This window comes from Gymnoscopelus microlampas (genome assembly GCF_963454915.1).
Source record: "Gymnoscopelus microlampas genome assembly, chromosome: 10".
NCBI classification, from domain to species: domain Eukaryota; kingdom Metazoa; phylum Chordata; class Actinopteri; order Myctophiformes; family Myctophidae; genus Gymnoscopelus; species Gymnoscopelus microlampas.
The window spans coordinates 30,220,671-30,364,849 of NC_139947.1; the positions used below are offsets into that span (position 1 = coordinate 30,220,671).

Below are 144,179 nucleotides of genomic sequence, written 5' to 3' on the forward strand. Positions count from 1 at the left end.
TTTGATATTTCTACAATTTACTCAATTTAGGATTGACTAAAATAATCATATTGGCTCCCCATAGCCTATTAGTCAGGATACAGGCCCAGTGGACACCTAAACCTTGGAACCTTTACGTTGGCTGTTTTTTTCCTAAATGTAAAAGACTATATGCTTTGGAAATGGTCGGAAAGTAGGCTATATGATTTTAACATGCACGATATGCTATATCATTCAGACCTAAATGTAGGCTATACCCTTTAACTTCTTTTATCACAGGTGACAGGTTAGCAATTCGTAGGCTATATTTTAGATATTGGGCCTTAAATGTAATACAAAATATGTACGTATATAAACCAATCTAATATTTTGGCCCCTCATTTGTTAAATAAATATAGATCAAATAGATAAATATAAACGTGGGCCTACAGAAGGCTTGACGAAGAGCTTGACCGAAGTTCAGTAGTTCGTTAGATAATGCTGTATGTAGGCTATATGCTTAGCAAGGTTAGGTTTTCTATAATAACTGACTAAAATGAACTTCGATAGTTGCTGTTAAGGGCAATGGGTCTTTGGGTCTATTGACAACAAGTTAATGTAAAAGTACTTAGCCACACCCAATCTTGAATTCACTGGATAGCTAACACCAATCACTTGTCACTTCGTTAATCATCAAACCAATATCCCCCCATAGAGCTTAATTTTGTTGTCCTGGTCTCATTTTAACTAAACTGTAAATCAAACATATTCTTTTAAATAAATCAAATAGAATAAAACTAAGTGTAATAAATGGCCCATATGATCTGATGTTAGGGGAAACAGCAGCCTAACCTAATTTATTATATGGTTCATATACTGAACCATGTGATGCCCACATACCTTGTGAATTAAATGTCTATCGACTCACAGGACCATTTTTTATGACACATTCCATATGGCCACCAAACCTAAGGCCTTGAACTGAGTGAAGAGTGTTTTGTTTTTACTTTGAGCACCAGTTACCGAAGCGGGTTTTCCCAGGCTTGTTCCTTTATCTGGAAAAAGTGGAAAATTGGAAAGTACAAGTGAAAAGCCAGGAGGCGTTCCTCCGATTTTCCTCGCTTCATATTTTGTAGACCAGAAATATATGTCTCTAAACAAAGCACACAGGCCTACTTAGCAATGCAGTCGGTGCCCTGACATTGGACAAAAGAGAGTTTTAATTGAAAATAAGGCATAGGTTATAAAATCTGCGAGAATCCAAGTACGTTGGTAACTTTGCATTGATCGTTTTAATTTATTATCTCCATAAACCTGTTATATTTTTTGAACGCATTGTATTTGAATAATGCCACATCAAATAACATTGTCCTCGCTGCGCAAGCATATATAAAGAAAGAAAAAAACAAAACAGGGAAGTTCTGTATGACAACGTGTGTGGCGTATGTAACTCTAAAATTGGTATGAAATTGACAATTTGTTGGTGTCAGCAAACTCAGCATACAGCTTTCCAAACGCGCCATATGCCACTCTAAGTGGCACCATTTACCAATTCGTTCCTAGTTTCACGGTCCATCCTCCTCTTCTCCCGCGCTGCTGGGAAACTGAATAGCAATAACAACATGACAATTGGAATAGTGGAGTTGGACCCCCGGTGTTGAGGTCTTTTCTGTTTCACAACGTGGGGCATCATCTGGCCGGATTCGTCTTGCCCAAAAGTTATCAGGGCTATTTAGGCCCGAGAATTTCAGCTGAAACTTTTTAAGGTAGCATAATAATAAAACCGTATAAAACACACGTTCTATTCTAGACCGACGGCCACCACCGCCATTTAGCCAACCATGTTTTAATATCTATGTGGGGAAGAAGTGAAATGTGTTCGATCCATTGATTATATTGGCTATGAAGCAATTGAACTAGCACCGTCTGCATAAACTGTGTTCCCATACCGGGAGTCGAACCCGGGCCGCCTGGGTGAAAACCAGGAATCCTAACCGCTAGACCATATGGGACTTCATTTAACAAGATCATGTCACAAGACTAGTATTCCATTTATGATAAACTGAGATCCTGGAAAGCGGAAAGTCAAGACAAATTCAAACACACCTATATGCCAGCAAAAATCCACAATGTTTTACTGTTGCAGTGAAGTATAGAAAATAGTACCCATTTACGACATAAAAGTAAACAAACGTAAAAAAAAAGTAAAGTCAATATTTGAACAAAAATACACATGGCTTCACTTCACTTCGCTTTACCATTCCCTATCACTACAATACGACATTTCAATTCTGTGTGTGTGTGTGTGTGTGTGTGTGTGTGTGTGTGTGTGTGTGTGTGTGTGTGTGTGTGTGTGTGTATATATATATATATATATATATATATATATATATATATATATATATATATATATATATATATATATATATATATATATATATATATATATATATATATATTATTTTAAACATTTTATTTGCCAACTCAATTATATATAATATTTGTTATCTAAAAATAAACATATTTATCAAATATATCTTCTAGGATCTCTGTGGAGCAACCATTGCCTATGGCTCTTTATACAAATATTTTTGTTAAAAGGCCAGGTCAAACTCTTAAACCACTTTGGCGCCACCTTGTGGTCAAAAAGGCACAGAAACACATTGATAATAGTGGAGCATAATACAGTGACATCTAGTAGCCAGTGATGTGTTCTACCTCTTCCTTGGTGCCCAGTGCCGCTAAACTCTTGAACCGCAGGTCTTACAATCACCATCTGTTTCCCCTGGATTCCTTTGACCGTGACGCAGCATAGACCCCGGCCATTAGTGCCAGTCGCCAGACTACATTTTCTACCATTTTGGGTTTTCTTCAAAACACACTTTGTGCTACTGTACTGGGCCTGCATTTTTTTTACATCGTCTGTTAAAGCGCCACCAGGGGGGCGATTTTTGCAAAACAAATATTTTTATATTACTCCAACCAGATTTTATCCAAACATCACACACATCTCTATGGTCATGTGATCAAGACGGATCTGTCCGCGTATAGGCTCTATTCACAGCAGCCATTATGAAGACATTCACAGGTGTTACCAATGATACTAATGAAGGCTGTTCCATTCATGGTCAAACAGAGTCAGGGTGCTGATATTGTGCATGTTGGCTCACTGGAAACACTCTGCTACACCAGTGGGTCTAAAGTGGGGTCCAGGGACCCTCATGGGCTTCCAAATGGCCCCTTGACGGTGTGTAACTCTGAGAGTAAGGGTCCATTTGGTTCCATTTGGACACTCTCAGAGTTATGGGGGTCGTGGAAACCACTGTGCTACACTAAATGGAACAGAGCCTTCATTAGTATCATTGGTAACACCTGTGAAGGAAGTGATAATATGGCTGTTGTGCATAGAGCCTATTCCATCCTGATTGGCTAAGACTGTCATCTAATGTTTGCAGGAGTGGCTCGTTTTGAACAAGACAACAAACCCCAAAACAACATACAATACATTTGCACCAAAACATCCATATCAGTGACGAACTCTATAAATATCAATCCCTACCTAATGTCCATCGCAAGTCGCAACTAAACCCATCATCATGAAACTTACCTAAACACCCCAACAATGCCACTAAAGAACCACCACCCAAAAATTGTCTGACTATAACACTATAAAAAGCCACTTCACATTAAGAACAACACAATTAACAGTAACTCAAACACAAAACTATATTCCACTCCCACAAATCAACATATTGTGTCTGTGCAATAACTTCATAATCATGAATCCCTCAACTTTACAGATTCCACACACCTCTACAGTATATAATGACTGTATTCTGAACATTCCTTGCCCACAAATAACCTACCTGACCTGGCAGAGACCTGTGCTCTGAGGAGTACTTTTTATAGTTTATATATTTACTTTTTTTCTGTTTGTCACCTCACTGATGGTGATGCCTTGACTGTGATGTCTCTCCAGCATGCTCTATCTACAGTAGCCTACTTTATTTTCCTTGCCCTGTAATCTGTATTTTTAACTGCTGTACTGTCTTTGGCACCTGAATTTCCCCAGTGGAATCAATAAAGGTCTTATCTTGGTACACACACACACACACACACACACACACACACACACACACACACACACACACACACACACACACACACACACACACACACACACACACACACACACACACACACACACACACACACACACACACACACACACACACAGTTATGTTTTTATCTTGATCAATTATTGTCAGGGGAAATTAAATAAAACACCAAGTTAATTTGACATTGACACACTTGACATTGGATTTTGACATTGGATTCTGTGTCACTTTATTCAGCATAGAGTATAATTTATAATGATAAAGAAGTTATTTGTATAGCGCTTTTCCAAACATCATTACAAAGTGCTTTACAGCAAACAACAGCAAAAAAAAAAATCAATTTCATTCTCAGTCAGCAGATAAAACAAGTTATGCAATTAGAGCTGACATAAGCACATACATTTAGAAAAATCCCTTAAACTATTGTGTATTCAGAAGCGATTTAAAAGTGGACACTCATTCTGCTAGCCTATAAGATCCTCGGACAGGGCATTCCAAAGCCTAGGTGCCCAGTCCACAAAGGCCCTTTGTAAGTCTTACTACAGCTACAGTAGTCTAATCATGCCTGCTGTTCACCTGCATTTGGAATGTATCTAAACCAGTGGTTCTCAAACCTTTTAATCTCACGGACCCCAATAACTGTGAGTGATTAGGATCGATTAGGTTCCATTTGCACACTCTCAGAGTTATAGACCGTAAGGGTCTATCTGGAACCATGTCAAGGAACCTTGAGGGTCTCTGGACCCTACTTTGAGAACCACTGATCTAAACAGCCTGTGCTACATGCTAATGGTTTTGGTATAACTCTGAATAAGACCTTGGAAGTACTGCTGTGTGTTCTTCTGGGGCTGAAATATTATGATGTAGCACTTGGGCAGAAAATACCAGAGCAGGATGCAATAGAGACTGGACAGCACTGCGGCTGCATTCAGAGTTTGGATGTACTTTCCGCGATACAGCACATATTCAGTGGCAAAGGCGATCCAGGTGAGGATAAGCAGAATAAGGCAGAAGGTTATTGCTTTGGCCTCATTGTAGTTTTTTGGGAGGTCCTTCCCCATGTAGGAAAATATAAAGCAAAAGAAACACAAAGACCCTAGCAAAAGCAGAGCAATATAGAAACCTCCACCTTCGCCCAGGTAACAGCAGAGTATTATTTTGTCTTTATACCAATCTGTTTCATTGTAGGGTTTGGGGGTGTCCGCTGTGTACTGAACGAGAAGCACAAAGGCTTGGGTAACAAAGGCCCCTGTGATGACAAGCCATTGTCCATTATATTTAATCCACCAGCTGTTGAACTTGGGGAATTTCGCTGCCATTTTGAAGACACAAACAATTTGAAAAGAGCGCACTACGAAGCAAGCTAGACAGGGAGTGTAAAACAATAGGAATGGCAAATACCTTAGGATACATCGGGCAATTGTTGGCTTATCAAAGTAAAAGAACACACTGATACTAGACACATTTAGGCAGCCCAAGACGAGGAAGCACATCGGTCCTCCAGCAGACTTGACAATTGGCGTGTTATAGTTAATGGCAAAGAGAATGGCCATCGCTGTTGAAAGGCACACCAAGCCCCCAGTCGCAAACATGATCAGTATGGCCCCTGACTCTGAGAAAGGGACATATTCTACTGACCGTGGACTACAAAATATACTTCCTGGGTTAGACCACTCTGTGTCCTTGCATTTGATGCAGTTGTAGGCGTCCTCTGTTTGACAGGGGAGAGGGGAAATTCAACAGTATTACGTTGGGTTATGTATACCTCTGTCACTGTGTGTGTGTGTGTGTGTGTGTGTGTGTGTGTGTGTGTGTGTGTGTGTGTGTGTGTGTGTGTGTGTGTGTGTGTGTGTGTGTGTGTGTGTGTGTGAATAATATACTGTGTATATATATATATATATATATATACTAGAGGTTCGGGCCGAACACCTACGTCGCATCACCGATCCGACCGATATGTCTGAGTCATGGTGTCGGGCTTTGTCAGAGTACCCGTTCTACCCATCTGCCTGTGTCCCTTTTGCGCCCATATATGGAGATCTCTGTGTCTGTCTGTCTACCTGTGTCCCTTGTATGCCCATATATGGAGATCTCTGTATTTGTCAGTCCTTGTCCCTTTAATGGCCATATATGGAGATCCCTGATGTCATATGCCCATATATTGGCATATCGTTCGGTTCGGCGGTTCTGGACAACCGCTTTTCCGAACTACTTGGCGGCGGGCACCGCACTCCACTCTATATATATATACTATATATATGGTCCTGCCTATACATGGGCGTATCAGGTTTGTTTATGTTAGAGTGACGTGTGCTGTGGTCCACCCACTGGCCGAGCCTCCCATTAGCCCATTTTAAGATAGGATATATACTGTATATATATCATGTAGTTTAATGAACTTGTGTCAGAGCAGAATTGTTCTCCACCTCCAGTTTGTCATTTACGTACCTGTTGTGTTCACATAGGAGCCATTTGGGCAGATTTCACAATGGAAGCAACATTTGTGGACGCCATCTTGGACCTTTGCGTAACCTGGATCACATTCATGAGAACACACTGCTTCAGGCACCTACACAAAGCACACATGCATGCGCGCGCACACACACACACACACACACACACACACACAGACAGACAGACAGACAGACAGACAGACAGACAAACGCAGTAAACAGTATCAAAAGTCAGTGAGGACATTAACCACATGAACCTATCATCCCTGTTCTGGGCATGTTTGTCGAAAAGATCAGATCTACAAGCTCACAATGTAACACATTGTGAGCTTGTAAATCTGATATTTTTGCTATTGGCACACAGCAAAGTATAGGGTTTAAGTGGTTAAACAAAACGACTTGACCCAACAAAAAAAATACATAAAACATCCACCTAAAATGCCCAAACTTGAGGGCATGTCAAAAAGTGGTTATGGTAATATACAACCTCATAAAGTTTTTCATTGGTTCTGTATTTGAGCTGCAGTAATGCAGTTGAAACGATGAATTCAGATATACTATACTATATCTAATTCAATAAAGACCCTCTTGACATGGCTTGATCTCATATCCTCATACTACATCCTGAAAATGAGAAAACAAATTTGGATTGACTACTTACTGTTCCATTTGTTGTGTGCCACTGAATTGCGGAGTCATTAATGGATAACCGGACCACTGGATTAGTTTTAAAAAAGCCAACCTTCTCTAGCTGGCCACTGCTGTTCCAGAAGACTATTGAGTAGTCCTTGTGCATAGGGTCACCATTTTTATCAAACTGAACAGTCCTGTTTAAAAGTGTAAAGTTTGACTTTTTCAGTTCGGCTAGGACCTGAAGAAGGGACACAAAGTAGAAATGATGAGCAATACTTGGGTAGGCTATGCTCCCACGTGTGGTTCAAGTAAACCATAGTTCAAAAAGAAAATAATACACATACATTGACCATAAAGATTGGAAAGGATCAACCTGTAATGACAATATTAGTGTTTCTCATTAGTGTTTTAATTAGTGATTAATTAGCATAGAGATTTTGTGGATTTATAGGAATTTTATTTTTTATTTTTTTGTGAAAACGTCCCAAAAGTCAAGAGTCAAGGGCAATGAACTTTAAGTCAAGGGCAATGAAGGGAGGTGATGTACAAATTGACGTCATTCTGAACTTCTGATGGGCGGTCTCAGAACTTTTTCTCAGAGCTTGTGTACCCCCACTGTCCCCAAAATTCAGAAAGGCTGTCCGAACCGGACATTTTTTTCCGACGTCAGAAGGAGCATGTATTGGCCTTCAAGACATCTCGGGATGCACAAGTTCAGAGAAAAAGTTCTGAGACCGCCCATCAGAAGTTCGGAATGATTTGTAGTTACATTACCTCCCTTTCCGAAGAAAAGTTCAAAGGTCAGCAGGAGCTTGTACTGCCCTTTAGTTTAGGCACCTTTATTGGTTTCACATACAGTAGTATCATTTGTCAAAAGTCCTATATAGCAGAAGTTCCCAAACATTTTTAGCAAAGACCCAAAAGATAATTTTGTCCTAAATTGTAACCCTGGGACCCAAACATACAAACATATTCTATAAATGCATAATTTAAGCTCTATTTAAAAATATGTGAAAATAGCAGCCGAACCCCTGCGATATACAGTAGCACCTTTATGGTGCTATTTATAGCACCAAAAAGCGGTTCCCTATATGATTACGTGCCAAAGAACCACTTCCAGTGCTATTTAGCACAATTGTTGTTTAGTGTGTTTACATGGCAACTCATTTCCAAATTAGCATACTCGTAGGCCTAGCGAGCACATACTTACCATGTACGGGCACACTGTAAAATTGTTCCGGCATTTGCCATCTCCACATTGTAACACATCGTGCAAGGCGTGAGCAAGCGAGTACACCGCTGAATAAATGGAAAAAGAAAAAGTGGGATCCTGCGCAATGACTTCTTCTGGACGTACATGACTGCAGTTGCAAATTTGATTGCAAAATACATTTTGGCCATCATCAGCACATGTCTTCTTGTATTTGTAGGAATTTATAAAATTGTCAAATGCAGGTATCGCCACCTCTGACTCAGTGATGCCAAGTACAGTTCCGATCTTTTCAATTCCTTTCTCTTTGGGGAGGTCTTTGTTCTTTGCCCAGCCTTCTGCTGCTATCCACACCTTCTTACTGATATTAAGCCTTATCGCAGAACGGATGAGGTCTACGGCATACCTTGGTGAGGCAAAAACAATAATAATTGGTATGTGCAGTTCCTCTATTTCATTCAACGTGGCAGTGTAATTTGTATATACGGTGAGAGCTTGGGCAGATGCCAAACAGATGTTGGTGCCGTTGATCTGTTCTTTGAACAATTCCATGCCGTCTTTGCCGTAGGCGTCCTCACTCTTGACGAAGGCGACCCAGCGCCAGTCGAACTTTAGTAGGATTCGAACAATCAGCTCTATATTATCTTTATTGGAAGGTGCTGTTCGGAGGAAGGAAGGATATTTCTCCTTTGATGAAAGCTTGGAACTTGAAGCCGCATAACTGACCTGTCAACAGAGTAACAGAGTGAAGTTCCCTGTTGTGTATCAATAAGTCTCGATGATCCCTTTTTAGCCGATAAGCCAATATTTGTATATTAGTACAAATGATCAACACAGGAGTAGTAAAGTAAATGTTTAAAGTCATAATGTTGTGTAACATCCATTTAGCATTATCCATTAGCAGTATCCATAAAAAATTAACACCTACGTACTACGGGTCTGTTAGAATTCCCGGAATTCAGTTTAAAACAAAATTAGGGAAGTACCACTCCAAAACAAATACTGCCGATCATATTTTGAGGCAGATACTTTAAAATAAATGTCTGCTTGTCATTTTGGCGCAAGTGTGGGTGCAGACACTCACAATTGAAAATTGTGTTTAAATTGTGTCAAAAACACATTGATGTAGAATGGTTGTTGAAATATATAATTGAAAAGGTTACACAGTATGACTTTAAAGTAGCCTACTGCAAGGCCAGCGAACTTAACTTGTAATTTTGGTTTGCCAACAATTTTTTGTCGAACTGCCATCCATGAGTTAACCCATTAAGATCTGAGGACCCCATTCTACAAATGTCTTCTAGCAGTTTTCTGAAAAACCTATGTTGCTATATCAGTGTTTCTCAAACTTTTTCATGTCAAGGACCCCCAAAATTATATGTGATTGGCTGCCGATCCCCATCTCAAAATATTTTGTTCCAGGGACCCACAGAAGCAAAGATTTGAGTTAAAATGTTTGCTTTAAAACTACATATTCAAAGATTTGCAAACATCCACTGACTCTTCTCAGATCTCGGCACTTTACATTTTTTAAGGCTACAACACTTTAAGCAACTTAACTACCAGAAATGTATAAATAACATTTTACTGGTCTTGAAGAGTGCTCTTGAAAAATACAATAGAAACGAAATGTAGCAATATTTACCATCGGGATGAGATTCATCATGAAAAAGGGGGCTACTGTGAGGGCCTCAGTACTTGCCATTGGGCCAATCACACCTATGATTTTAGACATTGGTCCATTTGGTTTTCTCAGAGGTTTTATCAAGCCATTGTCTGATATGAGATTCAGAATAGCCGGGAAGTTAAGGACGTCTGAGCAGTGGTCAAATACGTCATAACCGAGTGATACATTTGGCAGGAGGGTGGTAGAATTGTTGATCTCCTCTACAGCGAACTTCATCATTTGAAAGTGGCGATAATTTGATACGGCGAACGTGTGCCTAAATGGAAGAAGGAAATGTGTTGCAGGTCAATGGGTTCAGTTATCAGTTATGAAGAACAGTATAGAAGAGGGTGCATTTCTCCTTTCCGACATGTCGCCTTTCCGACGTTGACGAACCCTATACCTAACCCTAACCCTAACCGCACGCGGAAGCCACTAGTCGGAGTAGTGAGATGTCGGAATGGAAGGAGCACCCCAGAAGAGGATTCATTTGTTATAAAACAAAATCAATGAATCACTTAAACCTTATACTGTATACTTAGTTGACCAGAGTCCCCAAGGGGTCTATACCCTAAATCACTAAAGATCTTCGCCTCAAATAGCTTTGCGACGCATTGTGAGCTTGTAGAGCTGATATTTTCATGATATGTTTGTCCCAGGATAGAGACACTATGGGTTCATGTAGTTAAGCCATGGTGTTGTAGGCCTGTCCTACGCCTGATCTGTCATGATAAAGAGGTCACAGTGCACTCCTCAATGCTTGAGACATATGGGTACATTTACACACCTGTCAAAAATTGACATATGGGTACTTATTTACTTACTTATGGGTCAAATGTTACAGTCAGAGTTAACACTAAGGGTTTATTCAGGGGCTCTGACAGCGTTGTTACCAGCCTGACAGCAGAAATAAGCTACATCAGAGTTTCCCAAACGTTTTCAGCTCGAGACCAAAAAGATAAGTTTGGTGTCTCCCTGGGACCCAAACTAACAAAAATACATTACATAAATGAACCACTTATGCCCCATTTCAAAGCCAATCTACAAGCTCAAATGTGCGGTCAATGGGCACGGTTCTATTTGTGTGTCATGCCTTTCCGAAAAGGCTTTAAATATATTTGACCAGAAACATGAGACTGGAGCATTGCCAAAACATAAGTGTTGCCAGGAGCAGCCTTGCAGTGCTCACAAGTTGCATCTGTGTCTTTATACATTTGGCTGAGTCTTGATTTTGTCCAATAGATGAGATACTTGATTTTATTTTGTTGTTTTTTAACATTCTTTTCTTTTTGAAAATCTTTTGAAATACTTTTCTTTGTAGTTGATGTAAACAAAAGAAGGGATATTTACTTAACCCATAAAAACGGTTCCATGACCCAAAAAAAGGGTCCCGACCAATTGTTTTGGGAAACACAAGCTACATCCTCCTGTCAGCGCAGAGAATTGAACTAGTCAGCCTCTGTACCTCCAGGCACACCTAAGTACTGTACAGTATGTCAGCAGTGTTTGCACTGTGTGCTCAAAACTATTTAGAGGTAACGGTTTCCAAAGCAGATTAAATTGTGATAAAGCACCAAGTGTCTGGATATAGCTAGAAAGAGCCATCCTGCAGTGTGGGACCTAAACAAAAGTATATCATTCTTTACTCTAAACAGATGAAAGAATGATACACTCATCTTTAATGGAGAAAGTTACCTGCATTAAATGTAGGTACAATGTATAGGATATATAATGGTATGTCTCAAGCAATTCTTAAGTGAATCCTGAATACAGTTTATAGGTGTGTGTGCGTGTATAGCCTAATTGTAAAATGCAAAGGTAGCTGCCACAATAATGCTTACCTGGAGCAATCGATGGCCACTGGTCTGTATTGAATAGTAGAGCTGCCGACATTATGAACAACAAACAGGCCACCTAGTAAATGATCTCCTTTGAGCTTAAACTCAGAGGCTGTGAGAGAACATTCAAGTAAGACGTGTGGAAGAAATCCCAATAGACACAGAGAGAGGAGCAATTGCTTCATTGTTGGTTTGACATTTGATCAATCTGATGTGGTGTCCGTCTGTGCCAGTAGTATTAAGTACCTTTCTGAATGGCTGGCACACCCACTATGCTCATTTCCATTCAGTAGGCAATTCATGCAAGATATTTGTTTGCAAATGGACAGGAGAAAATACACACGGCAATGACTAATCTATCCTATTGGACAGTCCACCCACCCCCAATACTCGATTATCACCATTAGTGTTTGTGTTATTTTTTATGCTATGTATTCAATTGAAACAAGTCCACTGGACTTTTTGGGGGTTTCCTTTTGTACTCATTGACTGTACTGTGCTGTTTGCATTTCTCTCTAATAAGGCATTCAATCAAGTGCAGATGCTGCATGAAAACTACAACCTTCAGCCAACATTTCATTGGCAGATTGTTGTAATCACTGTTATTACAGTGATAATAACAGTGATTGTGATTGGGGGGGGGGGGATTTCTAGCCTTTTTTATTGATCGCTACAAAGTGTGGAGACAGGAAACTTCATGTAGTGACATACAGCAAAGGTCCACCAGACCCAAGAACCAGGGTCTCGCTGTCAGGCAACAGGGCCTATACACGCCTAACCACTCGGATATTGGCGCCTCTACATTTCAGATTTTGAAAACATAATTGTGTACATTACATTTTCCAACCACTGCTAGACTTGGCCACTGACAGTTAAACACAATGAACGCCCTTCTTATAATCAATTTAGTCTATTTGCATAAACTGAAATATTGCTCCAACATGATTGATGCCCTGGCAATGCATGTACGACATGCTGAGAAAGAAATTGCTCGTGCAACGCTGTTGAGCTTCCTTATGTTTGTAGCCTGTTAGAATTATGTGAATGCCTACTTTAAGTAATTAGAAATATGGCACTGAGCTGAGGCACTTAAGTGTCATACTTACATTCACTGTGGACAGATGTTTAAGTGCTGCACTTCAGCACAAACTAAATCAATTCCATCTTGGTATGTGAACAAGGGGATTTTAACTTGTGGGTCTAACAAGCTTATAAAGTGAATATCATGATGTATACAAGCTTGATCATCATATATAAGATTAGTAATTTAGGTTCAGATCTTTAGAGAATTGCTTCAACTCTACAGAAGGCCTAAATATATGAAACTGACACATCAACATACTGCTTGAAGGGACACAGTCTCTTTAATAGCATTTGAAGTGAAAAAATTACACTTAGTTATTAAAATCAAGTTTTCATTTTTATAACTGTGGCACAAGAAACCAATAACATGCAATCTATTCCATTAGAAACATATTTAATAAATCAAATCCGATCTGTAATCCAATAAACCAGTTCTGCTTTATTTTTATTTTTTCAAATAATGATAGGTTTTTAATTGAACACTCAGAAAACTGTATTATGGTTTAAAGAAATAATGAAAAATAATCTCAAAACAATTTCAGATTTTTAAAATATATATACAAATCCTCAAGACAACCCCCCTTGGAACATGAACTTTTTACAGGAAAAAAGGTTTTGATCCCTCACTACAGTGCTGATCAAGGTTTCAAAAAAACAAAACAAAAATCAAGATACCTCTCTGGATACCAAAAATATGACTGCCAACACTTATGTTATGTTATCCAGCATACTGCTAAATGTCAAAAAACAAAAAATCAGAGGGACAGAGAGAGAGAAGCTGCGATCCCCCTTCATCCATTTCTTACAATAAAAGCTCTCAATCTCAATTTTCTTATGTTTCCTCTGCAAAAGAAAGAGAGAGAAGAATATTTTTGCTTGGAATGGTTAGAGATTTTACCACAACTATTTGCTTTAACACAGAAGGCAAGGGAGGAGTACAGCAGCTAATCAGTTTAAATGGAATGGACCCTGGGCTTTCAAACTCTTATTTCACTAGAGGTTTCAAAGCGCAAATGGTCTTGAAAGTTGAAATTTATTCCCAATTGAACTTTATTAAAAGAGAATACTGGCAGCACACTTTTCAGGTACAATAGGATTCAGTTAAAATAAAAATATATTCAATCACAAAATGAAATATGTAAAAATCATTGGCATTCAATTTCAAGCAATGCACCCACCCACCCCCCAATAAAATTGTTATATATAATTTGGTTTCCTGGAGTGCTTGATGACACAGTACTCCCATTTCTGCTGTGCTCTACAAGACGCAAAAGCAGAGAACTAAGACAAATGGTAGGGTAAGGGCTATAGCAGGCTAAAACGGGCTTGGGTTAGTGATGCTGGACTTGAATTATGCATCCAACGATTGTCGCAAGAAAAACAAAATGGAATGAAGACAACTATAACCATCCATGAAGGTGTACAGGTTATATTAACAATGATCACACCATCCACAGATTTATGTTAGCAACTACAGTAATATCTGCTGACAGCCAATTAACCACTTAAACCCGCTCTATTAAGGTCTGCTCCTTTTAGTTTATCTTCTCTCAACCCCAAATTTCTTTGCCAAAAATAGTCCATCTACGAGCTCACAACACACTGCGATACATTGCGAGCTTGTACAGTAGATGAGCCATTTTCACCGAATGTTCTCCCCTGAATAGATACTTTAGGGTTCAAGTGGTTAAGAATTACTTTTTGTGACACAAGTGATTATGTCAATACAATTTTATTATTTTGGCAACGAAATTGCTATCATTATGATGAGCAACCTGTATGTTTAATGAATGCATATTCAAGAAAGAAAAATGTGACTAATCTATACAAAACTACAAATCTAGTACAGAGGACAGTTGAGTAGGACACTCTCAAGGCCAGAGCAGCAGCACACTTGATCACAACAGACAAAATCATTCTTTCAACATGGGAAACCTCTGATGTACTTCAAATAGAACTTTTTCAGTCTTACATCTACTTGGTACCATTTTTGCGAATTTACTTTCAAGGTACCGGCGTAATGAAATCAAAATGTGGCAGCTATTGTTTCAACTGGGAGACAGATATTACTGGAAGTGCCATTACAATGCAATTACTTTCAGTGCGACAGCTTCCAGGTGACTTGTTACTTACCCCCCATAGGGCAAAAGAAAAAGGGCAAAAACTGGCACTGTCTCACCTACAAACTCTAGCTCACTATATGAAAATCCCATACCCACCATTAAATAAACAAAGGCAACATTTTCCAGACTAACTTGATCCTTTCCACTGCTAACGTCATCCAACACTGTCCCTCCATGAATCAAAACTCTTTTTTCAAATTGAATATTTTTTACCCCCCAACCTGACCAAAAAAATAAAATAAATCACTGTCCCCTAGTTACCCCCCCCCACTTTTTTTTGTCACTTCTCTTTTTTGTTTTTTAATTCCAAATGTTAAGGAGGGGAGAGGGATGTTTTTAGCTAGCAAAAGGTTTCGCTGTGTCTTCCTTGCCTTTGTAAGTCCTCTTCCCGTGTGTGAATGGTAGGTATCTGTACTTGACCATATGCTGGAGATGAGAGGGGAAGAAAGGAGAATTAGCAATAGGCATTCGCCGTTTCTTCAAGAACTCCAAGAAGACTCTGCTGTCTATGGAAGGTGCTCAATTAATGAAAGCAATACTGACTAGTACTCTAATTCTAAAATCACAACAGGTTGCGATCATGGCCCACCATAAGGGAAAGGTGTTTCAGATGACCTGCTGGGAAAGGTATTTCGGTGTTTGGTGCAGAATATCTTTGGCCAAACACTTATGTTACTGGTCTGCTCAACTGTTATTATATCATTCAACCCTTCACCTTTTAAATCTATTGTGCAGCCTTGCACTGATGCAGAACAGTTATGTGAATAATGTGGTCATACCCATATGACAAAAATAGAAACACAGCCATCTGTAATGGCTGAACTGTGGCCTGACTCAGCAGCTTAGGGCTGTCAAATGAATAATTGAGCCTCTAATAATCGTTGACTTTGGGGGGAGAAATGCACTGTATATTGTAATAATTTGATTAGTAGACATCACTCAATATTTTATCATTTCAATTAAACCTGGCAGTATTTGATACACCGCTGCGTCTGAATCACTTCTGTCGCCTGACAGTGACATCACTGACAAATCCTTGTATCTTGATTCTAGCCTTTTCAACCAGCCTCAAGCATACATTCATGCTTGAGCGCACACTAGTCTTTTTTACGCTCCTGCTTCTGAAACGCGAGCAGGATTAAACTAAGATTTTCCAGCAAATCTCTCAGTTACACATACTGTACATTGACTTGTCAACATTGTCAATATACTAGTTTTGTTGTCATTGGTGAGATTTGATCGCAACGACACACAGCATCTCTTCCACACAGCACTGACCGTATTGATGCATACACAGAGAGACGGAGAGAGAGACAGAGATATACAGTACATATATGGAGAACACAGTTATGTCATCAGACAATATTATAACATGCATGCTAGGTAGAGATCTGTGGTCTGCTAAGCATAGATTGAGGACTGCATAATAAAACTGGTTTAAGGTTAAGGTGTCACCGGCTTTTTGTGTGCTTTGGAGGGACAAATCTTATCAGTCTAGTTTGATGTCAAAATGCATACAAGTTGGCAGGTCTGCATTAGAAACACGTGCATTTTTAAGACAATTTCTGAGGTCAGTTCACAGCCCCTAGCAGCTCATTGTGAGTGAGTGCTTCTTACCTTGATCTGCCTCTTCATGGTGATGCAGAAGAGCATGATGAAGTACATTACAAGTATAGGCCAGAACACTGGCACGTTGAAGGCTTCAAAGAATGTGCAAATCATGGCAATGACGATGCCTTTTGTTGCAGAATGCCTGGCGATAAACATTAGACACAAACCATTACAACACAATCTATGTAATCACCCACCTGAGGCAGCATGCATTTTTAGTTCATTAAAGGTGCAACATTTTATATTATTTGTTAAAAGAGGAACCGAGGACTTTCAAAATCATACTTCAGGCAAATGCCTATTGTACGTTGACGGATGCAAAACCACTTCCTGCTTGGTTAAAATAGTTGACAGAGAGTTTGCATAGAAACAAGGTCATGTGGGTGAAACTAAACAAAAAGCACACTGCCACGTAACTGAACACAGAAAAGTCACCATGACAATCGTGAGATTGGTATTGGGATGTAAATAAGATTAGTATTACAGTTCATCCTTGAAATAGTTCAAAAAAATAGCTGCTGAGTTGATACTACAACAGAGGGCTATTGAATAGTGTGAGGTTCTGGTTGGCCAGGCAAAGGAAACCTCTAACCCATATCACTGACTTAGGCTCATGTCGTTAATGTATCCGTTTTATTCTGTCTCTTTAACCCATTAAGACCTGGAACAGTGTCATTTTTAGATGTGAGCTAAAAAGCATTATTTTACACTTTGGGCTATTCAAAAATAGCAGATATACAAGCTCATAGCGCGGCACCGAGTGCCGCGCTACGAGCTTGTAGATCTGCTATTTTTGAAAAATCATGAAAATCTGTGCAAATCTTTGAATATATATATTTTTAAAGCGAACTTTTTAACTAAAATCTTTGCTTCTGGGGGGTCCCTGGAACAAAATATTTTGATGGGGGTCTGCGGCCATATACATATAATTTTAGGGGTCCTTGACGTGAAAAAGATTGAGCACCACTGATATAGAAACATACGTTTTTCAGAATACTGTTGGGATTTAGGAGACATGTAGAATCGGCTTCAGGTCTCAATGGGTTAATATGCCTGTACCAATTCTGAATCAGTCAGTATCTGCCAGATACTCAGATGCACGTACACACACGCATTCAGACACAAATTATAAATCATTCAACCCAGCATCTTTGGTTTATGGTAAATTGCTACATCCTTTAACAAATGAGCTGTACATGAGTCAACCATAGACCACAGAGGGCCATTTGAAAGGAGATCATTTGAAATGTCCCTCTCTGCGGATGAGAACGACGGATGGGAAAGGAGACGATGAGGTGGGCTCTTACCAGAATTTGAATTCGGGCAACCTTCTGATGAATGGGCGGAACTCCTCGTTCTGCTTGGTAGGAAGGGCGGGGCCCTCATCTGCAGGTGAGACAGGTGACATGAAGCGTTCAGTAAAAAGGCAGGTAAAGACAACCCACTGCAGATGTACAAAACAACAACCTCATCTTTAAAAGCTACGTAGATTACATTTAAAATTTGTATTAAGTTAAATTATAATAATAACATGTTAGGTAATATATACCCATACTACCCAACATGTCATGCAATGACACCATTTACTATTACTTATTATGTTCTTAAGTAAGACTGTCTTCCTAGAAATTACACAAGTCTACAAGCATTTTCCATAACATACACAAGAACTTTTACCAAAATAGCTTCATACTTCTTAAGCTAAATGCGTAAGAAGTTGAGTAAAATCTATTTTAGAAATAGAAAGAATTATGGATGAATTTATCTTCCATGAAATCCAAAGTTACACAACTGTGTTTCCAGCCACAATGAATGGTTTGCACAAATATGGACTGTATAGTTAGACACTGCTTCTCTTGAAATATACTAAATAAATCTGGCTTTACATTTTCTGATAATTACCTGCTGTGAACAAGCTTTCAGTATAGCAGTCAGATGCGTGACTGCAACCATATGGTATCTATGCATGACACATGAGGAACCTATGGTATTCCTGACACTTGATTTAAGTCTCTATCTCTGATATAAAGGTGTTAAATGTGCAGAAGTTCAAAGATAGCCCAGCAACTTCCACAATCAAACGTGCTTATCACATTGGATCAATCGGCGATTGATATATCAAACTTGCCTTCGTCAAGCAGTGAAGGATCCACTTTCGGTGATAGAAAAGCGATGAACAGGTTGAGGTGGTAGATTCCCAAAGCATATGTAACTATATACCAACCCTGGAAAGCAAGTGATATAACATAACCATGTTAATACATCAATGATAAGCCACTTATTGTGTAGCGATGACGGAAATGTGAAATGCACGAAGTCTCTGAGTCTGTGTGTCTCTCCCACATAACTCGAGGACAGTTTGACCTCAAACTTGGCCTTTGCCGAGGACCCGAAGGTGTGTCGAGTGGGAAATCGGTCTGTGTGTCTGTCTGTCTATGTCCCATTTAATGCCCATATCTTGAGATCTCTACTATCCGTGACTATATGTCCTTTTATGCCCATATTATTTGGAGATCCCTGATATCGTCAATATAACGTCATAGTACTGACGTCATAGACTGGCCTCAAAGTATTATGAAATGACCTGACAACAGGTACGAAGGGGACTCTGACAAAAGGTACAGGTGCATAACCGGAATAAGCATAGATGTGAACTTAGGGAAAACTGCTCAAAAAGGCCATTCCATAAACGCATTCAAATTGCTAGGATTTGCTATTAAATTGACAGCTCCAATATAACAGGTTACTTCCCCAAGAGCATGTTTCTGCACACTGTAAACAGGAAAATTGCAACAATGTTAATGAACACACTAGTTTTGGCAAACAAACCCTTCAATAACTTCAGGCTCTCTACAGGCTATGCAAACACTTTAGCAGTAAGTCATTGTCTCCGCTTCTACCTATAACTGGACCGATCGGCGTGAAACTTTGCACACACACTCCCTAGTAGAGGCCAAGTAAAAACCTGTGCCCTGCATTTTTCACATCAGCCTTTTATAGCACCACCAGGAGGCCAATTTTTGCAAAACACATTTTTTGATATTACTCCTACAGATTTTGTCCAAACGTCACGCAACTCTATACACATTATCTCTATAAATCTATATAGAGGCCTATAATTACCTATTATAGAGCCGAGGCAGATTTTTGCAAAACACATTTTTTATATTACTCCTACACATGCAAATCGGTAAACATCATGTCTATAATCATGACTGAATTCCGAACATTGCTGTCTCACAATAACCTACCTGACCTGGCGGAGACCTGTGTTCAGAGGAGCACTTTTTCTAGTTAAGATATGTAACAGTAGAAAAACTACTTCCAGCGATCCTATGTCGCTAGGCTCGAAATTAATAGTTGAGTCAATTGGCAACTATTTTGTGCCTCTGGTTGCCCCCTTTGGCAATAACCTCTTCAGTATTTATTTGTCAATAATAGAGGTCCGGGGTGCTACGCGGCCCTCACATCTAGAGTTTGTGGCTGCGGGGGCAAACGATAACCCATCAACAACCCAATTAATCCACACAATAACTACTGATACATTTTTCATTATAATATGTGTGGTAATAATAAAATGCTGATGCCTAAATGTTTGTGTTAAGCGCTGTTCAATGTCAGTGACACAGATTGCATCTTACCTGTAATATGTACACTCTGATCATGTAGATGAGAGTAAGTAGTAGAGATGCTGCCCATCGCGCTATATAGAATGGTGTTGACTTGTCTAGCCATGACTGATAGATCTGGGAGGGATTAGACAAACAAGTCAAGATGCAACACTCCAATGGCAGAGGAAAGCAAATACATTAAGACAAAGATCAGTGGCTTGTTCTAGGTTTTTCCGGAGGATATACGATACGGTGCGTGTGGTCGTGGGTATACGCTCTCGCGTTTTCAATGGATGAAATGGTTATTAGACTGTATACGCTTCTTCCCAAAATAATCTGGACTGTGTACGCCGTATACAGCGTATAACGGTAGAACACACCACTGACAAAGATACAACATGCATCCATCAATGACAGAAACAGAAACAGTGGATATGTTGTTCATCCAAAAGCAGCGCATCTTACAATGTTAACATATAGATAATATGATTGCTGTAAATGGGATTGTTACCTTAAATTCTAAACTGTTTCCCGCCGTCTCTCACATTTGCAAATTTTAAAACAATATTTCTCACCTGCTTTAGGCACAATGTTTGCAAATCAAGAAAGCCAATACTTTGTTTTATTAAAATCAAGATGAAACCTCAAACCCATTTAGATACAAATGAGCATTACAGCATCCGACTGAGAATGTTAGAACACGTTCCATACATGAGTCAGAAGAATGACATACACATGAAAAACGACACATTTGTTGGCTTTTTCCTAAATGCCTTACAATCTCATAAATACATGATTTTAGGTTGCAGACAGTTTACCTGTCCAATACGTGTGAAGAATGCACCGACTGCAGATGGTTTCCCATGGATTGAATCCCCAACACTGTCCCCTTCTGACATTCTGTCTGAGGAGAGAAAAGGGGACATGTCCGTCAACAACAGTCCCTCCTTATGCTGGACAAGAACTACACCCTAAAGTGTCTAACCATACAAGACAAAGTACAAGAAATACAGGGCTACAGAAGTTTATGGTAAGCTGAACAACATGTAGCCTTATAAATAATTCTTGTACTTCTGGACACACTTTCAGTAGTACTTTTCCTAACATTATCTCATTGTGAAATAGAGATAAAACTGGGAACAAGGTTAGTCCCTGCCTCCCTAGTGTAGTTATATAGGAAATAGAGCCAGCCCGATCGTCCTTTTTTTTTACCACTTTCAATCTGGCGTCCCTATTTTCGTCCATTTCATTATAGGCAATCAATAACATTTTCTAAAATAACAGATCTACAAGCTAAAAATGTGTTGCCACGGATTGTTGTGAACTTGCAGATTGGCTATAGTATTTACCCTTTTTTAAATAGTGCTTAAGTGGTTAAATAAAATAAGTCACTTTGTGTATTTTATATTTACTTGTTTGCTTATAAGTTAAATGTTCTCATGACATTTTAATCAATTCTATGTTTTTCAAATTGATAAGAGAACTTTACAAATATTGTTGGACAAATCATCAGCATTAGACCCAAAAATAAAAACAGTTGAGCTCTTACAGCTCTATTAGGACTTAGAGTAAAATGGACAGTTTAGTTATGGATTGCAATGGGTTTGAGAATAAACTAGCCAGCACTCCAAAGCTCGAGTACATTGGAACTGGTGGATTGACACTTGCTTGGTTCAACCACATTTGTCACATGGAAAAATGTGGCAAGTTGTACACAGCTCCAAACTTAACTGCTTCTACACTTAAAAGTGGCAAAAAAAAATATATGTGAGCCCAAAGTTAATGTTATTGTTTTGCAGTCCTTTGAAAAAATATATTGTCTTGTGCTACCCCCTAGATTTGTTTAAAATCAGGCCATCTTTCAAGTTCAAGTAACTGTATTTAGGCTATAAAGCACTGAAACTGTGGAAACAAAGTTAGAGCTTGGACTGCGTAATCTTCTTACAACTTTAGTGACTAGATCAATTTGAGGATTCCAAAGAAAATCCATCATGAAGGTAAATGACCTAAAAAAGGTGTATTGTATGGGCTGCAAGGACCCCCTGGTATTGATGGGGAAAACTATCTTTGAACAGTTGACAAAGTAAATAGGGCAGAACCGTTTACTGTGCTCATTCTGAAGAGGTGTACAGTAGGTGAAGTATTTTATATTGTCACTTTGTCATGAGGGCATCAAAGGCATGTCATTAAATGTATGGTTGTTTCAACTGAGATCTACTTGGAAACACAGCCTAACTTTAAATAGTGTGGGCAGGAGCCTAGGTGTCCTTGTAAGCCTATATTGAGTAATGTCCTCGGAATTAGAGGAAGCACACATAAGGATCATAGACCCTTTTGCTTTTCTCAGATTATGAAAAAGCTTAAGGTAAAGGTAGTAGTAGTATGCTGCCTGTAAAAGATCAAAGTGCTGTCGAGATTGATGCCCAGCAGCTACACAATAAAAAATAGCAGAACTATGCATGCATAGTATATTTAAGATAGGAGTCAACTAGTAGACCAACTCCAGCCACCAGTTATCAAACTAAGCTGATTGTGAAATTTTTACTGCTACTATATGAGCAAGAAGGACGTCTCTAGATTGATAACCAGTGGTTTGTTGAAGCTTTAGCTTTCGATCCAAATGTCTTATATGCCGGACTTGAAATGCGAGGATGTACAGCTCATTTCGAATGGGAGGACTTGCAGGGGTGTAATAAGTACAAAACCGTACCCCGATTCATTCAAGACCAAGAAAACCGAAATGAAACTGAACACTTGTCTCTGGTTAGCTAGCTGCTAGCTAGGAAGCAAACGAACAAGTTCATTTCTACTACCACCAAATAGCTCCCCTTTTCTATTCATAACAAAGCATCAACATGATCCACATCGTTATCGTGTTCAATTGTAAATATTTACATAGGTATCGTGAGACATATTATCAAGGTACTAACGATGGCTACATACTAGCCTAAGGAATAGCTAACTAACTAACCTCAGTCAAAATTTTAATTTGACCCTTCCTCCAAATATCTATTCGGGTTGTGTAGTTTTAGTGCACCCACTGGTCCCCCGCAATGAACGTTGAATGGCAGAATACATCACTACACTTCCCACAAGTCCAATGGGTTACAGTCTACAACCGGATGGACGATGATTGTAGTAAATCATGTCGTTCTCCTCGTTGACGAATACCAACAATGCGGAAATGTGGACTACATGTACCAGCAAGCATTTCGTAAATGTGACAACTCACTTCCGGAGATACGGCACTTTCGCTAGCAACGGTTTCTTAGCTTAGCCAGCTAACTCTGGTTAAAAAAAACACCATCTAGTAGTAGGTACAGTTAACCACTGAATATAACAATAGTTACAATCTATGTTTGTTGATTTCTCTAGCTGCGAGCGTCACCGGTTTGTAATTGAAATGAGAATATTAATGCTGAATGACAACGTTTCCTTACCTGCTGCGGCCGCTGTGTCACTCCCCGGCTCTTCTACCCTAGCCAGCTAACTAGCTACCTATCTATCGTGCAGGCTACTGTGAACACGTCAGTATTTCCGCAAAGAAGACCTTAGACCAGGGTTGCCAGACTTTGCTAGAGAACCAACCAGGTCTGTGAAAACAAGCTCAAAAGACTGACTAGGACTAGGCTATGAGACCTTTAAACCTCGGCGAAAATACGATTAAATATTTATTTATGTATGTATATTTATAAATAAATATAAACTTGAAGAAAATATGGAATCTTTTTTTTTTTTTTTACATTTGAACACAAACCTTGTATGGGGGTCCCTGGCACAAATGTTTTCAGATGGGGGTCCGCTGACACATATATATTAATGTGGGGGTCCTTAACATGAAGGACTACATCATGCAACCCGCAACTACTAATATTTACAAGCAACTTTACAGCCCTAAGTAGCTTATAATAAGCAGACTGACCTGGCAACACTGCTAAGCAGGCAAAGAAGTTGAGCTCAGATAAAGACGCACGCAAGAATGCGCACATGGGTGTGAATTATGGTAGTATTTGTGTCCCCCCCCCCCCCCCCCCCCCCCCATTTTTATAATAAAGAAATCAAAATTGCGGGACTTTGACCGGCACATTTTTAATATATATATAAAACACTGTTAAACAACTAATGAACTGTGAACATTGATAATATAGCAGTAGCTAGCTACATGAGTATATCTCATAGGCAATGTAAAGGGAGGAAAAAAGTTCTCTCAGTTGCAGAAAAAAATCTAGCATTTATAAAGCAATAAGGCATAATACTGATTATAACCACAAATGACAAAAATGTTCCTTAAGCAATAATTAAAGTGCTCATTTTGTGACCAGTTGGCATGTGTTGTTTGTGGGCGTGCAACAGCTGAACAACTTGACTTATGGTGGCCAGTGGCCAACTGGTCTTGTTCTGATAATGAAGCTCTTGTGCTCTGCTGCTGGAGATGCACTAAAGAAATTGACTGTAGGTCCAAATAAGGAACACAAACTAAAGGACTTCCTAATCTATTTTTTACACCACTATTACAGTTGCACCACCATTCATTTTAAACAGAAAGCCCAAAAAACAACAAAAACTGGAATGTTATGACTGACCATGGTAATCAACATTCACAAACAAGTGCCATGAAGATAAACATTGGTACAGCAAGTTCTCCTTGTATTAAGACCTTGCCCTGCAAGGCATTGCAAAATACACAAGAGGGAGAAAATGTAATGCAACATCTCGCCAAGTGTTATTTCTGATGAAATCCCTACTGTAAGCTACAGTATAATACTGGTTCAGTTTTTTCTTGTTTCATTTTACAAAATTGTCTCATGCTGATGTGATTGATTACAACAACTGATTATTTCCTAAGACTGTCAAACAAATCCATCATAGATGGATTGCATAAGCTAATTATTTGTGAGGATATGGATTTTGTTTAGTTGTCATGAACACACACACTGTTAATACACTTAACAAGAATGTTTTACATTGAAATGATGAGTATGCTGAACTAGTGAGTTTAAAGTAATTAACTTTAGCCATTTTAACACCTGACTATGTCATCTGGTCTTTGTGAGCTTGAATTTTGATTTCAAGTCTATAAATCTGGTTCAAATTAGAGTTATATTAGGAATCTAAATATCCCTTTTAAGCCACATATCGAATACAAAACATTTACACAATATATACATTTGTACAACTGAAGATCAACAATAAATAATAAGTCAACTGAGAACTAAATATGCAGCCGTCACCTCTGTTCAGTATGTTTTCAAAACAGAAAATAGCAACTAATGATTGCCAAATAGTGATATGTCTATTGCTACAATCTCTGTGCTCATCACAAATGTAAATGCGAGGTTTATGGCTGAGTAAAGTTAAACTGTAGGACACGTTTGGATTATCACAGTGCAACCTGAAAACATCCCATTCTCCAGAATGGTCATTGTTGTCCAGTTTAACAATGCACTTGTCAGAGTGCTATTGTTTAAAAGGCATAGTCCAGAATCCACACTGTGCAGATAGGTTTGCAGTGACATTTCCAAAATGTCAATATTCTATGCTGTACAAAAAAAAAAGAGAACACTGCTTATGAGATTGTGTTCTATTGTCTCACCTCATGTTCCATCCCTTGGATAGAACATGTTGAAGCACGAGAAACTGGCTACATGGGAAGTAGGCTACATTGACACATAAAATATATCAATAGAAGGACCTTCCATGACCTTGGCTCCCGCACACAAATCAATGACTGAAACATCAACACATAGAAACACATTTGAAAAAACATTGTATTATTTAAGTCATTGTTGTCTAAAGTCATGGTAACCGTTACAATATATTGGCAATATAAAGTGCCAAGACTCATTTCCATCTCTATTCACCTCCTGCATTTAACTCCCTTCCTTTCTTTCTCAGTGGACATCACTGTCCATGAACTCTTCCTTGATGGAGTGCTTGCTGCGGGACACTTTGCAGTCAGGCATGTCAAAACCAAAGTCAGCCCACTCGTCGGCTGCAGCTGCCATTCCGGAGGTCCCCACTACACCTGGCCGGTTGGGTATAGTGATGGTGTGGCGCACTCGGAAGTGCACAGCCTCCATAACACGCTGCCGCTGGAGTTCCCCGCCGGTGGCGCCGATGGCTGCCATGGCGCTGGCGGCCATGTTGCTGCTGGAGCGCACTAGCTGCTGGCCATGGTAATCGTGGTGATGGGCAGAGGATGGAGGAAGGGGGGCACCCTGCTTCATGTCCTGTAGGCCTCGCCAGATGGTCAGGCGGAACTGCTCTGGGATCTTCAGAGCACCTAGATCCTGAGTGGAGGCGGTAGAGATGGATGGAGTGTGAGGAGAGGAATAAATAGATAAAGGAAAGGAGAACATGAGAGATGGTAGTCGATTTTGGATGTAAATTAATGACATAGGACCTGGTACAAGATAATAGATAGATCAGATCTTTTGCAAAAGAAACGTTAGTCAGCCCAAACAGCTGCTGTTTGTACATTTGCACATTTTCATGACTAAAAATGAAAATGTAAATATACGTAAATATTGAAGCCTCCTTGTGTCCAATAAACTTTGGATTTACGAATTCTATTTATACTTTGTATTATACAAGACTTTAAAATAGATGTCATATTCATATTTTCAAGTACATCATGATTCTTTACCTCCATGGAAAGAGTCTGGAGATGGTAGAGAGTCTGGAGACCTTGGGATGTGAAGTACTCGATGCAGTTCTGACAGCCCAGACTGGTTAGAAAACTGTAAGGAAGGCGAAAAAGCAACGCTGCTTAGACCATCATCAGGGCAACATTAAATAGGTAAAATTTGGAGAATGAAGGCAGCTGTGGTTTAAATTGCAGTGTGTGCTTCATCAGAATGTGAATGTGAGGATATATTCCTCAATATATATATTGAGGAATGACCAAATGGAAACAAACTTTATTCACTGATGCTGTATCTGTCCTAATCTATTTCCCCAAATCACAATAAGATTGGTTCTACCATGCAATACTGAATGTGTCGTTAGCTTAATTTAAAAGGACAATTATCAGGGATAGGCCACAAGTATAGTGAAATTAAACCATTTTAATCATTCATTCATATCAGTGCATGCAGTTGTATTAAATGATTCGTAAAGCCATACTTGATTTGATGAAAAACAATTCTTTATTATAAATACATGAACGTGTAAAAGCTTTAACAATATACATAAACAAAAGGTAAGCTAAACTGTACATGAACAGAACAGTCAGAAAACAAATGAGCTGAACAAAGCCTATCAAAACCATTGAAATAGCATGAACAAATAAACAAAAAACAGCAACTAGTGTTGACACTATCTTTAAAAAAAAGTATGCCAAAAGTTTTAAATTAAATAGAACTTAGAAGACATAAACAATGGAATATTTGTTTAAACAAAACTCTCCTCAAGTGCATGGCAAATGGTTCCAAGGCTGTGTACAAAATGACTATGTGGATAGAAGTGATTATAATTATGTCACACAGTTTGTAGAAAAGTATCACTGGCATCCATCCAGGGTTCCATATGCAAACCAAACCCTGAATGTAGAACATAAGTCCATTCATTCAAATATTGCCTCAATGGGCACTTGAACAAATTCAATTGGACCCAAAGAGGGCACTTTTCCAAAAACCTATTTGACCCATAATGGCCAGGCATGACTTAAATGCAGCCTTTTTTTTCTTCTTTTTTTTTCTTTCCCTTTTACTTTTCTAGTGCCAACATGACAGCCGTTCCTTTTTTAACCCGGCAACTGCATTCTGTATATCTTTGGCCTTTAACAGTGGGAGAAAGAGGAAGTGTCATTGGAGACTGAGGTACCTGACGAGGCCTGGGTCTGGGTTATATGGAGGGGGTGGGCTGCAGTGGGATGTGGACACTATGGGTTGACTGCTGTGGCCTCCGTTCATGTCACCGTTGACTTGCATGTGGTGGCTATTGAGCATGTTGGGACCTGACAGAGAACAGAGCAGATCAATAAGATAATCAGCAAACCAAGCCCCCCACCCCCACCCCCAAGTGCAAGTGTTGTTAAGGCCTTATCAATTTGGGAGATAGTTAAAATACCCTATAAATACATTATATTTTTTAGATTACACACACACACACACACACACACACACACACACACACACACACACACACACACACACACACACACACACACACACACACACACACACACACACACACACACACACACACGTGTACAAATGCTCACCCATGTGGCCCATGTTGTTGTGGTTGACGGTGTTCTGCTGAGGCTGCTGCCCCACCAGCTGGTTGACTGAGGGCAGCTTGCTGTAGCCTCCATGGACATGGAGCTTGTTCATGTTGGACATTGGAGAGTAGGAGGAGGGCGATGCTATGTGGCTCCTACAGAGAAGAGAGAATGGGGTTGCAGACATGTTGACGGTTCAAAGTTCAAGATTCAAGGTTCTTTATTGGTACGTCTTGTGCAGGTACATGAGAGTAAAATGTACTTTTGTCGGCTCCTTGGACATTGCAGCAGCTGATGCTGAGTGTGTGTGTGTGTGTGTGTGTGTGTGTGTGTGTGTGTGTGTGTGTGTGTGTTGATCTGACTCACGGTCTCTGTAGCAGCTGTTGCTGGGCCTGTTGTCTGTAGGAGTCGATCAGTGGCTGGGGCACAAGCTCCACTAGCTCCAGGCTGTCTTTAATCTTCATTAGTAGTTCAAAATTCTCCCTGCCACGCACCTGCACATGCACATGCACATGCACGCACACGCACAAACGCACACGCACACGCACACACACACACACACACACACACACACACACACACACACACACACACACACACACACACACACACACACACACAGCAGAGTTCATACATGTTTTTGTATGTAGGGCTTAGTGTTTATGTTGCTTTTATCAAACATCATTCACACACTCACACTATTTGAAAAGATCGGACAAGGTGGCCGAATGGTTATAAGGTGATGGACCACTGATACATTGTGGTCTGGGTTCCAAACTTCCAATTGCCAATCTCGTGGAGGTATTATGTTTGGGAAATAATGGAACACTACGCAATAAGTTGATCTGTGTGACACTCACAACTGTATATTCTCTCACCTGCTCCAAGTTTCTTTTGGAAAATCATGCTAGCTAAATGACTAAAATGTAGATCATAATCTAGATCATAATTAGCCAACACTTATGTTCCCACACAAGGAATTTGACTCGGTTCATTGCTCTCAGAAATGTAGAAAAATATTATACAGCAGATTGAGAGAAATAATATAAAATATATAGAGTTATATATAAAAAAATATATATAACTACATCATTTTAAATAGCAATATAAGGAATATAGAATCAGACCAGATCAAGTGTGATCAGAGTGAATGGTATTTAAAATGTAAAGAGTATACAGTATGTATGTATGCTGTAATGACGAGATAAGGCATGCATCATAATAATATTCCACAGATCAGGTAAAAATATGGCGGTAGTATAGCATGGGTTATATACTACTGTACACAATGCACCATAAATACATGAAGTTTCATAGGAAGGAATAACGTGTCATATGTACAGTAAACATTAACCCATTATCTATAATACTGCAGTATTTCAAAGGCATAAGAAAATATCTGAAAAGCTATACTTGATGGATGTAGTGAAATATATTGCAATATATTGTGCATGAATTCAGTGTTCTGAAAAAGAATTATCCAAAATATATCAAAGGCTTACAGGAATATAATAGATCTCTTCTTCGCCATGACGTCTCTTCTTCATATTAATGTTTGGGCTGGGAATATTTGACGGGGACTGTTTGAAGTCTGCAGATGAAAAGAAAAACATTTTCAACAATTTCCCCGTTTTTTAATAATGTTTTTCCACTTTTCTCCTATACTTTTGAATATTTGGTTCAGTATGATGTTTGGTGATAGTGTATGTGCAAAATGACAGCTGGGTGGGTTCTTCTTTATTCAAAGTTATTTTGCACTTTTTGTAAAAAATTACACATTATAAGAAAAGTTTTAGAAATCCTCACAATTAAGCGACTCACTCCGCTTGTTGGCATTTCCGTTTTTGGTCACACTCTCATTCAGGGCCTGTTGTTCCCTGAAGTGGTCTTCGTCCGCTTTGCGATCACGGCCCGGACATGCACATATTCGACCTTCAAACGACCTTCTGCCCAATACCTGACCACTGCAAGAAAAACTGCCATTACAAAACAGCCATCAACAAATTGGACAAACAAACCGACTATGGTATCAGCTAAGGTTTAGCTTTCAGTGTTTTTCATTTGATATTCGGGCTGGGGGCTGAATGGGAATGAAATGTACTGTAGATTCAAAGAGCTGAGAACCACTTTTCATAAAAGAGAAGGCCACATTTGGTAACTCAATACAAAAAAAAGTAAAGTCCTTGTGAACCGTTCTATTGCTTTGTCTACAGTTTGTCAGCATGTAATATGGATACATAGCTGTATATGTCCAACACAACAAAAACATCTTAATACTCAGAAGCGGCAGGATAACATTTAGACAGCATACACAGCAAAATGTATTAAGTCTTAATTAATCAATTTATAACTGAGAGAGTGCATAAAAGTTACATTTGTACTCTCAGAGTTAAATAAACACACTGACAAACACATTTGTCAGTGTGCACTTACTCTCTGGTCTCCAAGGTGATGATGATGAGGATGGGTCTCCTGTTCATGCCACCCACGCAGCTGCTGTTGCACATGAAGTTATATAGGGTGGTTGTGAATTCGGTCCCGACCTGCAAGATACAAACAGCAGAAATACTTTTGGATTTAGCATCAAATGGAATAAGAGGATTCTCGTGGCTCACACAGCTCATATTAACATGTATAATATGAGCCATGAACAGAGGAGTTTGAAAGTCTGCTCAGACACTCAGATGCAAGGCCACCAGTGTGAAGAGCTAGTTGAACTTAACCTGACTTTATGAACAGGTGGTTTTCAATAACCGTCAATAAAATAACAATAACTGTCACAAATGTTACTTTGATATCTGTTGATTGTATTATTCCTTCCCCCCCATTGCAGTTCCCATGAACTGAGCTCCATCAGAAACATCCAACTATTCTACCACCAGAGGGCAATGTTGCTGTACACTCCCACAGTGAATGTGATGTGAGAGCTCAAATGTGTTTCTCCCATTTGTCTTATTAATATCTTTGGGGTGCAGTTTCTGACGTGATTAGTTCTCACACTTGTATTTGCCTGGACATGCCCAGGACCACTAGCAATATCTATTGCCTATGAAGTCACTCTATGATAATGACACTTTTATCAGACTGAACTTGAAGCATGATGCATAGTAGTGTAACATGAAAAACAGCACTGGGATCAGCAATCAATAATATATACTGTGTCTGTGGTCTGTTCAATTCATGTAAGCACCATGTCTGTCATGGTGTGTGTGTGTGTGTGTGTGTGTGTGTGTGTGTGTGTGTGTGTGTGTGTGTGTGTGTGTGTGTGTGTGTGTGTGTGTGTGTGTGTGTGTGTGTGTGTTGTGTGTGTGTGTGTGTGTGTGTGTGTGTGTGTGTGTGTGTGTGTGTGTGTGTGTGTGTGTGTGTGTGTGTGTGTGTGTGTGTGTGTGTGTGTGTGTGTGTGTGTGTGTGTACATAGAAACATAGGCTATAGAAACATGGAAATTGTTTTGGAAAATATGTTTTAAAATAAATGACAGGACAAAACTAATATATAAAAACAAACCAAAATACAATCTAAAGAAACATAATCTTACTATCTTATCTTATCTAACTATTATAATTAGGAAAGGGGCACATGCATTTTGTTTGTGTGTCTGCTACCATCAGATCAATTGTCCAATTGCCTCCAAACTAGTCACAAAAAGAAGTCATGGTTCTGGCCTACCGTCGACTTTTGGTACTTTCAGTTTTCTCAGAAACTTTACAGTATACACTAATATTAAATATTTGGCCCATATTTTGGTCACTAGGGCGCCTGCCCGCCTACTGCACATGTGCCGACTATTAGTTCAGTGAACGTAATCTGATCCCACAGCCTCTCTGCAATCAATAACTGCATAAAGCTACACAAACAAAACAACACTTTTGTATATAAATGACAATTGTGCTAGGCTTCTAATAAAAAACTGCTGAATTCAATAAGTTATTCAAGTGCTTTGAACACTCTTTTTCAGACATACGGTACATAGTGAATTTCTTATAATAATTAATCTAATAATGTAATATAATATTTTTACAATTGTATCAGACCGCCGCTGACAAGGTCGTCAGATGGGGGAAGGTGAGTCCTCTTGGTAAACTGTGTAGTTGGGCCATTCATCATTCATATAAACATGTTAATACTATTGAGCTACGACACACATTTCCCTGCAGTGCGCAACGCAAAGTGCCTGCAGGAGTTTAGATCCCATAGTATGGGCAGACGTTAGTATGAACCTGTTGCGCAGACTGATCCAGTCAGGGAACGCTTTTTCTAGTACTTTAAACAAAGAAAAAGCATATTGAAAAAGAGTTACATGTGTTCTTTCCCAACACAATAAAAATGGGACCCAATGCCTCCCTGCTTGGCACTCAGCATCAAGACTTGGATTGGGTGTAAGTTCCTGCGACATACTAGCATATGTCCAGGGGGTGTACTTGTACATGGCTGGGGGATGTACTTGTACATCAAGCCACCTTTATGTGCCCTATGTGCCCTATGTGCCACATGGCTCGGGGTTCCTAAGGCTACTTACTTACTCCCCACGCTGGGCAAGACCTAGGCGGTTGCCTTGGCGGTTGAGTGTCTAAAAGGAAGTACCGGAATTTGGCGGAAGTACCGCTTTACAAATCTGTTTACATTCTCTGTGAATGAAACGAGTGTTATGATTGGTTGAAAAAGATCGTTTCCGGGGGAAATATGTACAACGGAAGTCCCGGCCCTACAGACACTCTCTGCATTAGGTTGTGACCAGGCTTTTCTCCTCGCAGATGAGTAAAGGCTGGGAACGAAGCTACTTACTCCCCAACACAATCCCCAAATACAGTACAGTAATGAAACGATCAAAACTGCTTAAAAAGCACAGACACAAAAATCCCTCACCTGTGGGGCCTCATAGGGCACCAGGACACTCTGACGCCCTGTGACCGGGTCATCCACATACTGGGACAGGTTGTTGCCCTCCACCCGAATCAGGTGACTGGCGGGGGCTGCTTGACCTGTGGGTAGAGGGTCAAGGGTTAGTACCACAAGACGACCAGAAGGTGCTTCATTTATAGCTGGTGTTAGTGATTAGATTATGCTCTAGCATTTAACATGTAATCTGGGTTAGTGAAGGAGCCATGTACAGCTGATGAAGTTGGAAACCATATCATCTGGGGATCCACTTTTATGACAGATGCTAGAGGAAATTCCTTATTCTAAAAACATTGGGTATAATTCATATTAAAAATCTATCTGGTGACGATGGATCTTTAATAATAAAGCTTCAGGATAAAAGAAACTGGATAAGCGAGTTATTTATTATTAGAAAGGCAATTCCAAAAAAAACGGCTCTAACTTCTAAACAGTATAAAGTCCAAAGATGACATTACTGATGCACACATGGCTCTGACAGGGTATACTTGTACTTGCAATATACACGCTGTTTTTAAAAGAAAAAATAACTACATCATATATGCAGGCATATTGGGAAGCTGTGTTAGCTGACCGAGCAAACATCATGAGGAGCAAGATACGGCGGCTACAAACAATAAAACTCTCTCCAGATAGAAAATTGGCAGAATTCAATTAAAAAATATTACATGGAATTCATCCAAATGTCCTACTCCTCTATGTGCAGTTTGTTTGGTAAAAGAGGATACAACATACAGTATATTTGTTACATGTTAATGTCTGAGTAACTTTTGGAGCCATGTTTCTGCTCTTATGTCTCAGTTTAATGTCACATTTACAGTAGAACTGTCAAATATAATGTTGGGTCTTAACACAACCTATAGGCCTAGTGACAGATATAGTGTAGATTTGATATTAACGATAGCAAAACTGTCCATCTTTAAAATGTGGATGAGATACAAAGATGACCACCAAAGGTTTTATAAAACAGACTGTCTTTCTTTCAGAGTTGAAGTTAAGAATCAAAACGGATCTTTTGGTGGATGAGTCTAGAGGTGATGAAACAAATGAAATGCTATATTTTTCTCTCTGTCTGTAGTATATTTCCTTTCTCTTTGTATAACCCATTTGTATATATGTGATGTGATGTGTTTATGCATCCTTTTCTATATGGTGTCTTGTAATGTGTATTTCTTAAATTAAAAATTAAAAAGATGTTATGCCCTTGATCAAATCACAAGTAAACATTACAGTTTGTCACTATTCATTCATAACTAGTGTCCGGGATTAATGCTATGCTCTTGACCAAATCCCTATATGACAAAATTCTGTTTGTGACTCTGTTTGTGGTTAGATATTATGCTTTTGATCAAATCACAAATACACAATCCAGTTGGTCACTATTCATTTATAACTAGTGTTTGTGATTGAATATTATACTCTTACAAAATCACAAGTACAAAATTCAGTTTGTAATGAAACCCACATCTCATTTATAAAGCAACAACAATTAATATTAATATGAATTCATTATAGGGGAACTTTTATTCTGCCATTACAGAATAACAAACTATGAAATTCAACTTAGCACTGGGGCTTTTACAGTGTACAGTGACAAAAAGCCCTTATCTTACCGTCGTTGAAGTCACGCCCCAGCTCGTGATTGGGGCAACGTTTGACCACCTCTGTGACGTGTTCTGCCTTCTTGTAGATGGGCATGGCCCTGATGATGCTGCCATGCGGCGGGTTAGAGGACAGCTTGATCTGGATGGGGCAGGTCTTTGCAATTTGACAGTAGAGCTTCTTCAGTAGGGGTGAATACTGTGGATGGAGAAGGAGGAGGAGGAGCATTTTAATTTACATGTGGAGCGCTGTGTGATTGAAAACCTCTACACAGAGGATTTTACCTTGTACAGTACAGTAACTTTAAACTAAATCCTGGATGGTGACTGGTGGCTCAGCCATTTAGAGTAGACCATTATGTTCCTTGTGAGCGTGAGTCTTTTCTTGCATGTCTTTCTTTATCTCTCTGCCCTTAGTTTCTCGTCTTTCTACAGTGAGTCTGATCAATCTGAAATAAAGCATAACAATGCCACAGATAAATCTTACAAAATAAAAATAAATGGATGAATAAAACTGACTTTGTTGTAAATGCACGTCATTTATACTTTGTTCGGTTCAACAACACCGCAATGAACCTACATGTGATTCGAGCAGGACCAATGCCACATTTCTGGGGCATTTGTCAACATTTTCTAATCAATTTGAAAAACCTAGATTTGATTAAAGTTTGAAGTGTGAAGTTTTTCTTTGAGAACATTTTACATATAAACAAACAAATACAAATAAACACGTTTTGATAGATAAAAAATAAACACATAAACAGAACTTAATTTTTTCTTTAATCACTTAAGCCCTATTAAATGCACAAAAATAAGGATGCCAGGTGGAATTTGGTTAAACTTGTGTTAAACTCATGAAATGCTATATTTTTCTCTCTGTCTGTACAGTATATTTCCTTTCTCTTTGTATAACCCATTTGTATATATGTGATGTGATGTGTTTATGCATCCTTTTCTATATGGTGTCACGCACGCACGCGCGCATGCGCATCCCGTGCGCGCGCGCAAAATTTTGCGGGTTTTGGGCGGATTCGGTCACTTTTTGGGGGGCTTTTTTGCTACTTTATTTCGGTTTTAGGGTTAGGGTAGGGTTAAGTTAGGGTTATGTTGTTTAATTCTTATTTTTGCCTGATTTTACCGATTTATTATCTGACGGCCCGGGCCCTCCAGGGTCGCGGGCCCGTAGGCAGCCGCCTCCCTGGCCTCCCCGGACGCTTTCGCCACTGACCACATGCATAGTTCTCGATACCGATGTTAAAAAAAAAGTCAAATAATGACCTATCGGTCCGGCTGATATATCAGTCTGGCTCTATGTTTGATGACCAAAAAGTAGACAGACAGATAATTGAGGAACAAAACAGAACAAAAAGAAAGAGGAGAAAAAGGAAAAAAGATAAGAGGATGGGCTCTGAAAAAGAGCACAGTCATCATGACTGGAGGACAAATTGAGTCATTTGGAATATATGGGGAAATATGCGGGGACTGTAAACCATGTCAGTTCATTTGATTCTATGTTGTAAAAGTAATGACCACCCTGCTGCTTGACTGAAAGAGCGGATATTATCTATCAGACTGGGCTTGTGGTTACGGTGGTAATGTTGGTAATGTGAGCTGTAAGGGCTGGAGGGGGATACATGGAAGTTCAAAAGGCCAGAACAGAAAAAAATGTGTATGCTGGTGGTTTTGTATGTAATGTGTACATGTGAGTGCAAAAACATAATATATCTTCCTGTCTATCAGTCAGTCTGTCTCTGTGTATCAGAAGCTGTAGAAAGGCATTGATGAGCATTAAAACCACTTGTAAATTGAAAATAGCAGATCTACAAGTTCACAGCACGTTGCATTGTGAGCTTGTAGAGCGGCTATTTTTGGCGAAGAGATTTGGTGTAGTGTAGAGGGACAAAAGTCTATTATTTACAGAGAGGACCAGTCGAGACGTTAAAGAAAGGGGGCGTCGCTTTAAGTCGATCCCCCACGGGAGGGGAGGGGGGAACTGCGAATGGGCACCGCAGATATTTTGGGTGCAGGGCCATGCGAGATCAAAAGGGCCGGTGTGGTGTGGTGTGGGGCTAAACTGGCAATGGAATTCCGGCTTGGTTGAAGAGATTATTTTAATGATCTATACGTATACAGTAGTGGTTCTCAAAGTGGGATCCAGAGACCCCCTTGACGGTGTTCCAGTAGGTCCCCAGCAAAATGTGTTAATACAGTCAATCAGTTTAACCACTTTAACTCTGTTTTACACTTTGGCTATTTTAACATATCCGATCTACAAGCTCACAACGCATCACATTGCATTGCTTAGTGAGCTTGTAGATTGGCTATTTTTGAAAAATGTTGATAAAATCTGGATTAATACAAAATATTGACAATCAATATTATCAATTTCGGGTTCCCTAAAATGGAAAAAGTTTGAGAACCACTGTACTAGAGTCAGCCAGGAATATTTAATAAGAAAGTGGCAAGCATTGCAAGATAGTAGCCCCTATGCTACAATGCCAGTCTGTGTTGATACCGTACCTCAGTCAAAATGTTTGGGTATTTCACAGCTGGGAGTTACACATGTTCAAAAGACCTCTTTGTATTTGTCTGACAAGCACATCTGACATCACTGAGGTCAGCACTCGTCTTGCCTGTATGTGTGTGTGTGTGTGTGTGTGTGTGTGTGTGTGTGTGTGTGTGTGTGTGTGTGTGTGTGTGTGTGTGTGTGTGTGTGTGTGTGTGTGTGTGTGTGTGTGTGTGTGTGTGTGTGTGTGTGTGTGTGTGTGTGTGTGTGTGTGTGTGTGTGTTCGCATGTGCATGAATACCATTTCAGATGCATCCAAAAGATGCCGGGACAAGAAATGAAAAAGTCTAAACATGCCCTGACACTATCATGAAATCTCAAAAATCCACCTGAAGACATCAAAATGGTACATTCCAGGTGAAACTGAGGAGACAGTAGTGCTGTATGGACTTGCTACAGTGAGCCCCAACACAAATGCAACCATTCGCCCTGTAGCAACAAGTACACAATATACAGATAGACATGGCTAATTCGTAGCGATGAGCTGGTGATGATTCTTTGATTAGATGTTGATTAGATAGATGATATTGTTGTCATGGTTGCTACTGGTATAATATAATGTCAGACTCGCCTGCAAATTTTTTATCATTCATTGCTATCTATGACACATGAAAACCGCAAACATAAGTAACACAACACAATATCTTGGAGAGGTTATACATCATCCCTTCATCCGTCTATAATTTACACTCTTCAATTGCACTGTGAAATTCCCATCAGGCTGTGGACCCGCCCTCTAGACAATTTAGGGTGCTAAAATTGGGAAGACAGATCCAGACAGAGAGACAGATAATAGGGGATAGCTAGGAGAAGGAAGGCCAATGCCAACATCTACAGTACCTACATTCCTTGCTGTTACACCAAGCTCTCTGCTACATCCAACTATATTGTTACCAAAAACTAATAGATAAATAGTAAATAGTAGCCTCCATCTGTAACCAAGCTGGAAGATTGTAGTCATAAAAAGGTTTAAAAGAAAAACAATTTCTGGCAAAAGTCATTGGTGCCCCAAGCTCCAGAACAAACACTTCTCTGGTTGGTCCAACTATAACAAATACACCTGGAGAGTTGGCAGTAAGATTTGTTAACAATACAGGTATATTGTTGTACATTTTCAACATATTAGTTTTGACAGATGAAACACACACATTAGGGGTGCAACAGTTAATCAAACTTGGGGGTGCTGAATAGCTGAGTGGTTATGGCGTGTACCACATAGGCTCTGATGCCTGACAACGAATCCCAGGTTTGATTCCTGGGCCGGACAGACCCTTACTGCTAATGTCACTCCCCGACTCTCACTCCCTGTTTCCTGTCTCTCTACAGAGTAGACAATAAAGTAATCTATTTGTGAGGAAATGTTTTTTTTCCCTGTTTTTTTCCTTAATGGGTGACATAAAGTTTCCAAAATAGCAAAAATAGCTGTTCTACAAGCTCACAACGCATCGCATGGTGTCAAGCCATTTTTGCTTGACACCATCGTACGACAGTATAAAACAGGGCTTAAGTGGTTAATCACAGTAATTGATTTAGTTGATTATAAAAACATTATTAAAGAATGTTCACGTCGATTTGTTGATGATATACTGTATATATATGTGCTTCTTGATTATTCGATGAATCAGAAAAGTAATCAATAGAAAAATAAGTACTGTAGTTGCAGCCCTAACCTCCCACCTCTAGCCATGAGCACTGCCTCAGGAGCAGCGAAAATACTTGTGCACAACATCACCTATTCCCACCTAGCTTTGTCTGACAAGTCTCGACGGATCATCCATACTGTGAATAAATAATTTAAAAAAAATGCAACAGCCAGCCAGGCAGAGTCCTTTCCCACAGACCTGGGGAATTTTCCCAGCATTTTTTGTTGAGTAACAACAAGATGAGCTGCGAATGGGAACAAGGCCGTTATGACAGTTAGACAAAAACATTACATCAGTACAACTTTTGCCCAGGACGGAAGTGATGCTTAAAATATTCTATATGGAGAAAAAAGCAGGCGTTGCAGTTTTACATACAGCTCTAAGAAACATTCATCCAAGTTCTAAATATTGGAGCTTCGTAGCCGAACATATCTACATGCAACCTCTTACAATTGACTCTTATTTGCTGCAACCATACAGCACCTGACAGAATCACTTTGGTAATTCCTCTGGCTACCAAGAACAAGCATGAAATGCAATTTTAACGGTTAGAGTAACAGATGACAGCTGTCTTATCCGTTTGGCACATTGTGTATTGATACATCCGGTGGTCAGAGAACATAGGGTGGCAGAAAGATGATAGTTGGTCTTTGTCACAAGGACACAACATGTTGTTGAATGCTAATCGCACCAGCATCTTTGTTCCCTTCTGTTTGCTTCTATAATCCAATCATTTAAAAAGACGGGTATGGAGTAGGGGGAATCAATACCAATGCCACCAATATTGGGAATTACAAATCTTTGTCTGGGGAATATTATCTATCTTAACAGTCTATTTGTCAGGTAGGCAACTATCATTTGCATGATGCCTTTTTAAATTTTCCATACTTAACATGCCATAGTGGCTGGCAGATATAGGTTAATCATAAAAATCTAACTTTATAAAGAAAGATGCATTTCATATAGTATTGCGCCCTCACCCCCGTTTAATACTTGGATTACCTGCACTCCTATTGCTATGCAAAACCACAGACAGCAAAAGTTAAAACTATTAAGTCATGGACAAACGATTTATCTTGATAGGTAATTTCTATAACTGTGTCTGGATGGTGTGTGGTGTATTATCCCATGTGCTGCTTTGTGGCAGCAGTTTGACATCTGCCCTGGTATCAAACTAGAAAAAGTGCTCCTCGGAGCCAGCAATGTTCGGAATTCGCCAATCAGGATGGAATATGAAAAATCTAACAGATCCGTCTTGATCACTTGACTATAGAGATAATGGTACCGATTTGTGTGATGTTTGGACAGGATTTGTAGGAGTACTACAATTTCTTTTTTGCAAAAATCGACCTCCTGGTGGTGCTATAATAGGGCAATGTTAAAAGGGTGGAATTTGTTCCTAGTGCAAATGTGTGTGCAAAGTTTCACCATAATCGGACGCTGCGTTCATGATTTGCCGCATTTTGTTCAAAACGAGCCACTTCTGCAAACTTTAGTTGTCAATCTTAGCCAATCAGGCTGGAATAAGAAAAATCAGGGAGTGTGTGTGCACAGTTTCGCTGCGACCAAGCCAACGGTGCCGGAGATTAGCCGTCCACAGACAAACACAGGGACACACGCACACACGGACGGACAGGGTGCAAAACATACTCTCGGCCATGCCTTTAGGCCTGGCGGAGACAATAATATCCATAATAAAAAGAAGATATATTTCAAAATGCAAACATAAATCTGTGATATTTTGTTGGTGTTACAGTGCATGGTTTGGTGATTGGTAATGTGTTTGAACACAGTCCCACCTCGAAGTTCAAGAAAGTCATAAATCTCTCTCCGTGTTTTTTTGTGTCTTTCTGAGTGCAGCTGTATGCCATGGGAGACGTCTGAACTCGCCCCCACACGCAAATGTGCGCAGTCCCAGATATTGTACCCAGAAACACAGCTGTTTATATTCTATGTTATCATAATTGTTGAAGTACCACATTAACCCATTAAGACAGGGAAAGTATCTGTGTCATTTTTAGATTTCTTTGGCTATTCAAAAATAGCAGATCTACAAGCTCATAGCGTGGCACTCGGTGCCGTGCTATGAGCTTGTAGATCTGCTATTTTTTCAAAGATCATGGATGTTTTTTGGCAAATCTTTGAATATATATATATTTTAAAGAAACATTTGTAACTCAAATCTTTGCTTCTAGGATTCTAATGTCTTCTAAATCCTAACAGTTTAAAAAAAACACGTATGTGTCTATATCAGTGGTGGTGCTCAAACCTTTTCATGTCAAGGACCCCCACATTATATGTATTTGGCTGCGGACCCCCATCTGAAAATATTTTGTTCTAGGGACCCCCCCTCCCCCATAAGGAAATATTTGAGTTAAAAATGTTCACTTGAAAAAATATATACTATATTCAAAGATTTGCAAAACTTTCAAGATTTTTCAGCAGATCTACAAGCTTATAGTGCGGCACTCTGTGCCGCGCTATGAGCTTGTATATCTGCTATTTTTTAATAGCCAGAGAAATAAAAAAATGACACAGATGCTTTCCTGGTCCTAATGGATTAACATATGTTATCCAATATGTCACAAAAAGTTGTTATTGATGAGAGAGATGTGTGACGGACAAGCCTTAGCAAATAATATGTGGATAAGGATGAAAACAAAAGGAAAAAGAGAGAGAGATGGTACTGTAGGTGCAGAATGACCAGGCACAGCAGTGCCGTGGCGACTGGCAAATGTGTGGAGATGATGCCACGAGATGGATGGATGATGAATGAAAAAAGAGAAAAGATCTAGATAGATAAAAGATAGATAACTGGTCAAGGCTTATATCAAAAGGGGAAACATGGTTTTATACTGTAAGCTGATTGATCATCTTTTTTAGACCAACTCTCACCAACTTCCACCGACTCAAAGATCTCATCAATCCATCCAATCTTCCTTCCATCCATCCATCCATCCATCCATCCATCCATCCGTCCATCCAATCATCCATCCATCCATTCAGTATGGCGGACCAGTGGTAGGCAGGCCCTGACAGGCTCTCTGAGACAGTGATAATTGCCAAATCGTCATCCATACATACAAGCAGTGACTTGTCTGCTTTGCTGCCACAAATTCGCTTAACTGTCCAAATATGTTTACGCACGCACACGTACAAGCTCGCGCACGCACACACACACACACACACACACACACACACACACACACACACACACACACACACACACACACACACACACACACACACACACACACACACACACACACACACACACCCTTTGTTGGACAGCTGTGCCCCCCCCCCCCCATCCGTTGATCATATTCGAGCATCCACAAGTTGAGAATTTCCACGCAATGTGGAAATTCAATTCGGCTTCGGAGAATTTCCCACACTTTCTTTGAAGTGTTGGTAATTGCTGTTTGGGAGTCTTTGGGAGATGGGGTAAGATGTAATCATTGCTAGGCCCTGGCTAAAACCTGAAATTGATACATTTTTGAGGTGTAGACAACATTACGGAGCAGAACTGTGAATTCATCAACCCATGGCATGAAACTAACTCTTTCTGTGGCCACAGTGGCAGGTTCATTCAGAATGGCACAGGGCAATTTTAATTTCTGAGCTGTCTTTTCAAATGTAAAATACTGTGTCAGCACAGGTTGGATAGTGTCTAGTGAAATAGTTGTAGATATCATTTACAAATATATAGAGTAGTCTGGTCTTTATTTCAAGCCCTGCTCCCAACAGAATGGTTTCAAGGTTGAATGTGTAGCAATACAGTACAATACTTTGTACTCCATTCATAGCCGTTTATTTTGTCTTGTATTGTCATGTCATAGTATTTGTCACAGTATATTGTTAATTTGTATAGGTTTCTTAATAAACAACCAACCAACCAACCAACCTACCTACCGGTTGCACCAAATTAAATCCTGAGGAACATTATTGAAATGAAACCAATTCCTATCAACGCGTTATACATAAAACCAATGTACTTAAGTTACATTCAATATTTGAGCCATGCAAAAACCTGCTTAGTTATGTGCGTTTCTTACGCACACTACGATCAGTTCACGTGTATGAACTGATTTCCTCATTATCAAGTGTGGGCTTTCTTGCCACTGATGTTCAACAGGAGGCCAGGAAGGAGGTCGACAGGGCATGCAGTGGTGGGGATTCTTCGTTTGATGCAATGGGGGGGGGGGGGGGGGGGGCATGGATGTGGGGCGAGTTGGAACTTGCATTCTGACGGAGAGAGGGCTAATAGCTGGGAAGAGCAGCTTCTTACAAGCCACCACGCCAAGCATGCTCTGGCCTGCCCCTCCCTGCACACACAAATACACTTCACGCACACGCACACGCACACAACTACAGCCTGTGACACACACATTCTCTCTCATTCATTCTCCCACACATACAGGCATGAATGCAAGCATACAAAATCACACAATTCTCTGATTTTGCATGCCCCAACACGCACACGCACATACACACGCACACGCACCCGCCTGAGTGTATGGAAAGTGTGTTGATTATTGGAAAAAGCTGAGGTGTTACATCTCATTTCCAGTCAGGATGACACATTGGGCTGTCTCCGGAGCCCCAGTCACAGATGAGATTGGTGGTGTCCTCAGCACCTTTACCCCTAACGTACAGCCATGCACTGACGACACGAGAGGGAGATCAGCATTTATTATAGCTGGGCTTGAATGAAGGTAATAAGGGTAAAAGGAGGATTCTCTACTATTCTATTCTTTTGTTCTATTGTTAGTCAATGCCATGGAGGTGAGGTGTTGTACTACTGAAATTAAGAACTTCTGTAGTTTATCTATTCTATTCTGTACATAATTACCACAAATAGAGGACTCCTGGACACATGGATGGTGTAAAAAAAAACAAATCAAATCACTTGGATCTTGGGATCCACATTAGAACGCTGTGGCTACAATGTGGATCTGGAAGTTCATGTGGCCAGCTGTGACGTCAATCATTCATGATGTCAGTCGTCTATGGCATATCTATCACGTATGACTCCATATTTGGGCATGGCACTGATCAGTCATGTGGTTTGCGAGAACAGCTCTGTACGCACACGCACGCACGCACACGCACACGCACACACACACACACACACACACACACACACACACACACACACACACACACATCACAGTGGTTCTCAAAACATGTCCATGCCAAGGACTCCTACATTGATATGTGTTTGGCCGCAGACCCCCATTTGAAAAGATTTTGTGCCAGGCCCAGCCTAGAATCCAGACGGAGGCGCTAGTTCAGTGTTTGTTTTTTTCACTTCACTTCTCCATCTGGCTATCATCCGATTTGAAAGGGCCGGGACCTACGCGCCGCGGCTTCTGATTGGTCTGTGGGCGGGGTGGGACCAGTGGCTTCCAATGTAAAGGTCCGTGGGCGGGGCGGGAGAGAGCCTTCCAATGTATAATTCGAGTCACTTCCTGACTTGCCTCAAGATAAATAAAAAGAAGGTACGGACATCTACGTCATTTTCGCTATCCAGCAATTCCAGCCGGCAGATTCATCCATCAGATTCATTCACACTGGGAGGCAAACTGCAGCCGAGAGTTCGGTGGAATACATTGGAGTCAATGAGGGCCAGGTGGACCAGCTTATGAACAATATGAACACTTTTTTTTAACAAAAAACTAACTTTGTAAAATACTAAGCCCAGGAAAATAAAATGTCACATATTGTTTTCTGCTGTGTTGCTTTTCGATGATTATATTGAGGTATCTAAAGAGTACTTTTCTGAACGTGCCTCAATACAATTATACAGTGTGCACTAATGATTAGAAAACAACCTGTGATATGTCTTCTTTTATTTTCCTGAACCGATTAACTGACAAAAGGTCCCAATCGTTCAGAAATAGTGTTTGTTCACAAGCTGGTCCAGCCGGCTCTCATAGATTACAATATATTTCACCTAACTTCCGATTCCAGTTTTGCCATTTCCCATGCGCGTCAATGGTGCCTGCCCGGCCCGTGGACTTGTGTCTCGTGTACCTTCTTCTATCATATGAAATCCAGCTCAAACAGGATGATAGCCAGACAGAGAAGCTAAGTGAGAATAAGAAAATCGCTGAGTGAGCGCCTCCGTCTGGATTCCGCCCAGATGTTTTGTCAAGATTTGTCAAAATCTTTCAAAAACAGCCGATCTATAAGCTTACAATACGTCGCATGGCAATGTGTTGCCACTTTGACAAACCAGTACTATAATATTGTACTAATATAGTGTGTGGGGATTACCCCGTTTGTTTTGATGGTACTGGTATAGATCCCAAATACAAAGATTACAAGATCTGTTCTGTTCCGCTGTGTGTTTTTTAATTCTGTTGAATGTAAAAAGCAATATGGGGCTTCCTCTCTAACAGATGTCAACAGTGTGCTGCCACAAAGTGAACCATGCTGCCGGTCAATCATACGGCGGACAGGCTCACAGGAACGTTTTCAATGAGGAATGCCATTTATTCAGTAGTTAGGAAGAGGCTAGCAGACAGAAACAAAGGCATTTCTGCACAGGAGCCTTTAGTCTTTACCCAGTTAATCTCCCTAATCCTTGCACACCACCTACTTACATGGCAGACAGAGAGGCTGAGAGAGGAAAATAGAGAGAGAGAGAGAGAGAGAGAGAGAGAGAGAGAGGGGGGGGGGGGGGGTACAGACAAAGATAAAGAGAAAAACAGGTACACAAGAGAGAAATGGACAAAGAACGAAAGAAAAGTTATGGGGAAGAGACAGATGGGTATACAAACAAAGAGAAATGGAAAGAGAGAGTGAGTGAGAGAATAGACGAGATGTACCAGGCAGGCAGGCACACAGTAAAATCCTCAGTGATAATTTTACCCTGAGAATGGAACCTTGCTGGTCCATTTGAGTAAATGGTTTCACTCTGATTTTAGTGAGTGAGTCGGTAACAGTGAGTCGCAGAGGTGGGACCAAGTCCCTATGTTGCAAGTCCAAGTCGAGTCTCAAGTCTTTGCTCTCAAGTCCCGAGTCAAGTCCAAGTCAACACAGCCAAGTCCCAAGTCAAGTCCAAGTCCTCAGCTTTTTGTTTCGAGTCCCACACAAGTCCTTAGCATTTTGGTTCGAGTCCCACACAAGTCCTAACCTTTTGTTTCAAGTCCCAAACAAGTCCTAACCTTTTGTTTCGAGTCCCAAACAAGTCCTAACCTTTTGTTTCGAGTCCCAAACAAGTCAAAATGTTAATTCAAGATATGTAAAGATTTACATAAATCATGAGAATTTTTCACAATTTGCATTTGTTTTAAAACATGGGTTCTTCCAGGCCAACAGAACGCAGATACTGTACTTTTAATATCCTCCTTGAGGACAGGGTTTAAAAGGGCCCTTTTTAATGAATATAATGTAATTTTGTACAATCTGTATGGTAGAGTATGTTACTACAATATAACTTATACAATCAGGGTGGTTGTATTTTGTCTCCCTGCTCTTCTATTGAGACATTAGATAATGTCAAAGGCCATGTCTCACCTAGACACAGGATCTGACACAAATTCAGTGTATCCTCTGATCAAGCAGGCAGGCTCTATTATCACGATGGTGAAATTTCAGCACTTGCACTGGAAACCGCGTTCAAATCCGGGGTAGAAGAGGAAATGTATATAGCGCTGAAGTGGTCAATGTATGTTTTGTATTAATAACCAAAATCTACAAAGTAATTGGTACCTAACATTTTCAAATAATTGTAGTGGAGTAAAAGTAGGCTAATATCTGCCTCTCATATGTAGTTGAGTAGTAGGTAGCTGATATATTGCACTTTTACCTTAGCGCTAGGTATACTCTTGGTTGCTTGTTTTTGCAGAAAATGCACTTAAGACTTCTGGTGATTAGTAGTTTCGTTCCCTACCTATGTTGAATGCACTTACTGTAAGTCGCTTTGGATAAAAGCGTCTGCTAAATAATGTAGAAGTAAAAGTACTGAAAATTGCAAATACTTCAGTAAAGTAAAAAACAAGTCAAAATTGTACTTAAGTAAAGTACTTGAATAAATGTACTTAGTTACTTTCCACCACTGGTTATAGTTTGCACTTAGCACGCAGTAATGTTAATGTGAAGTATAGGTCTTGCCTTGCATACTGCTTTTCTCGTCTTGTCTATCTTTAAAACCGAAAGCTATAACTGCTGGAGTTGACATTTTATTCCACCTGGCTTCAGTTCCAGCAGCGACGGCAGGAGTGAAGCCGGTGTGTTGTTTGTTTGGTAACGTGCAACATGTGGGCCAGTGTTGCCAAGTATCGGGAGAGAAACAAGCGAACCGACTTCCAAAAACAAGCCAAAAACAAACCAAATTTTGTCCAAAGGTTAGGGTAAATAAGCAGCTTTGGCAACACTACACTAGGTGTCACTGACGGCCGGGATTTCTGACTAATAACATTATAGTTGATGCACACTTTTTAAACATTTTTGGCTTGCTTAAGTGACTTGAAAGTGACTTGAAGGTGACTTGAAAAGACTTGAATTTTCAAGTCACGAGGGCTCAAGTCAAGTCAAGTCTCAAGTCTTTAGTGTTCAAGTCAAGTCAAGTCTCAAGTCTTTGGCATTCAAGTCCCAAGCAAGTCCAAGTCTATTTTTGATTTGGTCAAGCAAGTCTAAAGTCATCAAAATCGGGACTTCAAGTCAAGTCGAGTCTCGAGTCTCGAGTCCAAGTCCCCACCTCTGAGTCGGTAACTGATTGTAGTCAATATGCCCCTATGGCATGGCATTCACCATTGCCCGAGGCCACCAAAAACTGAGCAACAGGAAACCAAGAGCCTGTTAACCCCTTCATAAAAACAAGGTGACTCAGTCTAGCCCACACAGTCTTTCTCTTTGTCAAGATTCAAGCAGGTTCAAGCACAGACCTTACACTGGATTAAAGATTTTACACTGAGACATAGTCACGCGCGCGCGCACGCACACACAAACATGTGCGCGCACACACACCCTAAAAATCTCAAAATTCTTGCACGCACGCACGCACGCACGCACGCACGCACGCACGCACGCACGCACGCACGCACGCACGCACGCACGCACGCACGCACGCACGCACGCACGCACGCACGCACGCACGCACGCACGCACACACACACACACACACACACACACACACACACACACACACACACACACACACACACACACACACACACACACACACACACACACAGTTGTTATTTTTGGGGAATCCCCTCATAGAGACCTCTTTCACTCAGAGTGGCTTGACTAATCTCTTTTCCTTTTCAAAACCGACACTTCTAAAAAGGCCAGGCGGGCATGATCTTTGAACCCTCGAAAGAAAGAATATGGGCTCATCTGGGTAAGGATCCCCTCGGTCAGAACTGGCTGATGTGGCCAGGGATCAAGCTGATGTGGCCTTCGTGACCCAACTCCAGATAAGCGGGTGAAGATGGACGGATGTTCATGTGATGAAAAAGTATGCTTTAGGATATGTGTAAAAGCACTTAAATGCCTCCGACTGTCTCTGCCAATGGTATAATCAGACGCGCATCATAAAATCACTTGGCCTTAATTCCCATTCTAATCCCTGGATTTATGACAGCTCAGGCATCTGAATAATCACAGCCTTCTTCTGAATACTCATTCTTCTGCTGCCTCATCATCCACACTTAAAGTCGTGTGCCAGTCAGAACTCCCAACGTCAGGTTAATAACAGTGTCTCTGCTCTTACCGTGACACATAGGTTGTGTGGAACACTAATGTCTTCCCATTGCACCCCCCCCCGCCCTCCCCAGGAGAGAAAACAATCAAGGAGTGCTTTAATTGTTTTGGCAACTTATTGATGATAAGCCTTCTCTGCGTGGAAGTTTAAAATGTTCAACTATTTAGACTGACCTCTCTACAGTACATAGCACACCATTTGTTGTGCTATGTACTGTTGTGCAATCAGTTGCTGTTTACATCCATGTCTGTCCATAGTCCATACTCATATAGTATATGTAGTGAAGACATTGTAGGAATTTAATAATAAACAGTATTATTTTTTTTAATGAAAAATACATGGTCCCATTGACCTTTAATTTACTTTACTGACCACCAAATTCTTATCAGTTCATCCTTGAAGCAGTGGATGTTTTTGTGGAAAATTTGAAGAAATTCCCCCCTGAGATATGTTCACTTGGGGCATACAGACATACAGACGTATGGTCATATGGATGAACAGACATCCCGAAAACATAATGCCTCCAGCCACGGCTGAAGCCAGTGAAGGTATCCTATATTACAATTGGCTACTGGGAGGGCAGGCGGGAATGAAAACCTGTGCTAGAACTCTGAAACCAAGAATAAATCCAACCCCACCATATGTCTTGTTTTCAGTGGTTTTGAAACTATGAAGCATGCAAACCACACCCGATAAGAAGACTCCAAGAACTAGATTAGGGTGTGTTTTAACATCTCCTACTGTATGTCTTGGCAAACATAATTTGTCACAAATTACACTAAACAACTGGAACGCGTTACTGCAATCCTGCCAGATTTTCCAAACATTTGCAATCAGTTCCTTGGTAATAAAAGCGTGAGGGTGTTCTTCTCAACTCTTTAGATAAAGACATTTTATACACAAGTCGCAACTCGTGTTTGGACTTTATTTCTGTCTTCTTATTTTTTAATTTCCGCACTTTCCCAGAAGAGCAATTTCTTTTCATATTGGTCCCCAGTTCAATCTTTAACACACCTTTTTTCAGCACAATCTCCAAAAAGCATAAAAATATTAATTAGATTAAAAATCCTAGATTAAAAATCCTTCCTCGAGGATGTATTGTTGGTCTCCAGGAAGTTACGGTGTGTTTCATTGGGTGAGAGAATGACCCGAGTGGCTGAATGGAGCTTAAAGGAGAGGAGATGACAGACTTATTGGAGGCGAGGACAGAGCAGAGATCTAGGCGCCAGAGGTGACAGTCCAGAGTGTGTTTTAAGGCCCGGGGAATAAAAGAGATGGAGGGAAAGAGAAAAATAGAGCAGGTCAAAGACCACCACTTCAGTGGCCAGAGGAGGGGATCTTCTTACATCACTAAGCGCTGAGTAAAGAATCACCCCATGCATGAATACTTTTTAAAAACACAACCGCAAAGAGGCCCTGCACTTGTCAACACACACACAACCACACACACACACACACACACACACACACACACACACACACACACACACACACACACACACACACACACACACACACACACACACACGTGTGAGTGCACAAATGCACACACTCGGAACACACAAATGAAGGAAATGCAGTTGGTCTCCTATTACACAAAGGTCAACTATGTGACAGTCGGGGGTGACACCTTTATAACAGGAGACTTCTCATTGGGGCTGACAAATTACACAGCTCCCCTTTCACCTGTTTCTCTCAAAAAATACTACCTGGCCTCACCATCACTGTTTTGAATGTGTGTGTGTGTGTGTGTGTGTGTGTGTGTGTGTGTGTGTGTGTGTGTGTGTGTGTGCGTGCGTGCGTGCGTGCGTGCGTGCGTGCGTGCGTGCGTGCGTGCGTGCGTGCGTGCGTGCGTGCGTGCGTGCGTGCAAGTTTAATTTTCTTCTATATTACTTTAATAATATCTCAATCACTCTCATAAGTTTCATATTTGCTTGTAATTGTATGGTGCATCATTCAAAATGGGATCCCTGTGGTAAACAGACACCTCTCATCCAACACTTAAAGCGGTACCATGTAACTTCATGTATTTTTTTTATGAATTAAATGTAATTTTGTCCAATCTGTATGGTAGAGTATGTTAATACAATATAACTTACGCAATTGGGGTGGTTGTATTTTGTCTCCCTGCTCTTATATTGAGACATTAAGATTGTGTCAAAGGTCATGTCTCACCTATAGACACAGGATCTGACACAAATGTTTACCTGATGGTCAAGATTCAATTTATCCCTTGAGCAAGCAGGCAGGCTCTATTAGCTCAATGGTAAAAAATGCAACACGTGTGCAGTAAACCAGGTTCAAGTCCGGGGTAGAAGAGGAAAGTTACAAAGTGCAGCTTTAATGTTCTCTGGTACAGTTGTCTACATATTTTGACAGGCTCTGAAGTTCACTTCTACCTGCACAGCAAACAATAAATGAAATAAAACAAAACAGAATTACAGCTAAAATAAACTGACTATAATGGAATCTAATGGTAGACAAGATCATAATCACTTCTCATTTTCTGGTATTTTTGTTTTACTTTGCAGTATCAATGGAAGAATGATCTCTCTATCATGCAGGAAAAAGGTTTTGTTCATCTTAACAGCATACATACTGAGCACATGGCACCTTCACCTCACACTGAAGGCAAGTAAGGCACAGCACATCAGAGAAAGAAAGAGAGTGTGAGACAGTGAAAGAGAGAGAGAGAGAGAGAGAGAGAGAGAGAGAGAGAGAGAGAGAGAGAGAGAGAGAGGAGGTGGAGATGAGACATACATCTGAATGGTCCCGTTACTTTCCCTCTCCAACAACAGGCCTGTACTTGTGCTGGCACGTTGTGTGTGTGTGTGTGTGTGTGTGTGTGTGTGTGTGTGTGTGTGTGTGTGTGTGTGTGTGTGTGTGTGTGTGTGTGTGTGTGTGTGTGTGTGTGTGTGTGTGTGTGTGTGTGTGTGTGTGTGTGTGTGTGTGTACTGTATACACGTGCAAGCCTTTGATCATCTTTGTACATCAGAGAGAGACAAAGTTAGAGATAGGGAGAGAAAGAGAGGGACAGAAAGAGAAAGAGAGAAGTACAGAATACATACATACAGACAATGGCAACTCCCGACTCCCTTTCCCCCAAAACATCCAACCATTCAGTAAGTGCACATCACACACACACACACATACACACACACACACAATCACATGCGGCCCCAGGCCAGGGGCGGTACTTACGGTCCATGTGGCGGACTTGGCCGTGCTGGACTGCTGGAAGGACACCTGGAAGGTGTGTGGTCCTGGGTAGTCGGTGTTGGAGGGGATGGCCGGCGCCGGTGACAGACCCTCGAACGTGGAGTTGGGCTGGGAGTACGGTGAGGGCGTGGGCACGGCTGACGACGAGGCGTTCTCGGAGCTGTAGGGGCTGGCGGATGCCGCGCGGCTCCCCAGGCTCTCCATGCTGCTGCTCAGCAAGTTGTACTGGGACTGGTGGGGATGGAGAGAGTGATAGAGAGAGAGACAGAGAGAGACAGAGGGGGAGGGAGGATACAGGTAAAGGTGCTGCAGAGATGGGGCTTGGACGCTTAGAAGGGGGTCAGGTTACACAGGGAGTGGAACTGGTGGTAATTGCGTGTGTGTGTGTGTGTGTGTGTGTGTGTGTGTGTGTGTGTGTGTGTGTGTGTGTGTGCGTGTGTGTGTGTGTGTGTGTGTGTGTGTGGAACTACTTTGGTATACTTTTTACCCCCACACAGTTTGCTGTGTATAAGTCTGTGTGACGGTGTGTCCAGGGCAGGCTAGCAGGTAGGTAGTGTGTGTAATGCAACTGAAAGAAGCCTAATTTAAAGTCTGTCTTACGACGGCGTCGCATACTGATGAAAACTGATTCTCATGCGTGTTTGTCAGTGAGCGACCTTGTCGCCACAACAAAGTGTGAATCAGGCTTACGCGCGCGCGTGCGTGCGTGCGTGCGTGCGTGCGTGCGTGCGTGCGTGTGTGTGGTGGTAGCTGTGATTTCAACCTGATAGCCCCCTCAGGCTACAGGCTGAGTTGTAAAACACTGGCATAATCTGTGCTCTGCCTAATTGCCTGCCATTCCCCTCTTGTGCTCCCTTCTCCATTTGAGAGAGAGAGAGAGAGAGAGAGAGAGAGAGAGAGAAACCCACCCAGTGAATGCAAAACATTGAAATACTGCTGTCAACTTTCAAAAGTTTATACCAAACTAACCTTTCCTATATGGATGTATAACTATGCACAACTTTTATAGTTTCGTAAGATAGTCCTACCCTCTAAGTTGCAATGTAACACAGCTCTGTTTACACTTTTATTTATTCCCATTTATGTTTAATATTTAATTGTATACATTGTTTTGTTTTGATTTGATTGATTTGTTCACTTTTGCTTTGGCAATGGCAATGCCAAATGCCAATAACAAATTTGATTTGAATTGAATTGAATTGAAAATTGAGAGAGAGAGAGAGAGAGAGAGAGAGAGAGAGAGAGAGAGAGAGAGAGAGAGACGGGTAGGGTGTAGTGCTGTCGTGTGTGTGGTGATGCGCTTGTCAATGTTAGCAAAGTCTGGAGGGCCTTAACTTGCCTGTCAGTAGACGTGAATGTATGAAAACGCATGTGCAAGTATTTCCCAAACCAATACACCACCTTATCACACACACACACACACACACACACACACACACACACACACACACACACACACACACACACACACACACACACACACACACACACACACACACACACACACACACACACTTTTTTGAATCGAAGATCACGCATGGGTCCAAGCCCATTTGCTGTCATACATATCGATCCAATAAATAAGTCTAAATATTATCTACATAAACACTTAAAATATAGAAGGGTATGTCCACCATCATCAGTATAGTAGGAATCCATTGCCCTGATTATAACATCAAGCAATTTATATCAACAGCACTTAATTTACTGTACAAGCCCAAATGAACAATCAGCCAACATTGACACCAGTTGATTTGAGACCATAGGACATACGTTGAGACAAATGTATTTGAAAAAAAATTCTAAGCTGCCCATTGCCCAATATTGAGTGCACTGGCTGACACTGATGGTAACACAAGGCTGATATAGCTGCAGAGAGAGAGAGAGAGAGAGAGAGAGAGAGAGAATGAACAGAAAATCTGTTTCTCTACCTTCTTTTTCACGTAGTACATCCTCCAGAAGATCTGTGCTTGTCACCTTATTCACAAACTCTTCAGTCGGAAACGTCCAAAACACAGCAAAGAGAGGCGAGAAAGAGGGACCATAGTCTAACTACAGTTCAATAGAGATGTGCCTAAATGGACACACTGCATACACACACACACACACACACACACACACACACACACATAGACACATCTAAACTCACAGCCAGGTCAGGACCGGTGTAGGGAAAGAGTAAAGATACACTGACAGAATAAGAGAGAGGGATGGGAACCCAAAAAAAATGGTACGGTGTTCTAATTATGGCATGCCCGGACATAGACAGCAATGCCGGGGTGCATGTACACACACGCTCCTAAACACCTTGTGATGGCCCGCGCTAGGTAAACACTGTCTAGTCTGACATGCCCTTGAGAGAGAGAGAGAGAGAGAGAGAGAGAGAGAGAGAGAGAGAGAGAGAGAGAGAGAGAGAGAGAGAGAGCGAGAGAGAGCGAGAGCGCATGTTAGGAAGGAAAAGCACAAATGGTTGAGAGTTCAAGGGTCACAGCAGGAAGAGATTGTGGGTTTTCTATATATGGACAAAGGGTCTGCCTTCAGCTTTCTCAGTGTATCAATACAGCATTAAATCAGAAGAGCTGACCTGGACTCGGTCTTGGGAAGCAACAACTTGTCTGTCACTGTTGCCACCCACTGCAGTGAGAAATAATATAGCACTCATGGCAAGTACAAGAGAAATAAAGAAGAACATCATCCCATCCACTGTACCTTTAATTCGTTTAATTATTTTCCATTTTATTTCATTCTATAGTATTTAATGCAGAGTTCATATTAAGAGGCCAGTTTCAACAGAAATTACCATGGCCTGGCCAGTGGTGATTTATAAAGATAATACTATACTGTACCTCAAGCCTCAGGTTTAACTTAAGACTTAAAACAGTAACTCAGATACCAGAAAGGAGCAAACATTCATAAAATGGAGTAAAAGCAACCTGAGGACATGCGAAACAGCTTGTACGTAATGGTTCAGTTGAGGATGGAGGGAGCATGAAAGCACACTGATGGGTCAATGCCCTGCTTTAATGTAAACTCTGTAGGTTATGTGGGGCCCTGTGCACGTGTGCGTGTTTGCATCTGACCCTGACATAGGGACATGCCGCAATAAGTCATATAGGGACTTGTATTGGACAATGATTAAGTGACACTAATGTCAAACTCTTAAAAATAACTGTGGAATAACTGATTTTCCAGGCATGACAAACCTCAATAATCACTTCTTTCCAAGTTGTACAATAATATATATCAAGAGCTTCACAGGTCTTCGGAAACATATTCAACTGCTGTTTAGTTCATCGCTGTGAGATATCCATACAGTTTATTGAGACGAAAATATGTTTTGACCTGATGCCAAATATGGATCAACATGAATCAATATGGCTGACACTGTATGTATGCTTTGATGTCATTCTCTTCCTTTAGAAATACTCTATTCACTTCTGTAGCTTGAGTGTGTGATGCCTTTGAATTCAATGATGCCTACTCCATTGTCAAAGGGGCTTTCCGGGGACGAGGTAAGCCCAGGTGCTGGTGTCAACCCCAGAAAATAGTTTTCACAAACACACGCACACGCACACGCACACACACACACACACACACACACACACACACACACACACACACACACACACACACACACACACACACACACACAGGTGTGCTGGGTCTTAATACCATGACCTGCTTTGCAACAAGTCGAAACAGAACAAAAACCTCTACTGCCACTGTGTGAGTGACTATGTGTGTGTGTGTGTGTGTGTGTGTGTGTGTGTGTGTGTGTGTGGGTGTGTGTGTGTGTGTGTAATGTGTGTTAAGTGTTTAAGCTTCCCATCCCAACACCATCTAAGCTTCCCACCCCAACACCATCTAATGTCCCCTATGGGCAGCTATCATGCGTAGCTGCCACTCAAAGCCCAGCTCGGAGGGCTCCAAACATTTACCGACCCAGATAAGCCAGCCACAACAAATCAGTCGTCAAGATGATTGAAACACAACAAGCCAAAGAAGGGAAGAACACAGCCCCTCTAATGACCTGTGCTCACTCTTGTTTGTTGTACGCTAATACACGTATTTTAAACAGCATGGTTGTTTTAACACATTTCCACTACCTACCCCACTGGCTTGTTGAGCTGACAGCTGTGTTGAAAGAAATAAGGGACAATAACAGTGAATAACAAGGGCAAACTTGAGGTGTGCGCACAGTCACCAGTTGGCAGTGAAATGCCAACTTCCAACGTAATTACATCATTATCTTACATAATGTAGGAAACATAATGCTGTTAAGGTAAGGCTGGAGACAGGCTTTCAAATCCAATCGGCCTCAACCTTCTATGATAAATAGTTAAGTTATGTATGGCAATGTGTTAATCAATAATTGACCTTCTTGACCTTTAAACTTTGACCACCAAACGGCACCATACTGCAGGTTAGGTTCAAGATCTATTATATGAATTTCCATTGCCTTTTGTTGTGATTTGACAATGATACAGTGTACTCAGTTAATGTGGACAGAATGACATACACTACACTACACAGTATATATGCACAAACATCCAGCCTCATTAAATAGTTTTGCAATTAAAACAATGTATGCCATGCTCCAGAAATAAATAATATCCAATCCCATGCTACTTGCCGTATGTCTAGGCTACGCCAAATATTCTGTTAAGTAGTGAGGTTGAGTTGATTGACAGGGGATGTTAGCCTGGTATTAGTTGTGGAGTGATGTGTATAAAGGTTGCCCCCTGTTGGAAATATTTGGCAAACTGCAATTCAGTGCTTTGCCAATTGCCATTCATTCTAAGTACATACTAATGAGAATGAGTTCATGTATCATATATTATATACAGTAGTACATGATGTAATATACATACTTTATAATATATGATATCCACAATGCCATTGCCACCTGCATATAAGTGAATATCTATCATGTTTTCATTAATTACAAGGACAAATTTAAAAGGAATATTAAAAGTATGGTAAAAACAGTGTGTTCATTTACTGGTCCAATTAACATCGCCCATATAATGCAGCCACAATGATGCACCCTAAAATGTGTCAGTGGTTCAATAGTTCAGTATTTCAGTCTTTAAATAGCATAGCTACTCTTCTTTAGAACTAATTTGCAAATCTCATATGAAAAACATACGCTGAATAACAACTAAAAAAATAACATCCTTTCAAAGCGGAGTCACTTTAGTTTTCACCCACATGATAAATATTCAAGAAGGAAATATTTTTGTTTTGAGATGGTACTGTCAGATGTCACATCACATCACTGTCAAACAATCCATAAGTTATACAAGCAAGCAGACTAGGAGGTAATGAGCAAAAACACTTTCTACTTTTTTGCAGATTCCAATTCCATGGAAAAACTGGGGTCAGTCATGTTGAGCCAAAGCCAAGTTCACCAATGAATATAATAACTATGTCATGCAAAGACTCTTATTGTAATCATATCAATAGAAAATGTATAGAAGAATAGTCCCATAAAATATATTAACATAATATCACAAGCACTCAAACAAGGCACTAGATTAACATGATAAATAAAGTCACAGATTTACAGGAAACTCTGCTGAAAGGTGAAAAAGTCAAATATTGTCATATCTACTTACTGTGCCACAGTGCTGTATGGGCTCGCTAACGCACAACATCTTGGCAAGGTGGGACAGGTGAAAGATGCTAAGATCACCCTTTAACCCAGCACTCTTAAAACGTAAACAGATAGATGGTCAGGAACCTTATGAGTTGATGGCCAAGACACGGTCACCATTCTAAACCATGACGGCAAGACTCTGATAGACTCCAAGTACACCATTCCATAGAACAGAAAATGATGGAGAGATCAAATTAAAAGATACAAATTCTTCACTCTCTTCGCCTCCACCTATTCCACTCGCCTCACTCAACTACCCTTGCAGCTAACAACAAATCTTGGCCACGCCCCTTCCTTGCTTTTATGACTATTCATTAACTCTGCCAGGCAGGCCCGGGCTTGCCCTCTGATAGATCAGATTCTACCAATATCCTATATTTTAGGGGGAGGCAGCCTAGGTATGTTTGGGGGTTAATTACTTTTTCTCAATGGATTTCTTGGTGGAAGACACAAGGTAACAGAGCAACCGTGTCAGAGAAGACGCACTGAGGCAAGCACGCTGCAGGAAACTCCTGGACTCATATGAAATGTTTGACGACATGTAACATTTTTGAATAAAATGACACATGAAGGGGTGCCTCAGTGGCTCACTGTCTGTCAAAATGAAGCAGAAATGCCAAAAACTAATCGATAAGAAATTGTCACATGAAATTTGGGTCAGCACTTCCAAAAGCTGGATGATAAAATCCAATTTTTGCTTGGAGATTTCTAACCAACCATCAGACAGAAATGAATAGCCTCTATGGCTGCAGCAAATCTTACAATAAATGCAAGGAATGTCTGTGCGCATGTACATCTACTGTAATCTACGTATCTCAACGACTGGCCGACTTTAAATTCGGCACACAGGGAGGCTCTGGCAGAGGCCCAAATGAACCAATTGATTGCCATGGCAACCCCAGCCTAAGCTTGATTTGGCAAGTTCCCCACACCTGCCATTTTATTACTTCAGTCAGTCTACTTTCCACAATCAGTTTACACTCTTCAGACATTCTCCACAGACATTTACCACTGCACCAGGTCCAAGGACTTTCCAGAACCAATCCCCCCGATATGCCCATATATGGGCATGCCCAAATATGTCCATTTACTGATAACATCAGGGATCTCCATATATGGGCATAAAAGGGACAAAGACAGACAGACAGCTATAGAGATCTCCATATATGGAGATAAAAGGGACACAGACAGACAGACGGTTACGATGGGTTCTCTGACAACGGGTATTGCATAACAGGGTGGGGGATGTATTCCCTATTTTCATCGTTTCCAACTTGCATCGTTCCCGAGTAGGCCGGCCTGTCTAGTTCTTTAAATTACTCATAATGGCCCACAAGGCACTTTGTTAAAAGCCATTTTGTAAAGGTCAACATTTTTTAAAAGATGGCTGTCAAATACTGTATGCATGTGTGGACACGCGCACGCGCACACACACACACACACACACACACACACACACACACACACACACACACACACACACACACACACACACACACACACACACACACACACACACACACACACACACACACACACACACACACACATTCGTATTCCTCTACAGATGGCTCTAGTCAGAGCAGCTCTAGCCTGGTGTTTAATGAGGTTTTGTGCATGTTTTGTGCATCCCCTCCCCTTTAAGTCCCAGCAGGCCACTCAGCAGAACTTAGCCAGAGAGAGGGAGGGAAAATGCTGCTGAGGAGAGGGAAACAAACTGTATGCTGTAGGAGGGAATCTCCTCAACTCTGGAGGGAAAACAACAGTGGAAACCACATGTGGAATATTGAATAAAGCATTGACCTTATCCCAAAATAAATCGTGAAATTGTTCAGCCAGCAGTCAAAATGTTTTGATTCCTTATATATATATATTATATATATATACTATGCAACAAAGTGAAGCATTCACATTAAAGTTGCAAATAGCACATAAAATATATGTTTATGATACATAACTGAACCCACTAAACTCATTTAAATATTGATACATGTTGTGGTTATTCGATCTATTCAAACACAACTAAGAACCACAAAAAAAACGAAGGACACCTAGTGACAACTCAAGCTTTTTTTTCCATCATGTTGACATTAAGTCCTCATGAGGTATCCAAAATGAGCCAAATCCTCAATTTCAAACACATGGCATGACCAGACCTAAATTAAACCAACTAAACTGAACACAACCAGAGAGATATTATCAAGTAATCAATTAATGTACCTAAACTATTGATTCAATCAATGTACCTAATAATGTACCGTGTTGCAGATAACCTGAATAACTTCAAATATGAGGCAAAAAAACGAAGGAAACAAGCAGAACAGAATCTGAATGAGACCAAAACACTACAAACCGTCTTCCCGCTCATGTTCCTACCATCATATTGTCATTCACGTACCTGATGTGATAGCTGTCTGGTTGGTTATCCAACATAAATGCCCACTGAAAACTTGACACGTCACATTCAAGTCACGTTCAAACAAACAAGACAAAAATGGATCTAAACTGAGTTCCCTTTATGTTCCTACCATGACATTATCGTTCATGTCCCTCATGTGGTAGACATCCATGCAGACCTCTGTGGCGTTGCAGTGGCTCCCTGGGGTGCTAGTGGAAGGCACTGGGCGATTGCCTGTTTGGGTTCCTGGGGGAAGCTCATAGTACGTGCTGTCCGGTTCCCTAGAGACAGAGACAACACCAGTGATGTATATGTGTTGCCTAAAATCCATTTGTCTATTCTATTATTAGTGTTATTAGTATTAGTATTGGTAGAAAAAGCATTATGTTTTACTTTTGCTATTTTCACTTTTGAGTGCTGGAAGAAATATCTGTGAGTAAAAATACAGTACGGCTCTACATCAAATGGATCAGGGGTAGGGCTGAACAATTCATCCACAAAATAAAATAAAAATCACAATATTAACTACTACAATTGCCAAATCGTAAAGGCTGCAATTAATTGCATAAAAGACAGGAGGAGGTCTAAAATGGATTGCAGAACAATGTCTATTCTAGTACGATTTGGTCCATGAAGCAAGTACAATATTTATTTCATCACTATATGTATACTAAAAGGACTTATGTTTTTGCATGTTAGCTCACTGTCTTGATTTCAATTTGAGATTTTCTTAACTTTCCTAGAAGCCATTGGTTTCCATTAATTTCAGTGCTGTATGCAAATCAACTTGCAGAGCCTTGAAATTCTCTTTAGATAGGTAATCCGCTGAGTAATCCAACACACTGACTGAACATTAGGTTGCCTTTATTTTTGTCAAACTGAGCCGATCTACAATCAAGCCGATCGAGCATCGCAACACGAGTACACAACGCGTTGCAAGCTTCTAGATCTGCTATTTTCTGCAAAAGTATGACAGTATCTAATGTGGTAGTTATAGTCTACTGTAAATGTATGGTAAACAAAATGTAAGCAAATTGAATCATAATAGTGTCTGAATCACAATTATATATTTTTCCCAATATGATATTGGTGTGTAGGTGTTGGTGGCATGTGCATGCATTATCCTTCACTCACAGAGAACTCCACAGATGCTCAAAGTGGCCTCCTTCATCAGTAGTGGTGGATTGAGACATTTTAGAGGGTGGGTAGTCTGGTGAGGGGTAGATCACTCTGTAGACACACAAACACACGCAAAAACCTTAGTAAACTAGTTGAACAGGTGGAGTGCATGTGTACATATAGCCTACTGTAGGCCTAGATGCACATGCACATATTACTAGGCCTACAGTATACACACATGCAGTACAATACACAGACAGACAGACAACTTTTTAGTAAACTTGAATAGCCTATGTGTTGAACAGGTGCAGAAACTCGTTAGATAAGAGCAAACCAAAATACATGACGTTGACAGTGAACGCTGACGCTATTTACGGTATAGAACGAAAGCGAATGCAATTAATCTGTTGATGTTCATGTAAAATCAACACTTTAGAATATAAGGCACACACACACACCCAGATGCATGAATTTGATTTGTCCACATATTGTCGGCTACACTACACACGCGCTGCTGCAGGCTCCGTTCTATCCAGGTGTGATGATCAGTAGGCTACTAGTGTTAAACAGTGTCAGGGGAGCTGGGCATGTCCCAACCTGCCTGGCATCACCATCTCACCCCTAGAGGGAAGCGTGTGTGTGTGCCATGTGGCCCCAATCGACAATATTCCTTCCTCTTTTTGCCCCTCTGACTAAACATGGTACCAATTCTCTCCTCCCTAAAAGCCTAGTTAGCTGACAGTAAAACCCAAATATCCGAATTATTTCAATTTGCCGAGCTGCAGCTACGTAATAAATATGTAGGTACAGTAGGCCTACCTGAGCTTTTATAAACCACAGAGTAGGCCTATATTCCTGTTTATCACCAGATCCAATTTGTTCTGTACGCAAGAGCAAGTTGACCATCGAAATTAAACATGGACGTCACATTACCTAAACTAACAGTAACAAACACTCTTTCTTTTTGCTTTGTAAAAACTCGCAGTTTAGGAGTGGATACTAATTAGGCTTAAATTATTGTCAGATGTGCACATTGGGAAACAAATTGACTGTTAAGCTGAAACGGCTAGGCCTATTATATATTCTCTGACTTGGCTCTTGTTCACAATTGCAGAAAAAGTATTTATATATGAATAGTAGGCTAATGCTAGCGATTTAAGCATTTTTTTATCTTTCCAAGAAAATGTGTGAACAAATTAGACCGAAAAGCTTTCTTTTTTTTTTCTTCTTCTTTTTTTTTTTTACATGATATAGGCCTAGATTCAGCTAGTATGTTTCATCGTAACATCTCAAGCTGTGGAGACAATTGTAGACTTGCCTGGATCATATAGGCGATGTAGGATATCAAAGACAATACCGGCTGATTGGGTTGAATACACAGATTTCCATAAATCCACCAAGTTGTTAGACTACACAAAACTGTCGACATATTAGACCTTGCGTCGCACTAAAGGGAGGCTGTGCACCAGTCTGTCCACAGCGCGTCATGTCTCCTTAGTAACCCCTTTCAAAAAGAAACTGTGGCAAAGGTGCATGGGTTTAAAAGACGCACATTAGGCAACACAATTGTAGTCTACTCATTTTAAATTCCACTGGAATCGAATGATCATGCAAAAACTATTTATCAACCTAGTTAAAGTTCTGGGCTATGTGGACCTGAGATAATGGAATATGGCATTATTTATAAATAAACGTAGCCTATGAACTATTTTATTTGGGTCTGTTCTGGATCGATTGAAGATAGGCTAATAATCTATACAGAGTGATCTACCTCTCTTGTCTTGTTATTGTTGAGGGAGACTTGTTTGTTTTTCATAATTATATGCCCCCTATGACCTATCGGAAGGCATGTAGAGGTTACAGTTACAACATACTTTGGATAGATTTTTGATGGATTGATTCATTGATTGAATACTTTATTAACAGTTTGCGAAAAAAAGCACAGTGGTACAGATTTATAGAAAAGGATGCTAAAAGGATAACCCCCAAAAGCTATGGCTTATTTCCATTCATTGGTCCTCCTGTATATTCAGCCTATATCCTATATCAATAAATAAAAAAACGACGGACATGTCAGACAAACACACATGCACGCGTACACGCACAAGAGCGACAGTGCAGGCACAAATATTAATTCAGATTAGCCTCCAGGTCTCCGGAGCAGCTGCGCATTAGGTTCCCGCTATTCCCGTGGAGGCTGCCGCCTCTAGAGTTAGAGATGCTCTCAAAAGAAGATAATTGAGATTCCACCTGGACACAGAGCCACAGAGCCATGTTTTCACTTTGGCAAGTCAACTAGCCATAGTATTAGTGTTGCCAGGTTTTGCGAGAGACACAAGCAACCAGGTCTATGAAAACAAGCCCAAAAGAAGCGAGCCCCTCGCCCTTTAAACTAAATACATTGGCTATTTGAAATGCCAGTATTTCAAAACAATATTTTTTTTAAAGTGCAAAATTTGGAATATTTTCTAAACATGATTCTAAGAACACAAATCTTGAATGAGGGTCCCTGGAACAGGCCTATCTTGAACATAATATAAAACGGTTATTATGTTCAAGATAGGCCTAGCCTAATTTGTATTTTCCTTAACTTGTGTAGGTTTTAGTAAAACCTCCACAAGTTTCAGATATGGCCGGGCAAATTCACGAAAGAAATCGAAACTCAATGTGCCTTGTGATTTTCACTTGTTCTACTAGGCTGCTCCCAAGTTACAGCACCCATGGCAACATGCATTGTCTTCCCACGGGCCATTTACTCCAAGACAACACACACACACACACACACACACACACACACACACACACACACACACACACACACACACACACACACACACACACACACACACACACACACACACACACACACACACACACACACACACACACACACACACACACACACACACACACACACACACACACACACACACACACACACACACACACACTCCAAGTTGATAAAAAAAAAAGTACTTAAAGAATTTCAGAAATGCATCTCAGTAGGCCTATGCCATGTTTGTGAAATGTATTATACTGTAGCCTGTAGCTTACACACAGCCAAGCTTTATTTAATTCCACTTTTAATCAAATGATTTGTTGTCGGAAGACTTGAAAAGATAGTGTATGGCCTGATAGGCCTATATATGTGCTTATCTTAACTGACAAAAACATAATCACTGAATCAAATACAGGCTACATACACAATACAGGCTGATTTTATTTCATTTATTAAACCTAGTTTTATTTCTATATGTATTTCGTTTTAGCACATTGACAATAGGTAGCAAGTAAGCAAATAGACCCACAACATGGTATTATAATAGCAAAACAATGAACGATTAAAAGCAAATATGTAGCCTTGACATCGCTGGAGTGTTGGGAATAAGCCAAACAGTGCCCATATGCCATTTTTTTGTGTAAGACCATTTTGCTGTCAGCCCAACATTCGATTGAATTTTAAGAAAATAGCCTATATATTTTCTATATTTTGACTTATTATACCTAACGATGAATGTGTCCATACGCCAAGATCAAATAGGCCATTGTGACATTAATTAACACTTAACTGATTAAACCTATTACCCCTACAGTAGCATATACTGTAAATAAATAAAGAAACACTTACCCCAAATATATTGTGATCCCAATCGAAATGCTATAGAATTACACAGCAGAACACTTGTGTTTGTGTAATAATCTAACATGCCAAAGTGTCCCTCCATAAAAATCGACCGACATCAGAACTTGATAACCTTTAGAAATTATCGACTTTTCGAAGAATAAACGATAAATTGCTATGTTGAGAAGGTGAAAGTGACATTTGCCTGCTATTCAGGGAAGTGTGAGCTTTGCTGAAGCGGACTAGATGTTGCTGCATGCGAACAGCTGGGAGGAGAGAGCCGCGGTTTGTAAGCACACAAGCGGGAAACTCAGTGCTCACTGCATGATAGAGGACAGGTGGATATAAAGGCAGTTGTGCCTGTGTATCGAAATATGAAATATGACTCCAATAAGGCTGACCCACTCATTTTTGGAAGATTATTTGTTGTAACATTGTTTTGGATGATTATTAGGCTATTTGTGTACCATTCATTGTTCAAGGGTAGGTGGATACAGGGTTAAAACAAAATATGCTATTCAAAGCATGGTTTGAATAGCATATTTTACTACTAGCCTATTGTTTTTCTTCATAAAGACAGGGATTCCCTATCGTTCTCATATATTTTGTAGGCCTATTGTTTACACGGTTTAATTATGTTATAATAACATTACAGTTGTGAAAAGTAACTAAGTACATTTACTCAAGTAGGCAGTTAGTAAAACCAGAGGTAGGCTACTCGATTATTTATAGTCCATTCCGCTAGAGGCAAATTTACTGCACTGCAATTATTTGACAGCTTTAGTTGCTACTTAGGACTTAGCAAATTTAGATTATAAACATATAATTAGCTGATAAATGATGGTGTAGCGGCTGTAGCCTATATTATTAAGCTATACCCAGCATATAAAGTAATTAAAATCATCCCTACCTTTAGCTGCCTGCAATATGAACATATTATTACATTAATTACAATCCAATAATATGATTGTGAAATTGATCTTTCTGCAGTTTAAGTAGATTTAATACTTTTGTACTTTAACTTTGAATAGATTTTTTACAGCCTATTTCTACAATGTGGTTTTGCTACATTTACTTAAGTAAGTATAAATGTAGTCCGATTACTCTACTTCTTCCACCACAGTAATATAAAAACTAAACCATAAACGTGCCTAATATGATTTTACAAAGTTTACACATCTACAGATCGAACTACATTTCCCATGGTGCAATAGAGGCTTTGTCCTCGGACGCTGATTGGCCAACAGCATACGTCGCCATTCACGCAACCAAACGGCAACTGCTTGATTACTTCTTGTAGTTCTTGAACGTTAGAAACATCATGTGAATACAGGACGTTTTTGGAGTATTTGTTCCCTCGTGTTATAGGTAAAGACGACATGATTCACATTAACATTTTTGCAAGGAAGTTTGTTAACTTTGGTAGCCAACTAACGCTGCGCTGGATCAACTGCTAGCGTTGGCTAGCTTGAATGAGTGACCACCAACAACATAGTAGTATGTTTATATGCCTGACTGTGTTCTGGTTTTTAACTACACTCCTTATTCGAACTGTAGACGTAGCAAGTGGATATACTGGAATCACGGTGTGGTTAAGAAGATGTTGTGTCGTGTTTTTGCACTTGTAGCCGCGCCAGCTAGCAAGGCTAACGTTGAGTCTGGCTTGGGTAAAGTTGGCTTTGTCTCGTCAGGTCATCAATACTAGGCTGCTACGATTGTATTACTACTATTACTGGGCAATGGTGCGAAGTTACTAAGTACATTTACTCAAGTACTGTACTTAAGTACAATTGAGGATTTTTTTACTTTATACATTTGAAAACTTGTGATATGGGACATTCTGTAATATGAGTACTTTATACTTTTGGTACTTTAAGTACAATTTGATAGCAATACTTTTGTACTTTTACTCAAGTACATTTTGAATTCTGGACTTTTACTTGTAACAGAGTATATCTACATTGCAGTATTGATACTTTTTCTTGGAGTACTTTTTCCACCACTGTTTGCCATACGCTCGCTCCATTGACAGCCCATTCTAGCCCCTACGGAACCTCTCCCTCCGCTGTACGCTGTATCTCGGAGCTATACAGCGGAGGGAGAGGTTCCGTCGGAGCTAAGCCCATTCATGACATAGGAAAGTCCTATATCTGGTTGTATTAAATGACGACAAACTCACCAATATTATTGCACCTGTACGGATAACTTGGATTATCCTCTTTACCTCTGTCAAGTCTTTGTATGTGCAAGTGCAATTTGGAAACGGGTGTTAAACCTTCTAGTGATTATGTCACTGCTAACATTACTAATCAGTACTGGAAGAAGTACTCAGATACAAGTAGCAATACCACAATATAAAAATACTCTACAAGTAGAAGGCCTGTGTTAAAATGTCACTATTAAATTATTTACTCAGTGTTTTTTCACAAATAGAAAGTTAAAGATAAGGATGAAATTGTGCAGTATGAATTGGAGGCTAGCTAATATGGGCGACAGACAGGGGTAAATAGATACTTGATTTCACTTGTTGTGTACATTAACCTTGTATCCAGGTTTTCCACAGGGAGTGTACATAATTAACTAACTAACTACATAGAGGGGTAGTTGCAATGGAAGCCCAGTGTTTTCTTTCTTGTTTTTAAGGAAATACTTAAAACCTGACCTTTTGGTGGGCTACAGATTTACATTAATTTAGCATGTTTTCAGAATGTCCACAACATCCCCAATCCACATAAAATAAATGTCAAACTGTGTCCTGCGGTGCCATCTCGTGTTTGTATTTGCGAACTACACCAACGGTCAGGAAACTAGAGCAGGGGAAAGTCCCACATACATACAGTACAGTATGTCTGGCTACACGTCTAAGATTATCTTAGCAAGTTAGAGGAATTTATAAGCTTTGTGCTATTTCATTAGAAAATGTGGATGTTTCATGAAGAGTGACTGTAATAGCTGCTACTGTACATTACACATATGTCTTCATTTGCATGTTTAAAATCCCCCTGTCTCCTTTGCAATACAGTAGCTGCAGACATACACATGACAAGATGAATTTCTCTGAAGTTTTCAAGCAGTCCAACCAACTTTGCCATTTTTCCCCAGATGGGAAATATTTGGTAGGTGGTTTACTTTGGCTTTATAAGAGTTTTGTGACTGTGGTCTAATAGATTTGACAGATTGTGTGTGTGTGTGTGTGTGTGTGTGTGTGTGTGTGTGTGTGTGTGTGTGTGTGTGTGTGTGTGTGTGTGTGTGTGTGTGTGTGTGTGTGTGTGTGTGTGTGTGTGTGTGTGTGTGTGTGTGTGTGTATCTATGTCAAATATTTTTATATTGTTTTGATGGAATTACTGTAATATATTATTATCATCATCAGGGTACCTGTGTACAGTACAGGCTGGTTGTACGAGATGTGTCCACCCTTCAGATCCTACACCTGTACACCTGCCTGGACCAAGTGGTCCACATGGAGTGGTCCTCTGACTCCCGCTTTATTCTGTGTGCTATGTACAAGAGAGGACTGGTGCAGGTAGGATACTGACACGGCTAAGTAGGTGGAGCGGAGTGCTTCCGACCCACTTAGCCAGTCTTAAATCACGGTAAACCACGGCCTATTGCTTTTCTGAAACTGTTACCAAGTATGGCAACATGAAAATAATAGACAATATCCAAATTAAAATAACGATTTAACTAAAATAATTTCTGCAAGAAAGTAGTCCTCGCAACTGCCTGTACAAACATGGAAGTCCCAGTGCAAATGCATGAAAGGTACCAAATTATAGATATCTGTCTTGTTTTAAAGTGATCTGCAGTAAAACCTTGCAAATACAATACAAAATCTGTCCTCTTTACCTTGCCATAATTGCGACCGGTAATGCATGATTGGAACATAACAGTGAATATTATAAACAAGATGTTACCGGAGTAATTCTGATACATGTGGTCCTAGGTGTGTGTTTATGTAGTATTTTACAACTGGACTCAGCCAGTCAGAATCATGGACCGGAACTATAGATTTTAGAACAAATGTTAGGGAATATGTTTAATTTAGGAGTTGTTGAAGAGCTTGGAATTGCATTAGTTGATTGTAGAAATAAGGTTTACAGAGTTTACAATGTACTGACATTCATCCATTCACACATGTTACAAAAGCAGAACAAATTATTAATAATACGTTATTAGGCCAAAGTGTAGCCAGATCAGTTTTTCTGTTTGTGCAGTTTTACCACTGCACAAATGAAGTACAGAAAGGAAAACAAAGTCATTTGAAGTTTAAGTTAAAGAATTAACATTCATTAAATAAAAACTGTAGAAATGTTTCACAATTAATCATATGTCAAATCCATGTCATCCTTCATTAGCATTCACTTTTATATATATATGTATATATATAGTATACATATATGCTATAATAAAAGGACTATCAGTTATGTGTTTTAATACTTTTGTTGGGCTCCTTTTTTTGCAGCGTTGGATAGTTGTTCAAATGATTTTTAGGGGACTTTTGGGATAGTGGGTTTGTTTTACAACATATTTGGCACATCTATAAGAACTACATACACCGTAAATCATTTGAGACTAATTGAAAGTAAGAAAGGTATCAATAATCTGCCTCTTCATGGATTACAAGTAATTTATTTTCTTTCTTTTTTTTCGATAATAATTAAGTAATTTGTTAATTTATATAGAAATGCATTTGGGGATACACTGCTTGACATTTTGTCCTGTCACAAAGCTTCACAAAGTTTCACAATGAGTACATCACCACGTAAGCCTTACCTTTGAAGGGGTAACCACCGCCAGTCTTTCATGGTTTCTGATGTTTGTCAGGTAGTGCTTATGAATTGTTGAGATGCAGTTGATAAATGGACAGCTAGGTGTCTGATTAATTCAAGTTTGTCCTTTGTCCTGTCTCTAATTCTTTCTGTCTATCTCTGTCTTCAGGTGTGGTCTCTCGAGCAGCCCGAGTGGCACTGTAAGATTGACGAGGGCTCAATCGGACTAGTCGCCTCGCGCTGGAGCCCGGATGGACGTCACATTCTCAACACCACCGACTTCCATGTGAGTGTGAAGTTACTGTGTCTGTGTCTGTCTGTGTGTTTATATGTATGACTGTCTGGTGTCAACTGTTGCTGGCCCGCAAGGAAGGGAGACCTGAAAATAGACAGAGATACCAGACCCTTCCTCAATCCCCACCACCCACTCACCCACCCCCACCTGCCACATGTATACAGTCTGGTTTCATAGTTCCGCCAGTTAGCATCCTGTCAGGTCTCAAGTACCTCCTGAACACTGCCGCAATGTGTACGTGCCCTGCCCATGTTACTCTGGTATTTCCCCATCCAAGTGATGCATGTCATTGGTGTCGTGCTTGGGAGTCATGTATGATAGATTTTATATTTGACAGTATTCAGTCTTGCATATAGGATGATTGACTAGTCACTTGGTGTTGCTGAATGTGGCTAACTGAAAGGTTTTCAGGGACCGTGAAATCGAGCTTTCAACTTGAAACGCATGGCATGAGCTTTGGAAACCTCACCACCACTGCTGTGGAGAATCCATCACCGTCCTACCGACAGAGATGATTGCACTATCATGAATGCCTGCTCTCTGTATGAGTTCCAGCCAGTAAATAGATTAGACACAGGTTAGCTTCTCAAAAATAGCCCCAGAGTCAGGAGGCAATGAATGTTGTTATATCTGTTGTTTGGTTTCATTCACAGACTTACTTAAAAACTTGAGTTCTACAGAATTAAATGTGGACATTGAATAAAAACTTGGGGTGCAACGGTTATTGGAAGTAATCGATTTAATCAATTATTTAAAAAAAAAACGATTTAAATAAAATATTACATTTTCAAAAATAGCTGATCTTAATAAAAAGTAATCGATAAAGTAATTGCTAAGAAAATAATCGATAGCTGCAGCCTTAACAAAGACACATATATGTTTATTCAATGCCTTCTGTTTCCCCTTTGTTTGTTGCACTCTGTGCTGTGGTGTTGCTTGCTAATGTCTTTGGGTGGAGGGTACGTGTGGGGTAGGGCTAGGCTATGTGGATTATGACCAGGGCACCGTGCCATGGTGGACCGTGTCTGTCACGTTGAACTTGACTCCAAGACTCATTTGACAGGTGTCAGTGCACAACTGTGTCTGTGTCTGGTCTGAGGAGGGTGCAGAGAGTGCAAAAGTCTGTGGCATGTCTGCTTTGTGTCTGTCTACATCATCACAAAAAGAAAACGGGTTCCTTCCACAAGGGGAGAATCCGTCTACATTATACAGTTATGATGACAGCGTCTTGAAGAGGGGGGATATAGCAAGTCTACCTGTTGTTGTTATTATATGATTATTAATTACATGAGTAGTGTGGCTACAGGAAATAAGATTAGATTCAATTGAATCTTTGTTGTTTGTTTGTTCCCTCCTCAATTTACAATTCTCCCATATTTGCTGTGGCAGCAGTGAGCAAGATGGACTGACTATTCAGATTGTGATGTAGGAAATAATTAGCAACTTTTTCATTACTTGATTGTTAACGTTTCTTAACTCACCATGGTCTTGGTGAAATAGCCTTAAAGACTAAGGGTAGCCTCTGTTTACTTCAAAGTTAGTGCTTTTTCCATCATACGTCATTGTCACAACACATTTGTTTAACCTGATGTGTAGTCCCATCAAAAAGTAACCCAAACACCTACAGTCAAGATAATGAAAAAAGTAAGCCTAAATAAATGATGATTTGGGCTCTTCAAAACCGCCTGTGAGTGAGCATTGTTTCGCAAATGAGGGTGTGAAGCTAATTTACCAGTAGCACTAGAGGCTATGCTTAACTCCTTGCCAAGGGGCCCACTGACCTTACCTTCACCCTCACCCAAGATTTCATTAAGGCTGTGCCAGAAGGGTGTCCATGTCAGCCTTACATTTCAAGCCCTCATAAACAGCCTGCTATATTAACTTGTTTAGGGACAGCTGCCTGTGGTGTGGACTATGTCTGTTTGTCTATGTGTTTGAATGTTTCTTTGTGGGTGTGCGCGTGCATGCGTGTGTGTAAGAGTAAGAGCATGTCTGTGGATGTTTTTTTTTTTTATCATTGGATCGGTTCAGGAGGGTTAGTTACAGTAGTGGCCACAACAGTTGCTTGTTCTTTTCGTCCAAAAGCCATCTTTATGGCAAGATGAAACTTCTGTGGCCTTGAGAGTCGACATGTGAAAATGGCATTTGTCTTGCAATGTAGGATATTGCCATAGTGTGAATTTAACAGAAGGATACATTGCCAAATATTATCCTATACTGTGAGACTTAACCAAAGTCATATATTTGAATTCCCATCGTATATCCTTGGGCCTCACACTATGTCGCCACACATCCACGCTAATCCACTGTTACCCGCTGAGTGGCGATAAAATGAGGGTGGAACATTTCTAGCCAAGGACGGTGTCAAGCTTTATACTACTGTAATGGTTTTCACATTGTTGGTATCGGGTTAGCGATAGCATGCTTGGCCAGGGACTTTGCAGCCTCGCTAACACGTACTATAGAATTGTTGGCAGCGGCGCTAACAGACTAAACTGTGAACGCAAGGCAGCTGCTGCACTGTGACGCGGGACAATAGCTCATCCATACCTATGTCTGGGTGGCGAGAAGCTTCAGGTCCTTGGTAGAATCATGAGGCTGTAACAGGAGAAATGGGCTATATCGGTTTGAGATGGCTTCCTACGTGGAATGCCTAGAGCCTAATCCTTTGCTGACAGAACGGCCTATGTGGCATCACACAGACACTCACCCGCTCTCTCCTACTTGCCTACGAGTGCAACAAGAATGGCTGATGGGTACATTTTCTTGCAGGTTTGATGTCCGTAACTGGTGCTCCAAGTGGTCTTATTTATCAGCTGTTGCCCACAACCCTCTGCTTTGGGGAGTGTTTAATTGTGTGGCATTCTCGTTGTGAAACTTAACAGCACTGAACTTGTGCCGGGACGTGTATGAGTGAATTTGTACTTCTTTTCTTACTGCATGCATGTAAGCATTTGTGCACCAATGGCCCTGTTTTGACTGCAGGAGTATTTCCTGGAACTCAAGGAACTTTTTCAAGAACTCAGGAAACTTGACCTTCTCTTTGACAGCAGGAACCTAGTTCCTGAACTTCCTGCCCCCTCCCAAAAGTCCCTTCTCCCAAGATAACTACTTCTTAAGTAACTATCAGGGTACATGCAGCAGCATTGAGCATTGCTCATCAGTGAAGCACTCTGTCTCGCTTTGCGAGGAAGTTACACATGTTGGCATGTTTGCCCATTTCATTATGTGTAAAGATTGCCTTCTTGCTGTGACATCTGCCTCTGGTTATCACAAACTACACTAAAAGTAAACTTCTGGTGCTAGTAAATGTCATACACACCTATGACCAACAGTAGCTGTTATCATCACTGTTGGGCAAAATCCTTGTATGTCCAAAATAAATAACAAAACGGTTACTTTTCAGGAAATGGAAAAAAAAATACCTATGTTCCAATGAATCCAATATAATTATTACTAAGTATAAAATGGGGCTCAATTGGTCAATCATACTAATTGTTTAGTCGATTATAAAATAAAAAAATTACACATTTTCTGCGATGATTTGTTGATATAGCAAAGATAAAACATATTAGACCTGTTTTTTGATTTTTGAATTAATCAAAGTAGTGATAGAATAATCGAATGGAAGAATATAATCAACATTGCTGCCCTGTACTTCACCCAAAGTCTAGTTTTACCAACTTCAAATCCCACAGTGCGCCACACCACATGGAGAATCATTTCCCACCTATTTCTCCCAACGCAAGTTACGCAACACTCCCGCACCCAGTTTAAGGTTACGCTGCCTTTCGGGCCTCTGTCTCCCTCAACCCCATTGCCCATACAGTCGGCTCAAGGCATCCAAGAAGTGTGCGCTTGTTTTTGTTTGAGCTGTATTGATGGTGGTTGCCATGGTGCCATGTCCAAGGGGGTATGTCCAGGAAGCGTGCTAGGAGGTGTAATTACAGGGCCTACACAGCTGGATGTCTGAACCCAGCAGGAGTGTAGACCCTTCAACCCAGCTAGGTGACAGCCAGACAGTGGCCGAGTTCAAATGTCCGTCTGGACCCTCTACGTTGAAAGGTTTAAGGTTGTCAGCTGTCTTAACTCTTCATATTTCAAAATCTAAAGTTTTGTAACGAGAGTAGGGCCTAAGCATTCATTACCAAAAAAAAAAAAGATTTATTGACAACCTTGTTTATTATATTTTCTTCACACGTCCACAGTTCTGGCTCTATAATGCCACAGGGTTGCTGAAAGTCCACATTGTGTTTTTCACCATATCGTTTCCAGTTGTATCTGTCCAGATTCATATAGGTGCTGAAAATCCTTGAATATGTTTGAATTTAAAGGTGTTATTTTAATAAGAAAGGTCAGTGCAGCAACAGTAGTAAGAGTAAAATATAGGGAGGTAAGTCAAGAGCCAAAATGGTTGGGAATTTGTTTAAGAATGAAATTTGAAAAGCAATGCCAACCCTGGTCTGTGAGGCTTTGCATTGATGTTTGAAAATAATCACTATAGTGATTTTGGTTTGCACACAGGATCAGTTTAGTTGTTTTCATAGCTTTAAAGGACCATACCCACCTGGGGCATTTTATTAATGCAGTTAATACACCCGTAAGTATCACTTTTCAAACTGTTGTTTGTGTCATGGAGTACATCAATATTTATTCTGATCTGGGTTGATTTGTCACTATGAATGAAGGCATCGACCTGTATGAATGAGACATCAACTATATGAATAGTTTTAATGCAAAATACTCACTGGAGTATTGTTTATTCATCATGCCCCCGGTGTGTACAGCCCTTAACATTCACATAAGATGGCTGTGTGCACACAGCCACACACTTTATATTGGCTTGTGTAACACTGTGAGGGTGATGCATTTAACACCCCTTACATTGTGGTGGCGGCGGGCTTACTGTACATGTCCACCATGGGTATTTGGATTACTTGTAGTGACTACTGTTCTGATTTGTGTTCAAAGGGCTGTGAACCACACTAACATAGCAGAGATCTGTGTTTGGAGCTGACATGCTGCATGATATAGCGTTGGGTGTTTTTTATGTGTGCTGCATATCTTTATGACTTGTTAAATGCAGCTCAACATGGAAGGCATTTAATTATCTTCAGCAATTGGAATACGTTTTACCAGGCCTACAAAAGTTAGATGTGAGAGGAAATGTTTATTTTAAACCAAACTTTGCAAATTCTAAGATAAGATACCAAAAACTGTTATTGATCCCCGGGGGGAAACTTCAAGTGTCATAGTACAACAGCAGTAAGACTGAAACATGTGTACAGAGCAGGGCCCACCCTAAGATGGATTAAATAAAACAGACTTAGATTTTGAAACAAGACATTGTTGACAATGAATGGGTTAACATCTGTAAGATATCACAGTGACAATCTATAATAAATATACAATATATAAGTTTAAATATGCAGTCTATCACCACTGAATATATGAATCAATATATGTATGTACATTGTTAACAGGCCTTCCTCAGTGAGTATCCGGGTATTGTATGTACTGTCTATCAACAGTGAAAATGTGTACAGTCTGTCAACAGTCTAACAACTGAACAAATCAATATATGAGTGAAAGTAAGTCTCTCAGCATTTATCCTTAACAGGCATCTGACAAGGTTCTGTAGTGTAAACTTCTTAGTACTACATGTGCAGTTGTGCACAAGAGTCAAAGTCGGAGTCAGTAATCCAAAACAACAGACAGTGCCAGAGTCAAAGTAGAAGTCAACAATCCCAGACAGTGGCTCTCATATGGTGGGTCAAGCTTGGTTGTGGAGCCTGATGGCTACTAGCGCAAATGACTGTCAAAGTCGCTTTGTGGTGTGCTGAGGCGGGATGAGTCTGTGGCCTCATCCCCACTAGCTAGCTCAACATAGAGGGTATGGGAGAGGTTCTCCAGGATATTGTCCAGCTTCCTCCTCAAGCCCACTACATACTTCAGGGTAGGCAGTAACTAGAAAATTACAACTGTATACACAATGCTTCAGTGGCTTAAGCGATAAGCCTTTGTGTTTCTAGGTGGGGGCTCTTCTTGCTCTGCCTGTAGTTTACCACCAACTCCTTGGTCTTTCCAAAGTTTAGCTGAAGGTGATTGTTGTCACACCACCCTACCCTACACACCACCACATAATGTTCCCATCTGGAAATAGTCGAGCATCTTGCAACTCTAGCCTACACAATATCTGGCATCTAGATCTACAATACCACAGTCCACGTTGTTATGCCTGTCCCGGGTGAATGTGCTGTCTGTTACGGTGCATTTGCATTAGTTTCCCTACATCCAACTGCGACATTCAATGTACTACAAGGCACCTAATTTCTGTCCTGCCAGCTGTTTTCAGGAGTTAATTTTGTGACTCCTAGTACATTTAGCCTATGAGCAAATTTACCAAATTAATTTGTAGTTACATTGTGTGCCTTTGCTACAAACTCAAATGTGCAAAGTGCATTTTGCACTTTGGCTATGATGTACTGTACCTAAATCTGATCCCTAGTGTCTTGGATACACTAGCTCTATTTAGAAGTGTTGGGAAGCCCCGGGTCTGGGATCACTCTACATGTTGGTGGTTGGGCAGAAGGTTAAATGCTCCTACACAATACAGTATGTTATTATGCCTGATGAATACAACTTAAGTGGGGTGGATAAGTATATCTATAATTACCATTTCACCATTGCTTTGGCTATGCCTATTCTTTTCTTTATCTATTTTATTATTTTATATATATACTGTACATTGTGTGATGTTGCGCTTGGCAAGAGTTTCAAAGCCCTAGAAACCCAATCGGTTTCTCTGTCTACACCCAGACAGTATATCTCACAAATGTTGGAACAGTGTCCCGAAGACTGTCATGTCTCCTTGTTTCTTGAAGGGTAAGTTGCTGCACTTTATTTTAGAGACTGGATGGGGAATATATCAGGCTGTTGGCTTGATGCCACATACTGCTACTGGCATCAATCTAGTTACAAGTGAGGTCAATGGACACTTGACTGGCTCTTGTCAAAACTGAGCTTTAACACTTGAGCCCTCTTTGTCTGGATGCCATGTGGGCAGACAGTTATTCTGCAGTGCTGCTTCCGCTCATTTATGAGACAGTTAAGTTTTATTGCAGGTAGGTATGTCCAGGTGGATGCTTATTTGTGGCTACTCCAACATATCCAGAATTGGAAAGGCAAGATGTGCCATCTAATGCACTACTTTAATACAAGATGAAGTACCAATGACATGACATCTGTTTATTGCTAGATATGATGAAGATAAGTTATTGTGATTATTTTGATTTTGGTGACAATTATTTTGTTGTACTTTATTATACTGTATAAACATAGCATTTTAGTATTGCTGAGTGAGATTCATTGTTGGAACGAAAATCTACACAAATCAAATATCACATTGCATCATTATTATTTGTGCAATACAATATATCACCATGTCTCAGGCTCCAAGTTCATACAGTCTTGGCACATAATGTCCATGATATTACACTAGTCTCGCTGATGAGCTTGATAAGAGACCTCTTCATGTTGTTTTTAGAGAGTTCTTACCCTTTGAAATCACAGTAATTCAGACAGTATCCCCCAAGGCCCTGCTATGAGGTATTGAACTTGGCATGGATGGAATCCAACACAGTCTTTCACGTCCCGCACAGAGAACATGGGAGTCTTTCCAGACATTACGGCCAGTTGTTTCAGAGGGTATCATTTAGAGTCGGACCACTGTATCCCACACTGTGATGTCCTGTAGATATGCCTGAGCTGATGGATGAGTCCTTGGGCCTCTGTGTGACATCCAGAGACCTCATTAGGCTAGGAGCCTGGCTGATTGAGCTCTTATTAATAGGCCACTGTTGACACCCAGTCTCCATGCCCCACACTCATCATATCACAGCCTGAATCAAGCTCCTCTTACAGAGACACCAAGGGCTTAATAGCTCTCATAGAGACTGATGTATCTCATGTCAATGGAGAGAAGGGGTGTCAGGTCCAAATGGCCATGCAGTTGTTCCACGGCTATGCTAGTACCGTGTGAAACGAGCGCAGCCATCAGAAGCCGATCCCGGATCAAAGATGTCTCTTTTACGTATGGTTCTTTGAAGTATTTATGCCCCCCACCCCCAGCCCTTGCATACTTTCACTGAGAGATGAGCTACAGTTTGTTTTTCCTCTTCTCTCTCTTGACAGCTGAGAATCACTGTCTGGTCCCTATGCACCAAAGCTGTGTCTTACATCAAGTACCCCAAAGCATGTCACAAGGGTGAGTACACAGAGATCATGTCTTTATTTCTTTTTGTGTGTGTGTATTAATATTATTATCATCATTACCAGGAGTACCTGGGGACATGGCCAGTGCGCTGAATGCACTGCTTCAGCATTCCCCATGAATCACATACTATCCGTTGACCTTATGGAGCAACCCTGAGTCTCTGGCCAAACTATAGGCCCTCTGCTGACAGCTGTGCACCCTCTTCAGTAAATGGGGCATGCTCTCCATAACGGACCTGTCAGCAACCAGGGGAAATGATTGTCTCTGGCTCTCCCGTTGTTGACCATGCAGTGTGCCCCTGTGTAACCCACACACCCCTAGAATGATCGTATAAATAATACAGCTGCGATAGTCGCATGCTGCTGAGATGATGCGGCCAAAGTCTCAGATAATAGCATTGCGTGAGGGACACAATGGACAACAAGGTTATGAGCCCTGTCATTCAAAGTGGCTAATCGGTTTGAATTCAGAGGCATAGCAGCTGATCTTTAAAACGGGCATGATGCCCTGGTGCTGAGGAACTCGGTTAGTTTCTGTTTCAGGGTTATAACAACACGTGTATATGTATGGAGAAGTATTGTAGGTAGTGGTACACAATAATACTGATCTAACACTGTTGGAATTGGTACTGCCAGAACAGAATTACTGTGAAATTGCAATGCATATTATCCAGGTTCCAAGACCAAAACTAGAAACATACAACAATATTATTATTATTTTTTACAATAAACAAGACTTCAGCATGCTTTAAAATATTATGTTGTAGAATATTGTATCAAATAATTTAGTATATATGTACATTAGTATAATTATCATTCACAAATCGAAACAGAAATGGCTTTGGCCTGGTGGCTTGACCAGCAAGTCGGTGGCTCTGAGCCGAGTCCATTGACACCCCACAAGACAACAGGAAAGTATAAAAGATAATCTGTTTTTCCTTGCCCCATGACAAATCTTTCCTCAAACTTTCATAGTGTTACATGAATCTGTTAAGAACGTATGAACATTTTGGCAAGTCACGTCCACCTGCCATGCCCTATTTCAGTGTGAAAAGTGAATCAGCTCTTCCTTGCCCTATGACAACCCTTTCCACAAATTTCATGCAAATTCATAGCTTTTTGAGATCCTGCTAACAGACAGGCAGACAAATCAGGCAAATTCACAACTCCATTTAGTGTAGGACCTAAGATAAGGCTAAGATATGTATGCACTTAATTTAGGAGAGAATACCTCGACTGTTCTTGGCTAATATGACCCCAAGGAACAACTTGGGAACTGTGAGTAAGGCATTTTTGGCCCATGAAAACAAATCTTTTTGAGAACTCCGGCCACAGTATAGAATTTTAAAAACGCTGTTTTTGCGTCGTTGTTTGGACGACATAAATGGAGGTTTCCACATTATAAGCATGTGCAGTGGGAGTACAGTAATATAATATAATAATTAGCCTATAGCCCACATCATTTATTTAATATTCCTCATTGTATGTTGACTCCTATCATATACCTATGAACATAGCCAATTTCTGCATTCAAATCTGCATTTTATAATTCAAAAATTGGCATTAATAGGGTACTGGATTGTGGGACATGTGTGCGCTCCGGGGCCCTCATTTATCAAATATTTTCAAGTGACATAATTACAAGCAATTAAAATCAAGCGAAACATATTTACAATGTTATAAGTTAGATGATCATTCACCCATTTAAACAAGTGCTATAACAGTCATTTGCAGATCTGGCTCTGTTAACTCATTGAGTGCCCAAATTATTATTATCTATTTCTGGCCATTATGATTTTTTTCTTTTCTTTTTTTTCAAAGTAAAAAAAAGTGCTTAGGAAGCGAGATACAGCCTTTTTAAGTTATAAGTTAAACAAGGAGTGGATGGAGTTGCAAATCTTCAGATAATGATATCTTGGGTTAAAAAAAAACAAAAAAAAACATGTGAAACACGTTAATGGCACGTTGCACCATAGCGGTAAACAGGGTCCCCACGGTCATGAAATTCCTGGAAATATTTTGAAATTAAAAAAAAAAAAATCCAGTACTGGAAAAGGTTTGAAATTGATCAAACTTCATCAAAGGTCCTGGAATTTATCAAGGGTCCTGGAAAAATATTTGGCTATGCATTGTTTTTGGCTATTGTTTTTGTTAAAACAAAACATTTTCATAAACATGAATAATATTACACAAAATATGTAACATAAGTAGTTTTTCGCCCAACGGGCTGTGTGACGGCAGCCTAATGTATGTCTCAAACCTTATTTTTGCTACACTGCCTATCTTTGGGCATTCTACATAGGAGTAAGAGACACATTATTGCGCCGAATGATTGTCATATAGGCCTGGAAATTGGGCTAAACATTCTGGAAAAGTTTTGGAAAAGTTTTGGAAATTCATTGCTAAAAATGTGTGGGGACCCTGGGTAAAACACGTGAAACACGTTAATGACACTCAATGAGTTAAGACATACGAGCACGTACGTGTGGAAAGGATTTAGCTGGAATACTTCCATGGACGGAGAGCGAGATCTTTCAACTTGGGTACCCTGCCCTACAGTAGCCTACTACAGTACGTCCTTCTGAGGATATAGGCTATGCAACATTGGTTAAGGATACAACCGATATTAGTGCAGGAGCTCTTCTTCATGTTGTGGGTTTTTGGCCACAGGACTTCAGCGGGAGATTGGAGATGGGTAACTCCCACCAAACACCAGCTAATGTTTAAGCATTCATCAATCACTGCATAAACGTTCAGATTATGACAGCCTTGCCAGGCTATCTCTCATGACTGTGCATGTGTCCGGGGACATTTACGGGACGTTACGTTACGCACTGGGAGGCAAAAGAGCCCTGACACATGCATTGAATTCAATGAGAGCCAGGTGGATTATTTCATGATCCTCTTTTAACCCAGCACCCCAACAGCTGATGTGTGCATTCTATCAGCATTTTATAATAAGAAATCAATAAGGTAGGAAGGTTTGCGCTCTTGACAGAAAAGGCTTACCAAAAGTTACAGCCAGGTGTGAGATGCCAGCAATGAAGCCGCAACGTATTTTTGTCAGTATGTAAGCCTCTTGTTTGTACAATTCAATAATCGCCATTTAATAGTGAGTGGAGTTGCGGAACAGTGTGCGCTCCAGGTGGAGCTCTGCGCTTCAGCCAGCCGGTGATGCCGTGCGTCTCTGTCATTCTGAAGTAGACTAGCCTATGGTAGTTTGTCTGTAAACCATCTATACAGTAGGCTATTTAACCTAACCAGAAATCGCGTCTGATATCATTTAGGTGATAAATGGGCCATGTATTTGCTCAACATTTAGGCCTATTCATTTCATATTGGCAACAACCACAGCTAGTTTTGGGACATACAGTGAGTAGCCTACAGTACAACTATAATAATAATTTAAAAAAAGAATAAAAACCTTTATAAACACATTTGCCAGCTCTTTGTCACTTAAATCCTGTCACTTAAATCCAGTCACTGCTTATTTTAAGGAGAGAGATAACCTTACGTTACGCATTGGAAGGCAAAGGAGCATGCATTGAATTCAATGAGAGCCAGCTGGACAAGCGTTTGAATAAACATTACAAAGAAAACTTTAATAAGATATATTTGGCTGTCATCGCGATACTGCAGTTGTTGACCAGCTGTAAATAGACAGTCTCGCGATGACAGCTGTGTTTTTACCGTCTTAATACGTTTTCGCATGGACAGAGATATTTTTAAAACAGGGCTGTGTAGACGTGGATCAAAAACGAAAAAGCTTCGTTTTTTTAGAAATACCTGTGTACGTGTGGACGAAGCCCAAATGTCTAGCCGGGGCGAAATACCCGGAAATGACCACACACTTTTTAAAATGACCACATCCTGTGCGTTACTTCCAAAATGGCGCCATCTTCTAAACCATTGGAGCTACAGATTTTCTGAGGTGCTCAAAATGTTCTCTCCTAAATTAAGTGCATACATATCTTAGCCAGGGCCTCTACTAATGCCTAAGTTTCTCCATTTCATATACTGTTTTTTGCGAGCGATTTTAATTATCACACCAGTTATGAACCAAAACAGATTTTTGTCTGTATATGTTGTCTATAAAATGTACCAATTTCCTGAATCATCTTTCCACTTCAGGCATGGACTTCAGCAGGGACGGTTGTTATATGGCTTTGGCCGAACGTCGTGACTGCAAAGACTGCGTCAGTGTGTTTGTGTGCGAGGACTGGCACTTACTCAGGGTGAGTACGAGATAAGAATGATTCTCTGAACTCAAAATAGCCATTGTATGGGCCAGGTGGGGCCTACTACTTCTTATTTTCTTTTTTAACCTTTATTTAACCGGGGAAGTCATCTGAAGAATGCATATACAAAGCATTACCATAATCAGACATTGTCATGACTGTATAGAGATTGTATATTGTCAGAGTGCTGGGCATGACACTGAGATGTACAAATAGTATGATGTTGCCAATGTCCCATAGGATTGTTTTTGTCTCTGTTGTTGTCATTTTCGAAATTATTTCGGTATATTTGTATCGTTGTTTTGTTCTTTTTGTACATGAAAACATGAAAGTCCCGCACACCGTCTTCATTTACAGCTGTTCTTTTTGTACAAAAAGGAGTAGGATAGTTGAGCACACACTATGCTGAGAAATTAGCGATATCCTGTAAAAAGCTTACAAAAGCAAGCACATCCAAATGATAAAGTATGAGTTGCTGGACAGAAGAGAGAAGAACATGTGAAAATAGAGTCCACACAGTGGATCATGCTCCCATGGATATTTATTAAATTACCACCAAAGTTGACATTTCGAGCATCTGAGGAAGAGTTGACGAACATCACCTTTGGGGCTAATATTAAACATCCATGGGAGCATCATCCAGCGTGCAGACTCTATTTGTCTGTCTTCAGATATTGTCCTGCTGTAACCAGAAGATGACAGTGTGACAGGTGTGCTGAGGAAGTGTCCTTGAGCAAGGCGGTGAATTCCAGCCAACCCCAGGAACCCTCCCTGTGCAGCAGCAGCTCATATTTCCCCTTGGAGATCATTTGAGAATCACAAAAACTTGGCAGAGGCATTTTGAGCATGTTGTTTCTTTAGTTTTGAGCTTCGCAAAGCTCCCTCTTATCCACTTAAGCCTTATTTTATACAAAGTCGTGCGACGGGCGGTCCAGTGTGAAAATAGCCAATCTGCAAGCTTGCACTGCTTTGCGTCGCTATTTTCACAATAAAAATGAATAAATGATTGTTTGAAAAGTTTTTAATGTTTTTGCATATTTTCGCTTGCATGTCCAAAAGATGGATGACAGGTTCAAATTAGTAAAAAAAAAAGAAAATTCATGAAATTTCATGTATTTGAGTAATTGTATCGCCTCACATGACCTATTTTTCACTTCATCCCAGCACTTTGAGACCGAGACACAGGACCTTTCAGGTGTGCAGTGGTCTCCTAACGGCTGTGTGTTGGCAGTATGGGACAGCTGTCTAGAGGTGAGTCCTTCTACAACAAACCTAGCAATACACAATAGAGATAAATGATAATCAAAATCGTTGTAGCTTAGAATCCTAGGCCTCTGATCACCCAAATGATCTGATTATTATTACCATAATTATATAATCAATGAATAATATGTTAATAAAATGAATAGCAATATAATAATACATTGCATTATATATATTTTTTATATTTTTAGCAATATCTTATAAAATCTGTATATATAATATATCATATAATGCAAAATGGTTCCCAACTGGGTTTCTATATTAGTATTATTATGATATTACTCGTCCCTGTTTAGGGGCGGCCCGGTAACTCACCTGATCAACTGGTAGTGTGCGTAGTTTGTACCATGTCATGGCTAAGTCTTTGCCGCTCTCTCTCTCTCTCCCCCCCCTTTTTTTTGTCTACAGTACAAGGTGTTGTTGTATTCTCTGGACGGCCGCCTTTTATCTACCTTTAGTGCCTACGAGTGGTCACTGGGAATTAAATCTGTCGCCTGGAGCCCCAGCAACCAATTTCTGGCAATTGGCAGCTATGATGAAAAAGTAAGTACACATTGCAACGATGACTGTATTTGGCATTGTATGCACAGCACACCGTGGCGTTCTAAAAGGCACCATGGGGAAAAGGTCTCTATGCTGATGAGAATGAAAAACGTACATGTTCATTGTCAACAATACCAAAAGGAGTTTGTTTGTAATGTGGGGTTCCCAGGGACACATAAAGAGCCACCTCATTCTCCAAGTTTTAGCTAACATTGAAAGCAACAGCCACAACTTGACACTGAAAAAAATGGAATTATGAGAAATAGGACAACCTTGACAATGTGAGTCAGTTTGCCTAAGAATACTCAGAAAGAAAACAGTTTTATTTTACTGAGATGTACAGAAGATTAGCAAGTTGTATATTACACAAAACATTGTATGCTCACCTCAAAGGGCTGTACTGTACAACAGTTCTGGATGTGGTTTATGAATGGTCATACACATGAACATTTACGATAGGACTGAACCAACATTACAATGTTTTATGCAATATAGTGATCGTAATTCCCCCCTGGCAGGTTCGCATCTTAAATCACATAACATGGAAGAGGATCACAGAGTTTGATCATGCAGCCACCATTGGCGGCCCAAAAGCTGTGAGTATCATGGTAATGCATGACGTGTCAGCTACTTTATAGTCAGGGGTGCACATAACTGGTGCGCAGGTGCGCATGCGCACCCAAAATAAATAATGCGCGGTACATCAGACGACGCGAGGCGCTTTTGCGTACCAACAGCTGGGACAGGAATTTCCAAGCTTTTATTTTTTAGCAAAACTAAAAAATAAAAGCCTGGAGATCGAGGCTAGGAATTTACTTCCTGAAGCCACAATCACGCTAAAGCACGCGTCGGCCCCATGTACAGCCATTAGGCGCAGGGGGAGGGGACGCATGGTGCACGTGATTGTGTGAGTGCTGCCTCGCATCCTAACACACAGACACGCTGCGACTCGGCTGTTAGAGGCACTCGTCACCGATGATGAACGCACCGTAATGGTGCAAAATATGCTGTGAACGTCCCAATCTGGCGGATAAAAGCAGCGCAGCACAGGGCACCAACCTTAAGGGGTTCACCAAACGGCGTGAGAAGAAAAAAAAACAGCAAAAAACGGAGGAATTTGGAAGCAGAGCGTCCTTTTTTTTTGCGCAGCACCCCCCCAAAAGAATTTGATGTAGTCATTTTCTAAGTGTTTTTTACTTGTTTGACTTGTGGATTGTGTTTCAGGTGGTGTATAAGGAAGTGGAGAGAAGGCCAGCCATAGCCAATCGAGACCTTTCCCTTGACAGCCTCACTATGAACAGCACTCTCTTCAGTACCCAGAGTAAATGTATGGCATTGTCCACAAAGGGACTTTTTTTTACATCAATATAGCACATTTCATACATTAAAATGCAATACAATGCACGTTCACATTAAGAGCAATAGCAAACCTTAAATAAAGAAGCTGTTTAAAAAAAATGTATTTCCTAATTAAAATACTTCCGTTTGGACTCTCTCTAGATGAGATCTGTCCATCTCCCGTCCAGATTCCAGTGGTTAAACCAGACCCTGAGCGAGCCAACCCTAAGATCGGTATCTCCACCATGGCCTTCAGCTCGGACAGTCGTTATCTGGCCACCAAGAACGGTATGACTTACGCCTGATTCATACTTCTTGACACAACAGCGTATACATTAGGATTTACTATCTTGTTTGCTCTCTTTGGTGAACCCTTCAACACCTCTGCCATTATGGGTGAAATAACCCACTGGACTTCCAGGGAACAGAAGCATCCACTGTCACTGCAGAAGTTATAACTTCTGTATAAAAACACAGCTAAGAAAGGAAATTACAGCAATTGGAGCGTGCAATAATCGTAATTACAATTAATCATTTACAGAATCTAGTTGCGTTTGGGTGTCATTGAAGTTATACTGCATGTTCAGGGAAATGTCTTGTGGTGTCTCCAGAGTGAGGTTCTACCAGCCCCCTCTGACATTCTGATCTGGGGATTTAAACTGTCTGCTGGTGTCCCCTTATCCCACTGTAACGTTATTGCTTTAGCAACAATGCTACCATTTGTTGTTGTGATAGACTAACACCCAATTCAGTCCAACAACAGTAGTGGTTTTCCTCTTAATTAAGTGTTTTTCCTGCTAAATGGGTGTGTTCCAGGGCCGGCGAGCCCATCAGGCAGAGTAGGCATTTGCCTAGGGCGCCACTAGGGGGGCGGCGCCCCTTAGTTTTTTTTGCAGGCTCTAGGTGGCGCTGTGGCAGAAAACGGTGGCGCTGTCAGACATAGGATAGGCTCCTGTCCTCTGAATTACTTTCTGTTTAAAAGAGGCCGAGGTGCTCTTATTTTTTAATGGGGGGGGGGGGGGGGGGGGCGCCAGGAAAAATATTGCCCAGGGCGCGAAATTGCCTATCACCGGTCCTGGTGTGTTCAGAACATCTGAAAGATCCTCATCAACTTAAGAGTGTAAACCTAGTCCACGCCTACAGTGTTATTATAGGACCTCAACAGAAACAAAGTCCTCGTTCTGTTTAATTTATTTCTGTCTAATAAAGTATTCAATCAATGACCAGTGACAGTTGCTGCAAACCTCGGCAGAATGGTTGATCTTTACTCAACCTTTTCGTACAGCTTTTGTGTTGGCTCGACCTCGTGCTGCAGCGTGGTCACTCCTTGCCATAGGCAGTGCATGGAACCATGCCGCTTTCTCAGGATGTTGGTGCCAATTACAATGACAATTTAGGCATTTAACAGACAGCCTTATCTAGCCTGGCATGGCCAGACTAATATCACTGCGTAGATATTAGTCTGGAATCGCTGTGTGAAACCTGCATTTCCGAGGAGAAATTAAAAAAAAATGCCCCTGGTGATGAACCCGCCCCATATTTGCATACTGTGCCCTGATTAGTCCCTCACAACTTCGGAGGGAGAGAAATCCAATCTCTTTTGAGAGGGGCCAGACCTAATCTGCCGAGGGCAATTTTTGTTTTTACAATGGCAGATTCGTCTGGAACCAGGCTAAGCCTTATCCAGAGCAACTTATAAGTGTGAGATCGGAACAGCAGAGTATTCCGAATTCAGTATACGAATGTGTCTTATTTCTTATCTGTGTCTCCTCAATCCAACCACCAACAACACCACTGACAGACAGCATGGCCAGTGCTGTATGGGTGTGGGACATGCAGAAGCTGAACCTGCTGGCTGTGCTGCAGCAGACCTCAGCCGTGTGCTGCTTCCAGTGGGACCCTCGGCGCCCACGGCTGGCCCTGTGTACAGGAACTTCCAAGCTCTACCTCTGGTCTCCGGCAGGCTGTGTCTCTGTCCAAGTCCCCACTGAAGGTAATGATACATAAGTAATCTTCAACAATGAAGCTTAGTTTATGAAACTAATATGGTAACATGAATGCTGTTATTTGACAAGATTGGTTGTAAAAGTGTTTGTGGTTTCCTCAATCTCAATATCTCTTTCCTATCAGGTGGTTTTCAGGTCCAGTCTCTAAGCTGGCACAGCAGTGGAGACTCCTTGATTCTCCTTGGGAAAGATCAGCTTTGTTTATGCTACATGGATACTGACCAGGAGGACCAGTGACACACACACATCCACACACTGAACAATTGGATTAGCAACTCTGATGATGCCCTCCTGACCTGGACCGTCTGTTGCTGATGACCCCAAAGACTTTATAAAAAAGATAGTTTTTTTCTGATGCTGTTTTCCAAAGTACTGTTTCCTTATAGTAGACCATCGTTGTGTTAATTAGACTTTAGGCCCAAATGGACACAGACAGACAACAGCCAGGTCATAGTAACAATGGACACAAAAAGAAAATCAACAGAAGAATATGATTTGTGCCGATTGGTCGCCTTCTCATTTGCACAACTGACTGACTGCTTCTGTGAGGTGAGTACAGCTGAATGCACACACACCAAGCAGGCAACGCTCAGGACCGTTGCCGTCTTCAGCCGACCATCAGCTTGTTTTTTAAGCTTTAGGGTCATTGGGATTCACACAGATGAGAACAACTTACTTCCCAAGAGCCTATAGAGGAGGCATTTTGCTATGCATTCCTTTTTCACTCCACCTAGTCGTGTCATAAGACTAGCTTTCTGTGAATCCATACTGAAGCACTTAATTTCCCAAAACTGTGTAAAGACATGTTTACAAAGTTTTAATGATTTTACCACTTAGTTGGCTAAAGTATTTTTGTGCATTGCAATGTAAATATGTAATAGTAAAATAGTTTTGAATAAATGTTTTGTTATAGATGATGTTGTCCATTAAGGTAGTCCTTTAAAGAAGTGACTATTCTGATTGAAGATGGCATTATGGACATGCTGTATTCCAAAAGTCCAGTACATGATAAGATTAGCCAACATAATGAAACAGGAGATAGACTTTTTATGACATCCTGTCGTCATGGAAATTACCCATCTATAATGCAGGTTGATACTGGTCACAACGTAAATGAGGACTGCACACATGTCATTTGTTTAAGTCTTTACTCATTTGTCAGTTACTTAAAGCTAAATTGAAATCATCTGTCGACCACAAGGCGTCATCTTGCTCTGAGACAACTTTTAACAATGCTTTTTACAGTCCCTGACAGTACAAACACACAAATGTACATTTTAGCAAAGGCCAGTGTAGATGCTCTAGGCATTTCTTTGTGGTTACTGTACTACAAATATATTAAAAAAGAAAAAAACACTGGATTTAGTTATTTTCAACTCCTTACAATAAACACCAAGCGATGGGGAAAAACATCTCAAAACACAAGACGTTAACTAAATCAAAGAAACAAGTTGCAAAATAAAAAGTTTAATTTTTAATATTTACAAATCCAAAACAAAATTCCTTTTCAAAAAGAGCCATCATGCAAACAACGTGCAAGACACATGCACACGGTTAGACCAGAAAAAGGCATTTGGCGCACACCTATTCATTGGCATTGCTGAGAATGAAAATATGGCCAGTCACCATTGGTAGCACAATACTTTAAGAGGGGTGCATTGCAAGGTGTAATGTCCTGAATCGTGTGAACCAGACTCAAATATGGTCAGTGGATCTAAGCAATGACTGCACAAGCATAGCTTTCACATAATTTCTAAATGCATCGATTTGCTATTTAATGAAATGTTTACTGCATTTATCAACATGAAGTTCAACTAAAAGCTAATCTTAAAGTTTCCCGTCCCACTACAATACTTCAATGTAGCTTACCAGTAAATAGTATTGATTTAGTATCACAACTTTTCCTTCATCTTGTACTACTTATGCAAATGTATGCAACTAAAAAAACAAGCGTGGTCTCCTGGTCAAGAACATTTTAGCTATATTAGCTAGGGAAAATAATTGTCATAATTAATCTGTTATGTTTTTGTCTTCTATTAATGTGATTAAGCCCAAATAATCATGGTAAAATAAGTTTACTTGCAACAGGCAAGTGCTCCTACTGGGCACGAAGTTGCCAAGAATTAAGGAGAAGGTTCCAACTTATTTCGCAATGCATCTTGTAATCACGGGGCTGATTTACACAAGTTTCATTGAATCTCAAGCCATACTCCTTCAGCTTCAAGTCAACACAGTGGTGGAACTTGCACAAAGTAGGACTGCTGTTCTGGGGGTAGAGATTCCTTTTAGTGGGGTTAAATTAAATGATCATGAGACCTGACCACTGAATGCAGAATGGCCACCATTCCACTCTGTGAAACAGTACAGTCAGGCACACCCTAGTGGCTGAAAGGGATCACTGCAAGATTTGACTTAAAACAGCAAATACATTTTTTATCAGTATCACCGAAACACTTCTCATTTAATCTATTGACAGTACTTATATCGATAACTTAATTTATTCTTTTGATGCCTCCTCCCAGCAGCAATGCCACAGTCTTTCATCAACCTAAATGTAGCAGATACTGTTGGCCTGCCACATGACAGCTTATCTTCAGCAGTCACCTTCAGTGGAAAGGGGCCCAAATAAAACACTCTAAAACCCTGAAATAATGGACACTTGAACCTGCATCTCTCATTACAAAACCTAAAGTCATATTGGTGTCAACGGTAGGTCTCTCACTCAGTGGTGAACCCAGCAGCATTAGACATAAGAAGCTCAGTTTAGAGAAAGCACAGGGGAGGGGGAAGGACTGATCCATGTGCTGTACACATGACATTTTAGAAATCTTCCCTGCCAAACACACACCCACACATACAAACTTGTCTCCAACAAGATTTTCTATGAACTAAGTACAGTTCATACAGTCCATAAACTCCTGAGAGCCCAAACTAATTATGGCAGAATTGAGAACGGTCCGTTTTAGGTGAAAGGGAGTGTGGACAGTTCCTGCCAGTGTTGCACAATGTGTACCTTGGCAAAACAAGTTGAGCATGACACCAATTAAGGGATGACTGGACATTCCTATAGTGTAACATTACAGAGCGTACACTGCACTGTGGGGTGACATCCACCAAAGGCACAATGCAACACATATTGGCATTTTTTGGTGTATGATTGTGTGCCATCGAAGAGTTTAGCATACAGGTTTTTATTCCAACCATACATTACACTGTCATTGCCAATTAGATGTCACTAATTGGCTCCTCTTCAACCAAAACGAGGGGAGGTTTTACTAGTTAGTGAAATAATTTAGTTTCTAGTGTAGTGTCTGGATGGAAAGAAGATCTGCATACATGCATCCAACTACAGTACATAATTGAGCACCACTGGCAAGCTCTGTAATTACTTGATGGCATTATGTAGTTTTAGAAACCAATCTTTCCACGAGTCATGGAGTATCCCAGTTTGGCTTCATTGTTGATGAAGGACATGATGCCCAGGTAAGTCTCGATGAGGAGGGGTCTTTCCAGGATCAGGACACCATTAGCCCTCCCAGGGATGGGGTTCTCCTTGTGGCCCTTCTTCACTGCCTGTATCAGCTGGGTCCGGAAGTTGTCCAACTTGACAGAGAGAAAGTGGAAAATAGAATATTAGATCATCCAAAAATGAATGGAAAGAATACAAAAAAGAAAATCAGTCTTTGGAGTCAGTGAAATCCATCAAAAAGACACCCTTTTTGGTGAAATGCCTTCAGTAATCAGGAATATGTCCTATTGGGCAGGGAGTGATCCATGACAAAAGAAATGTGGGTGAAATGCATCAATTAAAAAAAATGAAATACTGTAGGAAATGCAAGCATCATATTTAGATTAAAGTCAAGGTCTTTCTCTCAATTATTTGCACTATGTCCGTCTGTCTGAGATCATCTTCAGAGCATACCTGAAAAATACTTCTATATACCTGTCTCTCTCCTTCTCCTGTCAGTCTCTACTTACTCTATCAATAAAGGCAAAAGGTCAAAAATATATTTTAAAAATGTATATCCTTCCGCCACCAATGTCAAAGTTCTACAAGACTTGTGACTTGTATACTCAGGTAAATTACATTGTATAGTCTTCACAGGGGAAACCCCGGCTAAGTAGAATTCTAATAATCTTGGACTGTGCACACTGCACAGTGTGAAGACATGAACCTGAACATCAAAAATGTTGAAAAACAAGACATCTTTCATCACTTCCTGGACCTACACCAGCTTTGTTTATTTGAGCTTTCAAACCTTGTGAACATAATTTCAGAACAGATCAAACACCTCTGAAGAAGACAGCACATCCCTGGAAAACAACCATCCTGGACTTAAAATCGCTCACGTATGGCCCAATGCAGCTGGCTTGATATGAAGTGCTAACTTTTTTGTTTATAGCTGTGTGAAAAAAGTTGTTTATGTACTGAAGTATTGATTACAATGTTCAAAAGACTGAAGGAATAATCTGCATTCTATTTGAAATTGAAAGGTTCCTTAAACTCCCTCCATTGTTTTCACAGTTGCTTGGGTTTTGAAAGAATGACTTTCTGAGTAAACAACCTGCAGCACCAGAAGACAGACACATGGCAAAATAAACAATGGCCTAGTTAAATCCTTGAACGTAGTACCATGCATTTCACATCTTTGAAATCTCAGGTTTATATAAAACCTTCTTCGTTTATTAATTCTGCACACAGTCCGATGCAATTGTTTTTATTGGTCTATCAGTTTTTAACGCATCCACACAAACTAGATTCGGTAAAGAAAATGAGGCACCGTCATTCTTGTAAATGTGAAGAGGAAACATAAAACAACATATTTAAGTATTCAAGTTAGATTTCAGCATGCTGAAGATGGTACTATAAATGGTGAAATTGTTTTGATGCCTCCTTTTTGCATTTAAATTAATTTATACACCATTTAAAAGTGTTAACATCCTTAAGTAAATACACATTCTGTTGTGATTATGATAAAATTACATGATTAAATTGCAATTACATTGACAAGATTATAATATTGTTGTTCCATACCTGGCAGAGAGAAGCCACCTTCTCATCAGCGCGGGCCATGGGGTGGTCTGTGAAGGTCAAATAGGGCATGTCTGTGGACCAAGGGTTCCAGCGGTTGAAAAATGAGGCACGTGGACGCTTGTCCCACTGGACACGAATCCCAAAGCCTTCCCTCCTATTAAAAAAATAATAATCAGTGTTAGAACACTGCCATTGTCAGGGACTTTTTATTAACTGTAATTATGTAGCAGTACAAAGGCTTTTTAAAGGTTTAGTGAACGAGTTGAACAACTCTTCCAAGTTTAGAAACCAGAGCCACAAGAGCCAAGCTCCTCCATGACAAATAATTGACTCTCTGTAGGATTGTGGCTTCTTTGATAATCAGCCATGAGATTACTCTCATTGTAATAATACTTGAGAAAATGTACCCATCTCCCTATGAAATCACCCTGTGTAAATATAAAATGTACATTCTCCCTAAACAATTGTGTTCACACATTTGGTGTGTGCTTGACAGAATAGCTCTATCATTAGTTTGTTGAAGACGTCATCAAATGAGACTTTTGGCTCTTTCAAAGAGAGAGAGAGAGTTTAATTTACTCAGGAATCTTAAGGTGGCCTGAAGTTTGTGAAATTCATACTAAACACCACAGTCTAAATAAAGCCTAAATTATGCTCCGTTACACAATAGTGTTGTGCACCACATATAGCAGAGCTACAACTGCGACGATGTATGAATCGGGCTAAATACGTTTGTAATTTTTTTGGCTGCTTACTTGTTCAGGGATTTAGGTGGGAACTCAAACTCTCCCAATGAGATGGTGTCTACAGCATTAAGAGAGATTCTGACGACCTGCTGGCACAACAGGTTGATGAAATCATACTTGCACACCAGCAGGGACCTGCACACATAACCGAGGCACGTCACTCGTGTCAAAGGAAAACAGACAATGAAAAGAAAGATCTCATATGCTAGAAATGTATGACATTTTGTCAGTGACATAAATCTTAACTTACCTATCAGTTATAAGCACAAGTCTTTCCTTGTCATTGTTCCAGTGATCAACTCTATGGAAACCACACACAAAAATGGATTTTAGTGGCTAAAGGAAATGCATCTGAAGCAAGAATACAAATGTACTACTTGTGTTCTCTGTAGATTGTGAAGGAAAGAAGTGTGCATGCATGATTGTGTGCATGAGAAGGAGTTTCTTTTTTTATTAGCCACAGCATAATCCAACAGCAGCCGTAGAATCATGGCTGATATCCATACATTGCATCTATTCCATACACAGCCATTGAACACTCCATGCATTTTCCCATGGACGGATGTGTTTATTTGGCAGCGATTATGTATGGAATATAAGCCATTCTAGCGAGGGCAAACCCCAATAATAAAGTATACTCACTCTGCCAATAGCCAGACACTGAGCACCTCTCCATCCTCTGAAGGCAGTGCCACTGTCCTTATGTCGGTCACAGCCTGTTCAATGGTACCTGGCTAGAATCAACATAGACAGCATCATGCAGCTCAGCTGCTTCAGTACAGGCAGCTGTGTCTGACTGTCAACCATGAACCACCAACAGAACAGATGGGCAACTAGTGTGTCGCGTTTTTAGCCTACTACTCACAGTATGTACAGTACATGCGGCTCACTGATTCATCCAACGTTGTTAGAGTAAGTAACGTTAGCATCCCTCCCACACGACTAACTGACTTTAGCTATATTTACAATACAGTGCTTATGAAACTGCTTAATGTATTGTATTAGATGTTTCAGTGAGTGCATGCACGGTTTATTGAACACACATGCAAACCATGGGCGATGGGTAGCCCTGAAACATGCGTCATGTGAACCATGGCTAGGGCGATGGGTAACTGGTTCAGAAGGAGTTCTCCTTAACGCTAATAAATGAAGTTACTCCACTGCGCCCCCTACAGATTTGGTCAATTGGATTTTTCTATTGACAAGATCTGTAGGGAGGCGCAGTGGAGTAACTCATTTTTTTGCCATCCGGTGGAATATTTTCTTATCTGGCCAAAAGGTGTATTTTAGACGTGAGGTGGGGGGCTCCGAGCGTTTCCACTGAGGAAAGTAGGCTTTCAACATCTTAAAACGTCTTTGTTTTGGTAGCGAGTAGCGATATATATATATTTTTTTTTACTAGAGACTAGAGGATGCGTTACCGGTGGTGTGCGGGCATGCCGGGGCAACGGTTGAAAAGTGACATAGTGTAAAGGAGAACTCCTTCTAACGCTATGGACCAGAGCTATGCGATGGGGGTTCTATTGGCCAGCTTTATGACTATGCAATCCGGACTAAACTTACCCGGAACACGAAATAATCTTTGACTTTGGCTTGCATGGTAGGGTTATGTACGTGGAAAGGCGTCAGCGTTTGTAACGGGGAGCAGCAGGAGGCGACAGAGGCACCGTATCCCAGGCCTCCTCCGGCCCCCGGCGGCGTGAAGGCTACCTCCACCCCATCCTCCGCAGGGTGGAGGACCGCGACCCCCCCAGGACTCTCCGGCTCCACTGAGTCGTTCAGTTGAAGCATAGTGCTTTGCGAGGATTCTGTCAAAAAAAAAATCTGCACCAATTATCAGTGTGATGTTTATCCTTTGGAGAACACAGATTCACCCATTGCGCACAAACAATGTTTTGATTGTGCAGAAGAGAAGACTACAAGGAAGTGGCAACGTTGCCAGATCTTGCGAGAGAAATAAGCAACCAGCTCCATGAAAACAAGCCCAAACTAAGCCACTAGGCCACATGCCCACATCATCAGCAATAATATAATAATAATAATTTAGAAATAATAATAGAAACCTATATGCAGTGGCTATTTGAAAATAGCTGATCTACAAGCTGATCTACAAGCTCACAACCTGTTTAAAAAAACATTTTAACAACAAAACTCTTGTGTGGCATAAAATATTTTCAGATGGGGCTCCGCAGACAAATATATATAAATCTGGGGGTCCTTGACATGAAAATGTTTGAGAACCACTGGTTTAAACAACGTTTAGGAAATAAGGCCGAAGCCCCAAAAAAAAACTCAACCACCAATATTTACAAGCAACTTTACAGAAAAAGAAAGTCGCTTATAATAAGTGGACATGGCAACGCTGCCCTTGCCTCACTTCCCCTATTACTGCCTTTTAAAGGGACATCAGTACAGTACTAGACAGTGCTGTCTGTGCTCAAGGGAGCAGGAGCCAGGAGGACCCAGATGAAGTTATAGTTGACATAACATGCATATAGCTCAGTAATGTGAACCATGTATGAAATGAACTTTAGGTGCATTATTTATGAAAGGGATGGTGGCTGACTATTTTATAATTTACCATAGGCCAACAATTGGAACAAGAATCATAACCACCTTATCTATGACATTCGTAGCAAATACAAGCACATGGTCCGAAAGAAAACATAACAAGTATCAAATCAAATATCATCATTTCTAGGTCTGGTTACTCCAATATCTGAAATGTATAATGTTTCCCTTTTGGGCAATTCTAGTAGCCTATCAGATCTTTAGGGGGGCTCAGCCCCTTCACTGGATAAAAATAGATACATTCTATTTTTTCTACAATATTTACTACAATAATACTTTTAATGAGTGAGCTTTATAAGCATTATAATTAAGGGCCAGGCGTCACGTGCGGGTTATCCAATCAGATTATCAGATTATAGCTGGCTGTTTGTGGCGGGCATTTTCAAACGACGTGAGTGACACTCGAGCGGTCAGTGACGCAGTGAGCGCCGAAAATATCAAACCTACAAGCCCACAGCGCGCATATCCGCAATGTGCTCTGGGTTTGTAGATCTGCTGCTTTTGACTTGCGACACCTTCGTCCGACGAAGTGTAGCTACACCTGGTTTCAGTCTGTTTTTTTGACGCAGTCGCAGAGATGGGACGCGGTTCTTACAAAAACAAAGGAAGGAACAGAGAAGAAGAGGTGAATTTTATTGAAAAAATATTCCTTTTCATTCCAACATTTTCTTCAAAAAACACTGGATGGATGGAGATAACCCCCCCCCCCCGTAGAATGTATAGAATATTATATAGGCTATCTTGTGAGTCATTCATTGGGCTTCAGACTCGTGGGCCAGCTGAACTTTGATAAGGTAGCACCCTAACCCTAAACCCCTATTATTGACGTTTCAAGGAAGAAGACGACAAAGGTAAGAAATAACTTTGGCTAAAGCCTACTTTTTATGCTGGTTTTGCTTATATTGGATTATAGACTTTTTTTTAAATGCAGCAAATATTGACATACAATAACAAGGTGAAAGGTGTTACCAATGAATGATACTAAAAGAATAGCAGCACCTCGTACACTCTGTTTAGACTGAACTCAATTAGCATCATTAGCACACACACCTGTGTAGCATACTGCTGTTTACCCCAAGCTCACTTGGCTATCAAACTTTTTAATTTCAACTACCCCGTAACTCTGACAAATTATTTTCTGAGCTCTGACTGACACATCTGTTTGAGTGCATTATAATGCTGTGGTGTGGTCTGACCGTCTGACACAGTGCAATAGTAAAATGGATTGTGGGTTTGTTTTGGCACAGGCTGGCTGTGCCTTTTGGTTATGGTGACACATTCTGTCTATATTTAATATCATATAGACATTTAGCCCCATATAGTACCTCTCCCTCCGCTATGTAGCTCCGAGATGAGGTCCTATATCGTTCTCTGCCGTTCGGCTGAAAAATGTCCGCACATTTGCCACTTTACATGTTTCTTACCCCTTTCTGCACATCCGATCCAAAAAGTGAAAGTATTCTGAAATGATCACAGATGTTTGAAATTTTAACTCACCATAAAATCTAACAAACGAGTTGAAAAAAGCACTATTCGCCTCTCTCCTCAGCCGGTTCAATAATATTATGCATTAGAAGATGCAATTCAACATTTGACCAGTAGGGGAATCAGTAATGTTATCTCTATGGGCGCAACTCTTGCGCAATGTCTTAAAAACATGTAACCGGCGGAGGAGAGAGGCGAATAAAGTGCTTTTTTCAACTCGTTTGTTAGATTTTATGGTGAGTTAAAATTTCAAACATCTGTGATCATTTCAGAATACCTTTACTTTTTGGACACGATGTGCAGAAAGGGGTAAGAAACATGTAAAGTGGCAAATGTGCGGACATTTTTCAGCCGAACGGCAGAGAACGATATGGAACCTCATCTCGGAGCTATACAGCGGAGGGTGAGGTTCCGATTGGAGCTAATAGACATTATGGTCACGAATTGTCTATATTTAATATCATATACTGATATACACATTATGGTGACATGTATGTTGTCTAAGCATATAGCCACCTGGATGCACTGCAATGACACAGATGTCAGATAGCTGGTTTAGATCTAGCCCCTACGGAACCTCTCCCTCCGCTATGTAGCTCCGAGATGAGGTCCCTCTTTAGTCTCTGCCGTATGCTGTAGGCCTTGTCGCACATTTTCCACTTTACATGTTTCTTACCCCTTTCTGCACATCGTATCCAAAAAGTAAAGCATTTGCGCCACTCTCTCAGATGTTTAAAATTTTAGCTGGCAATAAAATCTATCCAACGAGTTGAAGAAAGTATTTAATTTGCCTCGGTTTTCATCCGGTTCCATGTTTTTAAGACATTGCGCAAGAGTTGCGCCCGTAGAGATAACATTACTGGTTACCCTACTGGTCCAATGTTGAATTGCATCTTCTAATGCAAAATATTTTGGAACCGGATGAAAACCGAGGCAAATTAAATACTTTCTTCAACTCGTTGGATAGATTTTATTGCCAGCTAAAATTTTAAACATCTGAGAGAGTGGCGCAAATGCTTTACTTTTTGGATACGATGTGCAGAAAGGGGTAAGAAACATGTAAAGTGGAAAATGTGCGACAAGGCCTACAGCATACGGCAGAGACTGAAGAGGGACCTCATCTCGGAGCTACATAGCGGAGGGAGAGGTTCCGTAGGGGCTAGTTTAGATCTATTGACTGCTCGATGCTTGTTGGTACATTGTTGCTTTATTTTAGTGCTTATTTTAGTGTCTGCCCCCTAAATAAATTCTGGAATATAGATGATTAGGCTGTCGAAAAGATTGTCACAAGAGAAAATACAGATGATTTGGCACAGACTGACAGATGTGGTGTGGAAGTAGCGAGACCATTATTTTTAACACCCAAACCTGGACCCTGAACTAGCCTACTACTATGCTGATCTACTAACACTTAGCAGTCACACCTGACGGCCCCTTTAGTTTCAACATTTCGAACATGAGAACATTTGCTCAAAACAAGTGTTGTTTTAATTGTGGTGGAAACCAGAACAATTTGCTAGTGAATGATGAAAACTTACATTTTAGAGTCTACATGTATTTGTTCGGACTTTGCTTGAAACTGTGATGCTATGTCCTATGGACTGGCGACACAAGCTGCCAAAGATTGTTTCCGAGATTAATAGACCTGGAATAAATTTCGCTATTGGAAAGAATAATAATTCCGACGAGGATGGGATTCGAACCCACGCGTGCAGAGCACAATGGATTAGCAGTCCATCGCCTTAACCACTCGGCCACCTCGTCTATTTCTCATGCCTTATACTTGTCCTTTAAGTTAGCACCATCTAATGTTGCTACAGTGGTACTGCAGTGTAAAGTCATGTAATGTGACTTAATTGAATACATCCATGCTTTTAACTAGATCAGGGCAAAGTGGGAATTACATACTTTTGTGGCGGTATAAGTAATTGCATACTTTTTGGGTGGTGTTTTTAGAAAGCCAATCAGAATGTTTAAAACATGGGAATTTAAACAAAATGCAATTGAATTGACATCACTTTTCCCACACACAATCTATCTACAAATCTATCCACAATTTAACAATCAATGCAATCAACAAACAATTACATGCTGTGACATTGGTGAACAAAAACTCAAAATGCAAGTGCAACTGTACCATTCAGTAGGCTAGAATAGGCATCTCTGAAATAAAACGACAACTCTCTTACAACTAACTAAGTAAGAGAGGACATACACAAAACTGTGCAGTACATCCACAGAAATATTCATAATTTGGAGTAAAAGGTACAATATTTGCCCCCGAGATCTAGTGATGTAGAAGTATTGAAACATTGACATAAATCAAGTGGATTAAAAGTACCTCAGAATTGTACCTAAGTACAGTACTTGAGTAAATGTACTTTGTTACTTTCCACCACTGCACTCAGGACCCAAATCTCTGAGATCCTGAATTAATCTGCCATTTCAAAAACTCAAACTTGCCTTAGAAAAACATAAACCTTACACATATTAAAAAGTGGCTTGAATTTGTTAGTTTTTTATTTATTATTATTTCTAATATTTTGTCAATACAGGGGCAAAAAAAAAGAAGAGGCTTTTTACCCCCTAAAGTACCCATGTCTGTGTCCCTTTTGTGCCCATACATGGAGATCTCTGTATGTGTCTGTCTACTTGTGTCCCTTGACCCTTATGCCCATATATGGAGATTTCTGTATCTGTCAGTCCTTGTCCCTTTCATGCCCATATATGGAGATCCCTGAAGTTATTAGTATATGGCCATACCCTGTATATTGGCTGTCGGATCTGTGGCTCTGGACAACCGGATCGATGGCAATATATATGGGCATATCGGATTTGTTTATGGTTATGTCTGAGTCATAGTGGCCGTGATCCGCCTGCCCACTCTTCCATTTTAATATAGGATAGATATAGTGAATTAGTCATGACTTTTGACCCTTAGATCTCACAAAATGGAGTATATATGCCTATTGAAAGCCTACGGCTTACATTGCTGTGTGTTTTCAATGTCTATTTAAAAAAATGACCCCTAAATGTATACACATTAGTAAAATATCGGAGCAAGTTTACCTTAAAAAAAGACCATAATTGTACTGATGGTGCAGTTTTAGTACTGTTTGTATGAAACACACATTTTTCAGTCATAACCCCAATTACTGTCGTGCCTGGTGCCTGAAAAGGTCTCATTTATAACCATGATGTTTCAAACAGTAATTATGAGCAGAGGACCACTGTGCCCCTTCCCTGATCCCCACACTCATTTGCATGTTAATTATCATTAGCAACTCAGGGAAACAAGTTATCACGGTCAAATTAACAACTTCATCAATTTTTTCCCTGCACTCAACTCACATTCCTTTGAGAATTTCAAGTGGCCTCTGGAACATTATTAAGTCAGATTATAGTCTTTTCTCTACCATTGTTAAGACTAGCTTTTGTTCAGAACCAACGTTTCAGTTGTTGGCTGGTAATAAAAAGTGATGACAGGACTGAGAGTTTGAGAGTTACAGTAACAAGCTGTACCCAGATCTAAATGAACAAACTAAAATGGAATTAACAATTCAGCAAATATGTAAATCTATGAGCCAAATGAAATGTGGGAATTGTTTAGAGAAACAAAGCTTTGTTGAGGTAGGCCTAGTTTGCAAGAGAACTGATGTTCTACAACTACAATTGATTCGTTTTTATTAGAGGTAACGTTCACATTTCTTAATTATTATTAATAATCAATTGCATATCAATGGCTGTTTTTTCTTCTAAAATCACAATGTACCCTTTCTCATTCAAATTATTCCTTTAAATGGTCTGTGACTAGCATTCATTCATGTGCAGTAGCCTTACCAGTATTTTACCAGGAGATGGAGACAGAATACTGTCTTTGAAGACCTTATGAAAACACTCCACACGAAGATGTTGAATGAGCTGCATTTTACTACATTATCAGAAAGAAAGAAAAATGCTGTATGTTCTGGAAATAAGACAGAGGACAGATTGGACCAGAGTGGTTAACAATACTCTTTATTTAACCAGGTATATACATCATTGAGATATGGAATCTCTTTTACGAGAGGGACCTGGGGCCCATGAAATTGTTAATAAAATAAATGAATAGGTAAATAAAGCCCTTTTATTAAGCATTCTCTTCAACATATTGAGAAAGAGGTTAAAATACCTTGTTTGTTTCTTTTTATAGTGTTTTATTTGAAGATTATTTGCATTGGCATGGAGTTCCCTTGGTTTGAGCTGCAGACAATAAACTACGATATGACACAAAAAATACCTATTAGTTTGAGGCTTAACCATTATTAAAGCCAGGCACAAGATTACGGGAGCCAAAACATAATCTCTGAAGTCAATTCTTGCTATATCCATTTAATATATTCACACATTACTATGTCAATAAATAAGACAAAACACAAATATACTGTGGTGTACATTTTAGGAGCAGTAATTTTCAACTGGCTACAACTATACAACATTCCTGGATCTGCATAGTATCAAGTGCTTATATAAAATTACAGTATACACATACTTAGAGAAGCGCTGCCGTGTTCATTTATCCATTTGTAATTCTGAGAGTGTACAAAATGTAACCAAATGGACCCTTACCGGGTATATTTGTTTAAATTTGTACAGTCTCAGAGTTAAATGAACAAGAGTATTTTACTGTCTGTAGCAACATTGCATGTTGTCTTCCTTTAACGTCTGCGCCTCAGACACTGGCAGGTGTGAGAATTTCAGCCCAGGAAGCTGAACCCAACCTGCAGTAATGATGAGCAAATGTCACCTTTCAACCTCTCCTGGGCTGCGATGAGGTGTTTTTGGCACACAGTCCAGTCTGTAGAATCCCTCGATGGCTCTCCCCTCGCTCTGCCGTGACCCAGACCCATCTGTTACCATGTCCAGGGTTAGAGGGCTACCGAATGTCACACATGTTGTTGGCCTCAGGGTGTGTGGGGAACCGTTCTGGGGGTGAGAGAAAGTGAGCTGGATGCTGTGATGAACTGGGCCGGTATTAGTTTAGCCCCATGTGTGCAGTTGTGCACCGTCCAAGTTCAAATGGAGTTTAACCTATATGCGGTAAATTTGACGTCTTAAAGATAATAGTTTGGTTGCTTTGGTGAAACCAGGATTTATGAACACTTGTCTTAAAAATCGGAAGTCATCCTTCACTGCAAACAAGGATGTGGTATTAAAGTATCTCAGTGGAGTGACAGCCAACATATCAGTCAAAGCGGGAAAAAGAACATCCAACTGATATTCTGTGGAAAGAAGTCAGTCTATCTATAAATTCTGTTTATATATAGCATTGGTTCTCAAAGTTGGACATCCAGGGGTCCTTGAAAGGGTTCCAGGGGGTCCCCAGCAACATTTTAAGTTTTAAGTTGAACCATTTTAGCTCTATTTTATGTCGCTTCTCAAAAATAGCCGATCTACAAGCTCACGCATCGCGTTGAGAGTTTGTAGATCTGCTATTTTCAAAAAATCTTGAAAAAATTATTACAATTTTGAATATTGCTGAAACATTTTAACACCGCAAATCTTGTATGGGGGTCCCTGGCACAGCATTTATTCAGATGGGGTTCCATGCCAAATACATATTAATTTGGGGGTCCTTGGCATGAAAATGTTTGAGAACCACCGCGTTATAGTGTAACTCTAATCTATGACAGCATAGGTCAATACTTTGTACATGGGGCAAGGGCACTGTTGGGAAATGGAGTCTAGATGTAGTGCAGAGGGCAGTAGCTGTTAAATGGCCCCAGTGCACCAGCTGTGTCAATACACATGAACAGTGTTCCTCTTTAGCACCAGTTAGGTGGTGAGGAACATGAGTCAAGTGTGCCAAGTGCCAACCACACTGAATATATGCCAGCCACACTGAATTCATGCCAACCACATTGAATTCATGCCAACCATACTGACTTCATGCCAACCATACTGACTTCATGCCAACCATACTGAGGTCATGCTACGAATCCACCTCTAGTCACATGGCCTTTCACCTTTCACGCCTGAGCCACTTCAAACAGGGGTCAGAAGAACAAAAATGACATTCTCCTGTAAAACCCTAATGTGAGTGAAGCAGAGCTGGCTACATGTGTGATGCTGTATTAGCCATGTTCAAATTATGTTCGCTCTTCTCGTCCCGACTTGGTAGACTTTTCCTAACACGATTATTGGCTGTTGAGATCCCATTGTTGTAATTTGGTAATTTACAGTCCCTATTTGAAGTTTTTATTTGGTTTTTCACATGCACATATGTAATTTCATTTTTTTTTTCTTCTGTGTTCCCATTTCATTAAATTTTTATACGATGCACTACTCAATATGTCTGATCTTTATGAGTTTCAGTCCGGACCACTTGGCTTGGTGGGGCACTCTGCTGCTTTTCCCTTTGATCTTGCAATCCATCTGTCATAGGCCAAGGATTTGCTAGCGCCGCTCGTTGCTTTTAGCAGGGCCTGTTGCTGCGAGGGAGAGCAGAGCAGAGCAGACAGGCTGGCAGGCAGGCAGGCAGGCAGACAGACAGACAGACAGTCCATCCAGCTTTAATATCAGCCCAGTGGACAACATGGACATACTGGGAAATCCTGAGTGTTAATTTAAACACTTAAACCCTGTATACTGTACTTCTTTGTACGTCAAATAGTGAAAATTGCATTCACCTATTTTCACAGAATGTTCTCCTATTAGGACATGCCCAGAATAGGGACGCTATGGTGTTCATGTGGTTAACTCTGAGAGTTATGGGTCCATGGTTACATTTTGTACACTTTCAGAGTTGTAAAAAACGTTTGCACTCACAGATTAAAAAGTCTTAAAAGCAGATACAATGGGCAAATCAACTTCAACAATAAAAGATTACCCGCACATTGCCATCCATTAATACGTTTAAACGTATTCATGTGCCGTACAAGATGGCAGTGTGTGTGTATAGTCTTTTATTGTTGATGTTGTACACTTTCAGAGTGAACGTAACACTAAGGACTTTACTGTGCAGCATTCAGCATGTTAATTTAGACTTATTATGAATGGGAGGGGAAAGAGAGGGGAGCTGTGTTATTATGGACCAATCGTCTGGCTGGGAAAAAAAGGCACCTTTATCGGCAAAGGCTCTGCCCAGCCATCAGGCCCCTTGCTGATGTCATCATCACCCTGTGTGTGTGTGTGTGTGTGTGTGTGTGTGTGTGTGTGTGTGTGTGTGTGTGTGTGTGTGTGTGTGTGTGTGTGTGTGTGTGTGTGTGTGTGTGTGTGTGTGTGTGTGTGTGTGTGTGTGTGTGTGCGTGTGTGTGTGTGAGAGAGAGAGAGAGAGTGTTCGTGTCTTTGTGCGCGCAATGTGGCAGATTCTTCCCGTGTGGGCACCAGGGGACAAAGTACTCTTTATGCAGTGTGCTGAGCTCCAAGGCAGAAACATTGTTGAGCAGTAAAACATTCTGTAACCAAAACCACATGTTCTAGAGTGGGGGACAGACAAACACAGGCCGGGTCTGCTGTTCCACAGAGCAGCATCGGGAGCTGTTGCCCTATCAGGGGCTGCTTTTGACTGCAGCGCAACACTCTTGTTCGACATTGTGCATTTTATACGTATCAAGAAACTCAAATCAAGAACAGATTGTGCCTGACAAAAATGCTGCAGGAGTTGTGTGCATGTGCATGTGTGTGTGTGTGTGTAAAGAACAAAGGAAGTTTAGTTCAACACATTTAAAGCACAATTGAACATGTCGCTAGCTGCTGAATATTTGGACAAATTAACCATGTGTTATGTTCTTAAACAGCGAGCGGTTAAAGAAAAGGATTTCTTGCCACATTCTGTCAGGATTATCAGCCTGTTTTCCCACTCTGTGGCACTTTGAAGTTATGATATTTCTCATTGCTTTGAGACTGTGGTTTGTACAACAATTGCAGAGCAAGCCAAATACAATGACTGATCTTGGTGCATTGATTAACCACACCAAGGATGTAATTACTGAGACACTCATTTACAATATCACTTACAATTTCAGCAGAAATCTTATTAAAGACTTATCACTCTTGCTTCGAAGAGAAATGTGAGCAGTGACCAATCTCATATACTTTTACTGTCTGCAAGGAGCAAGATGTCAGAATATTGACAATCTGAGATTATGTGACTTTTTATGTAGGATATGTGTAATGTAGGATCTTGCAGATCTGCATATAGATGTTGCTATACTTTGTGCCAAGCTAACTCTGTAGAAAACGTAATTGAGCTCATTTTGACTTGTCTGCATAAATCTCTGGGCTTTTACTATATTCCTTGTCTCATTAGGTCAGTAGAACAGATGATTATTACCAGAGTTGTTGTTTTTGTTTAATGATGGCTGTCGCAATTATCGGCAAACATGCCATTTGTGGAGTTTTGCTTTCCTTCATATAAAATGAATGGATGGATGGATGGATGGATGGATGGATGACAGGAGATGTCGTTCCACTGCTTTGTCCACATCTCCAGGCAGTCTGATAAAGCTCTAACAATTCCCTTCACAGAGCTCCTTCGTAAATGCACAGTATGCTAATGCAATGTTTCATTCATGTTTTCATGTAAAGGACCCCAAAATGAATATGTAATTAATAGAGGTGTAACAATATAGTGACTGCATCGAAAAAACGATTTTAATTTTCAACGATCTACTATATCGATATCCAAACTGCAAAATATCGTATTGTTTGACTTTGTATCGTATCGAATCGTTTTGCAATGCAAATAATCGTATCGAATCGTTTTGCAATGCAAATAATCGTATCGAATCGTTTTGCAATGTAAATAATCAATACTAATTACTTTAACTTAGTAATTTTAAGAAGAAAAAAGAGAAAGAGGGATTTATATCCAGTATCCAGGTATTTATTTTTCCACACAGAATATTTGGGTAAATAAATAGTTACTATATCGATTTTAGATCATTGAATCGAATCGTATCGTATCGTTCTAAATGAACCTGTATCGTTCATGTATCGTATCGACAACCAAGTAACGTGATACATATCGAATCGTTGTTAAAACGTATCGTTACACCCCTAGTAATTAATGTGTAAATCGCGGACCCCATCTGAAAATATTTGGTGCCAGGGACCCCATTCAAGATTTGTGTTGTTAAAATGTTTCAAAAATTAAAAGAATTGGAAACAGCTGATTTACAAGCTCACAATGTGTCACATGGTGACGCGCTGTGAACTTGTACATCGACTATTTTCAAATTACCGATGTAGGGCTAAAGTGGTTAAACGGATTTAGACGCTATATTAACAAACTTTGCTGTAGACCCTCTGGAACCCCCTCAAGGACCCCTAGGGGTCCCTGGACCCCACTTTGAGAACCACTGTGCTAATTAACTAGCTGCTCTGTGCTCATTCATAACCAGTGCCCTTGCCACTACTCCCCCCGCTTGATCACAGGACGCTCTATCTTCAAATGCTTTCAACTCCCACCGGCTCTCCAGGGGGTCAGCCCTAATTAAAGGGACAGTGCACCACATTAGCCATGCATGGAATGGAGCAGGTAACAGAATTTAGATCAGACTGCCCCTGAGGTGGAGGCTGAACCCGTGACCTGTCCCTGATACCCCCTGATCGTCCCCCCCGCCTCACTCCTACCCTTGCTAACGCCTGCTCATAGTCTTGCTCTTGCTTAGCAGAGCGCCCCGCCTGCCCACTTACACTTGAGTAGGGGGCTAAACATTTTCTCATTTCCTTTGCCCTCTCTCATTCTCTTTCTCACATTCTCACATGCGACATCCGACATGCATACTGTGTGTGTGTGTGTGTGTGTGTGTGTGTGTGTGTGTGTGTGTGTGTGTGTGTGTGTGTGTGTGTGTGTGTGTGTGTGTGTGTGCGTGCGTGTGTGTGTGTGTGTGTGTGTGTGTGTGTGTGTGTGTGTGCGCGCGCGTGTGTGTGCGTGTGTGCATGTGCTGCGTGCGTGTACGCGTACACGCGTGTACGTGTTATTCAGTGTTGGGTTATAGGTGCAGACTATTTGTTTTAATATTTGGCAGCCTAGAACGAGGACATACCCACAGACTGGTTGTTAGAGGGCTTCAACCACTTGGGATGCCCGCAAAGGAGGCAGAAAGGCTGGCAAAATATTGTGCTGTCTCTGCTATATATATGGCTGGTTAATTATGCCCATAGAGTACTGAGTGATATGCTTATTGTATCATTTTGAGAATGTAACCTTACTGCGCCTTTAATGTTTGTGTCTTTGTATGCTCTCCTTTATGTGGACATTAATAAATTGTAAAAAAAGTGTGTGTGTGTGTTATTCTGCTTTAGCGATTCTTTAGGTCATGTCTATATGATGTTGCCAGTTATGACGTCATTGCCAGTTAGTCGTGCGGGCCAGAAAATGATGCAAACTATTTCTATTGCACCTTCTGTTTTATTCACTGATGTGATGACTAATAAATAAGCAAAACAAATGCTTAATCTAGCAGGTATCCCTTTAGTTTGGACTAAATGGCTGCAGCATGGTCTTGTGGTTTGACACGCAGTCACGCAGTCCGCTAACCGAAAGGTCACATGCTCTATGCCCACAAAAACCATTGTGTATCAACTGAACAGCAACATGTCCTTTCAAAGTGTCCTCCAGCATCACATAACCTTTAGCTTATCAGAGTTATGTCTCTTTTGCAAACTCGTCAGTATCAGAAGCCTGTGACTTTAAAAAAAAATATATATATATTAGTTAATGACCTTGAACCTTTCCAGTGGGTATAGGATGATGTAATTAATCTGTGTTTGTTAATAACACGTGTGTCTTTAACCAATTCAGCAAAGACCAGTAACGATTTCTTTTGAAGTGCTGGGGCTGTGTGTCAGGGGCCATGTTAGTGTTATTTCAGATCCTCTGAGAGAACCATTGTTTTGGGACCTCACAGGTTCGCCCATAATCTAATCGGCCACGGATGTCTCGGCTCAGGACCCCTCTTCATGCTCTGGGGATTGGCAGATCTGTCCGGGGGTTGAAAAGTCAGTTGTCCAAATACAGCCTTGTTTAATTACAGGCTGAAGGGGGGATGCATGCAATGCACGCACGCTTATCACAGTGCACAAATCCTGCCTTCCACCACACACCAACCCACCCAAAAGTCCCTGCTCCAAGTCCTGTCTGGCTGTGCTGAGTCCAGATATTCAAATCCACCTCTGAAAGAATCTCTATCCAAATAGGAACTGGATTTGGGTCTCCTCTCTCCTCACCGCCTTATCCCAAAGCCCTTAAGCGCCCTCAACTTCTCCTGCCTTCTCCCCCCTTTCGTGTCTGCCAGTGACATACCTCCTGACGATGCTGCGTCCAACATAAACAGCAGGAGATCCTCCTATGCTGTTACACTTGCAACCACCACCACCACCACCCCCCACACACCCTCTCGTCTTCAGCCAATCCTCGCCTGCTTCGGCCTCCACCTCTGTATTCGGAATTGCCAATCCCAATCTAATTTATGGAATATTTTGTAGGTAACCGTAGACGGCGGCAGGGGGAGATAACATCTCCAGGCCCCTGTGACGGACAGGAACTCGGCAGTGTGCGCTTAATAACATAAACTGCTGAAAAAGGTTCCCGGACCGGTGCATTGGCAGAGGAGTATAGGCCAGAGAGGGAGAGCGAGAGAGACAGAGAAAGAGGGATAGAGAAAGAGAAGGAGAGAGGGGACCCAGTGTTCTGGGTGGGGTAGGGGTAATTGAGACCATGTGAGCCCTCCCCCAGTGGAGGGATTAGAGAAGAAACGGAACTCTCTCAGCCCAGATATCGCTTTCAATTAGATGCGCCCAGAGCAAGGGGACTTGGGGGTGGAGATGGGAGAGGGGGGGGGGGGGCTTTGGCAAACCCCAAAAAAAGAATTCTGGACCAGGAGAGAGAGAGGAAAGGTGAAAGAGAAGAGAGAGTTGATGTATACCCACCACTTCCATTACCCCCCCTCTCCTTCAGTGTGTCCATGTCAAAGCCCCAGGTGCCCGGGTCACGTCTGCTTGTCACAGTGCAGCTGATGGATGTCTGCTGGGTCTAAACTCACTGTGACAACGTAGGTAGTGAGTAGTGACTTGCATAGCATGCATGTAGTACACACACACACACACACACACACATGCACACATGCATGCATGCGTGTGCACACATACATATATATCTGCACACACACAAATCCTCATGGACACAAACACTCACCATGCACACACACACCCGCGCGCATGCGCGTCCACACACACACACACACACACACACACACACACACACACACACACACACACACACACACACACACACACACACACACACACACACACACACACACACACACACACACACACACACACGCATGCGTGTAGACAGTAAATCACTGTGACCTCATGTTTCATATTTTTTGATTAATTTCTCTCATTTTCAGTTGAATTATGTCCCTTTGGTGGTTCTGCACCGCATTTTGTGGCAAGCTTGCTTTGTTTAAGAAAATAAAATAACTTTCGTAAATTTGATTAGCCTTGGTCAGAACGGTGGCCAGTGAGTGGAATGAGTTGTCAGGCCAAACCCTCATAGCTCACATAAAGCCCTCAGTATGTCCTCTGGGGGGAGAAGACTAAAGCCTGATTCATACTTAGTCTTACGACGGCGGCCCGTGGCATAAATATCCGATCTACAAGCTACACAAGCCGATCTACAAACAACACAACGCGTCGCATTGTGATCTTGTGGAACTGCTATTTTTGCTGCAGGAATCTCTGAGTATAAATGAAGCATAATGGCTACTAAGTATGTTGTCAGAGTGACTTCACACGGGGCAAACCAAGTTCCAACCCATAATCAGAGATGACACACTCACATTGGCCTGGCCTTTCCATGCCACGCTTATCGCACAGGGTTTTCAATCTGAAAACCAAGAATAGTGCACATGTAGTGTAGCTTGTCTGAGGGCACTGGAACCTTTCAGTCATGTCACTTGGGCATGTGATGGGCTTGCAGCCCAGTACATAGACAGAACTCCCCATTTCTGACCACACTCTCCCTGGGGTGTTTGCGTGTGTGTGTGTGTGTGTGTGTGTGTGTGTGTGTGTGTGTGTGTGTGTGTGTGTGTGTGTGTGTGTGTGTGTGTGTGTGTGTGTGTGTGTGTGTGTGTGTGTGTGTGTGTGTGTGTGTGTGTGTGTCTGTGTGTGTGTCTGTGTGTCTGTGTGTGTGTGTGTGTGTGTGTCTGTGTGTCTGTGTGTGTGTGTACGTGCATGAGTGCATCTAACGTACAGCTGGCAGTGATCACGCTATAGACCCCAAATGTGAGACATTAATATTGACGCGTTGTCAACTGCTTGTTTAGAAACGGGTACAGAGTCCTCATCTGTCAGTAGTTTTTAAGTTCTCTATACCAACTGTGCTGCAACTAGAACATATGCCATATGTTTTGGTAATTTCATTCTGAATTAGAAAACTGAGCGGGTCAAATTAGAGCAGCCGTACATCTGAGCAATTGAAAGAAATTAGTCGTGATAACCCCTTCTTCTCTTACCTTGCATATTTGAGGCAGTTGGTACAACTTGACCCCAATGCAAAAACAAAAACATGGCCATGCTTTTTGATACACGGAAGAAAATAAATCCATCATGGCACAAAACTAAATAATGAGTTGCAAGTCTCTCACAGCAAGAGACAACACCTTTATGAGATAGACTATAGTTTGATTTGATGTTGATAATGTAACTGTTACAAACAAGCAACATACATATACTAACGTATGTTAGCATAGTAACATAATAGGTGTAAAGTTAGTGAAGCACTAGTCAAAAGGCTGTTGATGTGTGGAGCCCTCACAGATGTTGTAAACAGTCTTACAAAGACTCACTTTATTATGGCCTTGACGTGCTGATGCAGGCCTTTTGAACAAAGTGCCACACCAGCCCCTCCTGTGTTTAGGTTCTTGTTGGCGCTGGCACGCAAAAAGCCCTGATTGTTTAGAATTTGCTGTTTATTTTCACAATCTCTAAATGTTTTTCAAGAAATCCCCTTGCCGTAAAAGAGTGACAGTCAAAAATCTCTGTGTTATGCTTTCAGCATCATTTAACTCAAACCGAGGTGGGTTTATGTATGCATGCATTCTGCTTCATTCCTGTACTCTCCTGTCTACTTTAAAAGCTGACTCAAGGGAGGCATTTGTGCTCCATTTGCCAAATGTCCTAAACTCTCAAAGTGTCGTGACTAAGGCATGGCATAGTAAAATATTTGGCTATTTTATAGCCTATATTGTATTGTAATCAGAAATCTCTACTTTAAAACTTCATATTTTGTTATCTGGCATTAAATTACTATTATTATTAAATTAGATTAAAAATTCTGGTTGTTGATATCAAACTTGGTGCGAACACAAATGGAGGTGGCTCACCTGGTAAGAACTTATACCACAAATAAGGCTACTAATAGCTTTTCCCGCAGCTGCGGCTCGATTCCGATCAGAGGATCTTAGCTGCATGTCATCCCCTCTCTCTCATGTCTCACTGTCACTATCGGAAAATAAAGCAGAATTGCGGAAAACATAATCTTAAAAAGAAACATCTAACCAAAATCATTATCATATAATTATAATCCTCATTGTAAGTACTTTAATTCATACAAACCTATAGCAATTATTCATGGGTTATGGTAAAAAAAATACCGTTACATAATGGTTTAGTTAAATTTAAAGGGGACAGAATTTGAAGATAAACAACTGGCGACTTTATTCTGTTTGAGGACGTAGTCTAAAATTCCTGGTTTTATTCAATATTGATAGAACATTTGGAGGAATTAATGTCAATTGGTGTAACCGAAAAACGAATAATTTTTGCTTTTTGCAACTTGCTTAAAAAAGGTGTCAATAAAACACCCTATCAACTTCGGCATTATCTTACATTACAACTATGATTGAAATAAATGGATCACCAAAGCTCTGAATATAATAATTAATTTGGGGAAGTCAAGTCAACAAACTGAACCACCATCCAAGGAGACATTTTGTATATTGTGCAAGAAGACCATGTGACAGGAAATTGTAAATTCATCATATAAACATGAATATTTACTTTAAAAAAGTATGTTTGAAATGTTCTCAACAAAGGCATGATATTAACATGATTCTGACATGATGATCATGATACTGACATGATACCGACCATGACTAACCATGATGACATGATACTGAGATAATACTGACCCTGATACTGACATGATACTGACATGATACTGACATGATACTGACCATGATACTGACCATGATACTGTCATGATAGTCTGACCATGGTACTGACATCATATTGACTGTCTGTACATACAAGATTTTTCTCAGTTTATTAGTCACTGTGGTCAAATATTCTGCCATGGTGTACTGTGTATTTAGAGCGAGAGAGCATTCAAGGTTATTTTTGTTGTTTGATCACATGTATTTCATCATTTTGTTTTTGTTGATTCAAGAAATTATGTCAATGTCCTGATAATGTTTGGATGTAATGCTAGTCGGTTGAGCATCAGGACCAGTTCAGTTAAGTGACTGGACTCTGTTCAATGTTGATCTTTTGGCTTTTGAGGGATGTGTAATGATAGGATTCGGGGTCACTCATTTTAGGTACTCTCTCTCTCCCTTTCAACCCCCCCCCCCCCCCGTCCACCCCCCCGTCCACCCCCCCCCCCGTCTCTCTCTCTCACACACACACACACACACACACGCACGCACGCACGCACGCACGCACGCTTGCTCGCTCACACTCTTCAGTTTTTATCCTGATTAATTGTTGTCAGGGGAAATTAAATGAAACTCCAAATTAATTTGACCTTATTGACACTCAAGCTTGATTTTCAGTGTCACTTTCTTCAGCAAAGAGAAGAATTTGACTATAGAAGCAACATTGTCAAGTGGTGTAACTGGGTTGTGTGAATTGGTGTAGCCACTATTTTTAATTTACAGAATATGATAATATACAGGCAAATTGTGGAATAATGAAATGTGGAATGAAACATAATCCTCTATTGCAGTGTAATAAAATGGTTTTAACCATTTTTACATCATTTGTCAAATATTAGTTAAAATAATATAAAAATAAAAAAACAAAAAATATTATCTTGCCAACCCCATTTTGTCACTGACCCTCACGTAAATTATCTTTCTTTTATTTTTTATTGAATGCCAAATCCTGTGTTTAAAAAAAGATAACATTGTAGAAAGATCTGAAAAAGGGACAAATCCGTGTTCTGGGTCATCTTTCTCGACACCCTGCAAACTTATGTGCGCCATTTTTCATTACCAGACATCATTAACAATGTGCTGTGTGTTGAGTTTACATCTCTGTACCCTTCCCCGAGCTAAAAAGGAGAGGCAGGCGAGCTCTAAGTGTACTGGGTTAAAAGGCCAGAGTCATTGCCAAGCTCCTATGAGGTAATTATGTGTTTGTGTTTATAGAATGTTGACTCCCCACTCTGTCTCTCTTCCCTGCACTCCATCTTTCTTTCTGCCCCCCAACCTCCATCCCCATCACCCCCCCTCCCCCTTCCCCCTCCATTCCTCCTTCCTCTCTACCTCCTGTTCTCCCTCCCTCCATCTCTCTCTCACTCCCATTCTCTGTTCTATGCACTGGTCGTCTCCCTCTGGGAAGAGGTGCCTGAGATGTTGGTTCAGCCATACATCTCTGTCAAAATCTCTATGAATAAATTAACCTTTTAAAGATTAGTCCACCCTAATACCTCAGGGTTTTTTAAACAGAACAGTGGAGAGAGGCTTTTTTTTCTCCCTCCCTCCCCCTCTCTCTCTCTTAACCTACCCCCCCCCCCCTTTCCCAAGCCTCACCAAGTTGGTGCTAACAGTAGATTGATAAGTTTAAAGTCACAGGCATAGTTGGTGTTGATTTTTTGCAATGTGTACTGAATGCAAAAAAAGGTTATTTTCCTTATAATTACAGTTGAAGCAGATGCCTCAATGAAGGTTGTGTCTGTTTTAAGTTATGTCAAGACTGTTAGTACATTTTGGTAGATGCTAAATATTCCCAGTAATGAACTGGTGCTCAGTATTAAATCCATCCATCCTGTAACGATGCAGTAGTTGTCTCACTGTGATAAACAGGACATTTGATGTCTATTTCTTTTATTCTCTGGTGAATTAGCTATTTCAAATTCAGTTATGAAATGATGATAAACTGTGATTGAATATAAAAGCGACATTCCCCTTTACTGAAATAGACCACCAATTGAGCTGTGGTTTGCTGAATCTGTGTATGACTAATTTTATTTAGCTGCAGCACTACAAAACGTGTCGGGTGAGCAAGAAATGACTGAAATGGGAAACCAAAAAAGAGATATATTTATAACAGTAGTTTTTCTCACAGTTCATGATGTGGACTTGAGGACCAACCAGAAACCAGCCTTATTCATGGGATGAAGTGTATATTTGTATCTGTGGAAATAGTCAAATCTAGAAGGAATGTGATATAGGTACTGGCTTAATTTCACTTAATGACAAAGGAAGACTCTAGTCTTATTGTATAGGTAAATTGTATGTTAGTTTCAACAATGGCAAATATCTTAATGGAATGTCGAATGGATTCAGATTTTATGACACAACCTGATGTGCAGTATGTTTACAAAATAGGACATGGGCAAAAGTATGTAGTATTCAATACACTGGAGGTTAGAGGTTAGATAGACAGGTCTTTATTGATCCCTGTGGGGAAATTCAGGTATCATCACAGCTCACAGCATGAAAAACAGGACAGGCACAGTTAAGAATGGAGGGATACAGCTCAGATGAATAAACAATACAAGTAAAAGAAAATGTAATAAAGATAACGATAAGAATAAGAATAAAAATAGGTAGGTAGATTTAAAGTCTGATCAAGCCATCTGCACTTGGACTAGCTGGGTTAGCTTAATGAGTAAGCTATTAATAAATAATATATATCATATTATAATGTAGTCTATGAGGGTTTGTCCTGACAACTCATTCCACTCACTGGCCACTGTTCTGACCTGTCCAATCAAATTTACTGAAGTTATTTTAGTTTTTCAAACAAATCATATAATTAATATAATATAATAAAGGCATATGTACAGTATAATGTACAGTCTATCACCAGTATTATGATTGAGTATACATCTTTCATAAATATATATATGTACAAGTGCCAGACAGCCTACTAAGTGTTTATATGCATATTATATGTATAGTCAGTAAACAGCAACAGTGTATCATGAGCTACAGTATATACCATCCATCAGTGGTAAAATGTTTACAGTAGTTAACCTACTGTGGGCAGCCAACTGTCCTGGTGCTTTACTCTACATCCCAGTAGTCCATGTGCAAATGTGGCGGAGTTACGCACAAGTCATTAATTCAGTCATTAAAACAAGGACAGAACAGATCTTCGGGTTTATTATATGCATGGTCAAATCTTTGAGTATACTGTACAGCATAAACTGTGTATTTACATGAATAAATGGAGGCAAGCTGGTCTGGGGAATTTGACATACTAAATACATTCCACATACACCATAGGAAGCAGGTAATTATTGGCAGCATGACAAAGCATCAACAATTCTCTGGCAGCAAAAATAGACTACTTGTGTTTGTTCATAAAAAGAGGAAAAAATGGAGGGGAATCAGATTTTATAGACAATTTAAGCCTTTCAGTCGCATGAGTTTAAACATGTTTCCTACAATCTGTTTCAACACAGCTCTGGGAGAATGTCCAGTTTTTAAGACGAGAGTAATTCTGCGTTGTTCCTTCATATAAAACCTACCTCTGGAGACCCCGCAGAGAGAGAGAGAGAGAGAGAGAGAGCGAGAGAGAGAGAGAGATTCCGCCAGAAGCAGGGAACACTTGGACAGGAGTCTCTCTGGCCTTTTCCAATGACTGGCGTTATTTAGATGGAGAACTGCACCTGGACTGGTGCCAAGCACCCTTAGGCGCTCAGACTGAATATATGTGACTGTGTCTGTCTTTATTGCGAGCCTGGTGCTACGTGAATATTCAGCCTTTCTGGGCAGATTTGTTGATTTTTTTGGCTTTGCGATGACAACCTGCACTGAGAAGGTATTTACTGCCTTCCTCGCAGAAGAAGACATTTTTTTGGTCATTGTTTGAGAAAAGTGATGTCTTGCTGAAAAGCCCCTTTCTTTCTCTCTCTCTCTCCCTCCCTCACTCTCTCTCTCTCTCTCTCTCTCTCTCTCTCTCTCTCTCTCTCTCTCTCTCTCTCTCTCTCTCTCTCTCTCTCGCTTTCTCTCTCTGTCTCCCTCTTTTTTACAACCTAAACAACAGTGGTCTCTTGTTAGCGACTGGACCAGGAGTATCCACCTTGTTTTTTCAAACAAATCAGGATAATTATGAAGAACAGGTTTTAGGGTTGAAATTCCTCAAAAAATAAACCGTTCTTGACTGAGAGAATATGACATGTATTGGCTATGTCACTGGTTTTGGGTTTCACTCTCAGGGCAGGCAGAGGCGTCTCCTGGACTTCCTGGACTCTACCTCATGCCAACTCGTGTACTGGAGGTTTTTCCCCCTTCATTTTTTGGGGGGTTGGGGAAGGAGGGGGGTGGGGAGTCAACGAGAGAGAGAGAGAGAGAGAGAGAGAGAGAAGAGGGGGGGTAGACAAAGGACGAGAAGGTTCTCAATTCCTCCCAGTCCTTCCTGGTCCTCCGTCTCCCGTGTTCGACCTCATCGCTCAATCTTCGTTTAGCCCCCTGACATGTTTTAGCCAAGCACTCCGGGGCTAATTTATGTCTGCAAAGACAAGCTTGGCAAAGGAGAGCTTCCAGTAAAAAAGGCCACTGCCTGAGCCACTGACCCACACTGCAGCAAAGTGGCTAATTTAATTTCTTTCGGATGGGAGGAGGAAGCGGCGATGTCTTTATTACCCCGAGGGAGAAAAAAAAGGAAAAGCGTTGCTCTGCCATCTTGGAAAACTTTGGGCAACACAAATGTTTTCCTCGTTTTACGTCCCACATAGAGAACTTGGCATGTAGGCCTAAGTCTAACAGCTCATACTGGCCTTTGCTGCTAATAGCTGCAACACAATAAAAAAAATCTTTCACAGTTTCACAAATGTTCAAACATTTAAAAAAAATTAGCAGATTTACAAACTCACAATGCGTTGCATCACAACGCATTGTGAGCTTGTAGGTGTGATATTTTTGATTTTTTTTTAAATATAGGGCATAAGTGGTTAACGGTGGACGACAACATGTGGCTCCTTTATACATTAAACACATCCTGTCATGGCCAAAAGACCAACACTGTGGAACACTGCATAATTATCTTAGTTGGCCCCCAGACAAGTCTTCTGTGCCCTTTAGATTTATGGCCCAAATTCCCGTGTCTAATGATGAAGCAGAAGTTATTAACTTCTACAGAGTTCACTAGAAGTTACCCCATCTCACACACCCGTGCTGCTCTCCATCTTTATGTCTGCAGGAGCTTTTGGTTCACTGACTACATTAATAATGTTCACTACTCAGTCAGTATTATAATTTTTTTATTTCCACAACTGCTTGGCTATTTGTAGCTTGAAATATATTATAGTCAGAATTACACTTCAATAGCTGAAGTATAATCTCATCAATCAACAATGTTCTATCACAGGTCCAAAGTAGGACCATCCTCCAGCACTATAATTGATGCACTATACATAGTAAAATCCCATTGAATTAAATGAACACTTTAATCTACACAGTAGATTTTACTGTGTAGCTCTGGGCCAGCCCAGTGTGGGATGTGAGACACTACCTAGTTTCTCTCAGTAGGAGGCTCCAGAGTTCACATAATCCCTGTCTCTCGCTCTCTCTCTCTCTCTCTCTGAGCAGCCAATAGCCATGTAGCATGGCCTGTCCATCTCTTTTGGGCCTGTCGCACAGACCCCCCCCACCCCCAAACCCCCACTGCCTGTTCTGCCACAGCCACAGCAGCAGCAACAGCCCACATATGGAAATGCTTGATTTGATATAGTGTCATTTTACTTTGCAGAAATGAGCGTATGTATGTTCTCTCCCCCCTTTTTGCAACCCCACTACTACCACCCTAACCCACGGAGTGTGAAATGAGATCCAGGGTTACTACCAGTGCTTGGAAGAGGGAAAAAAGAAAAGAAAAGTAAAAAAAAAAGAAAACAACAAAAACCATACTTCTTATTAAACCATTATCTACTGACACTGGAACATTGCAGATTGGAGGTCTTGGCGGATGCACATGTGGTTTTAAAACCAAAATGTCTCCCTCCCTCTCTCTCTTGAGAACCTGTCACGCTGCAACTGATAAGAGACAAAGATATGTCTTGTAAAGCTTATACAAAGCAGATATGGAAAACATGTCATTCCCTGGGTCAACATGCAGACACCTCAGCACATTCTTTAAGTTCGGTACAAAATCCTTAATGCATAACGGTCCTGGATCGAGCCAAAATCCCTATTGTGTTCGTTCATTTACGTTGTTAATGCATTACCATGTTGGCAATTCAGATTAATTAAAATATGAGTTTAAAATGTTCAAGTCCACGGTGATTAGTGCTTAATGAGTATTTATTTTGAAAAATTACTCAATTAGGTACAATAAATAGACCACTGGAGCGTCTTGGAGAAATACAATTAAATGTTTGACATAATTTAAGACAAGGACCAGTTGATGCACAGTTGATGTGGTTAATCTTACTATTGTAAGAAAATATTTGAATATTAAGTACAAAGGCTGAACCAACTTTATGTAGAATAACATTTATCAATTCACCAACCTTTATCTTCTCAACTGACAAATAGCTACACATCACTGTCTCCCCAGCTTTCCTTCACTATTAGAATCTTGATCCACTGGCCCCTTTGCCTGTGATGTGTAGGGGAACGGAGCAGAGCTGAAAAGCTGCGAACTACAGGTCTTTGACAGACTGTGAAAGGACTGATGTGCATTAGTGTTCTCGGCCGTTAAGGAAAGCCTGCAAACGGAGGGGCAGTTTGGTAGCGATCCAACACCTCATGCTGCACAAGCACAGTTAACAGTACAGTAGAACCTCCAGCCAAGTTCATCCAAGACCAAGAGGAGAAGCTAAAGGCACACTGTTATGATGTAAGCCATCAAAACGTTTCAAAATAACAGTGCCACTTGTGATTTCATGAGATTTGCCAGAAATGTTCGGCAAATGCTCGGTGGTATAAAGTGCAGCGTCATCAAGCAAACCTCAGGTTTCCCTCATTCAGTGCCTTTTTAGATGCTGTGAGTTTATTTGAGTGGAAAAAAGTTGCCTGCTCCAAGTGGTCAAAGAGTTCTGGCTTTTCCAGCTTCTGTGTACATCCCACCTGCTGAGATGTAAGCAAGGGGGCCAGACAAAACCAAACAAAACAACAGCAAGCCAAAGAACTCGCCCAGTGAGCTGAATCGCCTACGCAAAATGCAAGGAAGTAAAAGCCCCCCTCCATTCTGTGTTCCTATCCAGTAAGCACGTAAGACCTTTTTTTGTGTTCTCAGTCAGGACCACACTGGACTTGCAGAGGTACTAGGAGCAAGACATACAGTACAGTACTTCTGCTAAGCTATTCTCATGGGTATAATGTAGTGTAACATATCCAACAAATGCTGTATACTGTAATTATTTGTTAATCGTTTATTACTATTCCATTTTCTCATACCTCCCCAAAGAAATACAGTAAAGAGTATGTTGTACTGAAGGGGTCATCTAAGATCTACTGTATACAGTATGCCCTTGCCTAGACTGTATTATAGTGTGTGTATTTGTTTGGGGGGGGGGGGGTAAAGAAAGTGAGAAGTGTTGATGTCACTACATGACATAAACACTTTAAGTAACTGAAAGGGGGAACAATTATTATTACACTAATGTAATGTTATTTAATTGAACGTATAAATGTCACATTTCAATTTGAATTTATGGATAACAGGGGAACGTTGTTCATATTGAAAGCTTAGCCTTTTACTGCCCTTCAAAAACCCTCATACACTTAACTACTAGTAACGCATCATCATTCTTCAAAGAAAGCAACAATGTAAGATGATGTTTTAATCAAATGGTAATAATTTGTGATATTAGTTCTTGGAAGCTCCCTGCCTGATACTGTACTATGCATGGATTGACATTAGTAATCAGAGACTATAAGGATAACGTGATGATTTTATGTTTGTACAAAAAGGAAATAAGTCATATGATTTAAAATAGCCGTCTTTTCAGAGAAACATTTTCTTCAACGTCATGATTTATCCTACCCAATGCCCCATGGAGAGGATTTTCACTCCTGAGATGTCAAAGCGAAAGTGAACAGAACACTTATCTGTTACCTCTTACAAAGAGAAGCAGAGTTCCTCCTAACTGAACAAATGGACCTGTCTTGTGAGAGAGCAGGGAGCGGGTGGTGATGGTGGGGGGACAAAGCATTCTCACTTTCAACACCCACGCCAGCCACTGCAGCCGTCGGCCTAGGCTGGTGCTCTAAAGACCAGTAAAACTGCTCAAATGCTTCCTCCGCCCCTGAGTCTAGGCTAGTTCCCCACTAATCTCGCACTAGTTGAGACCTCGAGAGGCTGTCACCTTTCCTGTCACGCTCGGCTGCCTGCAGCCCATTGGCCGGCAGCAGATTTATTTCTCCCTGTCAGGGCCAATAGCATGGCGATGTGGCTCAGCCCACTGTTTAGTTACAGTGACAAACATGCTGATTAGAGAGGCCCTGATGATGGATGGCTCCGTGCCGGAGAGCTGCCCGAGTTTTTAGCGGGTCATAATGGGCCTGACACTGCACAGCTACTCTCTCTCTCTTTTTCCCCATTTCTCTCTTTCTTTCTGCCCCCCTCCCCATTGGCAGCGAGACCCCTCCCCCACAGGTCACTCTCAAAAGGTCAGGAGTTAACGGGACCAGCCTTTGCGTATTGCCGCCAAATCAAAATGACCCTGTTTGGAGTCATATTTGTAGACACTCCATCATCATCATGGCGGCTGCGACACCTCTATTCCCTTCCTCCCCGTGGCCCTTTCTCCTGTGACCAACTGGCTCTCACACTGGGCAAATAGAAGGGTACGCAACCCTGTTGGCTTATTTAAACCACCAAGCTTTCTTACTCACCTTTTTTGCAAGCAATGTACACACACACACACACACACACACACACACACACACACACACACACACACACACACAAAACACACACTCGCACACACACGCACGCACACACACACACGCACACACGCACACACGCTATTGTATATCAAATGTTTTCACTCGTGCTGAATTGGATTCATTTCTATCAATTGGACAGAGTATGCAACTTGCAGAGTGTGTTGGGCAGGGTTTAGTATTGACTCATGCTTGAGCGACTGCTCTCTGTGAAAATACAGCTACCAGTTCATCTAATCTGGGGTCTGCAGCGTTCACTCTTTATGCTGGAAGCTTGTGCTTCGAAGAACACTGAAATAACATTTCAACTGACCTTGACTTTGAAGTCAAGTGTTTCTTTGTTTCTTTTTTGTTGGTTTGTTGGTTTGTTGGTTTGTTGGTTTGTTTGTTTGTTTGTTTGTTTCTTGTTCAATTCTGGATGTGTGATTATTTAATTTGTAGCCTGGCTTGATGGGGTGCATTTCGCCTTTCCGACATGTCGCCTTTCCGACGTTAACGAACCCTATACCAACCCTAACCCTAACCGCACGCGGAAGCCACTAGTCGGAGTGGCGAGATGTCGGAATGGAAGGAGCACCCCGGCTTGATGTGTTATCCTAACTAGTCATCCTAACTAGTATTCAAACCAATGGGATAATCCTACTCTAAAAAATAGTATCTTACAATTATGTCATACCAAAAGCTCAATTATTTACATTTGACGACAATCATATAAATAATGAAAACATCTTAAGATATCCTCTATGCCAGATAAGATCCCACTCATTTGAATCTTTATTCTGCAAATTGGAGGACTGACTGTTAAACAATCAAGACGAGGCTCCATCATTTGTTCATTTAAATACTTTTAAAGAAAAAACTTTGTCAAGCACAGTCCCAATGCTTGGAATAGACATTATGAAAAAGCATTGCTCCCTGTTAATGCTTAATTTTTGCTCTCTGTTAATGCTTAATTTATCTCTGTCGTAACGACGGTGGGCGACAATAGCCGATCTCCAAGCTCAGCTATTTTCGGCGAGCCACACCGCCCTACGGCAGGCTTAAACAGTCAATAATGCGCCCATTTGTTTCTTGAGGCAGACCTTCGGGAGAAGTTAATGGGAACCTATATATGAGGCAGGGTACAGCGGAGTGGCGGCCCCATAGCTTTGGGGTTTTGACGGACCAGATGTTTAACCTGAGCAGTGATCTTAAATATGCGGTCAGCCAATTCCACGGAGATGGTTCTTTGCTTAGCACTGTGGAGACCAGGGGTCTTGGGGGCTCAGACTGTTTGCCCGGCACATCAGGATGCTGGCGCCCGGAGGGAGAACGTGTGTCTGTGCATATGTGTGTATTAATCTGTGTGTGTGTGTGTGTGTGTGTGTGTGTGTGTGTGTCCACATGTGTGTGATGTCTCTGTAAGTGCAAAGGTGGGAAAGAGCGGCGAGGGGGACGGCACCTCATTTGTATTCTTTTGGAAACAGATGCTGTTGCTGCATTAATGACTCCTAACTAAAACATTCATAAAGTGTTATTGGATTTTAAACAGTGAGGTTAAGAAGCGTGACCTTGGAGGTCTCAAGGTCACATCGCCTCTCTCTTTCTTTCTCTCTCCCTCCCTCAGCCTTCTCTCCTGGCCTACCCCTCCTCTCTCTCTCTCTCTATCTCTCTCTCTCTCTCTCTATCTTCCTCTTGCTCTCTCTCTTCCTCTCTCTTCCTCTCTCTCTCTCTCTCTCTCTCTCTCTCTCTCTCTCTCTCTCTCTCTCTCTCTCTCTCTCTCTCTCTACCCCCCCCCCCCTCTCTCTCTCTCTCTCTCTCTCTCTCTCTCTCTCTCTCTCTCTCTCTCTCTCTCTCTCTCTCTCTCTCTCTCTCTCTCTCTCTCTCTCTCTCTCTGTTTGGACGCTCCGGTGACATCACGGCGGCTCGGCATCAAATTGGATGCAGAGAGTGAGAAGTTCAGCAGTAGCCCAGGGCAGTGAATATTTTTCCATTTATTTAGGGTGGAGAAGGGTGGAGAATGGGGGAGGAGGACAAATAGAAGGAGGTGGTTCAGGGAAAAAAAAGAAAGGGACGTGCAGACGAAAAAAGAAACAAGGGGAGAATACATTACAGGTTAAGTAATGAGTAATCAAAAAATTGTTGTGCGTGTATCTGGTATATATATATGTACACTGTGCTCAATCTCATGGTTAAGTGAGCCATAGCAGAGCTTTAGGTAGAATCCCTTTTGGACACCTGGGTGCTCCCTGTGGGCGCTGTGGGTGGTTAGACTGGGAGGAGTGGTACAGATGGAAACACAAAGTAAAGTAAAAATGGGCCATTGGATTCAGAACTTCTTTTTTGTTTAATCCAACAAATACTTTTATATTGTCATTAACAACCCATTGAGACCTGAAGCCGATTCTACATGTCTCTTAAATCTCAACAGTTTTCTGAAAAACGTATGTTTCTATATCAGTGGTGCTCAATCTTTTTCATGTCAAGGACCCCCAACATTATATGTTTTTGGCCGTGGACCCCCATCAAAACATTTTGTTCCAGGGACCCCCAGAAGTAAAGATTTGAGTTAAAAACGTTCGCTTTAAAAATATATATATTCAGAAGATTTGCACACATTTTCACGATTTTTCAAAAATAGCAGATCTACAAGCTCGTAGCGCGGCACTCGGTGCCGCGCTATGAGCTTGTATATCTGCTATTTTTGAATAGCCCAAAGTGTAAAATAATGCTTTTTAGCTAAAATCTAAAAATGACACAGTTCCAGGTCTTAATGGGTTAAAAGCCTGCTTAGAATTTAACCTGGTTAGGTGGACTAATAATGTGTACAGTACAGTTTGCCTATGACTACTAGCTACTTACCTTTCAACCCCCATCGCGGTTCTTAAATTGTTCGTGTTGCAAATAGTGGTACAGAAGTGTCAGGCTGAGTGTAGAACAGGACCCACAAGCAGGACGACAGAGCAGGCAGAGCAGTTCAACTCAAAAAGGTTCCTCAAACAGGCAATTAAAATAACTGAATATCGAGGCAAGTACCCAAACTCATACTCAAAGCAACAGAGGTGTACAGCCTGACAAGAAATGGAGTCCAAAGGGAAGCACGCACATCCAAAAAGTAAAAGTAACTGGTACAGGGCAACAATACGTTTACTTGAGAGAAGAAAAACATGTCCACATACTGTGTAACGGCTCCCAGGAACTACTTTATTGAGGACAACGTTTCGACCGCAAACGGGTCTTCTTCATCAGGGTCGGTAGACAAGACAGGTTACAGCTACAAATGCAGACTGGAAACACAAGAACACTACTACAAAATAAGATACAAAACACCTGAATTACAGACTAACACAAAACTGAAAGACCTAAACACTAAATACAGAAACATAGAGCTACAGAAACAACAACAAGTAACATGACGGAACACCTAAACCAACAGGAAACAAGAACAGAAGAGAAATGTCTAAAAACTAACTTCAATGGCTGAGGTGTGGACACAGAGGAATTCAGTAATATGGTCTAACAGCGCTCATTCTTTTTGGTTTTAGCATCTTTAGTTTTCAAGCTAGAGAAACTACGAAATATAATTTCTCTCACTTTTATGTGTTTTTAATTTAGTTGTTGAATTACATTATACAGTAAAAACTACAGTATATAGCATACATATATATATATTACTGTGGGCCCTGATTGGAAATGCTCAGTCACCTTGTAGATATTCACATCTTCCCTTGCTGGTTTGCAGTCAGGGGGAAAATGAACTAAGGTCTGACCACAGCTCTCCCTGTGCAGTTAATAGACTGGTATGAGTCACCTCATTCCTCTTCTGTCCCTCTACTGACTGACTGTGTGTGTGTGTGTGTGTGTGTGTGTGTGTGTGTGTGTGTGTGTGTGTGTGTGTGTGTGTGTGTGTGTGTGTGTGTGTGTGTGTGTGTGTGTGTGTGTGAGAGAGAGCTGGGGGGAGCAAACCGTGTGCATTTGTGGCGGAGAAAGAAGCATGCAGAGAAAATCTGGAAATCCCAGCTCTGCTCCCATTTCTTGAGAGGATATGCATTTTTTGTGTCTATGTTTGCATGCGTGAGCGTGTTAGTGGGTCCCAGTTTGCATGGGCCTGGAGGAAAAGCCACACGCACGCACGCACGCACGCACGCACGCACGCACGCACGCACGCACGCACGCACGCACGCACGCACACACACGTTCATTCACACAACATTTTCATTCACATTTCACATCCTGCATTGTCAGAGTCAAACTCACTCGTGTAGCACTAGCAGTTATGTTTTTAATCACCAGATCATTCTCCGTATGTGCCTTCCAAATGAATTGCTGAGTCACATTAAAGGAAGAGCTGGGACTAACTGGGCTTAGCCTGTGGCATGCACTGTATGACCAGTTTCCATTCATTTTAGATTCTCTCTTCTACTGACGTGCTCTCTCTTCTGGTAATATCAAGCCAATTGGGATTGGCCATTTGGGTTGGTAAGTCAGTCTGATGGACCCTTAAAATACAGCAAGTGTAATCTGGTGAGAGAGAAAGTGCTAAGCCACCATGAAATAGAGTTTGGAGTTTGGTGCCAGGCTCAGTTTGTCTTGTCACTATGCCAAACCATCTGTATAGACCAGAGGGAACCCCTTGAGAAGCTTTCCGCTGTACTCTGATCTGGGGTTTGGTAGGGTACTCTCAACATGTAATCAAGTTACCAAGTGATGATAAACTGCTTATAGATATAAATGGCAACACAACACATTACATTACTTGAAAAAAATAATCAGATTACTCTTTGGATTACATGGCGGCTCTCCAAAATCTATATGATACAGTATGAAGTAAACCAAGTGATTTGTTACGATTTATAGACTGTAATTTGGCGGGCCTCATCTTTTGCAACCACAAGGATTCATTACTTAAAGTGTTTTTTGTGTCTGTTACTGCCTTTGATCTCAGAACAAAAAAAAATCTATATTTCCCTAAGTCATTTCAAATATTCAATTTCTTTTCCAATTTAATTGAAATAATACTCCGACTACCTGTTGTCATTTGTAATCAAATGTAATCAACTTCAACTTCATTTGTCACATCACAGGTGTACAAATCGTATATATTTTACGCATTGCGATGCATTGTAAAGGTCATTACACACTGGCGATTATGCGAATATACGCGAAATACGGACTCGGTCCGAATAAATAAAAGACGCTTTTTCGCTCCGCGAAACTGATGTGGAAGCTTGCATTGACTTTATATGTTTTTTAAAAAAAAACGTATTACTCGCATGAAAAAAATCGCCCCCGGTGTGTAAGGACCTTAAGGCTTGCAGATTTGCACATTTTATTTTGCTAGGTTCAAGTTAAGTTGACTTGAGCTCTACTTTGTACACCTCCCTCTCACTGCTATGACATATTCTGACTCTTGCCTTCCCACAGTCCTCCATGAAGTGACACTCGCCTTCCCACAATCCTCCACAAAGTTTTACACCTCTCCTCATTGAAACGAATGAGAGCCACAACTTTGCATGCACAATTCGCTGACAACAGACAAATTTCATCTGATCATACACTTCTTTTTCTCTCCTTTTCACTCTTCCTTAGTGGAGCCCATCTAGACAGACTCATGATGGACAGTCCCTGCAGATATGACGGCTGCCACCGTTACCATGGATACAAAATATTTTTTGATGTTATGCTGTACTTGTGTCATGCCAGGTCTTTGCCTGGCGGATTGGTGGTGCTGCAAGGGATCTCCATTATATGCACTGCGCGGGGAGACATAGTCCAGAGACTGCTCGTTAAACTGGCCACCCATAGCAATAAACACAGTAAATATGCCACAGATTAAAATAGGCTGTCTTATTTTTTTTTCTCCCTGGCTTCACCAGTCTCTAGAGCACAGAGATCCCCACTGCCCAGTTCCGAGATGGATTTGATGGCCCTTAATAGTGTCTGCCTCTTTTTAATAATGTGAAGGGAATGCTTTATTGGCCTCTTTGAGTCCGAGCACAGTGCCATTAGAAGGAGGGCAAAATAGGCCATAAAAGCCAGGCCAAAGTCTAATTATGTGCCAAAGTTGTTATATTAAATATTTTGGAATGAGTCAACACTCCACACTGCCCAGGCAGTTGATGTCTAGCCTACATCTTGGCGGTAATTAACAACCCCAGTCAATAAATTGTCAGCAACTCTTGAATGGCCTCGTTCTGGGACCCACACTGATGATTGGCTGTGCCTTTAAGCATCTCCCATTGGTCTTGGGGGGGTGCTGCTACAGTATATAGGCAACAGTCCATACTTTAAGTGGGCGTTACAACTTCAAGGAGGTGAACTTTATTCCACTTTAGCATTACACACTCGGCTGTGAGATGATTAGCATAATTGCCCCCGTGTTCACATATGGCTCATGTCGACGGAGGAGCACATCTGCATATCAAGGAGGACTCCGTAATCACCCATAATTATAATTAAGGACGCAATTACGGGTATTATTGCCTTGTTAGTGTTGATTTTGTTTTGCACACTTTGCCGTCGCTGCACACAGAAAAGAAGTGCAGGGGGAGTAAACGGAGGGAGGAGAGTGCTGTAGGTAAGCGATTTGGGTCTCCTTAAAGCGCTCGCTCCGGTGGTGTTAATTCTTAACCTCCTCTGCCACGTCTTCCTCAACCTTTTCATCAAGGTTAACATATCCTAAATAAAAGTTCATACGTGGGGAAATGCGACAGGCTAACACTCACCCAACCCGTCATCCCTGTTCCAGCTGTGTCCCCCACCACAGACATGACTAAATTAGGCCTCTTGCTTGACCCCCACTCTCTCCCTTTATAATGTATTGGGGTGAAGAGGCAGCAAATTGCTTTCTCATGAAAGGAACATACTGAGTCTGGCTTGGTTAATTATTTATCCGATCTTCAGCTTTGCTTGGAAATTCCACTGCTGCAGAGCTGGAGTTCCGTAAAAAAAACTTTGGTCAGATTACACATGTTACAAGCCTCCGTCAAGACTAGAGTATGGTAATGCTCCCACCACACACACGTGTGCACACACACACGCACACGCACGCACGCACGCACGCACGCACGCACGCACGCACGCACGCACGCACGCACGCACGCACGCACGCACGCACGCACGCACACACACACACACACACACACACACACACACACACACACACACACACACACACACACACACACACACACACACACACACACACACACACACACACACACACACACACACCCTTCCTCTGCCCGTGGAATTAGCACATGGGCGCATGCCAGCCTGATATCTGTAAAGACCATTTCAAGGACTGTTTTTATTTCTCTTAAACGGCCCTCGATTAGAGCTCCTTCCGGCACCTCGTGGAGGCTTTGCACCTTCCTGTGTTCCGTCATGTTGTCAGGACCTATACGATGACGCTGACGGCAAATGTGTCTCTCCTGTCATAAATTCAGCGTTATTCTCCCCTCATTTGAAGGCACACGGCGGCATTTATTGCATCCCATCCCATTTCATTCTGCTGGATGCCCTGAGGATACGAGGGGAGATGATTTAGTGTCGAGCGTGTGTGTGCGCTCCTCTGTGCATAATGCGTTACTGTGTATCACTGTGTATGACTCTAAGTATGTGCTTGTGGATATGGATGTGTATGCAAGCCTCTTTGGATTGTGTGTGTGGGTGTGTGGGTGGGTGTGTGAGTGTGCCCGCGTGCAGATGTGCACGGAAGCGTAAACGGCAGCATACCTTGCGCGCAGTCACAGCAGTCGAGGCCCCGGGCCGTGTTTGCACTGGGTGACAATAGGCCCCCTTTTATTCAGCTTCTGCCTTCCACCAATGTTTTGATTTCTACTTAAAGTTTTATGTCGGTGCCCTCCCTCAAGGGTGCCATTACCTTGTATGCTAATAGAGCTATGCATATTCTATTACCGCTGTCAGGGCAAGATAAGGGACACATTCAGCAAAGGAGCACTTAGGGGCCAATGAACCCAGCGAGGGGTCCCGCTTCTCCTGCATTATCAGTCATCTTCACATGTGAATGGAGCTGGCTTATGGGCCTCCTCCTCCTCTTTCAGCTCTCTCTCTCTCTCTCTTTCTCTTTCGGTTTCTCTCCCCCTCTCTTTTTCTCTCGATGTCGTTCCGTCTCTCTCCGCAGTAATGACTCGGGACTCTTCCGTAATAATCAGTCACTGAGAAACCGGCCGATCCCTATCTTACACACATACACACGCGTGGCTCATATATATATATACACACACACACACACACACACACACACACACACACACACACACACACACACACACACACACACACACACACACACACACACACACACACACACACACACACACACACGCACTCACACACACATGCACTCACAGTCACACACATACACAGCTGCAGGCTCACTGTTCAGTCCCGGCCGACCACAAAGAATGCGAGTGCAGGGCAATAACAGTAACACTGTCACACGCGGAGACAAACATGTCTCATTTGGGGTCAGCTTGGATGGGGCTAAGTACGTCTTTATTTTCAGACTGACTGAAGTCTTCTCTCCCGCATAATGGTAATGAAGCCATATGGTATGTGGAATTGGATTACTAACAAATGTTCCGTACCACCGTCTTTCCCCCAGCTCTTTTTTTCTCCTCAGACGCACTCTCCTCCATTCCCCCATTCCCCCCCCCCCCCCCCCCCACACACACACACACACCCTCCGTTCCTCTGTGTCGCTGTCCCCCCAATAAAGGAGCCATTTCAAATTGGAACAGCATGTTGTCTAGGAGTGCGCACCTCATTTATAAGATTAAATTAAAAGCCAGGCATGCTCAGATGGCATTTTCTGATGAGGAGAAGGGTGTCGGAGGAGGAGGAGGAGGAGGGACCGCTTCAGCTGCGCACAATCATCTTCCTGTCATGTGATTTGCTGGTTCCTGGTGGTGACACCTTCTTCCTGTCACCTGCTATGACGTGTCAAATGCCACACCTCAGGGCCCCCAGCCAGAGCTAATGCATCCATGCTCATATGAACACTTCAGTTATGTTAACCATTTTCTGGGGAAACTTTATGGGAACCTGTTTTTTTTTTCTTTCTATCACACATGCTTGCAAAGTAGCAGAACACAGGTTGCAGATTTGCGCTTGATAACAGGCGAAATGAGAAGATATATCACGCTCTTAAGTTTAAAAAGTGCCTCCATGGCACATTATGCTCTATAAGTGGAAGAAGAGGAGGGAGAGGAGGACAAAAAAAAATCTCATTTCGCTCCCTACCTAAAAACAGATGAACCTTTTATTGAAAACGTGGAAGCGATTAGTTTAAGGGGCGTCTTTTAGTGTAATTCCCAAATGAAACGAGCAGGGCCTGTATTTATGAAGCCCGTAGCACAAAGGAGGGAGCTCCTAATGAGGCAATTAAGCTGAGGGGTCGAGAGACTTTGATCTAGAGCGCAGTGATTTTTACAAAAACATCGCTCAGTGATAGATACTCATAACTCAGGGGCCTTAATTGTGCTTAATTTGTTTGGAATAGGAATGTGCTTTCAATTAGAGCGTGGATTTGGGCCTGCGTGTTTAAAGGAGGCTGTCAGGGAAAATTAAGAAGCAGCTTGGTTTCCCCCCCCCCCCTGTGTGTTACTGTTTTTTATCATGGCCAGAGCATGGGGGGGACAGGGGGACGGGCGAGGGAGGGGGGGATGGGGAGGGAGGGAGGGAAGGAATGAGACAGACAGACCAAACAGAAGGCAGAGAGAGAAGTCATTAGGCCCCAAACACAGACCTCTTCAGAAGAAAGCAAGGATGGATGGATGGATGGATGGATGGATGGATGGATGGATGGAGGAATGAAAATTGAACCTTTTCCATAATAGGGGAAGGAAAATAACATGCACCAGGATAGGCCTGGTTTTCCCTCTGGCTTAGGTGTCTGTACCAACAGTGTACAACTTCTTCTGTTGCTTAGCACAGCTATGAACCGAGCTGCAAAAAAAGAAAACAAAAAGAAAAGAAACTATTTCAAAGAACATGGACTGTCCGTAGATCAGCGAAATGAAGAAAACGTGCTTGCTTGGAAGACTTCAATATGAAACAGATCGTGGCATTTATTTGATGAGGAGATAAATCTTGTATTAATCATTTTGTTTACTACCATTATCATCTGTGGCTGTGTTTCCAACAGATTGTAACAATGATCACAACAATGGTAATGAGTTAGGGCATATTAAAATTGTAACATCTTGCACTTGATTAGGACAGCCAGTGCTACTTCTCTTATGTGTCCCCTTTAGTTGTTGTTATGGATTCATTCACTTGAAGCATTGACCGTATAATAGATTTCTTATTTTAGGGTAATGTTTTTTGTACAATTCTGCAAAGGTTTGACCTGCCTGGGGCATTTTGGCAAGTATACCATTACATTGTCCAAATTCAAACAGAGGTAATCGTCAAACATAATACAGAGGTCACCGTGTGATCATACAAAACTTCCCACGGCCACATGCCTTAACAAGGACTTGATTTCTTTTCCCTGGTTCAGTTTTGACAGCTTGATCATTAGGTTAGGAAATGTGTGGTGGTGGATGGCAACAAGTTGTCATATTTGAACTTTCATTTCAGCAGTTTTTGCGCTTGCAGTCGGCGTCAGCAGTGTCATCTCCCATTCAAAATGAATTGTATGTGGTTTATTTTCCCCCCTGAACTACAGGCCGAATGGGAATGTTGCATCAGGGAAAGTCCAATTAAAATCAGTTTTTACATTTCATAATTGTTGGTTCTGTTGACTAGTACACAGTAAAATCTGTTAATGGAACTCAGAGTGTACTAATGTAACTTTGGTAAACTCTGTTACAAATTGTCACTTGGGATTTTACTGTGTAGACATACACAGTCACACAATATCTAACTAAATATGAAATGATTTTTCTTTTATAATAGGCTACTCATCTTACTGTACTAACTGTATGGCATTCACCCATTTGTACATTTGTGTTCCATTGGTGGCAACTGGCAAGTTAACCCAATTTAAAGTCTAATTTAAAGTGCCTGTATAAAGCTCTGCATGAATGCAGTGTTTTCATACTACTGTAATAATGAATGTTAAAGAATACTTCCCTAAACCACAGTGGCAGTTGTGGCTGCTATTTTACATCAGTGGTTCTCAAACATTTTCACGTCAATTAATATTTATTTGGCTGCGGACCCTCATCTGAAAATATTTTGTGCCAGGGATCCGTATACAAGATTTGTTCTGTTAAAATTTGCAAAACAACATTCCAAATTAGTCACGGCTGATACATTGGCTATTTTCAAATAGCCAATGTATCATATGTATGTAGGTTTAAATGAGTTATATTGATTGCCACATATGGGAGTGTGAATTGGCGCAAAGTCAGTAAAAACAGGGAAAAGTAACAAATGGAACAGGGATTGACCTTGACTAAAAAAAATAAGGTTTTAATGTGGTCCAGGCCAGGACAACAAAAAACGCAAAAAAGGAAAAAAAGAAAAGAAAATACCAACAAAAAAAAAACGACATCTCAAAATAACTTCAATTAACGGTGAGAGAAAGTGCCAAACTCTCCCCATGACAGCCTACACTTGTAATGAGCTGTTACCTTATATACTCGCCACCCTTCCATTACCAATCAACCAACCACAGTATAATAGCAATCCACCCAAGATGCTCCCCATGTTCTTATCAATCAGCTAACAGAATTAACAGGCACCCCTCAATCAGATCCTCAGGCACCAATCACACAACTACACAGCTAGGCTTCAACAGGCCGCTCCCCCATAACAGCATCTTCCTGTGCAGACACAAACAAAAAGAGAGATTAAAGAGATCCCAGTCACAACAGAATGAGCACCTTCTGTGTGACTGGGAATATATGTTACAAGCCTAACATACATTCCAATATGAATGTGTACTGCTGTGCTGAACTTAAACATATGGGGAAAATTAGACTATAAGAGGCTGCTCTGTGACATTGATTTTGATGTTATATAGGAAGTTTTCTGGGACCCCCTGGACCCCCCCTCCCCCCAAGGACCCCTGGGTGTCCCCGGACCCCACTTTGAGAACCACTGCTTTACAGGGCAGGTACATGCTAACTTCATCTAAATTGTGTACACATTGCAAACAATTCAATGAAATATCCTTGTACAGTATGTAGTTGTGATTTGAGCCTTATGCAGGGAGATGCATAATATAGGATTTTGTGTGTGTGTGTGTGTGTGTGTGTGTGTGTGTGTGTGTGTGTGTGTGTGTGTGTGTGTGTGTGTGTGTGTGTGTGTGTGTGTGTGTGTGTGTGTGTGTGTGTGTGTGTGTGTGTGTGTGTGTGTGCGCGTGTGTGCACGCGCGCTCTCGCGCAAGCGTGTGTGCATGCAGATTACATGTAGTAGTGAGTGTCTAACTGTGACGGGGGCCCTCATTCTGCCTGCCTGCCTGTTCTGGACTTGGTCAACAACTGCAGCTCAAACCACTGTGACATGACTGGGCCCCCAGTATCCACCAAGTATCCACCAATCAGCCCCCTGTGTGTGTGTGTGTGTGTGTGTGTGTGTGTGTGTGTGTGTGTGTGTGTGTGTGTGTGTGTGTGTGTGTGTGTGTGTGTGTGTGTGTGTGTGTGTGTGTGTGTGTGTGTGTGTGTGTGTGTGAGCGTGAGCGTGCGCTCTCGCTCTTGTAATGGAGAAAATTCTCCACTGACGACATTTTCCTAAACTACTACAAGGTTCTGTTTTAAGGTTAGGACTTAGCTTTAGGGTTATGTTTAGAGTTAAGATAAGGTTATGGTAAGGTTAAGGGTTTAAGCATGTTTGGTGAAGCTTATGGTAAGGTTATAGCCGCTATGGCAGTTACATTTAATGTAGATCCTTACCCAATTTTGTACGTTTGTGCAAAAGCACTCAGGATTTTACTGTGTAGAAATGGAAACGTGTGTAGTCAAATTGCTGCATTTTTTTTGCAGTTTTTCCTTTATAAGAGCAACATTTTCCTCTTTCCCCTGGGAGAAGGAATGTTGGAAGACAATAAATGTAGAGAGGGTATTGCACACTGACTCACCCACATATTTCTCCCTATATTACTCTCTATGTTAATTTGCTCACCATGTTGCATACTCCCTCACCATAATTAATTATTAGGATGGGGTATTAATCATACTATCATAAACTTGTCCCAAGCGCAACATCTTTAGCTGTATTAGCTGACATAATACTTTTATTTTTGATACATTTTTACTGTAATAAAGACACACACACACACACACACACACACACACACACACACACACACACACACACACACACACACACACACACACACACACACACACACACACACACACACACACACACACACACACACACACACACACAGTATAGTTAAATAATCATCTGTGGTTTTGAAATGTTGAAGAATGTCAATAAAACAGCATGGCAAACTATGCTATAAAATGATATAGCCTATTACTTGATGGAATGAAACCCATCAATTACTTCTCAAACACATCTTGAAAACTGGTGCCAGCAGTTTAGTGGAGTATACTGTACTGTAGAACTATATATTTTTCTTTCTTGTTTTGTTTGTTTTCTGCCAATGCATTCTGTGCAAGAGGGAATTAGGCTAGCGTGTTTTTTTCCTGTGTTTTCTTCTGTCGTTGCTTGTATCTTCTTCTTGATTTATTATGTTAACTACTCTTTAAACCTAGTGATTTAGTGACAGGCAACCGTGTCTCCAACAAGTGGCATATGCTTAAAGGGATTCTCCCATTAATTTCTCTCTCCTTTGCGCTCCATGTTGTGCTTGCGTGCGTGCGTGCGTGCGTGCGTGCGTGCGTGCGTGCGTGCGTGCGTGCGTGCATGATTGCCTGCAAGAAAGTGTGTGCACGTGTGAGATAAACAGATCAAGAGAGAGAGGAAGAGTGAGTAAGGGCTAGAGAGGCTGAGCGGAGTTGACAGGCAGATGGTCTCTCTGGCTGTCTCCCGAGGTCTTCCACTTCACAGCCCATTAGGCCCGCCTCATCCCATCACTACGCTGTCCGTCACTCACTACGGCTCTGTATCTTCACCCTCACTCCCATCTCTCCTCGTCCTCCCTTGCTCTGCCTTTTCCTCTCTTTAATTGATGTTTATTTGTTGTTCCTTCTTTCTGTCCTCTGCCTCTGACTTTCTCTATTGCTCCCCCTCTCTCTCTCTCTCTCTCTCTCTCTCTCTCTCTCTCTCTCTCCCGCTCTCTTTGCCCACCAGTCACATCCCCTCCATGCCTGTCTGCTTTGTTGGCTGCGTGTCAAGTGTCAGGTGCAATCCCGTCTGAGTGATCCGCTGTGGCATGTGTGTGGGAGTAGAACCACCGTAAAGTGATGGCCTCCCTCCCTTTCTCCCTCTCTCTCTCCCTCCCTCTCTGTCTGTCCCTGGGCTGTCCGTGTCAGTATGGCTCCCCTGCTTGTTGAAAGGCCAACAGGCCGCCTCAGCAGCAGTCTCCAAGGGGCTGTTAGGGTGAACCCCCTGCCCCAGGAGAGAGATACCGGGCAAACATTTACAGCCATCGGGGACAGAACCTCCACTGATCCCACTGTTGTACCGCTGCGGTCTATGGGGAGCATGTCGTGTCTCAGAGACCGCCATGGATTCACTTCCTCTCTGTCGTGACTAGCGGGTCTACAGCAGTAGAGCAGAACGAACTCAAAGACTGACTGACCGACCACCCGACCAACTGGCTTATTGATTCGTTAAGATGTCACGGTTCATTGCTGCAGAGATTACTTCGTTTTTAAAAGATATGTTTTGCCATTTTGTATTATGTGTTACTTCAGATAGTTCAGAGACAGAAAACTATGGCAGAGAGAGAAGAGACACACAAGAGTCATATATTCGAACCCTAGTCCGTGTGCTCATAACATAAGGTCTATGCACTCACCTGTCACCCCTGGTCGCATTACTTGTATGATGTAATATGTTAGCACATATTGTGGTTGTCATAATTGAATAGCATTAAAAGTGAGGCAAAACATTTGGCATGACCACATTACTAATTACTGCCTCCAAAACGAACTAAATGCTCAGAATGTGTGATTACTTTTGAAGCAATAATGGATCACACCTGCCTTGCTAATGTAAGAGTAGCTTTATGTGTTCTATTCAATTCAACCTCTTGCCTCTTTCAATAAGCACCTTAATAACACTATAGAAGTACACTATACTGCACTGTATATAACACTATCAAATACGATATTTTTGTTTTGTATTGCATCATTGCTTTTTTTAATCACATTATTTAAAGTACAGTATTACCCGTATCGTATTAATAGGTATTCATTCATCATATTTTTGAACAGAAGCATTTAATGTACACATGTAGAATAGAATTTGGTATATACTATTTTTCTTTTTGTATTCTTTATGTAAACATGTTATAGCGATGTTCTGTGTCCACTGCATTTGACAAACAACTGTATATAATATGCTCAAGCCTTATGACTGTTGAGGGGCCAATAAGAACTCAAAACCTTAATAACGCTTTTATATCTGGATGCGTATGTCTGATGAAACAAGGGGTGAAAGGTTTGAATAGAAGTGCATCCAATATGAAAGACCGTTTCATTAGTGTAGTCAAACCGCTAGCTATTTATTAGAATCCTGTAAAGGGCTCAAAAACGTTCAAATGATTCTCTGTAGGATCTACGCATGCTGGAAGCTCGCCCGCTCTGTGAAATCTCCCGAGCCGTTTCCTGTGCCTTTTCTCTATTGGCTTTGTTGTAGAGGTAAACCTGGCCTCCCTGCAAAAAAAAGGGGGCCTTTAATTAGCTTGAATAATAGCCAAGCATGTGTGGACTTAATCCCTTTGGCCAGCGCTACGCCGTTAATGGTTTCCTTGTCACTCACCGGGCAGCGTATGAAAGCACGCTCCGCTTTTCACTCCCGACACCTTTTCTTTCTTTCTCTCCGTGCACACTCCCTCCTCCTACCCCTGCCCTGCCCCTGCTCTTGCCCCTCCGCCCACTCCATCTCCATCCAACTCAACCGCCGTCCCCTCACTGACCACCGCAGACTTCTTCCTCTCCTCCTTTCATTCCCCCCTTTCCCTGGATTGACCCCTGTCCTTTTGATTCAGCGACCCGAATTATGATGAACCTGCGCTTGGTCTGGTCAAGGAGCCGGACGGCCCTCTCTTCCCTAACGACAGCACAAATTGCTCACTTCCTTCATTCATATTAACTACACTACTGGCTCGCCCCTCCGCCACTGAGGCCGGGCCAAGGCTTGTCAAAGAACAGTTGTTGTTTGTAAAGAAGGGCTGTTTTTTTTTCTCTTTCTTTATCCACTGAACGTCTGACCTTTTCCTCCACTTAGTGAATAGCTGTTGAACAGCTGTGTGGTCACAAAGCCACAAAAACACTGATGGGGGAAATAAGGGCAGTAAAACAGCAGAGCTTTCATAAGGGTGATTTATACTTCGCCTGTGTAGCGCGCCCAAAACAGCCGATCTACAAGCTCACAATTGGTCATGGCGCAAGGTGTTGTGAGCTTGTAAATAGGCTATTTTCAGTGCACGACGACACTGTATACAATAGCGTAACTGACCAGTCATATTGCATGTAAATGCGCTGCACTGCTGCCAAGCTAGAGGACAGTGTGTGTGTGTGTGTGTGTGTGTGTGTGTGTGTGTGTGTGTGGGTGTGTGGGTGGGTGTGTGGGTGGGTGTGTGGGTGGGTGTGTGGGTGGGTGGGTGGGTGGGTGGGTGTGCGTGGGCATATGTGTGTGAACGGGCCTTATTGCAGCCCAAGTAGTTTTCGGTACTGTTGTACTTGAGTGGTTTTTGATTCAAGGAGTAATCATTGACTTTTGGGCGGTTAATCTCTTCACGCAAAATTCTACCCCCCACCTCATCCCGTAGTGCCTTTTCATCCTGAGATGGAAAAACTGCCCATAGGAAAGCCCCCAAAACAGCGGTCATGAGAAATGTGCACGCTCGCAATGCCCTCTGTGCTCGCCACTCAAACCCAGCCTACTGCCCCCCTTTGAGTGACAGCAAAGGTGATCCCCCCACCGCCCACCCTACCCCTTATAGAAAAACACTCACACATCCAAAGAGTCTTAAGATGTAAATCAATAAGGGACGATTTGGAGGCAATACATTCTCATTGTGGTGGGATAGTCTGGCCTAGCAGCCCGTGACTGGCTCTGCTGGGAGACGGACCATAGCCCACCACCATCTAACCAGCAGCAATATTGAGCCAGATTGCCCTCCTTTCTTTTACCTCTCTTTCTTTTTCTCTCACTCCCTCTTTTCCGTTTTCACTGTTTCTTTTCTTCCTTCTGAATGCCAAAGGGGCCAGCGAGCACAGGTTTGACATTAAGAGACAATAAATAGTCGCCGACATTCACCACTTATAGGTGAAAGTCATTCTCCGCAGCAGTTCAAATGGGCCAGTATAAATCTTTTAAATTATAAATCGATAAATAGTTAATACAATAATAGGAATCTTTATAAATATTTAAAAGGGTGGATAGGAGGGGAATGTGCATGGGTGGGGGGAGGAAGAGGAGAGCGACGTGCACACGGTCACAATGCATGCACAAGCTGACACACACTGTACACACAAATGGCCAAAATGCACTCAAATTGCAAAGAGCAGGCCTGCATTTTGTTTTCTTCTGACACAGCACAGTAAATGTGTGATACTTGCTTTAAGTCAATGCATGCACGCGTGCATAGATGTGTGTGTGTGTGTGTGTGTGTGTGTGTGTGTGTGTGTGTGTGTGTGTGTGTGTGTGTGTGTGTGTGTGTGTGTGTGTGTGTGTGTGTGTGTGTGTGTGGTGCCCACACAAGCAGATATAGTATTTGCACGCACACTAATGCCACAGAGTTTTAAGATTGTTTTAACCAAGGTGCCAGTAGTGATATGGACGAAAACCTGGACAAAATGGTGAATTGTTTTTAAGGTCTGCGTGCGTTTGGATGAACATCAACACCACAAAGGTTTTGAACCACGTTCAAAGGCAATCAGTCCTGAGAACCAGCGCCAACACTGTTTGTAAACATACATACAGTAACATGCCTGGTTTTGACTTCCCTGTGTGTGTGATACATAACACAGCCATGTTTCAGCTGCACACACACAAGGTGCTAACATGAACCAAATGCATCCCCTGACAGAAATACTCCAGTCTTTTACATGGCCATTATTGCGCAAAAGAAAACACGGGCGGATATCATTTCAACACAGCGCTAGCGCCCGTTTTCTCCTACCCCCCCCCCCTTCCTCTCTTCATCTGTTTATCCTCCCATCCTTCTATCTCCCTGACAGCCCTAACATGATTCTCTTTCTTCCTCCGCTGGGAGTTAATTTGCCGGAACATTCGTGCCGTGCGCTGTGATCACCCAGTGAATACCCCCATAATTCTCTCTGCCTCTGCCTCTGCCTCTCATCCGGGCCTGGAAATGACACGGAGAGGCCTGACACTTCAATTTGCCTGTAACGGATGGCGGCCATCATGGTTCGCGCCCCACCCTCCTCCTTTTTTTCTCCCCGTGATCCTCATCTTGCTGACTTTTTATTTTTTACCTGCCTCCTCACCTCATCCTCCTCTCCGCATCTCCCCCAGCTTCCTCACCTCCTCACCTCATCTTGCGCCACCTCTCCCCCTTCTCTGTCACTTCTCCTCACTGCTTCCTCACCTTATCTCTCATCTCAATCTCACCTCTCCTCATCTCACCCTCCCTCTCTTCTCATCCTCCTCATCTGGCTGCTCCTCTGGGCAGGAGAGATGTCTCCACTTGTTTATGTGACCCTGTCAGCACCTTCCTCTCCCCTGTGTACTTATATCACGCAAATTATTCCTCCATTCTCCTCTCCTCGCTCCTTCCTCCTCCCTCCCCCTCACCCCCCTGTTCCTCATAGCATAATGTGAGAGTTATTGATCTATGTATATCTAGGGTCTTGCTGTTGCCCCCACCACTCTCTCCTCCTTCTAAATTATTTTCTCCTTCCATCTCTCGTCGTCTCTTTGCTGCTATTCGGCCTCACTTTACATAAATCCAGCCGGTCATTAGATCCATCAAAGGCTAATGATCGTCATCATTTCTCCTCTCCTCTCCTCTCCTCTCCTCAGCTTCCTGTGGCTCATTTTCATTCACATCTCCTTCCATTTCTCTCCGCCAGTACACACTTAGATGTACATTCTTGGAGTTTCATAGACATGCATGCAAATATGCAACACACACACACACACACACACACACACACACACACACACACACACACACACACACACACACACACACGCACTGTACAGCTCCATTCACACAGGTACACACGCTGGTCTTATGTTTGTTAAGACATCATAGTGAGTTACAGCACATTCCTTAAGCGTAGCTTTGACCACTAAATGTCTCAGCCTGCACTTTACTTTACCTTCACCCTAAACAAGGCCTGTCTCTGAGAAAGGGCAAATTACTCGCAAGTGGATAATTTTACAGCATTGCTATTTCATAAGTGTCCTTTTTATGCTGTAATTGTAGTGTAATTGTGCACTCATGAGTACACCTGGTGCAAACACGTACACACACACACACACACACACGCACACGCACACACACACACACACACACACACACACACACACACACACACACACACACACACACACACACACACACACACACACACACACACACACACACACACACACACACACACACACACACACACACACACACACACAATCTACAATCTATGCAGTCCCATGTAATCACATCCACAGTCTAAACATGCACATACCAACAACACACACTGCTACAACACAGAGATTAACACACTCATACATATACATTCACACCGACATAGATAGAGGCACTGACACACGCACGCACGCACGCACGCGCGCGCCCGCACGCACACGCACACACACACACATTCTACGCAGTCCCATGTAAACACATTCACAGTCTAAACATGCACATACTGTACCAACAACACACACTTCTACAACACAGAGATTAACACACTCATACTGTACATACACATTCACACAGACATAGATAAAGGCACTGACACACATCTACACGCACACACACTATAAGCTCTGCTATTTCTGGCACGGGACACTGTTGTACGATGAAGTGTAAATCAGGCTTTAGGAGTACCCCCCCCCCCCTGTGTCTGTCTCAAGGAGACGCTCCTTCATGCCAGAGTATAGCTGTCAGCCGGGGAGGACGTCTGTGCATGTCATTCATTACCCTCCTGTCCCCTTCCCTCTAATGAGTCGCGCTCTCATAATAAAATAATTATACAGGCTAGGACAAATTTACTTAGACCCCCCCTCCCCCCCATCCCCTCGTCTCCCCTTCTCTTCACTCCTGCCATCCCTCCTTCCATCCTTTGCTTCAAGCTTTTTCACTGGTGTGGACACACACACACACACACACACACACACACACACACACACACACACACACACACACACACACACACACACACACACACACACACACACACACACACACACACACACACACACACACACACACTTACCTAGGAAGTCAATTAGGCTCGGGCCCTGTGCTGGGCTGTGTCAGAGCCAGAGTTAACATCCTGAGAGCGCACCCCGCAGATAACAAATGATGAGACAGAGACATGCCACTCGTTTGTTATTTCAACGAGGCAGCCGATGTCGGCCGGCATGCCCTCCCCTCCAGTCAGTCTCCAATACAGTATAACCTGTTAAAATGAGGTTCATGATGCATGAATGTCATCATGGGGAATCTGCGGGCGTTGCTTTTGTCATTGAGCGAAAGATCTAAAAACCGAAAGTCTGGAGAAAGGGGAAGAAGTAATGGTCTACTCTTTTTTTTGTCTCTTGTTTGGCCTCACTGTGTCCTCTCGTATATAGGCTACTGTTCTCTGCTGTGGTTTGTGCGCCAAGCCGGAGTTAAATGAGAGAGATACCAGAAGGAGCTGAGCTCCATCACCTACAGTATAGGTTCTGACAGATCAGATGTACAGACTTTCTGATGTACAATAAAAAAGATGCTGGACTTTATCCACCTCCTGTTCTCCAAATGAACCCCTGGCAACCAAGGGCTGCACAAAGATGGGAACAAACAGGGGCACACTGGCTTCTGCCTACAATTTGACTCTAATCAGGGGCTTATTCAGACACAGGCAGGACACCAAGTGAGAAGAGCTTGTCAATCACAGGACATCCAGCACATCCATGGGTGTTCCATGGATTCTATAATCACCAAACCAACATTGGTTGCCTTGGGATAACAAGGCCATTTTCTTTCAGCTTGGTGAACTTGGACTATTGTGAGGTCCAGCTGAGTTCCTTAATTAATGTAGGCTTTTTTTTTTAAAGTACATCTACCAGTGCACAGACCAGTGCACGCATGATTACATCTGTGTAATCATTTGTTTTTATAGAGTGAAAATAAAGCAGCTCTTTTATGTAAAATTAATTATCTTAACATGATTTACAGTAAAATGCTTTGCATAATGTTGTATTTGATCTGTGGAGTTCAGTCTGAAAGGTCCCTCCGGCCACAGGGGAGTAATGGCTGATTTAACTGCAAGTGTTGTGCGCAAAAAATAGATATATAATATAATATGGACCCATCACGGTTTACAATTAACACTCAAGATTGTACTGGGCAGGGCTCCTTTTTGCACTCATATATTTCTTGCATGCTGTAAATTGATGAGTCATTTGCATGAAAGTCTGAGATTCGATATGGTATTCTGTGATTTTTTTTTATTGAGTTTTGATTGAGTGTTTTGGGAGCCTGAGAAACCGGACAGTTGTGGCCTTTGGACTGGCAGCCTGAGGCACTATATTATATCACAAGATAGAAAAGGGACTGTTTTTTTTGCATTGATAATGAATCTTTAGCATGATCGTTTTCTTTTTTTTTACTTGACAGAAAATTGTGAAAGTTAAGTGATTTTGTTCCAGAACCTGACATACAGTATAATGGTGGTCTGTTACAGTATAAGTATATACAAGAAGGACAATACTAGCAGTCCTAGCATATGATGTACATTTCTGTTTAGATCCATAGGCCCAGAATATGTTTAGTTTAAATGATCGCAACTGCTCTTTAACATTTAAAGGGAATTTAAAGGGATAATATGGAAACATACTGTATGTTTGTCTTTGATCCAAACAACAAAGACAACCTGAAGATGATCCCATTTCATAACCCTCATATAACACCTTCAAATTCTATATTGTTCCAACACTGACCTTTGTTTAACACTTTTATTGCGATGACCTATTAATGTTTAAGACACACAAACTTACATGCTCATACACAAATACAGTATGTGTTATTGCACCGTGTGAGGTCTAGCCTCCATTATTATAAGCCTAGTGAGAGGAGATAAAATCCCCACTCAGCATATAGTTTGCCTTAAATTGCAGTCATAGAGAAAGAGAGAGAGAGAGAGAAATGGAAAAAGTGAATTTTCAGCAGATTTGTGTCAAAACATTCTTCATCCCTCTGCTTCCTCTGTCAGCTCTGCATGCTTGAACCTCATGGCCTGGCCTATCCCGACCACCAGG

General features: G+C 41.2%; 5 protein-coding genes across 9 annotated transcripts; 1 reads left to right on the plus strand and 4 right to left on the minus strand.

Moving 5' to 3' along the window:
* Positions 1-4,553: 4,553 nt before the first annotated feature.
* On the minus strand, positions 4,554-11,954 carry LOC311053064 (taste receptor type 1 member 1-like). Its single transcript, XM_084068442.1, has 6 exons — positions 11,880-11,954; positions 10,018-10,315; positions 8,373-9,098; positions 7,191-7,400; positions 6,525-6,645; positions 4,554-5,787 (listed from the first exon to the last, which is right to left on the minus strand). Exons 2-6 carry the CDS (start codon positions 10,276-10,278, stop codon positions 4,856-4,858), a joined length of 2,250 nt encoding a protein of 749 aa, XP_083924568.1. The 5' UTR covers positions 10,279-10,315; positions 11,880-11,954; the 3' UTR covers positions 4,554-4,855.
* A 1,264-nt stretch (positions 11,955-13,218) lies between these two features.
* Positions 13,219-23,836, minus strand: rer1 (retention in endoplasmic reticulum sorting receptor 1). 2 transcript variants are annotated; one of them, XM_084070399.1, is made up of 8 exons: positions 23,745-23,836; positions 21,123-21,208; positions 20,335-20,439; positions 18,822-18,918; positions 18,001-18,079; positions 16,700-16,835; positions 15,454-15,508; positions 13,219-13,802 (listed from the first exon to the last, which is right to left on the minus strand). In XM_084070399.1, exons 2-8 carry the CDS (start codon positions 21,201-21,203, stop codon positions 13,792-13,794), a joined length of 564 nt encoding a protein of 187 aa, XP_083926525.1. In that variant the 5' UTR covers positions 21,204-21,208; positions 23,745-23,836; the 3' UTR covers positions 13,219-13,791. The 2 variants fall into 2 exon arrangements, with proteins under 2 accessions (XP_083926525.1, XP_083926524.1); XM_084070398.1 differs by having other exon boundaries at positions 13,219-15,508.
* A 551-nt stretch (positions 23,837-24,387) lies between these two features.
* tp73 (tumor protein p73) lies at positions 24,388-54,357 on the minus strand (the record flags this gene model as incomplete). Of its 3 annotated transcripts, none has more annotated exons than XM_084070458.1 (12): positions 54,101-54,357; positions 52,152-52,400; positions 35,039-35,225; positions 33,393-33,508; positions 30,962-31,071; positions 30,350-30,492; positions 30,031-30,119; positions 28,895-29,022; positions 28,529-28,683; positions 28,129-28,261; positions 26,951-27,044; positions 24,388-26,594 (listed from the first exon to the last, which is right to left on the minus strand). In XM_084070458.1, exons 1-12 carry the CDS (start codon positions 54,119-54,121, stop codon positions 26,196-26,198), a joined length of 1,824 nt encoding a protein of 607 aa, XP_083926584.1. In that variant the 5' UTR covers positions 54,122-54,357. The 3 variants fall into 3 exon arrangements, with proteins under 3 accessions (XP_083926584.1, XP_083926583.1, XP_083926585.1); XM_084070457.1 differs by having other exon boundaries at positions 30,335-30,492; positions 54,101-54,356; XM_084070459.1 differs by lacking the exons at positions 24,388-26,594; positions 26,951-27,044; positions 28,129-28,261; positions 28,529-28,683 and having other exon boundaries at positions 28,891-29,022; positions 30,335-30,492; positions 54,101-54,355.
* Positions 54,358-66,212: 11,855 nt separating this feature from the next.
* Positions 66,213-88,699, plus strand: wrap73 (WD repeat containing, antisense to TP73). 2 transcript variants are annotated; one of them, XM_084070461.1, is made up of 13 exons: positions 66,213-66,335; positions 67,990-68,083; positions 68,338-68,490; positions 69,906-70,022; positions 78,225-78,297; positions 82,437-82,540; positions 83,708-83,794; positions 84,215-84,349; positions 84,868-84,945; positions 85,574-85,676; positions 85,850-85,975; positions 87,489-87,680; positions 87,818-88,699. In XM_084070461.1, exons 2-13 carry the CDS (start codon positions 68,015-68,017, stop codon positions 87,928-87,930), a joined length of 1,350 nt encoding a protein of 449 aa, XP_083926587.1. In that variant the 5' UTR covers positions 66,213-66,335; positions 67,990-68,014; the 3' UTR covers positions 87,931-88,699. The 2 variants fall into 2 exon arrangements, with proteins under 2 accessions (XP_083926587.1, XP_083926588.1); XM_084070462.1 differs by lacking the exon at positions 66,213-66,335 and adding an exon at positions 66,351-66,464.
* Positions 88,700-89,154: 455 nt separating this feature from the next.
* Positions 89,155-95,385, minus strand: tprg1l (tumor protein p63 regulated 1-like). The gene is made up of 6 exons (XM_084069831.1): positions 95,038-95,385; positions 94,117-94,208; positions 93,725-93,775; positions 93,484-93,609; positions 92,729-92,882; positions 89,155-91,296 (listed from the first exon to the last, which is right to left on the minus strand). Exons 1-6 carry the CDS (start codon positions 95,263-95,265, stop codon positions 91,102-91,104), a joined length of 846 nt encoding a protein of 281 aa, XP_083925957.1. The 5' UTR covers positions 95,266-95,385; the 3' UTR covers positions 89,155-91,101.
* Between the last annotated feature and the right edge of the window lie 48,794 nt (positions 95,386-144,179).

Coding starts and splice junctions, on each gene's coding strand:
- rer1 (XM_084070398.1), bottom strand. CDS start 21,203: ATGTCAGAAGGGGACAGTGTTGGGGATTCAATCCATGGGAAACCATCT. Junction 18,080..18,821: donor TCCTTCACTGCTTGACGAAG/GCAAGTTTGATA, acceptor TCTCACCTGCAG/ATGAGGGCCCCGCCCTTCCT. Junction 16,836..18,000: donor TTGCCCGAATTCAAATTCTG/GTAAGAGCCCAC, acceptor GTTTATCGCCAG/GCATTCTGCAACAAAAGGCA.
- LOC311053064 (XM_084068442.1), bottom strand. CDS start 10,278: ATGATGAAGTTCGCTGTAGAGGAGATCAACAATTCTACCACCCTCCTG. Junction 9,099..10,017: donor TGATGAATCTCATCCCGATG/GTAAATATTGCT, acceptor CTCTGTTGACAG/GTCAGTTATGCGGCTTCAAG. Junction 7,401..8,372: donor TTACAGTGTGCCCGTACATG/GTAAGTATGTGC, acceptor TCCCTTCTTCAG/GTCCTAGCCGAACTGAAAAA.
- wrap73 (XM_084070461.1), top strand. CDS start 68,015: ATGAATTTCTCTGAAGTTTTCAAGCAGTCCAACCAACTTTGCCATTTT. Junction 84,946..85,573: donor CCATTGGCGGCCCAAAAGCT/GTGAGTATCATG, acceptor ATTGTGTTTCAG/GTGGTGTATAAGGAAGTGGA. Junction 87,681..87,817: donor TGTCCAAGTCCCCACTGAAG/GTAATGATACAT, acceptor CTTTCCTATCAG/GTGGTTTTCAGGTCCAGTCT.
- tprg1l (XM_084069831.1), bottom strand. CDS start 95,265: ATGCTTCAACTGAACGACTCAGTGGAGCCGGAGAGTCCTGGGGGGGTC. Junction 93,610..93,724: donor CTTGTGCTTATAACTGATAG/GTAAGTTAAGAT, acceptor TTATGTGTGCAG/GTCCCTGCTGGTGTGCAAGT. Junction 91,297..92,728: donor AGGTGGCTTCTCTCTGCCAG/GTATGGAACAAC, acceptor CTCTCTGTCAAG/TTGGACAACTTCCGGACCCA.